At 40.5% G+C, this 119,745-nt stretch overlaps 6 protein-coding genes across 6 annotated transcripts; 4 read left to right on the top strand and 2 right to left on the bottom strand.

Moving 5' to 3' along the window:
• Positions 1–44,974: 44,974 nt before the first annotated feature.
• lbx1b (ladybird homeobox 1b) lies at positions 44,975–46,221 on the top strand. Its single transcript, XM_075464497.1, has 2 exons — positions 44,975–45,302; positions 45,734–46,221. The coding sequence occupies exons 1-2, from the start codon at positions 44,975–44,977 to the stop codon at positions 46,219–46,221; spliced, it is 816 nt and encodes a 271-aa protein (XP_075320612.1).
• Positions 46,222–52,212: 5,991 nt separating this feature from the next.
• Positions 52,213–60,340, top strand: cenpk (centromere protein K). Its single transcript, XM_075464496.1, has 10 exons — positions 52,213–52,295; positions 52,535–52,636; positions 52,749–52,805; positions 54,430–54,493; positions 54,778–54,824; positions 54,923–55,005; positions 55,112–55,210; positions 55,386–55,521; positions 55,604–55,657; positions 59,759–60,340. The coding sequence occupies exons 1-10, from the start codon at positions 52,287–52,289 to the stop codon at positions 59,912–59,914; spliced, it is 807 nt and encodes a 268-aa protein (XP_075320611.1). The 5' UTR covers positions 52,213–52,286; the 3' UTR covers positions 59,915–60,340.
• A 1,242-nt stretch (positions 60,341–61,582) lies between these two features.
• LOC142378783 (stromal membrane-associated protein 1-like) lies at positions 61,583–71,077 on the top strand. The gene is made up of 10 exons (XM_075463661.1): positions 61,583–61,850; positions 62,283–62,416; positions 63,923–64,008; positions 64,116–64,191; positions 64,272–64,334; positions 64,451–64,526; positions 65,997–66,124; positions 68,612–68,828; positions 69,432–69,769; positions 70,548–71,077. Exons 1-10 carry the CDS (start codon positions 61,733–61,735, stop codon positions 70,680–70,682), a joined length of 1,371 nt encoding a protein of 456 aa, XP_075319776.1. The 5' UTR covers positions 61,583–61,732; the 3' UTR covers positions 70,683–71,077.
• Positions 71,078–84,153: 13,076 nt separating this feature from the next.
• On the bottom strand, positions 84,154–87,490 carry LOC142378791 (keratin, type I cytoskeletal 15-like). Its single transcript, XM_075463677.1, has 8 exons — positions 86,918–87,490; positions 86,396–86,478; positions 86,126–86,282; positions 85,840–86,001; positions 85,555–85,680; positions 84,670–84,890; positions 84,527–84,540; positions 84,154–84,424 (listed from the first exon to the last, which is right to left on the bottom strand). Exons 1-8 carry the CDS (start codon positions 87,386–87,388, stop codon positions 84,375–84,377), a joined length of 1,284 nt encoding a protein of 427 aa, XP_075319792.1. The 5' UTR covers positions 87,389–87,490; the 3' UTR covers positions 84,154–84,374.
• A 17,591-nt stretch (positions 87,491–105,081) lies between these two features.
• krt98 (keratin 98) lies at positions 105,082–108,638 on the top strand. Its single transcript, XM_075463660.1, has 8 exons — positions 105,082–105,467; positions 105,939–106,021; positions 106,182–106,338; positions 106,914–107,075; positions 107,162–107,287; positions 108,057–108,277; positions 108,394–108,404; positions 108,507–108,638. Exons 1-8 carry the CDS (start codon positions 105,129–105,131, stop codon positions 108,602–108,604), a joined length of 1,197 nt encoding a protein of 398 aa, XP_075319775.1. The 5' UTR covers positions 105,082–105,128; the 3' UTR covers positions 108,605–108,638.
• Positions 108,639–112,506: 3,868 nt separating this feature from the next.
• krt15 (keratin 15) lies at positions 112,507–114,752 on the bottom strand. The gene is made up of 7 exons (XM_075463657.1): positions 114,185–114,752; positions 113,937–114,019; positions 113,657–113,813; positions 113,396–113,557; positions 113,148–113,273; positions 112,828–113,045; positions 112,507–112,723 (listed from the first exon to the last, which is right to left on the bottom strand). Exons 1-7 carry the CDS (start codon positions 114,668–114,670, stop codon positions 112,624–112,626), a joined length of 1,332 nt encoding a protein of 443 aa, XP_075319772.1. The 5' UTR covers positions 114,671–114,752; the 3' UTR covers positions 112,507–112,623.
• Positions 114,753–119,745: the final 4,993 nt, after the last annotated feature.

Raw genomic sequence — 119,745 nt, 5'->3', positions numbered from 1 at the left:
TAGTGAAAAAGGTTATGAATGATAACTGCTGATTTATGTCAGCTGAATGGTCTTGGCTGAACTTGCTGGAAACATTAAAACTTTGGCATAGGAGTAGAAGAGCTGAATTGCATTATAAGAATGTGCTGAATGCCCTCTAAGAGAAATAGGTGCTGAATCTGAAACAAAGTTGTTGAAAATGCTGTGAATTATTCTTTTAAAAAGCGTTTAATTGAGGACTTGCAATAAAAACTTGGAGTTAAAGCATAACTATCTAATTGCATGATGAGAAGCTAACTTGTAATTTAAAACACATATATAATTTGAGATCTAAAGAGGCAAAAAAAATAACATGTTTGGATGAAAAACATGAAGAATGACATCATTTGAAAGGGTATATATTGTGTATATAAGGCCCACATCACAGCTTAGTGTGACTATGGTCATCTTTTCCTGAGTCCTATGAGTTCCTACAATTGAGGTCAAGAAAAAGATCTTAAGAAAAGATAGGAATTAATTTATTACTTTTTTGCTATTTTTTGCTCTTTCTTTTCTGTTCGGTTCACAGGGCACAGATGAGTTATATTAGTTAAAATGCTTTGTATCCTGATGCGTGACAGACTGATCCCCACTCAACGAGCACACGGTGTCTCCTGTTTAAACATATTTGAATTGCAAACTTTACTATTAAAGCACATAGATTACCTTAAAGAGGTAAAGTTACTTAACTTAAAACAAATGTATACATCCTGTTGAATACTTATATAAACAGACTGTGGGTTATTTATGAATTTTTGAGAGCTAATTCACAAAGTATACATAACATATAACATAACGAACTGCAGCACGGCATGTAAAGCAGTTCGAATTGCATTAAAACAATAAAGAGTTAAAAGTGCAAGTGAGAAACAGGGTGCTAAAAGAATGCATATCTAATTAGTGGTGGTTATCGCTCCTCTTTGGCAGTTGTTCACCTGCCTGAAGGTGCCTCTATCAAACTTTCCTCCCTGATGCTATTTGCTGCTACAACATCTATTCCTAACACAGAATCCTAAACAACCAATGAACCCTAACTTTAACCCAACGACTCGAGACAATCACACAAGTCAAATGGCTTGTGTCATATGACTTCTATCACTGTGAAATTTCTGCGGTAACATGCTGTTTTTATGTATAGAATTAATTATGCTGTGAAAAAAGGACATACAGTAACTCACTGAGCTGACTCCAAAAAGAAGAGGTGAAAATAAACACTTCTGTGACATATAATGTTAGGATGAGCAAAAGACTTGCTTCATAGGTAAATGATGAATAAATATTCACATTTTAGTTTACTATGTAAACTTGAGAATTTGTGACACTTTACAGACATTCCTCAACTCTACTTGCTTTAAAAAATGACCTGGGAGCCTAACAAAACTATTAGATAGTTTCAATCAAAACATTAAAAGCTTATTAAGTTCTTGTTTTAGTTTAGCTAGTCATATTTTACCACATCTGACAGATTTTACGGGATAAAAGAATGAAAAAACATCTAAGTTCTTTCCTCTGTGTTTGATTTTTCTATTTCATCTGACCCTTTCCTACTTCTGAAGCGGCAACTAAATTCCATCCATCCATTTTCTATACCCGCTTAATCTAATTTAGGGTCGCGGGGGGGGCTTGAGTCTATACAGCTGTCATTGTGTGAGAGGCAGGCTACACCCTGGACAGGTCGCCAGTCCATCACAAGGCAACAAAAATGATAGCTAGGAATTTGCACTGGAGACACTGTCTCTGAGAGAGCAATCTGGAAATAAGGTTTCCATACAACTAAGCCTTTTCCCAAATTACAATTAGGGGCAAAATGATCTGTGTATTGCTTATATTTGAGAGCCATGTTCTTGAATTAATAAAAGTCATAAGGCCAGTCCACTGGATCAACACAGTCTCATAGTGGAATATATAGATAAGTTGGTCAAAGCACAAAACATGGTAGTTTCACAAGAAAGGCTAAAAAGTGAAATAATTTTAAAAAATGTCTACATTTCCGAAAAAATTATATTTTTCAAGGACTTTTCAGGTTTTAGCTTTATTGTCAGTTGTGGTTGGTTAGGGAGAGTTTTACTTTATTAATCCACTTATTTTCTATACCCGCTTAATCCAATTTATGGTCTGGAGTTATGAGCTGGAGCCTATCCCAGCTGTTATTGGAGCCACAGGTGGGGTACACCCTGGACAGGCCACACAGAGACAAACAAGCACGCTCACACTCAGCACTAGGGGCACTTAAGGCTATGTTCACACTGCAGGAAAAAATGGCACAAATCCACTTTTTTTTCAAATCAGACCCAGGCCACTTTAAAATGTGGTCCTAAAAATGGTTTTCACAGCGACCTCAGACTGGTGATGTGGCAATCAATCAATCAAAAGTAAACAATGGACGAAACAAGCGTTGCAGACACCCTCGATGGAGCTAGTCAGTGGAAACACTGAGATTTTGGACTTGATTAAAATCCTCACAATTTTCATAAAGACTTCAGAACTAATACACACAAGCTGACATGTGTAGCATCCATATTTAAACGCAGCGTGCTGCGTGTGACGTCACATCTTCTTCTACTTACGTGGGTCACTTCAGGGCCGTAGATAGTTCACACTGACTCTGAGGGAGGTCACATTTAAATTATGATGTGAACAACAACGCAAAGAAATCACATCTCAGCTAAAAATTGGAATTGAACATTGAGAGATGTAAAATGGTAGTTTTTCGTTGCCTGTTCTTTTATATAAGGAAGAGTTGAGAGCATTTATTAATATTTAAGCCTAACCATGTCTTTCTCTTTTCATTTTTATCACCATCCTAAACAGCGGAGGAAAGCAACTTGGTTGTCTAGCGTGACATCAGTGTATAAGGCCACCATCCATCCCCTCCTACCTCCTAATAAGTGTTTTTTAACATGTAATAGCTGTGAATTAGCACATTTCTCACAGCTTTCTGTAATGAAAAACATTGGCATGTACAGTTTTTGGAGCCTTAAAAACATTGTAATCTTACAGGTTTTGAGCATACCAAACATTTTAACATCAAGCAAACAGTGGGTGTGTTACGATTTTGAAAGGCAGACGTGGTCATGTAACCATTTTCTAGCCCAGAAAGTGTGATAGTTTTAAAAAATTTGCACCGTGGATCAATGTGCTAATTTCAAATTCTGGTGTGAGACTGAGTTGCACACTCTGGTTTCGATGAGGGTTGGTGCCTGGGATGAACTAATCAAGACACGGTGTGAAAAATAACCTGCAGCCACAGAAAATGTTTTTTACACCCAAAGATTTCAGCCTGTCTTTCCACAAACATAGGTTCCAGAATCTCAGTTTCTCAATCATTAAACATTTTTGACGACATCTACATGACGACTATTCTTCGACTTTGGATAACTGTGTTGTTCCCATTTCAGAGCAGAGTCTTCGCTGTGAATGCTTCATACAGTTATACAGAACCTCATTTTTACATTTCCTGGACTTTTAATGGGGAACTTGGAAGGCCATGTCCAGCCTTATTGATATGGACATTTGCCTTTTCTCATACAACTCAGAAAAATGCCTATTAAAGATCACTTCAGTCTGATTTGGGCAGCACAGGTAACACTGAGGAGCTGGTCAGAGCTTTTGTTTCTAAGGAAACAGCTCCGAGCTCCTAATGGAAACTGGGTTGATGAGAACAGTACCTGAAGATTGGAATCATGAACTGTGGGGGGAAAAGAGCTGAAGGACACTAAGCAGCTCTGGAGAGATTGTGTGAACTACGGAGTGATAATTAACTTTGGGATCATCAATATAAGCAACCGCTCTCACAAGAAGATAATGAATCTACCTACTGGTTATTTAGAAATATTGATTAATGTGGCTGCAAACATTTACTGATGTCGCTGGCTATGTAAGAGGAGTAATGACCTGTCACAGCTCCAATATTCTTCTATTCTCCTTGTCTTGACATTTCTATCATGACTGTGGCTTCCACAACAACATAATGAGGTTAAGAATAAATAAGAGGGTGATAGAGCAAAAGCTGATAATTACAAGTCATGACCTACCAGTTCGTACTCAGAAACCAATGCTAATTATATCTAGGTTGGTCTAAAGATGTAATAAAGAAACAGAATTTTCTTCTTCTGTCGAGAAGCTACTTTGAATAAATTTGGTAGATTGTTAAAGGTGCACTTTGTAGTAAAAAAAGATTAAAACATCAAAAATTCACCTACAGATTTCAACAGAATTAGACAAAGCAGTACATATGACATAATACAAAAAACACCTTTGTACTATTCAGCTGAGATACAAAGAGTCAGTGATATGAGTCAACATAGTATTCAGTCTGCCCTACAGCCAACAGAAAAAGAAGAGGAAGCAATAGCATACAAACTGTCCACAAACAGAATTTTTTGAAAATCACAGTAATTACAATAATGGTGACAATGCCAGCACTCCCTCTCACAAAGAAACCGAGTTCAGCAGCAAAAATCCAAAATAACAAAAAAAAAAGCAGCCAAAACAAGAGTAAATATTAGTGTTTCTTTTCTTCCCTGGAGACAGCTTTCAGGCTGTAAAGGGCAGAAATCTTATGCAGAAGTTACAACTTTCCCTCAGAATTGGCAAGTCAAAAGTTTTTTTTGTTAACGTTATGGATGCAGCTTCTGTTATAGCTGTAACCTTTCTCTGCTGATTCTGCGATACCGTCTTGATGCTTGTAAGAACACACTGATGAGGTGCTGAGCTGCCTCTGTTTGGTATGTGGGAATTACAAAAGAGGAACGAGGACGGATTGACAAGGACATCTTTCTGTGTGCGACAGTGACAATCCAGATCAGTTCAGTTTTATTTATATAGCACCAAATTACAACAAATGACATCTGAAAAGCACTTCAATGATACGGTCCAGTTGTAATCCAACTATAATTTATCAAAATTAAATTAATTAGAATCCAAGTTGATACATTTATCAAATTAATAAGTGTGCAACCATCTTTCTGCTAAAAACTAAGATAAGTTAAGCTCATGTTATGTAAACTGTGTAAATGTAGCTGTGTTATCATGACTTGCCAGCGGAATATCAGCAGTAAGATCAAAATTAGTGCATACTTGCCATTGCATGCTGTAAGTAATTCATTTTGGGATTATTTTTTTTGATCAATATGAAAGAGGCTACTAATTTTCAAAAAGCAGCTGAGCCGATGAAGAGTTTTTTCTCTGCTGTTGTCATTTGGTAGACTGAAAAACAAACAGACGTTGAAAAAAAAATCATACAAACTTAAAAATAGAGAAACAATCTTGGATCTTGAACAGGAATTGCCCCCTTGTGGTGGTAACTTTTGACCAAAACCACATAATCCATTTTTGGAAAGTGAATTCAGAGACTACAAAAAATAGTGACAGTGGTTACTCTGTGTTTTTTACACTTTATTTTTGCCCTTAGTTTTTTTCTTTTTGGTACGTCACTGATGACTGCTGCTTCTGAAGACATTGAGCCACTCGTGACTGGGAGGGGGGGAGATCGCTGGTGGTAATTTTCCTCCTTAAGAGGAGAACAAATGTAGAACAAATCATTTCTATTTCTGATCGAACATTCTCACAACAATTTAAAGCAGTGAGCTTTCCGTCACAATGATGTTCTTCCAGCATTTCCTGTCCCTGTGACCATCCTCAGTTTCAGATTGTATCTGCCCTTTAACAAAACGATTAGCTATAAAAAATCTGAAAGAGGACTCACACGTGTAAAAGATATGAACATCTCATTTACATAATTTACAAGAGGGACATCTCAAGATCATAATCAGGATCTGGAACTACATGATTTAATTTCCTCTCAGCAGCGAATGAGGTGTCATTTGATAAATCACCCATCAATACCAGACAGGGGGGGGTGCTGTGCTGGGAAAAAGTGTGTGCTTTTGTGTGAGTGTGAATGTGTCTTGGGTGAGTGTGTACACTGCGTTTGTGTGTGTTGCTGGGTCAGAACAACCTCACATTAGTAGCTCATTATTTCAATAAACCTCTTCCTGCATCCAGTTGACAGATCATCTGCCTAGAAAAGCAGATATTGTGGCCTTTAATCAGTCAGCCCCCTCCAAGTCTCCGTAGTCTCTTGTGCAGTATTTAAATTCCTCATTTACTCTGTTGCAGGCGGGACGTGTCTGTCCCCCATTGTTCGCTCTGAATAAACTGGGGAGCTGATCGTGTTAAGTGCAGCCGTGATTGATGGCTGCTGATGAAATCTAATATACTCGCCCCATGCCATCGTTTAGCAGAAATGGGATTAGAGAGAAAGACTCCAACACAAGCTGATAAAAGGTGGAAATGTACTTAATGCAGTTAATGCTTTTTGCAGATTTTTAAAAATGAGGAAATTTGGCCGTGGCCGAGTGACTCCAAGAGGAGTCGGGGACATTAACTGTTGAGCAATGTCGGTGGGCTGTGGTGTGTGTGATGAAAGCGAGTCTGTAAAATGAAGTGTGAGTGTGTGTGCGAGCAAGAGGTCACAAGGCAGTTTATGCATTTAAAAACCATAAAGCGGAGTGACCGTCATCAGCTGAGCCTCCGTGTCATGCTAATCATTTTCACAATTGTGTGTACAGCTATCATCAACTGCGTGGAAATGTCCGCAGCTGATGGCAGAAAATTCTCTTACTATTCAGGTTCTGCTTTCATGCATAGAAGTGGCAAAAGGCACATGATTTTGTTATACAAATGCTTCATTTAGCAGACAGAGAGCTCTGAAATGATTGAGAGGAAGTGAGGTTTTAGTGACCCCTTGTGGAATCAGAGCTCATGTTCAGGAAGGAACAATTATGGAGTGAAAAGGGGTCAAAAGGACTAGGTAAGATAAAGTTTGATAAGTTGGGATGTATTAAGGGGAATGCTAGTAGTTCTGGCTAAAGAATGTACAGACATATTTAGTCAGAGAAAGGTGACAAACTACACAGATTTACTCTTGAGTCCAGTTGAACAAGTCAAGTCTCAGAGATGCCATCCCCTTTTTTCCTCTCTTTCCTCCCCTGGTTTGTGTTTTACCCACTTCACAGCTATATTAGCACTTGATTTGGGTGTAATGAATCTCCCTCCTCCCTTCTAGTCCATTCTCATTGGCTGCGGCTGGCCGCCAGCCCAGCCCTCCTGCTCCATGGTGCTCTCCTTAATGTGACTGGCCGAGGATGATGGATCACCTCCTGTCTCTTCCACCTCCTCCTCCAATCAACAACCGGCCATGGAAATTGATTGTTCTAATTTGCTCTCATTATTATTATGATATTAAGCACAATATACAGACACAGCTCACTGTCAGATCTGGGCTGTGCCGTCATTAGTTACAGGGGCTGGAGAATACGCCTCAATGGGGTTTTCTTCCACAGACGCCAAGATGTAAAGGAATCAGTGAGCGTTGGAGAAACACACTGCTTTTTCTTAATAAGATTTGCCATGCAGCCCCTCACTGAGGTGATGTAGCATCTAATTAAGTTCAATTCGGTGCATCTGGGAAAGAAAAAAAAAGAAGATATGATTAAGTTCCTCTATGTCAGATGCAGTGTGTTCACGTGCAGCTGCTGGATCGTAGGAAATGGGAAGTGCCTGTGTGAAAAAAACACTTACATCTGCAGTGACTGCAAACTGTAGAAATATACAGATATTAAATGCTGCTAAAACATGCAATTTAGATGTGCATTTACAGAATGAGTGGGGCTGAATAACAATGAGACACGCAATCATGGAAGAATGCGTGACAAATTGTGGCATATGAATGCATCCTCATCTCAGAAAAATAATAATGTACCCTTTCTCTGTCAAAACTTCTGAAATGTAAGCCTGCAATGTGCATGTTTAATGGCTTTGCAGATGACTTTTCTCATTCGTTTTTCTTTTGTCCTCTTCGTCATGATGCCTGATGCAGAACCACCAGCGGTAAGCAGAATTATCACTCTTGGTGGTTAAGGCCTTCACCCCCCCTTCACAAGCCTGATTTGAGATGGTACAAATGAGACTCCAAAAGGCCAAAGCAAATACCATAAAAATCTGCTGATCCTGATATTACCACAGCAGCCCCTCCAGCTGTATACCACTCCTATGTTCCACAGACCAAAGTGTATCCCCAGCCATGCTGTTATCAGCCTAGAGTATATTGGATAGTGCTTACATTAACACACAGTGTCTAACAAACCGCTTACGCTCCTTTAATTGGATTACAAGGAGTGCTGCATTCCCATTGGTGAGATTAGGAGGGTCCGGGCACAGCGCCGACTCCCCCCTCCTCTGCGTGAGAGAAGGATCTGATTCGTTGTCCTCCCTAACGACCTGCAGATGCCAGATGTTTGATTGGTGGAGTGGTGCTGGTAAGGGTGTTTATTGGTCCGTGACAGTGTAATAAGGGGGAATGCCAAGTCAACTGTCAGGGTGTTGAAGTGTCTACTCTGATCTAGAGGTGATTAATGAGGCTATTTATTTATTTACTGGCCTTAAATACAGTTTGTGGAGACACTGTTCTCTAAGTAGATTTAAAGGTCAATCTAGAAAGGTTTCAAGCATTTAATGGTTCTTGTTTGACTAAAGAAACAGAAAAAAAAGATAGCCTTCTTTGGTTGGGCTTTTACAGGTTCTCCACTTTAAAATGTACAGACTCAGGGTCATTTTCTACCTTAATGTTACTGGTATCTGGTGACTCTACCTGGCACTGAATTCTCCGTAATTATTTTAGATACTGGCAGCAACCTTGTGGGAGTTTCTAGAAAAAAACTTGCACGTTTCAGATGATTCCAGACATTTTGACTCAACTGTCTATTTTACAGGCATGTTAATCATCACATCTGTTAAAAGGAAAATGAAGGCATCGTTCTAAGACTATTATGTCCGATAGATGTTGATTATTTTTGTTAGAAGTTTGATTTCTCGAGCGATTGCAGAGTTTCTGCAAATGCTGCAACAATTCAGGTGAGACAATATGAAAATGGCCTTATACATAAGATAAGACAATAAGTATTGATATAATATCAACCTTGTGTATGTAGTGTTTTGAAGGATTCGTGGCCTTTAGAATAATTAATTATAAGAATAAGTTTTTTTTTGTTTTTTTTAAAGTTCAAACAAACTTTCAAAATAAGCCAATAAGGTTATTTCATGACTTCAATCATAAGTTTACACGGGTAAATAACAAGTTGGTAAGGATACATTTTCAGGGTTGAGTGCCAGTTGTCAAAAGTGCATGACTTAAAGTAATACTATGTAACATTTCTACCTTAAAATAACAGCTTGAAAAAAATTGTGCAGCTAGAATGAGTTTTAATATTACGATTGGCCTGTCTCCTATGCCCTTCGGGGGTCTGAGTTGGAAAAACTGCGCTATGTAACTTTGCTGGACCGGCCTGGGAGCTGAGCGGAAGTACTTCGACTTGCTTTCTGGCACACCTACCCCAAAAACAAATAGACCCCTCTCACGCTCCCAGGTACATTTGATTACTCTTACCTTCTCGGTCGACATAGCTTGTACCTTCTGACTCCTCGTCGGTTCGTCAAGAAACGTGAAACGTGAAAGCGAAAGGGTGTTGTATTTACGACAGTGTAACCGTACATTACCTCCAAGCCTGTAGGGGGAGCTCCATAGTGGGCTTTTTGAGAAGTTACATTGTATCCCTTTAAAAAGACATTCAAAAACAAAAACAAGTTGTACTCATATGCAGCCTTTTACTCATGCACTGTTTAGTGCAGACTGAAGTCAGAGGTATGTGAGAGTCATGTAGTGAGAGTAAACTGACCTTTAAAGTTAGATTTGAAAAAAGTACATTTGGACTGGAAAAGTGAGCCAGCATTCTTTCACATTAACTCGCCTAGAGATACATAAAGCGAGCGTGTGTGGATGTGTAAAAGATAGAGGCAAAGTGCACCTCGTGACCCTCCACACTGTGACCTCCAACCTCTGACCCCCCTGTAAATCTCTTGGTTTTCAGCCTTTTCTTCACACATTACCCAAACCTCTGACCACTAACTTATGTGAAGTCCTCGGCACAAGCTGCTGAAAACCTGGCAGCTGCTGGCCTCCTGTGAAGGAGGACCCTCTCCATCATGGCAGTGACACCTTAACTGTCCAGCCCTCGCTCAGTGAGGAAGGCCCCCTGCTACCACACACACACTAAACCACACACACTTTTTCTTGTCCTGGTAAAAGGACAAACACAATGACACAAACTGCAGCCAGTCACTTTCTTTTCCTGCACAGGTGCAAATGTAAATGTGTGCGCTTGTATTCCCAACACACACTTTCATTTACACAAAAGTGTCCTTAAATCTCCCTTACGACACCACAAACTCTCCTATCAGGATCAACAGAAATAATTCTTCTTTTGAATCCCTCTTTCACACACACACATGGAAAAACACAGAGGAGCTCAACCATTATGCCTTAATGTACCCTGGGCTGTCCCTGCAGGTGACCTGACCCTTACTGTCCTGTCTGTCAGAGAAGGAGGAGCCAATTCAACCAGATGGCAGAAGAGTCAGACGGCTCTGAACAAGCCGAGTTAATATGTAGCTTTAACCATTGTGTCCGCTGCCTGACAATGGAAGGAGGCGGGAGGGAGGAGCACTCGCTTGAGCTGCTGGTAAAGATGGAGTCGGTGTGTATTCTTGAAGGAGTTCATAAAAACTGAGCAAAAACCCACTTGATTCATCACTGTCTCATTTGGGCAGGAAAGCAAAAGGACAGAAGGCGGGGGGAACACTGTGCGAGTGTTGTACCTTGTCATTAAATTGGCAATTAAAAGTGCAAAACACCTTTGTTTGTATGCTGCAGCATGAGCCAATAAATTCATTTGTCTAAGCTTAATTGTGAGAAAAAGTTTGTTGTTTGTATCCAAGAGTAAATACGATGAAATATATTAAAATCAATGTTGTAATTATGCTTTAACTGTCAAATTAAAGCGAGAAACAAATATCAGTATACAAATATACAAATAAAGTGCTTTCTTCAATAACTTCTGCAACAACGCTTGCTAACATCCCCTATTATCAGCCTCTGTTCCTTGGCACTATCACTTTCCTAAAGATGAGGGTAATTCTCTATGCAAATGTGCCGCCATCATTGTCCCCGCCTCGTTAATCTGGGCCTGGGCTCCTTTGACAAACCCCTCTCTGATTGATGAGGCCCTGACAGCTCCAATGTGTGCGTGCATTTCCACAGATTGACATCATCATTAAGGAGCGAGAGCAGGGCCTGAATCACTGCAGATTTACTCCCCCCTACCACCATACCTTCCTCCACACATATACTCCTCGCCCTCGCATGCACAGCCATTGATGACAGCATGCATGCAAAAACACCCACACACACACACACAAGGCAGCACACCATCCGTCTAACAGCTGAGGCTTTCCTTCTGTACACACTGTCAGGCAGAAGCAGAATGCAAAGCGCTCGCTCATTGGTTGCCTGAATCTGTCATGTTGAAGTTAATTGGTGTAGGCTTTAAGCAAATTTCCAGCAGCACCCCTGTCATTGTGCCACTTGATGGGTGAGCCACTGTCATATGGCACCTATTGATTCACCCAAGGGATAAGATGATTCCTATAAAGTCAGTGTCACCCTCTCAGAGAGCGGCCGATAGCCTCTATTCTCCCTTTCCGTTGATATGCATCTGAGACGAGAGTGTTTTAAATCATGCTTTATTCATATTCATTCCATCTGGAGGGTATCCACAGGCTGGATTTTTAGTGTTTCAATTGGCTGAAGTCCATTTTGGAGTTCATTTGAAAATGGAAAAATCGTTACCTAATCCTATTGCTTTGGCCCCGAGCTACAACATAAGAAACATGGCGTATGCTGGCAGAGCAGAAAAAAAGACAAGAGACACAAACCCTGACTGAGTGGAGGCAGCTGCAGATGAGCAAATAAAGCATTCAATATTTATGACTGAAATTAAAACCAGATAAAGATGTCACATATTACCGCGTCCCCGCCCTCCTCTCCTCCATCCCAGGCCTCTGGCCCTGGCTCTGGTACTCACAACTCTCCACTCTCTCAGCGCGAGTGAAAGAGAAGCATTATTCCTTCTCAGCCCAATGTCTTCAAAGACAGTAATGAATGCAATGCAGTGACCCAGAAAATGGACTTTAGAGAAGGAGAGGGAGAAAAAAAAAAGCAATCTTGCGTTTGTGGCGGAGTATTATCACTTTACTCCCCTCCCCTTGTCCTCTCCCCACCCAGGATGGTGTGTGCTTTTATATATGTGTGCACCTGCCACTATGTGTGTCTCTAAGGGCATGTGTGCCTTGTGAATTTGTGCACACTTGCCACTGATTGTGTATGGGTGTGTATGCATATGTGTGCGTTTGAGTGTGTGTGCAAGCTGAAGTCTCAATCAAGAGGGAATGGGTGCAGGCTGACAGGCAGGCCCATTGTGGGGTTAATTAAACACTTCAGGTTTAACACCCCATCTCTGTCGTTAACCCAAACACTGGCTCATCACTCATTCCCGCCACACTTCAGTTAGAGAGTGCAGGGGGGGACAGAAAGGAAGGGGCGGGGGGGGGGGCGGGGGGGGGGGGGGGGGGGCAATGGGGATGTCACAGCGGGTGGGGAAATGGTGATGATAGTGGTTGTTACAGAACATGAGCTTACCAGAGATGGTGAAGGTGGAGAAAGTTTGTTTTTCTTGAAATGATGGTGTTCAATTACAACTCAGAATTTCCAAGTGGAGATATGAAAAAAATCAACTGAAATGCCCCCAAAATCAGATTTCTGACATCAATAATCAGAGGAACTACACCTGCCTCGACTTCAAAATCCAGCACTGCTCATTAAATGAAACATAGATATAGTACTGCCCAACTTCTATCAGTCAACATGTTGCTACAGCCTTTGTCTGTACTGAATACAGCATAATGCATTGTTATAAACTTGTATTACTAATAATAACCAGGTTTTCCAACTGCAACACAGTCAACTTCAGTGTGATGTCATTCCTAGCTACAAGTTTCAACTTCTGGTTAAATTAAACAAAGCATAACAATGATTCAATAGAAACATGAGGAGATGTAAATTAGCAGCATGTAACCCAGGCTGCAGGATAACTACCGGTTAAAGTGTCATTGAAATGTGTTTGGTTGACGTGGGCCTCTAACTCTTTGGCATGGTGCCTCCTGAACAGAGCAGCATTTTTGTACACACAAAATATCACTTAAATATGTCCACAACATATTGTCATTGATGCTAAAAATCTCCCAACAGCAATACTACTCAAACATCTTAATGTGTGAAATTACCCCAAAAATGTTTATTCAATCAGGATCTTGCAGTAGGTGATGATTCCAATGTGAACACCAAATAAATCAATGAAAAAATGTATGTATGAAAAAAAATGCCAACAGTGTTGGTTATTTAGTTAGTGGCTGCTAAGGTTCATATAGAAAAATGTGACATTGCATTTCTAGCACAAACAGCACAAATCTTTCGATAATCTTAGCATTTGAATATTTAGCTAATATGATGACAGCTCAGGTTGAGAGTTTTCCAGAACTAAACCCACACAGGAAGTGCATTAGGTGACTTTTTGTTGTTGTTTTAGTTACACTCGTGAAAAAATGTAACAATGGGCATCTTAAATTGTCACTGCTGCTCTTTATGTTTGAAGTATTTTAACAACAGACCTTAAAATTCACGTAGAATTAGGGAGAAGAATAGCATATATGTATAAATAAACAAAGATGTCTTACTTGTGACAGCTAAGAAAGGGGAATTACCTCGGGGAACTGTACTGTATTGGTTTCTCTGGTCATCAGCCAGAGAAACTATCCCTGCCTGCAGTGTAATGGATTCTCACACCACTAGATAGCAGTAGTTTACACCACTGACAACTTAACCAGTCCACTCAGTTACTGTAGAGCAACTGACGGAGCCAGTGAATTTATGGGTGAATTAATAAATGAGAAGATGAATGAGTGAAAAGATTTAACACTGTCTCACTCAACTACACCAGCAGCTCCTCTTAAATAAATGAGAAATTAATGAGGCAGAATTAGATTTAGGTAGTCTGATGTATTAGTGTGGTTACATGCATGCAACAACCATAAAAGTGCAAAAATTATTGGCCCCAATGATATGAGCAGCCAAATCAATGTTATGCTGTAGAATACAGTCCCAAACACCATGGCTGGATAACAAAACTTGCAAGTGTCCTTGAATAAAATGATCAAAATTAAGTAGAGGATAAAGGGGCTTCTTAATTGTAACTAATGGTTTGATGTATGGCATTAGCTTAAGCAGACAAGCTAATAATAAAGTAAATTAGGCCACCATGCTTGTTTTTATTTGCTGAAAGGCTGTAAATGCAAGTATTTGCTGGCAATTTCCAAATGAAGTTATCTTACAGTAACTTACCAAAGGTAGTTATCACAACAGGGCAACCCCATTGTTTGCCTACAGCTAATGCAGCAATTCTGCGTACAGGATATAAACCTATTTTTAAAAAATGCACCAGGCTTTGTGTTTAAAAAACGTGTTTAACTGTTTGATTAAAACACATTGATTGGTTAAGATAACCTATTTTAAAATTTGCAAAGAATTATAATATGCTAGTCTCTTTGTGCCCCACATGAATGAAATATATATTTTACAGGTTCATACATTGTTCTGTCAGCCCAAGAAGAAATAATAAAGTAAGCTGGTTTCTACAAAGTAAATAAAGTTAATTAGCCAATTGTAGATGATCTCTTGATGGACTTTTTTACCATAGTTAAAATGGTCAGGCAGATGTTAGCAAAACAGGTTTGGTCTAACTGTGGTCTTCTCAGAGGTTCATTAACGATAATGCAGTTTTTGTTGTCACGTTGTCGTGTCTGTGTTATCGTAAAGGTTTGGTAAGATGGAGCTCATGCCCATGTTGCAGTCTTTCCATTAGCCATTAGCCCATTAGCCCGTTAGCGCTCAGGCTGTTGGAACAGCTTGAAAGTGTGATGCTAATGCTTCAGGGATCCAACCCAAACTGGAGCTTTGGCGAAAGGCCAAATAGGAAGAGCGGCGTTACAACTTCCTGTACCTATCGTTATATTATCATTTCACATTCTTTTCTCATTGTTTTGTCTTGTTTGTCTGCTCTGAATTTGGGTGCTTTAGCATCTTTAAGCTGCACTCTTCATTGGAGGAGGAGTTCTGTTGCATCCTTGTGCCATATGTTAGTAAACAAGACTAATGAACATGTCTATCCAAATGTGGTGGAGACATTTTTCTCCTTCAATTCACTCGCCGTTGCCCACTGCAGTTTATCCCCGGTTTGTTTTCCAAGCATTTCTCATAAAAGTGATTTATCAAAAACACTTAATGCAGAATTGCCGATGTTTCATCTCGAATGATTCCAAAGCCTGCTGAAGCTGGTGTTTTTTATAGCTCAGGCTGAAAAGAGTACTTCTTGAGGGCATGTTGTGTTTGCTTCTTGTAAAGTAGTAAGACACACACACACACATACACTTTAACCCCACTGGTGTTGACTGGGAATGGGCGGCAGGGAAATGTCAGGAGGGATGGAGGTCATTGCCTTCCAAAGGGATAAACACACATTCCACGTGGCTCCCTACTGTGTTATCATTTACTGCCCTATCGGACACATTTTGCCGCCTCCGAATGTATTTATTTTTACAAACATATTCTTTATTTATTTTCTCTGAGGCCACTGTGCTGAGGAAATGATACTGAAATCTAACATTTGGAGAGCCATCGTGACTGCCAGGATGCAATTTGTGTTCTTTCTCCGTGGAAAAAAGGGGGCCGTGATGCCCTGGGGCGGCCATTTCGTTCCCTGCAGTGACATTTTTAACAGGGTGCCTGCAGGACACTGGGACACAGTCTGAGCCACGCACTCCTCGTCATGGCAGACAGCCTGCGCGCTGTGCCGTGGACACACTGACTGTCTTTCTAAGGCTCTTCGCCTGAGTCAATATGCTGAACCAAGGTTGGCTTCAAAAGGCTACGAATGCAGCACAGAATCTTTATGGGTTTAAAAGCTTTTCAGGTCACTCTTTGTTGCTGTTCATAACTTTGCAACGCTTATTAGAATGAATGTCAAGTGAATTCTGTCCTGTTTTAATTTTACAGATAGGTCCAATCACACTAAACAAAACACCCCCACCAACACTCATTCCATCTCTGGAGCTCAGAGAGAGCTCAGAGATGCTTTCTTTTGTTGAGTTTTCTTGGTTTGTTAAAAACACACGTCCATCAGCAGCCAGGAAACTTTAACGGCTGCAGTTGCTTCAATTCATTAACAACGCTACATACTAGTTTTGTGTGAATTTCCCGATCCTGCCTATATTTATCAAAGCAACATTAGGAGTGTATCAGCATCAATTTGCCATCATGAAGCATGGAGGCTGCATTCCACTCATGTGTGACCATTATACTAATGAGGTTAATGGTTCAGCTGTGCTTACCATAAGATGGATGCCCCCCAGTGGAACCTGCCCCCTTGTGTGTGTGTTTGAGAGCCTTTTTTTGTGTGGGTATCTGCTTTTCAGTGGAACAGAGAGTTTTTATTCTCTTGTCATGAGTTCTCCATCATGACATGTCCTCACAAACACATGCAAACACTTAGCGGGAGCCTCATTATCAGTCAGAGATATGTATGACTTTCTCCATTGTCCACAAATATCTTTGAACTTTTCAAACTAATGTGACGAACTGATGACTTCATGTAGGCTATTACAAGAGGGCAAATTACTGGTGTCTATTTTTGCTAATTGCAAATGGTAAAACCAGTGAAGCTTTTTATAAGCTAGGATACTGTTTATTCCCTGCCACATGCTATTCAGTCTAAAAGTGAAACAACCCTCGGGATTGAGATTGCACCATTTTCTTTAACAGATGGGATGCCCCAGCCATCTGTATTTTTTTTCTTTCTAGGATTTAAATGTGTTTAGGTTGAGAAATGCTTTATAAGACTCCAACAGGCTACCTGCTAACTCCTCATCAGCAGCTTTAAAATAACACAGGGGATGTTCAGATATACGAGCCCCACAATTCAAACTAAGCAAAAAGAAAGTGATTCAAGTAATGAAAGTGTTTGTTATTGATTTTAACTCTTCGACACAAATGGTTATCGGGGTTGAGATTTGTTTATTTTAGTGTGTTTCTAATTTAAATTCCTAGCGCGGCTGTGGTGTTGTAGGCCAGCACTTGTTTGCATACAACCCCAAAACCACAGTATTGCTTCTTAATTAGATTTACAGGATATTAAAAACACAGTTGGTGCTCCTAAACGATGATCATTCGAGACAGTGTTGAAATAGCAGACATCTTTTTCATATTGCTAGTCGAACCGTAACAATATCTGTTTTGTTATTATAAATGTTTTCAATTACCAGCGCCATCTTCCAAAAATATGAGATATGTCAAATTACGAGTGCAAATTTGGAAAAACATGCTGCTGACTATTATAAAAAAAATTTCAACTTCAGAATGGTGCTATAATGAAGAAAATGAAGTTGGCCTCATTTACTGTTAATGCAGTCAAATGTTTTTTCTCAGTGGGTGCTACCCAATAAACTGAGGAGAGGAAGGGCATCGGGTCTCTGGAGGGGTACAACTTTAATTGGATGATCTGAAAGTCCTTTCCCCCCAATTCCAAATGTAAACAAGGCATGTCATGGCACATCTAACACCAAATGAAGAAACCTTACGAAAATGCCTCTAAGAAGTTTAACAGTTTTTTTTTCTTTTATGTGTGAGTGGGTGGGTCGCTCGCTTTTCAAATTTAATTCCATTACATCTAGGCAAGGCAAGGCAAGTTTATTTTTTAGAGCACAATTCGTACACAAGGCAATTCCAAATGCTTTACAGCTACATAAAATCACAAGAAGGCAAGTAAAATCATTCCATAAAACATAGAAATAATCATTAATTGATTAACTTAAAAGCAAAGAGTGCAGATAAAATACTTTCAGTTGTGAAATGCACAGCTAAATAGAAGTGTTTTCAGCCTGGATTTAAACATTGTCAGAGTTGAGGCCTGTCTCACATCTTCTGGAAGACTGTTCCAGATTTCAGGAGCATTAAACTGAAACTCAGCCTCACCTTGTTTAGTCCTGACTCTGGGCACCAGCAGGAGACCCCTCCCTGAGGTTCTCAGAGCCCGAGTTGGTTCATATGGCTCTAACTAGCAAAGGCAACGCACTTCCAGATTGGGTTTTTTTTATTTTTCAATATTCAAAACAGTTGGACGCAGGATCCAGATCACTCCACATCTTAAATTCCCACCATAACAGACCAAATGTAATTCTGAATTGGTTCTGGAAGTTTCTTATAAGAAAATTACAAATAAAAGGGTTTGTTTGTTGGGAGATTTGTCCTTGTAGAACACAGAAAAAGCAAGAAATAAGAGTTTTACGTAAAAAGTTGTTACAATGTAAGAAACTACTTTTGCTAATGTGGTTATGATGTCTTGAAATGATTGAAATGTGAGTCTCAAACTAAGTTTTAAAACAATTCAAATACAACACCAGATATTTTACTCTACTTTGGATGGTGAGCTTTAACAAATCTAATGGAACAGTTCTGAGGTTGAAAATATATTTTTCATTGAACCAGTTAAAGGAACAATTGAAAAAAAATGGAAAATGGCCATAATTAGTGAATATTTTCATTGCTGAATTACTTTTCTGAAATATCACTGAAAATTTGTGACAAATTGAGAAATAATACCTTCAAATTTACCTAAAATATTACAATATTATTTATTTTATATTTATTATACTGTACTGATATTATTATCATGTATTATTGTATTATAATAATAATAATAATGTATATATTAAAAAATGCTGAGGCTTCTTTCAGTACACATACCTGTACAGATGGCAGTTAAGTTAAGTTAAGTTAAGTTAAGTTAAGCAGTTAGATTATTATGTCGGATTGGATCTACAACCTCTAGTTTATCATTCATAATGTGGCTATTAAACATCTGTTATGTCATCATAAATATACTGGCAAACAGTTTGTGGAGTATTGTATTTTAATTAAATTTATATATTAAGATACATGTTTTAATTATTTAGCATTTTTGGTTTGAATTAAATTAAAAATTAATTTTTTTTTTTTAATTATAAGTGAGATCATATTTTTTTATATTTACACTGAAGTTTCAGGCTCTTAATAGCTCTTAATGTAGCAACATAATCTTGTCACGTTCCCCTAATTTTAAATTTATTTCACTGAAATTGCTGCATGTTGAACTCTCATGACCCCCTCTCCTAAAAAGTGTTAAACTATAAATGCATATTTGCAATTTGGTTCTCAGACCTTTAAATTAATGTTTGTTTGTTTTTTACATTTTATACATGATTTTGGAATCATTGTCTTTGTCAAAGACAACAAAGACATGAAGAGATGCAGAGTTGGTCTCTGTTGATGTGTGTTGCCATTCAGAGGTCAGACTTCCAGACATATATTTGTTTAGCTGCTTCACAGACTCTTCTACTGCTTCTCTTGGCTACAATGAAAAACGTTACACCTGCTGCAGTGGGGCACAAGGTAAATAAATCACCACATGCTGGAACAGATGTTTTATTTCTCAAATAACAGAAATACCTGATTTAACTGTTACCAGTGTTCAGCTGCAGTTATCAGCACGCATTTTAATGGTGCATTAAAAGATCTGTCAGTCGGCAGAAAACACAGGTTACACAGAGGATAACAACAAATGTCTCCTGTGCTGTTGTGCTGATCTCTTTGTCTACATATGGGTGATAATATTGGGCCTTAAAGTTTGTTTCCCAGTACCTCAGCGAATGTTTTGAGAAGCTGAACTAAAGAGTGCTGAGGCAATGAGTTAGCATAGCCGACCCTTGGGCCTGCAAAGGTGCTGAGCACAGCACAGCACTTTGTGCACACACGCGCACACACACACACAGATTCACAGCCCTGATAGCACATAAAAAGTTTTCAACCCCTGAAAACACTCGTGTATGCACCGCTCTATCTCAGCTGAGTAATTTAACAAGACTTATATCAACGTCTCAAGGATGTGAAATATGAAATCGACAGACAACCAATTGTACAAGAAGAAAAGTGTTCCATAAAGTTCATGCTGGCGCCTGGTTTATTGGCTCTTCTAGGATCAGTGAAACTCACAGCCAATGGGAGAACTCAAACACAGACGGCATATTAATTCATCGCTATTTGTTAGGACCTCTGCATGTGCTAAAGATGGTAATCTTAAGTAATTTGTTAGTGCTGCATCGGCGCTTTGACTTTTTAGAGAGCTACTTGACAGCAGCGTTAGCCCCTGGGCTCCTGTCTTGGAAAAAAAATGATGCTCCAATTTGCAATTCATACACATTGGGGGAAATGTTTAATTCCATGGCCGTTATTCAACTCAGTTCATTAATTAAAGAAAAAAACGCTACCATTCTTCTCTGTGCTTTCCCGCCATCTTTTTGATGAGCTTTCTTCAGGAGTAATTGAGTCCGTTAATTAGACAGAATTAGGCTCTAATTATTCCAAAGGCCCAGTGCCGGGGGAGAGAAGAAACCAAATGTGCCATATTTCACCGCTTTGCCACTCCAACTGCTCTCACTGAATCCCCTTTAACTCTCTTTGATGTCCTCTACACCGCCGGTTTCACAGGAAATGGATTAGATATCAGGCCTCTTAATTCTGCCGCTCTGCTCAACAGGAGAGCTCTTTTGACATTTGTGCTCACTTCTGCCTGATTTCAAGCCTGTGCTGCAGTAAATGCATTTCATTACAATGAGGTGTTTTATTTTCTTCAGCTCAGTTTTTATGTTATATTAAAAGGGACAGGCATCCGTCTTGTTTATGTCCTCCCTCAGCTTCTCAGTTTGTGGCGGTCCTTTACTATATAGCAGCTTTACAGCCTTACCTTTAAACATCTCTTTGTCAGGCTGAGGCTTAGATTTAAAGACACTGAGATAATCCTTTGCAGCAACATTCAAAAGGGAGGATTTCCATGCATATTGCATTTCATTACACTCCAAAGCATGTTAATGTGTTTAATAAACAACTTTTAACCAGCCAAATTTTAGCCTGTTTGAATTCTTAGGTATTTCTTACATGCAGAGAGCAAACAACAATGATTTGGTCAGCAGCTGACATAAGTGCCACTTGTTCTGATGTTGAAAACAATGGATTTGGTATTGGCGTGGGTCTTAGTGATCTAGTATAGGTGATTTTTTTGATGTTTCAGTTTGGCTTCTTTCAGCCTTACAGGGTTTCTTGCTCTGGGTGAAAAACTAAAACAAAAATCATCAAAAGTAAACTATTTTTCATGGTAGTGCAATTAATATTGACCTATCATCATTGCACAAACTATACAGCATGTCTTTGATAATTTTTGTATACAACATGAACAAATGTGAGTTTTCATTCAAAGCGATAAGGCTAACCAAAGATTGAAAGAATGCAACTTGCTCTAATTCTGTCCCCACAGAAAGCTTCACTCTTTCATATCTCGTTCTAAATGTTCAACACCCACTCGCGGGCATGTGTGTGCCGGTGAAATTTAATTTTGAAACCTTTAGCGTGAGCCAACCTTTGCTCTCATGTAAATATTGATTTCCAACATTATAAATCTAAAGCTATTGGAACAACAAGATGTTGCAATCACCACTATATATCCCACTCCTTCCCCTTGTATCTGTCTAAGAAACGCTTCATTAATTAACAATGGTGTGATATTGTTTCCAGCCTCCAATTCACCACAACGACACACACACACACACACACACACATAAACACCCCCACACACACACAGGCAGCCTGTACACAGCTGTTCTGCCGGAGTCTCTCATGCAGATGTTGAATTGGACATACCACCCTGAAGCGCTGGGGCAAGCCAGCACCACAAGCCTCAATGCCGCCAAACCTGCCTTGATGGATCGGCTCACCCTCATGCCAACTACGACAAGTGAGAGGCGGCTTGCTCTTATTGGTCCAACTCCAAGCGTTAATGGTTGTTCCCAGATTGTAGCATGAAAAGGCCCTTTAGCTGCTCTCATAAATATGGTAAAGAGGTTTTAGAAAAAAGGATGTTTGTACACGCAGGCTCTGATTAAAACCATCAGTGATGTCTTAAGGAGGAAGAATATAAGTTGATGATAACAACCAGTGGCATTATTTTATTTTTGTTGATTTTGTGATTTTAAAAATGCTACGATAAAACCTCCAGAATCAGTGCGGCTTGTATATCAGCCAATTTGGTTCCCTGATCTGAGCTTTCCCTTATGTTCGAGGATAAAAATGTCACCCAGTATGAAAACAGCCATAAACCAAGCATTGTTCAGAGGTATTTTCCTCCATTTTCAGATGCCAGATGCTGCATGTTATATGAAATGCCCCCGCTGCATTTTTCACAGTGACAGCGCCATAGTTTACTCTAAGGGGACTGGGGTTAGTTTATCCTCAACTGGTGTATTACTCTTTGAATGTCTCTGAGTTAAACTGCTGGTGACAGCTTATCAGTCAATGTAATGCACAATGCCTCTATGTGTGCGGAGCAGGGAAGTAATTCAATATCCCTATATGATTCAAGGCAAAAAAGAGGGAAAAAGAGATTTATGCCTCCAAAGGTGGCAAGGGACATTAATGTTGGTGGAGTCTGAACTTCCCGCAAGAAAAATCTATCCCAGGCATCAGTCTTCCATTTGTAATTTATTCTAATATTAAATTGTGTTTACCAGCAAAGACAAATAGTGAACTCAAACACATGAAAATATGGGGGAGAGCAGGGTTGGGAAAATAAGGACAGTAAATAATAACATCTTTTTTTCCATTTTTTCTGGTTTCTTGGTTTGTTCTATTTTACTAACAGACAGAATGCTCAATTTCATGTTTCTCTGTGATGTTGTCCTTAGTTATTCCCCTCTGTTTGGCCAGGGTTTCCATTTGGGAATCTCTTTGTTTTTGCACCTCTGCGAGGCCACGCTTTCTCACAAGTGGCCTGATCTCTGTTAGCCATGAAATCCCACTGCCACGACCTCTGCCCTGCAACTAAGCCCTTTCTCCAACACAAGCCATGATAATAAACATCGGTATCAGGGAGCACATCACTGTGGAGTGCATGTGTGGTGGTGTGTTGGTGCATGCCTGCACAACTTCACATTTCTTTGTGTGTTCTGCTGCAGGAAATCTGATTCATACTTTCCTTGTGCATCCACTAAAAAATGACAGCCGACTTGAATGGCACACAGAGGCCTATAGCTCACATAGCAACACAAAGCACACCAACCTTCTCCATCACTTCCAAACGTGAATTTTTGACATTTTTGTCATCCATGCTACCTCCAGTTTACGAGCTGTTTGAAGACCGTTCGACCCGCTGGAACGACCTCGTCCCCTCTCACGCTTTCTGGCTGAAGGAGAAGAGCTCAGATCGGGCTGCTCTTGCTCAAAACACTGCACCTGTTCCGCCATATGTATGAGTATAAAGGTCCCTTATCTATCTTTACATTTAACGTCTGCATTATTCAAATAGTAATATTTCATTAAAGCACACAACAGGAGCTGACATGATTGCAACTGTTTGTTGATGATTCGATCAGTCACTTATGATTAAAGGAAATCATTTTCCAGCTTCTTTATCTGTTATGTCACTTAATAAACATGAAGTCCTATTGATGGTGAACAAATCCGTCAGCAGGAAGAAATTTTCTTTCATTTCTTTCTATCTTTTCAAGTCCTCATTCTTGCTTCAAAACACCCTCACAAAATCTATAAATGTGCAGTATTCCTTAGGTGGAAATAGTTCCAGTCTGTTGAAAACTAGTGTCCAACTTCTAGAAAATAATGAAGTCTTAGTATCTTGTATTGTTGCTTTGCCTTTTGGGGGTATATTGCCAGTCAGATTAGGATTATTTTCTCTTCTCTTTACTAAATTCCCAGTCCAATTATAGAGAAAGGGTTAAGATCTTGCAACATGATTATCTGCATGTGGTGATGTTGATGTTCAAATTCTCGCAACATCCTTCCCTACTACCATGTGGACCACACGACGAAGTACTCGTGTGGCAGTTTCAAGACAAAGACCTCGAGTTTGACGCTGATCCCTCGCTGTTTTCACACTCCTGTCACTCTTCTCCTTTCCTCTCATTCTTGAAATGTAAAGGTTAGGAGTTTTAAATGCATGGCTATGGTTAGAAACATATATGTGGTTAGAGCTTACACATTTACTACTCATGGATCGCGTTTCCATAGCCATCTCATTATTTCTAACGTTAGACTGTGACACTGATATGTTTTGAAAATGTGGATAAACATACATACTTCATATTTTCTTGGGAGACTCACGTGTGCAACACTATGATGGTTTACTTGGAGCAGTTTCTCTATTTGATTCGTTCTTCAGTCAATATGGGCAACCAGAGTCTCTCATCTCTCAACCAGCAGATCATACTTCAAGGTTGGTGACCAAGTTGTTGATCAAGACTGCCTTTCTGTGCTGGTTATTAGAATAAATAAAAATAAATACAAATTCCAAAAATCAGCAAATAGATTTTAGAATTATTGAACTGTATAATATTATTTTTCTTTTTTTAACCTGCAGGAAAAACATATAGAAATAATGCAAAACCCTAGGAAACATAACCCCACCATCTCATATTAGCCCGGTCTCATCTCACAGCATCATCGGAAATAGCTGTGAAAACGAATTCCTGCACAAAAAAAAACATGTATATTTTGACTACCACTGATTTTTCTATGCATTTGCGCCCATCTTCCACATGCAAACAGATTTGGGGACACCTTCCAGGATGAAGATATTCACTGACTAACTGTCACATTTATGTGTGGACTGGAAAACTGGGGTACTTACTTCTTGTTCTGATGTCAGAATAGGAGTTACCCTTTGTGAAATGGCAACGGGACACACCAGCAAGATATTGTGGGTGCTAATATTGTTAACAGCACTTTTAATACATATTATTCTCCAAATCTATTGAAGTGCAGATGCGTCATAATGTGCTATGAAGTTCACTGCTACATAATCCAACACAAAACCAGCCACCAATGGTTTTTGACATGATGCGATCAGACCTCTATGTTGTTAAAGGAACTTTGTGTGAGTTTAAGGGAGACAATAAGTGGTTTGGACATATTTAAGGCAAGCATTACTGCTTTTCTCCTTAGTTACCATGGAGCCACAAACTGCATTTTTGTGACGTTCAGCATCACTTTTGAAGTACTATAGTTGATGGAGAGGGTTCTTTCATATATACACCACACATATTTGAAGATGTGACGGGACACCAGTCCTTAGAAAGCCATAAAAAAGCAGTTTACAGGGCTCTCAAGTTTTCAAGTTTGCTTGGAGTGAGATTCGAGCGGGGCAGGGGCCGGGCCGTGTGCGTGGGGGGGGTTCTTTCGGGGTTTTTTTTTGGGGGGGGGGGGCCCTTGCAGTATCCCATCGCCATAAAGTAGCTACTTAAAGAACAAAGAAATTGTTTTATTTATACCAAAATCACAAATCTTCACTTTTACACTAAATTCTGCTATATTTTAAAATAAATTGTTTTAGGTATGCAAAGTCTTAACAAACAAAAAAACAGACAAATTAAATTAAGAAAAACAAACATAACCCCAAATGGGCCCCTTGAGCAGTCCCTCTCTGTGTGTGTTTGTTTATGAGTGTTGTAAGTGTTTGTGGCAGATGTTGATGCTTGATGACTGATATTGGGGGCTCCCATTTAAAGCACTGTGGCTCAATGTCAGCCATTTTCACAGTCATGATGGATGACAGAGTTCCATTCAGAAACAAAGTGTTCCTGGTCTTGGTTTTATTGAGCCCCACCATGGAAAAAACCCTCTCTGCATCAGCATTTCAGTGTGGCAGAACTAATACCAGTTTGGCAATTGTAGCCTTATTGGGAATCTGTTCATACCAGTCACCTTTGAAAAAATATAACCACGGAAGCCTAATTACACTCCTACATATTTTTCATTTTTCATTAAGTTGCTCCTGTCAAAGGGTGTGTGCTGAATATTTAGGTCTACTACTCCAACGAACACTTTAATCGGCAGGTATTGGTCTTTTACAAGGAGTAGGAAAACTATAGTAACTAATAAAAGATAGTAACTAATGAAGATATGACCTGCTGATGATCCTGACGGTTCTCTTCCACCTCCAGCTCGTCTACAACTTCTGCACGCATTCAGAGCATAATAGGCTATGTCGGCTGTGCATTCATGGGACGCGTGCTTGCAGCTGAAAGCTATTTCAGACCTCACCCAGCAACAAGAAATTCTGTTTTCTGATTGGCTGAGAAATTCTATTTTGTGATTGGCCGATGGGTTGCTAAATCAAGACAGCTGTACCAGAGCTATAGTTCTGAGCTGTACGAGCGCACAGTAACCTGCCATTGACTCGTTTATAGTATCGGCCATTAGAATATCTGTGCGACGAAGTTGATCATTTCTCAGCGTGAGAAATGGCATGTGTGGCGTGTGAGCGTGTGAACTTGTTGAAATGCGTGTGTCTCACGCTCATTGCGTGAGACTTGAGAGCCCTGCAGTTTATAACATCCAACAGACATTGTGAGAGGATCTATGGAAACTCCACCACTCCAACCTCCAGCCTCCAAACATGGACAGCAGTAAAGCTCTTAGATATACTGTATATTTGGTGACAGTTTCACTAAATTCCACAAGACAGTATGCTAGCATAAAGCTATTTTTGTGTTCAGGTATAAGTCCATCCATCTAGCATCCATTTTATATACCTACTTAAAGTAATACAATGTAACTTCTCAAAAAGCCCATTATGGAGCTCCCCCTACAGGCTTGGAGGTAATGTACGGTTACACTGTTGTAAATACAACACCCTTTCGCTTTCACGTTTCACGTTTGTTGACGAATCGGCGAGGAGTCAGAAGGTGCAGGTAAGAGTAAGAGTAATCAAATGTACCTGGGAGGGTGAGAGGGGTCTATTTGTTTTTGCGGTAGGTGTGCCAGAAAGCAAGTCGAAGTACTTCCGCTCAGCTCCCAGGCCGGTCCAGCAAAGTTACATAGCGCAGTTTTTCCAACTCAGACCCTCGAAGGGCATAGGAGACAGGCCAATCGTAATATTAAAACTCATTCTAGCCGCACGATTTTTTTCAAGCTGTTATTTTAAGGTAGAAATGTTACATAGTATTGCTTTAATCCAATTCAGGCGCATCAGGAGGCTGGAACCTATCCCAGCTGCCACTGGACGGGTCACCCGTCCATCACAGGGCCAAACAGAGACAAAAAACCATGGACGCAAGTGAAAAAAAACAAAAAAGAAAGCCATGTCCAAGCCAAGAACACAAATCAATAAATTATGTTTAGTTTATCCATTTTTTCACAAGAATTAATAATGCTGTACTGAGTTTCATTGCTTTGATTAAGTCTTTAAAATCATTAGCTATTTTATTTTAGCAAGGTTGATGGTAATATGTAACTTATTACTTTTTAAAAGTCCCAACTTTTTTTAATACCCTATTTTTATGAAGAATTAACTGTCAGTGAATATGCTTTGAGTTGAATGGTGTGAAGTCATCACTGAAATTAAGCTATCACATTGTTAAAGTTTATCTTATCTTAATAAATCTGCTGCTCTTCATCCATTCTTCTCTTTTGTTAAGTAGAAAAGGTCCAGTGCAGGTAAAAGTGAATAAAATCTCTAATAGCGATTATTAGCTGTTCAAATGCAAGTTTATGTAAGTTACAAATCTTTCCAAAAGAAAGATTTTTAAATGCAAAATTGTTATGTACAAATGTACTCTACCAGCTGAGCCCCAACCTTTAAGAAGCTTGAATTGTGGGCACTGTGGCTGGTAGCTGTTTTGGAAAAACTGGATGCAGCTGAGGAATGTACAGAGGCGTTTAAATCTCTTATCATCCGCTATTGAGAGTCCTGATGGACCCAGGTTTCAGAATAACTGCTATCTCAGAAGTAGAAATTAAGATTTGATTACTTAAAAGTTACAACACTGTGTCTGTCCTTACTTATTCTAGTTGGTAACAAGCAGTCAACTACCAGCTTTTAGGTAAAGTGTGCTATGGTTAAAAAGCACACTTTTTGAAAATTTTAGTTGAGGTTGCCACATTCTTGTTTTTAACCATGAAAGAGAGCAGATGTGGCTCAAATAGTGGCAGCCTTGATCATTGGCACCTTTTCTCAGTGTTTTTAGGGCAGCTTCAGTTAAATAAAATATTAAACACTTTAATACAAAAAGAGTGTAGAGAAATAGATTACTTAGTGATACAGAAGCACTCGCACACACTACCCACCCAGGGAGCGTATGCAGGTGTTTGTGAGCACAGCAACACAAGCTGTATGGTTTGTCTGAACAGCTGATGAAACACAGCCAACTCTACACTCAGCAATGAACTCACATAATAAGATTAGCTAGCTTCCCTTATCTAAACATCTACAAGTGTTACCGACCTAACCTAATGCCACCTTATAGCCTGAGAAAAATCAACACTCAGGCTCATGTTCTTTAACGTGGCTATTGTCCATTTACAGGCCACTTAAAATAATCATGTTTAATACACGTTGTTTCCACAAGAGTTTGTGGAGAGCATGCCTGGAAGGAAATCAGATACTGTCTTAATCCATCTGCCACAGAAGCCTCATTAATTCCCTTAATGAATCCGTAACCTGAGAGCTGGTAACCTGTGAACTTGTCATGCCGGACACACATTTTGCGGCGAATCAGAGAAAAACGGGCTTATCTCTCATTTGTAAGAAAGTGGCAGTGGAGCAGCTTTGTTTTCCGGGGGGATATGAGTGCAGCGCGGTCACGCCCGTTAGTGAAGGCATTAGCAGAGTGGCGCAGCCAGGCCGCTTCCTGCCACGCAGGGTTACGGTGTCACGCCTTGAGCTCTGATTGAGTTACAGCCCAGAGAGAGAAGGTCACCGTGCCTCTCCAAGGCGTCTGCCACTCACATTTGCTCAGTCTCCAAAGGTACAAACACTGTTGTATGTGGAAATTACACTCACACCTTAAAGTCCCTCAAGGAAACCTGAGGTCGTTTTAAACAGGTGTGCGCATACGTCGTTTGAGGGTGTTTCGTAGTTGTGCCATGTTATATCAAAATGGAGGGCAGAGCTGCAGGTTATAAAGCAAAATATATCCAAAGCATAAACATTTCATGTTGGTTTGAAGGATATAATTCAATTCATTGTCTTTTCTATTTTGCTTTGATTTGACCTAAACTCTAGAAAAGAGATTAAAGCAGTTTGTAGCTTGGCTCCTTCTAACGAACAGCAGCTGTAGTCAGCCTGGATTCAATGGATGGATGGATTTGCATTAAAATCTTAGCAGAGAGGCAACATACCCCACCCTAGAAGTAATGACCATTGATTGTATTTCAGGTTCTTAAGCAAACACACTTTTAGAAACTTCTCGGCTTGTCTTCAGTTCCATAAACAGAATGTTCAATATCATATGCATTATTTAGAAACAAACAATTACAAAAATCTCAGACACTGAGTCAGATTTATTTTTGTAAAATATATCTGTTGCAGATATTCGTCCCATTTCTTCAAAGAAAAAAAAGTAAATAATCCCCCCATCTGATCTGCCATCAAAGCCAAGGAAAGTTTCACTGGCTGATAAAAGCATTGGAGAATTGATCGTGATCATTTCCAGTTGTTTTTAATAGGTCAGTGGTCCAATTTGATACGTAAACCCCACATCAAAATGACGACCACCGGTTTCTGTGATCCAGTTAACCCTGTATTCTCTACACAGTTTTCATAAAGTCCTCATCAGATTGTAAAATGTCATTGTGAATAAAGACATTTGTATGTTTGGAGGCTCTGAGCAATTCAATAACTAGAATTTTTTTGACAGATGCACAAAAAAAAACAACGACAGGAAATTAAAACTCTTCTAAAAACTCAAATGAGTCAGTGTGTAAATACGACTGACATATTTCTTAAAAATCTTATTTCATTTACCCCTGTTATTCCCCCCGGACGTTACCATTTAGATATGAAATCTCTTCTTCCAGGAAGTCCTGGTAAGGATGGCTGGATGACAAGCAGCTTCGTGTGAAAGTTTGATTAAAATTTAAAATGTTAGCACAATATAAAATTAACCCCAGGGGGTAAAAAACATAAACAGAGCCATACAAACTAAATCCAACACATTTACCTTCCTGTTAAAGGAACTGCAACATGTTTCCTTAAGCACAGTTAAATAGAAAATAAAACTCAAATGTATGAGGGGAGTGTCTCTAAACTGATGGTATTTTAAGCTCATTCTGTGCAGAAAGAACATAAACTCAAGAAAGCAGCTTTGCCACCTCTGAGTGCAACCAAGGAACATTTAAGAGAATAGTAGTAGTAGATCTGATATCATAATGAATGGTGTGATAAAAAAAGGCTGGAAATGTAAGTGGATAGTTAATGTCTTTGCAACAAACAGACACATACATTTTTCTTCTCTGGTTTAGAGAAGATCATCTGAAAAAGTCATATAAGGTTCAGTGGTTACAAAGCGTAATGCAGCATGATTTGCAGGATCCAGTTTTTTAAAGTAAGGATGAGGATGCACTCAAATAAGTTATGTCATTGTAGTCTAACACAAGTGGCTCTATCTATCTATCTATCTATCTATCTATCTATCTATCTATCTATCTATCTATCTATCTATCTATCTATCTATCTATCTATCTATCTATCTATCTATCTGTATACCTTCTGGTATCAAAATAGAAATAGCAGGTACCCTGAAGGCAGGAATGGGTGAAGATGATAAATTTGGTCTTTTATGAATTTAGAACCATTTTTAATTTCAACAAGGACTCGACAGCTTGATTCAAAGAAGGTGCCACTGTATAAATTGCTGTGTCATCATCAGTTCAGAGTTCAATTCTCATAACTGAACTGAACTTGTTTGTGTCTATCGTTCAAAGTTTGAAATTCTGAACCAAATTCAGAGTCCCACAATGTAGCTCACATTAATTTCTCACTACTTTATGACCTCCTTTGAATTTGCTCTTTGTATGGGACACAGTTTTATGCTGTGCTTGAACATCTGGAACATGAGCACCACAGCCATCTGAGCAGATACACTCACATCTCTGCATTTATCTATTTTATTACTAACAATCAAGATACTCAAAATCAAACTGTGAGGGTTTTTTTTTCATAAACACATTTTTATTGCATACTGTAGCTTGCAGCTGACTTTATTTTGATCATTTTCGTACACCAGTGAAAGCATATTAGCCAGCAGGGCCCCAGTGACACACGCTCCAGTCTAACAATTAGAACCACACCAACATAAGTTAACTTCAGCAAAAAAATGAATTCATGAAAGAATCCAACTTCAAAACATCTAGCAAGAACAATATGTCATATGCGTAAAAGAAACCGTGAAATGAGAGCAGCAGCAATGTGACAGAATCTGGTGTGGAAGCATTACAGCACATAAAATCATACTTAATGGCACGTGAGGACACACAACTGTCTACGTCAAGGCCAAAACAAAAGAGCAGCTTATTTTACAGATGCTCTCCTCTGACTTTTACAGTCTTTTACCTCCTTCAGATTCAGTTTGCAGTCCTCATTCAGAAGCCGTCTTCTGAAACCTCCACACAACGTTTTGTCAGTTGCTGTCTGCTGTGGGAACGTTGCTGTGTTGTCTATAACTAAAAACCTTTGTAATTATCCAAATGGAGCTACAGTATTTATGCCTGTGACTTGTACATAAATCATTAGCTTCTACCGGAGCCCCTGGGTAGTATGTGTTGGCATAACTCATCATGACACGTTCACTTTTTAGGAAAATGTCGTTTAATGCCACGAGATAGAGCTGAACACATTGTATGTTTGTTCATTTAAAAACTGCATCTTTCAGTTAAAATTTCCTGCACATCACTGGTCATCAGCATATAAATGTATCTTTGCTGGATGTCCTAACTTGGATTTATATAAAGAGTTTAAAACATCCAGGCAGAACACTGTCAAACTATTTGACAGAATCATTTGTAGCTACCTTAGATGCTGTAATAGTACCATGGCCTGATTTAGAACCCGACATAAGTGTGCAGAAGAATATTATTATCCAATATAAACTTAATTTGGTCATTCATGAAAGATTCAAACGCTTTAGCCAGCACTGACAATTTAGAAAGAGGGTGGTAGTTATTCATGTCTGAAGGGTCCCATCCTCCAACAGGTGGGAGAACCACAGCTAGAATTCAAGTACTAGAAATTACACTGTAAAAAAAAACGGCAATGCAATTAGTGGCAGTTTTTAAAAAGTAAGGATCGTATTCATTTGTGAACGTACAAAAATGCTAGACGACAAAAAACAGTCTTAGAGGACAAAGGCCTTTATGATCGGAGTATTAAAACATCCCACCTCATGTTAATCACTCTGTAAGTTTCCTCTTGTGTGTGTTTATTATTGTAGGTAAAGCAGTCACCAACTTGTCTACAGTGTCCTTTTGTGATTTTACATCTAACTTTGACGTTTGAAGTTAGTGCTGGCAACTGGCCAAATGTGAGGGCCTTGAATCAGTGCCCTCAGTGGACACCCAACCATATTTTATCCAATGTATCCAATCATTTTAAAGCTTACATAAAACTGGCAATTTTTAAAAATAATTTACGTTTGTCTTGGTTGTAAATAACCAACCAGGTCTTGCAGCAAAATGTGAAATAATCAGAAAACAAACAAAACACAACTAACTCAGCGCAACTCTTACATAAAGCTTTTCAATAAGAGGTTTCTTTCATGTCCCCAAAGGGTTTCGTGTATTTTTGCAGAGGGTTGTGAGACTCGTAAACCAGAGAGACAAAAACAAAATCTTTAGACTTCGTGTTATTAGAGTGTTTCAACACAAAAATAATCTTTTTTTTTAAAACTTTAGTCAAGCAGTTTAAAAGCCTAAACCCAACCAAACAGCAAGTGAAAATAAAAATGAGGTTTTAAACTTAAGAAAATATAGAAAGTACTGGGTTGAATGGGAATCCTGTGATGGACTGGCAACCTGTTCAGGGTTTACCCTGCCTCTCACCCAATGGCAGTTTCCAGCCCTCTCGGTACCCTGAATTGAATTATGCAGGCATAGAAAAAGGTTGGATGGGTTGAATCAATGGCATAGCCACGGGTGTGCTAGGGTGTGCCGGTGCCACCCAAAGAGGCAGCTGGCACACCCAAAAAATTGCCGTCAGACGATGCGTTGCGACACCTGCAACTGGCAACCTGGCGTAGCATTATTTCTGATGAAATAATAAATGCGTTCAAGGCCAAGCCACGCCGTCTCGCCCTTTAAATTGAGAGCTGCGGAGTGCACGGGTAAGCAGCAATATCGTTGTGTCCTTTACTCTGCTGCTAAGTCCAATAGTTGTGTTCATAAGGTTAAATAGCTTTGTTGATCATGCGTAATGTGGATACGTCATGGCTCTGTGAGAGTGCATGAGTATGCGCATGAGAGTGTTATATTTTACTATGTTCATCTCATTGGGCACGCAATGTCTGTGTTATGTTTTTTGAGAACACAAAGAGTGCTTTTTGTATTACTTTGTTTATTGATTTATTTGAGCGCACGTCACGTGTGAATGTTCAGACCTGCTGTGAACTACTGTTGACTATTACTGATGAGAACGCACACAGCGTTTGGGTATGTTTTGTGTTAATAATGTTGTATTCAAGAGATACATTCTTTTGAATGTTTGTGGAGGTGTAACACTGTTGAAAATGAATTTGCCACACCCAATATTCGCTGGTGCACACCCAATGTCGGGTTGAATAGCAGATGAACTTTTTTTCCCTTGATAGTCATATGTGTAACTTCCTCACCAAACCTCTCTGACCTCCAAATGTGGTCTACTCCATCTGTTAAACCTGACAATCACTTTTTGTGAGAGCTTTACTAAATGCCCTGAAATTATATTCTTCTGTGCAGTGACTTTCTTGTTTACATGAACAAAAAAAAACAGAAACTTGTGTCTCAGGAAGCTAATTAATAGATTATGTTTTGTGGCAATGTTGAGAAACGTGCACAATGACATTTTTCTGAGAGAAAACAAACTCACATACCAATCATAATAATCTTTGTCTAACTTGAAAGGAACAGCTCTTATATAGCTGCAAGCAAATTGTCTTTTTCCATTCATGCTATTAGGTTTCTTTAATTCCAAACAAAGGATTTTTGTGCCCTGACCAAACCTGGCTTGAGGTAGCAGATTAGAAAGCATATGAATCATCTCATGGTCACATCTATTTGGGACGGCAGTGACAAAAATTTAAATTTAAGGACTTGTTTGTTGACCTCGCATGTGAGGAATTACATCAATCAGCAAACAATGCATCACTCCACTGACAACCTTGGCATAAAACATTACACAGAAAAGGAGTGTATTAATTCTCACACATAGATCTACCTGCACTTGTGTGCACACACGCGTGCACAATCAGATGATTGAGTTCTCATCCTGTAATAAACCACTGATTCAGCATAAATATAACCATTGATTGGTGACTTAATTCCCAATTCAAATTATCATCCTGGGTCCCTATCCAAGGTTGACATGAGCCTTGAGCTTCGGTGCAACTAAATTATACTCTGCTTCACTCCCTGTTTCCCCCCACCTCCCCAACCCAACCCTCACACACACAAACACACACATACATACTCAGACTCCCAGTTCCCCCATCTTTCTCCCCTGTATACCTCTCTCACGGTGCAGCCCAGGTGCTGATACAAGCAGAAATCCTCCACGCCACAGTGCTCCCAGAACACATACCCACTTACAGGCGCACACAAACACACATACAAAGCAAGCACACACAAATACACCCACACACGCGCACCTCCATTCACTACAGCTCCTCAGAAAAGCCGAGGGGAGGCAGCATTCGTCTCCCCTCTATTTGCTGTGTTAGCATGGAGCCAATATGAAAAACAGGATCACTGTAGTTTTTCTGTTAAGGGACGATGCTGCAGCATAACGGCTGCGTTGTGTGTGTGTGTGTGTGTGTGTGTAGGTGTTGGTGGGAGGATGAAAATAAGAGATTATCACTGTGATGCATTGGCAGCTTTAGTCTTAAGTCACCCAAGGTTGTGGCCCTTCTACCTCAATGAGGATGTAGTGTCCAATAAGAACACTTTGTCAGTCCAAAGACAGAGAGAGCTGAAGGAGACAGAAGGGAAAAGACAAGCAGAGGAAGAGTGAAAAGTAGTAAACAAGATAAAAGAGAGAAAAGAGGAAGAGGAGGGCTGGATTGAGTCAGCCCGTGTCTCTGCTTCATCAATATCCTCTTATATAAATGTCAACTGTACCATTTCCCTCATCACTGTTTCACCACCCCACTGGCTTTATCCTCTGGTACAAGAGGAGGGACATCACTCTCTCTCATCTCTCTTTATCGTTTTTCTCCCTCCCTTCTTGCTAGATTTTTCCTCTCCTTTCTATCCTTTCTTTCTCTCCATGTGCCTTCTCTCTTTATCATTCTCCATCCCTCCTTCCCCTCCCTCCCTCCATTCTGTCTCCTTGCCTCTCATGGCGATGCGTCACTAGCCTGCCCCCATGAAACAAGTCAATTTTCTGCCAGCTCGGCGGATGAATAAATCTCCCTGGCTCTGCTCAGAGCGATGGGGATATTTATCTAAGTGGAGTGTGTCCTCCTCGGCTCAACGCCACCGACTTCTCATCTAAGCCCCCTCCTTTTTTTTTTTTAAGAACGCAATAGAGAAAGCAATTGCTAAGGAGGAATTTGAAAGGTAACAGAGGTAAATGAAAGCACAAGAGGGGGGAAGAAAAAGTAGCTGGACAGGAACAAAGAGATCAAGGTGATGAGAGAAGAGAATTAGGCAGTGAAAAATATGAAGAAGATGGATGGAGTAGGAAAATACGGGAGCTGCCTCAAACAAAGCCTATAAAGCAGCAGACGGGGAAGTGAAGCAGGGGCATTAGTCGAGCCTGCTCGGGTTTAAACGGCAGGAACAGGAACAGATCTGGATGGATGGCAGCCCTCCTCCTTCAGGCCACACTCATCTGTTAGGGAGAAGGAGAGACGCAGGTTATTGGGCTCGCTGTGAACAATACTGCATGACACAAAAACAGAGAATGAGACTGAAAATAATGATGGATGGATGAGGATGTCTTATTTCCCTCCATAATAAACAAAAGAGTGAAGGTGCACGATAGGCAGCAGCAGTAGGACTCAGATGATGTGATGAAATGTTGATTTGCAGGATAATCAGAACAGATGGATTCATCTGGGCTTGACTTGTATCTTTTGAATTTTTAATGCAATACTTTGCAGTGTAACGAGTCCGAAGATTTAAAAAGCTTTGGGCAGCAGCAGGGTATTTGCAGTAAGGAGGGGGCCTTACTCGCAACTTGCCACAGCATTAAAGCAAAGTAAATAGCTGTTGTGTCTCATTACCATTCATTTTTAAGGGGGACTGTTAGTGTAATGAATGCCTGTGCCATCTTCTCTGGGCCCTCCTCCTCCTTCAATATTAAGAAGAGTAATAATATCATTCACACATGATAAAGTGCAAGAAAATATATTTCCTTTGCAATTAAAGTGGTCAATTTTGCGTAAGCACAACAGGCCCCATATAACACCAAGTTTTGTTCTTAATTACCCACAATAACAGTGTGATATATGGGGTGTGCGTTTCTTTGCTGGGAGAGCATGATATGAAACAAGACGCTTTTAATAAAGTCATAAACACAAGCGTAGGCCCTGCGGAGCAGATCATGTGTGAGTGTGTGTGGGAGTGTGCAGTGTTTAATTTGTTTGCACACAAAAAAAGATTGACAAAGATGAGCACCTGCACATGCAGTCGCACTCACAACAAGTCAACCAAAAGAGATTTGTGGTGGTGAAACGGGCTCTTAGTTCAGTGTGACTGCTAAACAAATCATTTTGAATCATGTAACCAACCAACGCTGACATGTCTCTCAATTATATCAAGGTTAAAGGTTGCCTCAGCCTTTTTCACCTCGGGTTTTCTGCTCTTTATGCTGTTACCAATAGTTATTAACATTAACACACATGTGGAAGAAGCTATCAGTGTCTTTGTAAATTGGTTGTAAAATTAGTGCTGAGTCTGTTGGATTAAGTTTAAACAAATATTTTTTCCTTTCCTTTCCTTAGAAACAATAAGCAGTTTTACTGATGAATTTAAAAAAAATTGTTTTTATCTTAATTTGAAAAAAAAGGTGACATTGAATGGAATATTTATTTCAAAGTTTCAGAAACACAACTTCTTATTTGTTTAAATTAAAATGAAAGACCACCATATGGACAATTTCATCAGAGAAATAGTCCCTGAAAACGTCACCCATTTGTCAAAGCAAATGTTGATGCTGAATTTTAAAATGTAATATTTTAACATTTCAACTTCTGGACAAAAAAGAAAAACAACATTCTTCATCAGTATAAATGAGGAAAATAAGGGTTGTAGTACAGATAAACAGGCCCTTTGATTTTTACATATTTAAGTGAAAATGAATAATCTATCACCATACAGACACAAACTGGCAACACATATGTTGTACAATATTTATGTTGTCACCAAATTAGCATGACGAATGCAGACACTTTTCATTAGAGACAAATGAAAGCTATTCTGACACAATTATGGCAAAAACAATAACAGCGCAGTGTGAGCCACTCCATGATTGATAATACTGCAGGGGAGGATTCAGTGGTGTTGGGCTTAACCAGGCTCTCCCTGAGGGGTTCTCCTTTGGCATTAGTCAGACAAATCCCTTTGTCAACCTCTCCCCTCGCCATTTTTATTCATAAGCACTTGGCCCCTAAGAAAGACATCAAACCAAGAATACAACGAGAGGTCAACATCATCTTTGCGCAATGTTAACCTCTGCATTGATGACGCTAATTCACATTTCCTCAGTCCAGCCTACGGGGGTTCAGCAGAGGAGGACGAGGAGGAGGAGGAGCAGAGGGATGGTGTGTGTGTGTGTCCTCTTTTGCCTGTGTGTGCGTCAGCAGCCACTTTGTAGTGAGACTCCCTCTTGACCCGGGCCCCTCCACATGGGGTTTGTATTGATAGCGTTTGTTGAAAGGAGGCGAAAGTGAATGTTGTCCGAGCTCATTGAAATGACAATGGGGGCATATGGTTGTGTGTGTGTTGGTGTATGGTCATGGCAGGCACCATATTCCGCTGTGCAGGGTTGCCAGGTGCTTGATGAACGGACCCACTGAGAGTTGACAAATCATACACAAATGCAACAGACTGGCTCGTGGCTCTTCTGCCCAACAGGGGGTTCTCTGTGGCTGTCTCTCTTCTTCTTTCTCTGCATTTTTGCACCCTATTGCTGATTAAAATGATATAACAAACCATGAGAACCTATTACATGTAAAAATGAATTATGCTAGAGGTGATGTCATTGATGTTGTTTTTTTCCCTTATCTTCCTAATGAGAGCCCTCCCTTCTTGGAAAACAGTAAAAAACCCACAGAGAACAAGAAAAATAAAGATAACCTGATGTAGCAGCATTCCCCTCCCACACAAAGCCACTTCTCCTGCCATGAATAGTCAGCTCCACCCTAATGACTATTCAATACAGTCTGCAGGCTGCAGATGAACGGCCAATCCACAGCAGCATCTGCTGCAGGCCTAACTCGCCAGACGCCAGCCTTGTAAGAGGGCCATTGCAGGCTAATTGAAAGACAGAGGCCATCTCTCAAAGATAGTGTTTGTGCATGTGTGTGTTGAGAGGGAGATGTGACAGAGGGAGTGGTGAGAGGTAGAGAAGAAAAGAGAGGAAAATAACTGACAAAGGATGGAGGGAATGAGGAAGAGGGAGTGAGGAGGAGGAAGAAAGACATTCCTCTCCTCTCAGAAAGAACAGCTGACCTGTCTGCGTTTGGTCCCACGCGGCCATATTGGAAAAGCCCTTATGGGCATTGAATTAACACAACCCAAACCCACTTCATGTAATTAGAGTGGCCCTGTAGCCTTATCATATCTTAAATACATGTTTGCATTACATAAGCAATAATGAGATTGGAAACAGCAAACATGGGCACCATTCTGCAGCATCTATAAACATTTCTGTTGCAGTGAAAGCTTGGGCTGATCAGACAGTTTGGACGATGACGAATCGCAGATTGGGAGACGCTGAGCAGGTTAATTGCAGGCAGAAATAATCTGTAAGTTTGATCTACAGTTTTACATATGAGTAATCAACAGAAATGCAGCTTGTATTTACACTTCTCAATGTGACAAATTAGATTGTCTGTTGTTTTTCCACTTCAAGGTTTCTTTATCCTCCTTTGCATCAAATGAGAATAAAAAAAAAATAATAATAAAAAAAACAGCCTCCACAAATGAAAACTAAAGGATTGCTGTCATAATTCTCCCCAGCTCTCCTCTGGCAGTTTTTATTACCAAAGGCTCTGAATAATCTTTTCCACCCTGGCCTTTCCAAATAACACAATCCTTCAGCATCATTGCTTGCTGTGTTTTATGGAGAAGTGTAGATGAGAAAGGAGGAACATTCGAATGAAGCACTATCTGCTACTGCTCTACGGCATTCGTAGTGCAGTGCAGGATTCATCAGCAGCCGGTGGAGGAAAATGTATGTGGAAGTGTCGAAGTAGCTGCCTTTGAGACAATTTTGTGAAAAGAAGAGTAAAAAAACAACACGTTTTTGGAGGTGTTTAACAGTCTGAACTGGCGTGACACACTCAGCTCAGATGCTCTGACATATGAGCATTTTCAGAATAAGCTCTCTGTAAATTAGGGACACTTATGTTCGGGCGGCGCCAACAACAAGTGTACAGGCCCCAAACCACACCAGTATGAACAGGGGCAGACAGCCGGTCTGTTCCTGGCTGGCACAGCAGAGCGGTCAGCAACTGTTCCACCAGGTAAGATGCAGTCAACAGATCTTATGGCCCCCGGCTCGCATTTTACTGTCATCATCAGTGAAAAGAAAAAACATTGCGTTAAAAACACTTGTCTTCAAACTGTTTATTGACTGAATGGTTATTTGTAGAGTCCAGTAGATTTTGCATTACTACAGCCAGAGACCCATGAAAAGGTTTCGTTCAGGGAGGAATAACTCCACATCAGGAACTCTGCATGGGGTAACTCCTGCACTTCTTGTGTTTCTTGGGAGACTGTGCACCTGTTTTTCCTTTTCCCTATATGGGGATAATGTCATGACTTTTAATTTATTGACTGTTGTGTCTGACAGTGTTTTTATGTTTTCTTTATTTCTGCAGGTTACGGTTTGGAGGAAATCAATGACTGCATAACTACTCATGAAAGCAACATTTTTTATTTTTTTTTCTATTTGGAAAGAGCCAAAGTTAATCCTCTGGCATTTTTAAAGAAGCAGTTTAACCCTGAGTAAGAATAACTTATTTTCCACTATTAAAACAACAACAACAACTTTTCTAAGATGTAATACCTTAACATGTTGTTTTCTTTAAAATATTGTTATTTGTCTTTATTTCTACTACATCTCAAAAGGAAATATGTATTTTTCAGGACATTTTTTAGATATTTGTAAAGAAATTAAAATGATCCCTCTACAACAGGATTATTTTGCTTTCAATACTTTAAGTAAAATATATTGAACTTTGATTGCACAATTTGTAATTATATCAGACTGTTTTTATATTGAGGTATCACCCAATTGAATATAGCACCTTTGTGCTTCTTGATTATTTTCTGCCACCTTTTCTGGTGGTATCTTGGCACTGAACGCTGCTATTTTTTGAGTCCAATTTCTTTGGTTTGTAATCTGATTTCTGCTGCCAAATCATTAGAGTTAAATTATTGTGCTCAGAATATTGAAAACTAATGTTAAACATTTCAAGCAACAACACATTGGTCCAGTAACAGACGTCTCAGACATTAAGGTTTCTGATAGGAAGCTGTTCCGCGGTTATAGAGAGATGACTTGAGTAAATTATTAATATACAAAGGCACTTCTGTCATTGACTAAATAGAGGATGTTTGCTTGCAAGTGCAATGAGTTTAGGGTTTGTTAAGTGATTCATTCTTATTGGTTGTAAGTTAATCAAGCTCTTAATATCATAACTTATCAAATGAACATTAAAGAAAAAACCTAATTTCCATGCAGTTCTATGGTTATCTTTCAGAATTAAGTAATTATGTGTTATCAAATTAATATGTTTGGGTTGGGTCAACAAAATTTGATAAAGTTGATTTATTGATTAGGGCCAGGTCTTAATTTAATTGGGTGGACTAAAGTCATTTTATATCAGTTGTTGAATGAACCAGTATAAGCTTGATCAGGTTTCCCCATATCAGATCTATTTTCATTCATTCTATTTTTTTGTTTATATGCAGTATTTCCATTCATATCTGCTAATGTTCCAATAAATCGTTGTTTTATTTTAAGTTTTATTTCTGGCAAAATAGAAAGAACTGAACGATGGCTGAAGACTTTGGCACAGTACTGTATTTTAAAGAAAATTGCTTAAGCAAAAACTATGATTTGCATGTCTTTATGTCTCTGTGGAACACGTTTTTTTTACAAATTTTAATTTTAATGCTAATTTTAGCCAACCTTCCCAAACAGTTAAGAATGGCTGTAACTGCAAATCTTACCAATTGTATTTGCAGGAAGTGTGGCATTGTGTTTTTAATTCTTTGTGTCAGGCTGTGCTACTTAAACAGATTTTTTGTTGCACTTCATTCCTGCAGGTGCCCCCAAATGATCATTTCTGTAGGTCAATAAAAATCTGGATATTTTGCCAAATAAAAGCAGGACCATCTAGCTAAAAGTAACCAGCGATTGAGAGAGCTCTCCCTTTTAACAAGACCCTTGTGAAATAAGCTAAAAGAGTTCAAGTAGGTAAAAAAAAGAAGCACTTTGCTGAGCAGACCAGTCCACGTGCCTCACAGTGATAATGGTGCTGCTTATGATCTGCTGTTCCAGCAGCAGTGGCTCTGCACTGCGAGGCTGGAAAAGCTGGGCCATTGGGGATTTGTCAGAGGCCTGTTATTACATCTCTAGTCACATAAAATATGTCTGCCTCTCCAGAGATCCAACTGCCAGATAAATCCTCTCTCCTCCAACCAGACTGGCCCTCGCGATGAAACCATCCAATGGTGCACCTCAAGCCGGTGACCTCTGGTAATGACGTGTGATTTATACAGTACAAGTTTTAAACAGAGACTCACATCTGAGCCAGGCGTCTTCTCCCTCTCAATGTGCATCTATATCTGGTGTTACGTGAGATAACTGGCAGGCCTTTAGGAGAGGGTAGACATGACACCCATCCATGGGGTCTCACAAAATGGCTACAATGGGGACAGTTTCCCCTGCAGCTGTCTAATCGCAGTCTGCAGTGAGCACTGAGTCTCCTCCTACAGGAGGTCACTCACACATACTGCATGGTGGCACTTTAAGCTTGCAGACGGCAGTGTGAAACGCCCAAATCAACACCTGGTTTGGATGAAACAGAGCTATTGAATTCTGTACGCATTTATAAGAGCGGCACATCAAATTTATTAAATTAACACCTCTGGATTATGGTGAACAAGAGGCTTTAGGATTTATTACAGATGGAACTTCCAAGCTAAATCATTCCAATCAAATCAAAATGACATACACATCATTGGAGAGTCATTTTAAAGACAGTCAGTGATGCAGTCTGTTCTCTACCCTTGCAGGAAATGTCCCCTGTAAAGTCTAGTAACTGAAGCGATTAAGTTCTGTGGTTGAAGGGGAGCTGAGCGGCAGGACATGTCGTTGACCTTGGCGAGCGAGACACAGAGATGGTGACACAACACTACAAATATCTCTTTTAATAAACAGGCAGGCACAGGTCTGAACGCCACAATCCCCCACAGCTCAGCTGGCTGGAAATATTTGATGTAAAATGAACAGAAAATGTTAACTTTAATTCACATCAAGGCTCAACCTGTGTGCCATCTGTTTGCTAAATATTTTTTTCTGTGTTTTTAATTATTAATAATTATTATTTTTAAGTGAGTTTTCAGGCATTGAATGTGTTTGATGGCAAACATTTGAATCAACATCAGCAATTCAGGTTGTTATGTATAAAGATGTGCCCTCCTATTATGATAGGAGGCCAATGCATTCATTAAACTGTGCTTTAGAGTGATCTGAGCTCACATGTGAGCTGCAAAATGTTGGTTTTATTCTACCTCTTGATGCAGGGTCTATTTTCAAAGGTCTGTAAATAATATTTATATATTATTAGAAACCTAAGTATTCGAATAAAATTCGCTTCTGGCAAACGTGTTCAGAAGATGCTTATAGTTCCACTATACATCCCAAGAAAAGTTGCCAGTGAAATCAGATCTCACCCCCCACCAGCAGCAAATAAACACTGTCTGGCCGTTTTCTTCCTCCCTGAAAAACGTGATTAAGTGAAACTGCTCACATAACTTCAGATGACTGTTGCAAACTGTCAGACAGTTTTTTTTGTTGTTTCCTTTTATATTTTCCTAATAAAAACGAAATAAAAAGAGAGAGAGAGAGGAGAAGGCCGAGTTACAAACGAAAATATAATGACGTCCGTAGTTTTAGTTTAACCTTACTGCAAGAAAACGGTTTTTCGTTCATTTCTTTTCCTCTTCACCACCTGGAAAAAAAGAAAATGCGTATAAAACGTGTGTCAAATGTAATAATAACCGGGTGTTATGGAGAATGTAACTACATAAAAAAAAAAAAAGTTAAATGACCTCGTCATCGTCATCGTCTCGACTGCTATGATCACTGCCTCGTGAACTAACATCTGACATCCGCTTTGATAAATAAATTCATAGTCATCTAATCACTGCAGCATTAACAAAACAATTAATAAATGTCTTACAATATGTATGATAAAATAATGAAATTATTAAATAATGATGCGAAGGAGAGGTCGGAGAAAACAAAATGTCACCTTTCCACAATATAGCTGTTTGTCATTAAATATTTTTAGTTAAAGATCAAAGAACACTTGAAATGTCATGAAACCAAATATTCGTTTCTAAATTGTGACTTTTAGTTATTCTGCGGCGCAGCTTGTGCAGATACTCTGTCGCCTATTTGTCAGTCCAGCGTCAGAATAAACCCATCACGTCAAACCTGCAGGATGCTTGGAGATCTGAGAGGAAATGAAATATTTCTCGGGTGATATAAAAAGGAGCCTTTTCGCCTGAGTTATGGCCCGGGTTTGGCGTTGCTGAGAGGGATGCATGCTGCTCCCTCTCTCCCGCCCCAGAGGAGGTATCATCAGAGCTGATATATGGCCCAGCTCTACATTACCTTTACAAAACAAAGGATCATCCACGCTTTGGGTCGAGAAAAATATCCTTCTGACTATACAGCTGCGGCATCTAAAGTAACCCGATTCGACTTGTCTTTTTTAAGAACCATCCGGATAATCCAAAATACTTTCAAATGAAAAGACTAAACTGCTGCTGAGGAGAAGTTTCACGCGTAAAAACGCTCAAATTGCCTACAGATTCTGATCCTCTCACCCCTTCTCCCTCTTTCTGCTTCCCCTCATTTACCCCATATACCTATTCTGGTATCTCACCACATGACTAAATTAGACCAAAGATGATAAGAGCACAAAGCATTATAATTCCGCCGGGCTCCTCCTCCTTCCAGCCATGCGTCCTAATTAATGGGACACCCCCAGTCGCAAAAAGCCCCGCACTGGACTGCAACATAGTCAAAGAGTGAAAGGGAAGAGGGCGAAAGTGCCACTGGAGATAATTGATTACCTACCAATCAATGATAACTTGTTAGTAATCGTCAAGTCTTTGGACCTCGCCATTTTCAGGGAGGAATCTCACTCCTGCGGACTTGCAGCTCCCGAGGATCGACACTTTGAGCACATCCCATTTTGGAATAAGATTTTCTCTTTCTCCTTCTCCCCTCTTTATTTTTTGTTTTATTTTCATTTAGCCTACTCCCAAACTGTTATGTGACTTTTCCCCTCCACGACCTCGCCCGTTTTTAATCGCTGAATATTTCAACCAAGTCCTGCAAACTCTTGTCTACAACCAATGATGACATCCAAAGAAGTGGCCAAATGTGATGCAGGGGAAAACAGGAGGCGAAGTCCGCTGGACCACTTGCCGCCTCCTGCCAACTCCAACAAGCCGCTGACTCCCTTCAGCATCGAGGACATCTTGAACAAACCGTCCGTGAAACGAAGTTACACAATTTGCGGCACAGCTCATCTAATTTCGTCCTCGGAGAAGCACCGTCCGTCCAGCATCCCTCTGTCCAGCCGGGCTCTTCTGAATCAAACCTCCCCGCTCTGCGCGCTGGAGGAGCTGGCCAGCAAGACATTCAAAGGGCTGGAAGTCAGCGTTTTACAAGCTGCGGAAGGTAAATGTCAAAGCCGAAAAGACTCACGGAAAACACACTTTTTATTTCATTTTACGCGTTGACGTTTTTTCATTAAATCAAACTGAGAATTAGACAACTTTTGGTTGAGATATGCTTTTGCACTCTGTCTTAGACTCTAAAATGTGCGCTTGTTTAATTGCCGGTTAAAATCTCCCTTCGTGTTCAGGAACGCGGATTTTCCTTTTTAGAAAATCTGATCAGCAAAAAAAATCAAATTCAAATTCTTTTTTTTTTTTTTTTGTGCTTTTTTTAATTCTATGGCCTTCTGTGTCTTGTGCTTAGTATCGTCGCTGTCATTTTATTGTTTTTACGTTTGGCTTACTTTAACGCACACATTGCAACGATGAAGACGAAGCCTTACACCTGCTCGAATCACATGGTTTTCACTCAGTCTATCCTCTTCCTCACAGGCCGGGATGGGATGACCCTGTTCGGCCAGAGAACCACCCCGAAGAAGCGTCGGAAGTCTCGGACAGCGTTCACCAATCATCAAATCTACGAGCTGGAAAAGCGCTTCCTGTATCAGAAGTACTTGTCCCCCGCTGACCGGGACCAGATCGCACAGCAGCTGGGCCTGACAAACGCGCAGGTCATCACGTGGTTTCAGAACCGGAGGGCAAAGCTAAAACGGGACCTGGAAGAGATGAAAGCCGACGTGGAGTCGGCCAAGGCGGTCGGCCAGGTCCCACTGGACAAGCTCGCCAAGCTGGCGGACCTGGAGAAATGCGCCAACGGCACGCTGGGCCACCCGCGAGGCGAGTCCCCCGCGCGGGGAGGCCAGCAGGAGCACGAGCTCGCGCAGAAACTGCGGACGTCGCCGCTGTCTCCCTTCTCAGACCACACAACTAGTAAAGAGTGCTCGGAAGACGAGGACGTGGAGATTGATGTGGATGACTGATGGCGCAGCGATGAGCTGGAGGGCCAAGAGACGCATAGAGACAATAAAAAAGAGGACTTGTAAACTTACTGCTTATATTGTATACCATATCCCAGAACATGTACCAAAATGTAATGACTTTTATATCGGCACAGATCGACCTATTCATAGTGAAGCATGAACGCAGAACAAGAAATATGCAGCGATATTTTACAATTATTCATTAGCAAAATTATTTCTTCCTTTGATCGAAGCAATATGGTCTAAAATAACACGAGTAAGTTATTTTCTTTTCTTTTTTTTTTTACAGTATATGCCTACAACACTCCACTTGGACGCATTTAAACGCGCGCACACTCTCTCTCTTAAACACACACACACACCTGTCAGACCTGTCCACATACACCGCAATGAAAGTGCTCCGGTTTTCCATATGTTTGCATGGAAATGCATGATTTGATTTGTGATCATTATTATCTATTTATTTTCCTTCTTTTTAAAAAAAAATTGTTTGAATGTTTTTTTTTATTATTATTATTTAAATGCTTTGGTATTTTCTGTGTGCCAAATCGCCACTTCGTCACTGCCGGCTCCTCCTCGTCATCGGTTGGCTGCAAAGCTCTTTCGACTTCAGCTCATATTCGGCGTCCCGACGCTGGAGCGCATGACGACGATCGGAGAGGCAAACTCGGACACTCACAATTATGCGTTTTATGGGAATGCTCAAGCGATGCCGAGAAACAGCAGTTAATATTGCGACGATTTTGACAAGCTATAGGCTACTTTTTAGATTATTGTTTGGATACAATAGATTTACAGTTATAAATTTGTTATGTTTTGTACACCTGTAAGTGCCTTTCTAAAATCAGGACATTATTTGAAAACCAATGCACAGACTGTATTGTATATAGGCTACTATGGGAATAAAAAATGTCTTTTCAGAATATTTCTTTTATGTTGTAATTCTTGAATGTATAGCGAGTGGATATAAAAGTCTTTTCTCACTGAAGAGAGGAGGGGAAAACAGATTTTACAAACGGCTCTTGTTGCCAAATCTGCTCGTGTAAGGCCATCAAAAGCGGCCCATTTAGAGTTATTATACTGAACTATTTTGTCCCTTTGTGTCCTCCTTTGCGAGTATGCTCTAAACATTTTGTGGCCCGGAATCCAACACCCCTTTTCACATCCTAAATGCGTATCGTGGCTTCTTGACCCTTAGACGTGTTTCTCCATTCGTGCTAAAAATTTATGTGAGAAACACAAATCTGGTGCCGGGGGAAAAAAGGCGAGGATGCCACAAAAACACAAAGTTTTGGGCCAGTTTCCCCGGGCCTTTATAGACCTTTTTTGTTCTGCGGGACTGGGCCGTAATTTTGAGCGTAAAGCATGAAAAGTGGGGACAAATGAGCAGCGATCCCTGATGGGACGAGCCACAAAGGAGCAGGGCCGGTCCCCCGCAGGCAGCAATACTGAGACAAGTGTGTCCCACCGCACAGAAAGGACGCAAACGTTTGGAAGCCATATGGTTTTTGAAATTTCCTCACAATTTCAGACAATTTGATGGATTGAGTTAACCCTCCTTTTAAACAGTTTAACTGGGTGCGAACAAAGGCCATAATGCCTACATAGACTCTCCCTTCATGAGGGCATCTGCGGCTATTAATGTCTAGCCCCTTTCTTTGCCTGGCGTTTTGAACAAGTCAATGAATTACAATGAAACAGCCTCTTTATTTGTGAGCCGCTTGTCTTTATCCGCTTTTTAGCTCTGGAATAATATGTTTGACTTCTGTCCAAGAAGGTTTTCTAAACAAGAAATGGATTTTGTGGGGAGTGTTTTTAATGTTAAGTAGGGAGCCATAAAGAGTTTGGACTGTGACATTACTGCCAAAGTCTGGTTAGGGAGTCTTTTGTTTGTTTTCTTCACATCTTTTTTTCTTCTTTTGGCTTTTTCTTTTATTATTTCTTTTGTCTTTGAGAAGTTTAATGAAGCTGAAAACATGGTGTGAGAAAGAGACTGTCCAAAAGGCGACCTCCTGTTTAACCCTCTTTGTTAAAAGAAAGGATAAGTTGAGCTGTCTTCTTGTGACTTGTTTTATAGTGTTTGCTTTTTTAAATGATTTCTTTAGACTATTTTTTTTTTTTTTTTAAAACAGGTCCACCTAAATAAGATGGTAGGCCTGTGGGCACTTAATATGAATGGGACTATTGTAGATTCTGTGTAAGCAAATTAGTCCTGGTGAAAATCTTCTGATTTAGTCTCCTTATTTTGAATTTGTGGCTACAAAAAATTCTAATAGATTATAAAGTAGTTGTAAGTGTTTGTCATTGGATGTGTCAACAATTGTACTTACTCCTTGTGGACACCTATAGCGTGATGCTTGTATTTAAATAGATAATAAATTACAACATAATAAAACACTGTGGTAATAATACAGGATCAATCTTAACAGAGAAGTTATCATTTTAGGCAGATACTGCACATTATATATCATTTTATAAAGCACTTTTTAATTTTTAAACACACTCATTAATAATGCAAAATGAGGTGGCAAAAATGGTCTCCTTTAAATTTATTTAGGTTTAACCTTTAAACTAAAAGGTACAAGAAAAGACAAAAGGGGAAAAATGAATTCAGTTCAATTATTTTCTAAATGGATCCGCAAATATGAACAAGTCTGTTCCAGGATTTAGATTGTTTATGCATGTGAGTGTGTGAGAGAGTGTATTCTCAATCAAGCATATTTATGAAGGGAGAGTGTTAAGGCAGGCTAACTTTATGGATTTCACTTGCTTATTTTATGAGGGCTTGTCAGGCAGGCCCGGTGATAAGTAATACTACAGTCTGAGGGACCACTTCGTGGTAATTAATCTGGAGGTCTTAAGTGTATTTCAGTATTTCACTTCAAGATAAAAAAAAATCACTACTTCAATCGTCCGGAAAATTGAAGTTTGATGCATGAGTCCCTACTGAAACAATTGTACAGCCTTCTCTCTTTTCATCCCTTCCCCTCCCCTTTTTATACTCTCCCTGTCTCTCTTTTACTATTTGCACCGCGTGGGCAGCAGTGTCAGGTGCAAGTGCAAACTACAATTTGATTGATTAGTTCAGTGTTTTCCACCTTGTCAGCTTAAAAAGAAAAAGAAGAAATGGGAAATTATGTACATATACAAAGGCTTAAATACCTCATATCATCATTATTATCTTAATTATCATTATTACTACTGCTGCTACTAGATAAGTATAAAAAGGGGACTTTATCTTTGCCTGCAGTTAAACTACTCTATATCTCTAAATAGAGCCAAAATGTAGAGTTTTAATCATAGCCTTCCTGTGGAGGCAGTTAATACTTCAAACTTCAATTTTACGGGCGATTGAACTAAGCATGTTCCTGACAGAATTGATGTATGTATTAATTTCCTTTAACTGTTGATTAATTAGGCTGCGCTGAAGGCTCAAAAGGAGCGGTTTATTTCAGAAATTTGCATATTAATCAAATTCTAGTTGATCATTCAAATAATCAAGGCTGTGTGAATTTTGTGGCTGAAGCTAAAAAACATGAAAAACAGAAAAATATATCCTCTCAGACTCCAGCGCTGCAGCTGCTGCATGTGTTAAAATCAAATATCTGGAATGAGTCGGGAGGAATATTTGAACTAAACTGTTCATCCAGTTTTATTGGAAGATTGGTAATTATCTTAATGACATGCTAACATGAAGTGTGGCTAATAAATGAAAAAGGAAGTGTGAGATATCTCTGGCTCCAATCATTTTGTACATTGTGCATTCCTTGAATTTAAAAGGAAATAGGAATAATCACACATGGAGTTTTCAGGGTTATGAATGATTGATCAAGGCAGCAGAAAATAACAAAATATATTCTGGTTGAAGGAAAAACTTTTGAGCTTTACCATGTGAATACTCAGAGAAGTCATTAAAAGGTATAGAAGGTATAGATAAGATATCAAATAGTGACTGTCATGTCTGAAAACTTAATTATATTAAAGTTATTCAAGAGTTTTTATATTTCTAAGTGTTTATTTGGCAAGTTACTTAGACGAGTTGGGTACAGGTACGCAGATTTTCCTCCACTGGAGATGATGATGGGTTTTGTTGAAAATAGAGGCACCAAAATTAAGAGCTCACTATTTTTTAGTGGGGATGCGAAGCAAGAATGTAAATAAAATCCTGACAAGCAATTAATAGTACATGAGTATACGCCTCCACAATATCTGTGAGTGTGCAAAGCAAGCAAGTTAGAGATGGCCATTCTGTTACTTGATGGCTCAGGTGATGAACTAATTGACTACATATGAGTGATTAATATTTCTTATAGGAATATAGAGCTAATAGATAAAAAGAAATGCACACAAAGCACAGTGCTGTTGAATTAGAAGCATGTGAATGTGACACACCCTTGAATATGCCTGAAACCAAGTGTTAACAAAAGACTTTTTCTGTTCAGACAAATTCTGTTCAACATTTTTTAAAAGAGGACAAAAAAAAGGAAAGTACAGATAATGCCAAACTTCAGTGAACTGCTGGGCCTCAAAAATGAGATAAACAGCGACACCTGCTGGTGTTTACAGGGAGTAACTGCACTACAGTGAGCAGGTAACCAGCCATGGTGCGTTTGTGTGAGTGCGTGTTGGGTGCACGTGTGTAAGGTAAAATGTTTTACGAAATTAAATCTGCAATATAATACAAAACTGTAGAAGTATATTAATTTATTGTCTGTTCTATTAATGTGCGTAGACTGATAGATTGTTCAAGGCTTGCACTTAACAGAATAACATAGATTTATATTATCTGTGAGGAGACAAGTAACAAAAAGTAGTTGAATGTAATAGTAAAGAAGCACTGAGGTAACTTCTTCAATTAAAAAAACAAAAATAAAAGATGGAGACACACTATAGAGGGAAATTAGTTGTTGAGGAATCAAATTAACTCAGTTTTATTGAACCTGGCATTTATGTTTTCAAACGGGTTTCTCTTTGTAACTCTGCTAGAGTGAATATCTCTCATTAGACTTACCGTAGAACCGATATTACTATGTTCTGAACAATAACACAAATCTCTTTCCAGAAACTACTTTCTCACATCTCAGCATGGTGTGCAGTGTGTCCTCAAAAGATGTGAGGAAACTGGAAAAATGGAGGACAAAAGAAGAAGTGTCAGGCCTAAAAAACTATCTACAGCAGATGAACAGGATCTGAAAGTGATGTCCTTAAGAAAGAGGAAAAAATCAAAGACCTGACACAGGAGCTGAGAGATGCATCTGGACCTCCACCTGATCCATCGACTGTTGGCCCAAGCCTCATCAGAAATGGTCTCCATGGAAGTGTATGAGATATGCCAAATGACACAAGAAGTGGACTGAAAGTCAGTGGCAGCAGGTCTTATGGAGGGATGACTCCTCCCCAGAGCCCGGACCTCAACATTACTGAAGCAGTGTGGGATCATCTTGATAGAGAACGGAACAAAAGGCAGCCGCCATCCAAAGAAGAGCTTTGGGATGTCCTTCAAGAAGCCTGGAGAACTATTCCTGAAGACTCCTTAAAGAAAGGACAGAAAACTTGTCTAAGAGGGTTCAGGCTGTGTTGGAGGTCATTCAAACTCAACAGAATAGTACAAACTCCACCTTTTGCATTATGTACTGTATTTACATTTATTTGTGCACGTTTACTGTTATTCTGGTAATATATAAAGATCATTGTTGTGTTTCACGAGTATTTTACTGTTTGAATGTGATACAACTTTTAAAATAGGTGATTTGTCATAAGAGTCAAGGTTTTTGCTGTTAAGAAAAGAAAACATTAGGGATCACGTTTAAAAACGCCACAGTACTTACATATTTACCCCACGATCCGTGGGAATCCGGTCATCATGGGTGCAGACGACGACGCAGACTTTGAAACATCAAACTCACTTGTAAAGCTCGCTCATGTAATTGCGCATTTGGACGCAGCATTAGCGCTCCTCAACATTTTTCTGTCGCAGATATGACGTCATCAAAATTGGCGGTATTTTGAAAAAGAGGCAGCGTCTGTTCTTGTTGTTCGTGTCGTGGATTAAAACTGTGGATTTCATGACTATGGTAAAAATTTTACCACGTCTGACTTATTCTCGTGGTTGAGATATGTGCCGAACAATACACAACACAGTGTTTGCACGTTTATAACATATAATATCGGTTCTGTTAACCTGCGACAATCTCAGTTTAACTTTTCTGGAGCAGGAAGTTAGCATGAGCTAACAGGGGTAGTGTTGAATTTTGTCAGCAATTTCCTTTTATTAGAAAATTCCCGTTTCGACCTGTTTTGTGTCCATGTTCAGGCTGAGGTGGCGGGGGGTGGAGATGCAACATCGCAGCTGTCAGAGGCCGCTCAGTTGGAGCTGCTTGAGATGTGTGAAAAGCAGTTTACTTACCTGGAAAAGGTAAACGCAGTGTTTAACACCATATCCTGCAGGGATACTCTGAATTTAACCATGCTTTGGATGCATTTAAATATTATAAACCTCAGACTGTGTGTGTGTGTCTGTGTTGCAGCTTCAGAATGAGATTATTCTCTCTGAACCAGATTTTTGTGAGAATCAACAGGAACAGGTGAGACGATTTTCACACATGGATTTTACACTTTTTTTGCATTGTGCTTCAAATGTTTCAAGCATTGTAAGCAATTAGTTTAAATGTGACAAAAAAAAGTGGCATATTTCCCTATTTACACTTTAAAAGTGACTTGTTCACAAAGTGATATGATGATTTTCATCTAAAGACTATCACTAAAGCTGCATTTTCACCAAAAGCACCAGGACTTAAACGGCCTAGGGCTGTTTTCTCCAAGAGATAAAAGATTATTTTCAGCCGTTGGTGTGTTCCACTAAGGCCTGAGGTTCGGAATAGATGAGGCCAGTAAAGTACACCAAAGTGTATCACTCCACCGTGTCTGTGCTTGCCGGAGTCTCGGCGCTGCCGTGTTTAGCCTTCAGTAAAATCAGGAAGACCATCTCAGCTGTATTAACTCAAAATTTGTCCATGTTACACATTCTTACACTGATTTTGGTGTTTTTATTTGTGTATAGGAGAATAGTCACTGTGAAAAGATCTTATAAAGTTGCGGTATGAAACAAAACCCATATTCATCCAGACAGGCCCTTGAGAAGAATTTCAAAAGTAATCTTCATCCATAGAAACACAAAGTTGCAGATAAGATGGCCATTTTGGAAGCAGATAAATGGTTGCTTGGGACTGGGACTGATGTGGAGGTGGAGATGTTACTGAAAGGAACTCTTATCAAAAATGTTTACAATTTCAAGGGCTACCAGGAGCAGAATCCATAGCTTGAGGAAGCTATTACATTGAGAAATGACCCACACATAAAGAATGAAATCAATAAATGTGTGCGGGTGTCGTGTTTAAAATAAAATGTTTGGATCACATGCAACAAGTAGTAGTGACTAATATGATGTTCACTAATCTTTGATGATTGTGTCCCTCCTTCTGTTTGCTGCCCCCACACACATTCTGTACTCACGTTTACAAACTGTAACTGGGTCAGCAGCTTTTCAGATAGTTAATGCTTTAAGAAATGTCAAGAGATGGGAATAGTTTGGACGATGGGCTCAAACGTATTAAAACGTATGTATTTTGAAATGAAAACATAAATATGGATCCACTATTTAGATTTGAGGTGGAAATAACAGGAAGTTGGTCAGATGCACCCCGAGTTTGGCAGCATACAAACCAAATGATTATACTGCAGTGATTCACTTTGACTTCTCCTCACTGGCCAAAGTTTAACTGACTTGGAATTGATGTATTATATATATAATATATATATATACATATATATATTATGTATATAACATCCATAAATGTTTGGTACTGTTCAATTTAAAATATTACCAAATCTTTCTGAGACCTGTTTTTGGCATTCGGAATAATTTATCTTAAAAACAAAATAAGAAGAGTCGATTTTCTCTCGTTTTGCTTTTCTGTCCATTTCTGTTGGAAAAGCTCCTGATAAGGAATAACGAAAAGTTTCTCAAGGAATATATTTATGGTCACACTAAGTGTCTGAATCTTTATATGAATAGTTCTAACCAATCTCTGAATTAAACTAACGCCTTCTCGCTTCATACTTATGGTCGAGGAAATGCTTGTTTTTAAATTTGTTTATTTAAATAACTTGATCATCCTTTATAAATTTGTGAATATTAATCACCAACAGGCAGTGAACAGACTGATAGCAACAGAGGCTGAACTGAAGCAGTGGTTGGCAGTGGAGCCAAAATGTAAGTCGTCTATTCATACTGCAATGAAAGCCGTAACATTATTTACATATTACATGAATGTTGAAATGTTGATATCACAAGCCACAGCCAAAGGTTTGTGCTACAGTTTGTATTGTATTTTACTTTTTGATGAGAGATTTCAGATTTTGAAATATAAACCTTTGATTTATGGCTTTCAAATCAAAGTAGAATTGTACGTGTTGTTATACGCTGTATTTAATGTGTGATGTTAGATTTTATGTGATTAAAATGTTTGTCTGTATTATTAACTTTGCTCCATCCAGTGCTGGCAGCAAATCCTCAAATTTTACTTCAAGCTGGAAAAGAGGAGGTGGGTTTATGTGTAAAATGCAACACTGAGAATTCACGGATAAGTTCTCATAATAAATGATTTTCAAGCAGTTAATTTCCTCTCTTTGTTTTCCACAGATGCTCAAGCTGTGCTCTGAACTTGAGATGGTTGTTTCTTGTTGTGAAGCAAAGAGAGAAAAACTGAGAGAGACCAAAGAGCTGTGTGTTACATTCCTTATTGCATTTTTAGAGAAACGTTTTTCAGAGTTGAGTGAAAGAAACATTTCAGAGACGCTTTCTTGTGTTTTACTCCCCTTGTTTTTATAGTGAACAGAAATGGCTGGAGGAAAAGAAACAAGTGCTTATAGCTGCCAAGGATCACGCTGAACGACTTAAAGTGGAAAGGGAGACAATATCGGAGCTTAAGTGAGTGTTGGTGGCAAAGTCAGCTTAAAACAAAAGAGTGTTTTCACAGGAGATGGCAACAAAACGCATTAAAATGATCCAGTTCTGTAATGATGGGGGAATCTATGTATACTTAAATTAAGCAGTTAAACATAGAAAGAATAGACTTTCAATGTGTGGATGTGCATCATCCCAGTGTGCTGCAGGACACCAAGGCAAAAATCCATAAAATGAAGGACTACCAGGAAAAGCTGATGGAGTCTCTGGGGGATGTACTGGAGAAGCATGTTCCTCTCCCTCAGAATGAAACCAGCACAAGCAAAAAGAAGAAGGTGCAGTGAACGGCTGTTCATGACAAAGTGTGTGTTGCTGCTACTCCACTCCACTTCACAATCTTTCCTTTTTCTTTTGCAGACGATTGCACACGAGATAAGTGAGGACCTGATTTCACTCAGTGACATTCTGGAGGTGGGTTTGCACACACAACAGAATCAACTGCAGTGTCGGAAATCTTTTGTTTCCGTACAACCTATGATGATGATCGAAATATTGATCCGAACAAGAGCTGGATGTCACTTTAGCATCGTTTCTTCATTAACAATATATATATATATCTTAAAATTATGGCATCTCCAGTATCTGGGAAAAATGACAGACTTTGTTGAACAATGAAAAAGACCATTGACAAAACCACTGCTTCTACTTTATAAACTTTATTTATTTTATTGGTTTCGGATAAACTAAGGGAGGTGACTAATTCCAGAAAGGCTTCCATGTATCCTGGAATGACTTGAAAGAGCCTGAAAGTAAGAATCTGAGCTTTTCAAGTTTAAGATTTTAGAGAATCTCCTCTCTCCAGCGGACGTGTCTCAGGTAAATTCTGGCTTATTTAGCGTTTGTATAGTGAACTGCAAAGAACTTGATATTGAATTAAGCTGTAATGGACATATTTTCAGGAAGAATGAACCAAACAGACTTTTCTGAAAAAGAGTTTAAATATCTTCCACAGAACTTGACTTGTTGGTCTCAGCAAAAGAAATAGATTGCAACACATTTATTATAATTCAGGTTATAATAACAAATATGTGCCTCTGTTAATCCATTAAATATTAATTTGGGTCAAAAGGATTTTTTTTTTAAATATAATTAAATTTTTCCTTGCAGCATAATCCTTAATTATTGTTTGGGTATTCCTTAGTGACTGTCGTCATGAGACTGTGCCTGGTGGTAGCTCTGGGAAAACATCTTCACGGGTTGATCCTTTAGAGGGAAACAGGCCTGATGAGACTTTTTTCAGCAGCTGTTTGACATGTAATTAATAATTCTAATTATGTTTGCATACCTTTTTTTATGCCACTGTTTTAACTTCCCTGTGTATTGTACATATTGGCTCAGTGGAAACAGATTAATCATTAATAATGTCAATTAGTTTAAAAATGCATCTTTTTCAGCTATAAACACTCAAAATGTTGCTGTACACAACGACTGCTGGGTTACAAACTCTTTGTCCACTCTTCAACAATATTGCGAAGGAGCAACTGCAATCTGTGTTTGTTGGTTATTGAAGTAATAAACTAAATTAACTTTGGACTACTAGAACTGTTAAACACTGCTGTTTTAACCTTGTGAGTCTAAAACATTTAGTCTTTCTGTGCATAACAACTGGCTGTCATATAATATAGATCAGAGGCCACCAACACAATTCCGTTTCCTTTTTTTTATGTACAAAGTATCAGTTGCTCACATCAAAACTTAGGCTTTGATACAGCAATATCTGCTACCATATTGAATTTCAAGGACGAGACATGCTAAGAATGTTTTGATAAAAAGATCAATTATTCAGGGTTTTCTGAAGTAAACCCGGGGTCTAATATGTGGTTCAGTGTCTCTTATCAAGCTGCACCTTGACCAGATGTTTTTGGAATCTACTCACAAGCTTTCGGGAGAATTCTGGTTAATATTTGTCCACTCCTCTTGGCAAAATTTGTGCCTTTAAATAACATCCTAATATCTTTTGCCAGGACATTTTGAAGGCCACTCTAAAAGCTAACTGTTGGCCTTTCCTTATCCATTACACAACCAATTTCTGTGTGTGTTTGGGTTCATTGTCCTGTTGGAATACTAAACTTTGTCCAGATTTCTAACTGTCTAGTTGAGGTTTGAGATAATGCTGAAGAATTCTGAGGTTGTCCTCCTACTTTATGAAATCCACTTTGTTCAATCGTCTGCCAAACAGCCCCAGAGCATGCTTGTCTGTTAGTAGAGTGTCTGCTGCGCTGAATACACAATACACTGAATATTTGCTCCTCAAAAATACCAGTTTACATTACGCTAAAGTAAAAACAAATTATTTGTGTTCGTCCAGAAAAAAACAGGCTTTTAAAATGTGTGTTAATATGTTAGTCTGACTGAAATCAAGGTTCTCAACACTGGACTAAAAAACCCAATTAGTGAGGTTGGTGATTTAATTACTCCTGCATGTATATGCTCAAGTAGATTCAAATGGGCCGAGGGGCTCCACACATCCTCCAGAGTTACATCCGTTTACATCTTGTTAAAGAGAAGAAAAAAAAGAATATTGAACTGTATGTTAATGCAGCCCAATTCCCAATTTTTCTGTCTTTTGTCAGAACTCAGCAGAAATTGTGATTGATAAGCAGCCCATTAATGTTAATTCATGGTCACTTAAAGCATCTCCAGGCTGTCGTTCTCCTCTAATAAAAATCCTGATTTTATAACCCCGGCATCATCTGACAAAATCACAACAAGATGTCTGTAAATGTTCCACATTTCTATTGGTCAAGATCAAGTTTCTTTATATAGCACCATTTAAAAACAACAAGAGTTGGCCGAAGTGATTCGCAGTCAATAAAAAAACAACAGCAAGAAGGTAATAAAATAGTAAAAATATAAAAACAATAAAATAACATGTAAAAGAAGATAAAGACAATAAAAAGTCAAGTTGAAGGCCAAAGAGAAGAGGTGAGAGTTTAGCAGTGACTTAAATATCTCTACAGTCTGAGCATCGCGTCTCTGGAAGCATAAACTGTTCCACAGATGTGGATAGGCCACTGAAAAAGCTCCATCCCCCTGAGTTTTAACCTGGATCTTGGAACATCTAAGAGAAACTGGCTCGTTTGACCGCAGTGCTCTCACAGGGGTGTGGATGTTTAGAAGATCTAATAAATAAGATGGAGCAAATCAATGTAAAACCTTTAAATGTCGGCAATAAAATCTTAAAATCAATTAGGAAACAGCAGGAAGCCAGTGAAAGGATTAAAAGACCAAAGTTATATGTTCGTGTATTGCTCTTTTTTTTTTTAACCTTGTCCAGGTTCTACAAAGAGTTTTACACGTTACTTATTCAACCGTTCTCTCTATGATATATATTTATGCATTGCTTCCAGTCGCACACCAGTGCACATACTGGAGCTAATGTGGGGTTCAGCCTGCTGGGGATCAAACTGCTGCCCTACCAGCTGAGCCACAGCTGCCCCACTGTTTGTCTGTGAAAACGACTATACGTACATGTAGGATGGTCTCCCACGATAAAGTTAGAAGTAACAGACTGTCATGGATGTTTTTTCGCACACGTTGTGGCATTAGTCATAGTTAAATCATTAACTAGATTCCCTCTCCTGTTCATTACATTGGCACAAGGACGGTCCCATCAAATGTCCAAGTTGAGCTGTAACTGTAGCTCGACTCAACTGTGCAGTGATGATTGTTTCCAAACCATTTAGTCTTTGTTTCATCTTACCATAAGTTTTTCACTCTAAAGGCTTTTTATATGCCAAGCTTAAAGGTGTCATTGTAGGAGCAAGAGCTTCTTCAGTGGCATCCTCCCAGCAGCTTCCAGTTCAGACGCAATTCGAGAACGTCTTGTGAAAGTTGTTTGAACTGATGGTCTTGAAATTTGCTGATTTTTCAAAATGGAAATTCCCTACTTGTGGAAATATTTGGTACTCATTCTCTAATCTGCACTGTGGGCCTCGTGCACGCTTACATCCAGTCGTTTTCAGCACCCCTGAAGTATGTCATTTTTAACTCTATGAATTTCATACATCCATTTTCTATACCCGCTTAATCCAACTCGGGGTGGGGGTGGGGGCGGAGCCTATCCCAGCTGTCATTGGACGAGAGGTGAGGTACACCCTGGACACACAGAGACAAACAACCATCCACGCTCACACTCACTCCTTGTATCAATTTAGAGACACCAATTAACCTAACATGCAGGTTTTTGGGCGTTGGGAGGAAGCCGGAGTACCCGGAGAGAACCCACGCATACGTGGGATTCAAACCAGGACCCCTCTTGCTGTGAGGCGACGGTGCAAAGCTTGTTAGATTGTGTCTTTTTCACTTATGAGAGATTTGTACTGGACAATCTTTCTGAACGATGTATAACATAAAAGAACAGCTCAATATTGCCATGACCTGCATGCCCATGATGAATGTGTGTAAACTTGCTGGTGCTGGTGGCAGGAATTGGATGAAGTAAAAATAATTGTTTCATGCAGTATGAAGATGCGGATATAAGAAGCAGTTTTGCTTTCTTGCCACCTACAGATGCTCATGAACAAGGCCCTGAACGCACCGCATGACCCCTACGTTACAATAGATAACACATTCTGGCCACCGTACGCGGAGATGCTGCTGCGCTACGGGATTGCTGTGAGACACCAGGAGAATAACTTCAAGATCCGACTGGAAACCTTTTTCTAATGTGCTGATGCATCAGGCTTCTCGCTTGTTTAGATACGGTGATCGATTGTGTTGGTATGGTAAGAAGGTCGGTTTTTAGTATCTATGTGTGTTTCGCAGTTATAAAACGTGTTTTTTTAAGTTACTCATTTAGGCTTCAAAAGTAGTTTTTAGATGTTTTTTTTTTTATAAATCGTGTGTCGTTTTAAAAGGTCTAGATTTAAGTTTTTCCACTTGAACAGGTCTGACATTTGAAACTCTAAACTTCATATTATATTTGACCATATTTACATAAATGTTTTCACAAGATTGGCTTATTTTAATCAGTGTTCTTCAACCCATTAATGCCATGTTGAATCAGGTCTTAATGGGTTGATATTGTTTTACATTTTATATTTTTTAATTGGACTTAACTTCTGTGACTGTCCAGTATTGATGTGCTGTATATATGTAGATTTTGTTCATATGTGTTTCCATATATTCTGTTGTATAATAAATTTGGAACTAAACTTCAGATGCAAGCTTATTAGTTATTATTTAAGTTTCCACCATAAGTTTAACTCGATCCAGATCCAGACTGTTTGCTGGCCGTGTCACTAAGTTGATATGTCCTTCGTTGAACATAAGTTTGACCGCCCTTTGCTCAGTGGCAAGATGGATTACCATCCTGAAAAATGTCTTTAGTATCACAAAACAATCTTTCAATGGTGGGAATGAGAAAAATGTCCATCATTTTACTGCAAAGGTTATGACTGCCGTCTCTCCTGGTCCTTTAGCTGACATCAACCCCATCAATATCATTAGTGATCGTGGAAATGTGCTTGTGTTCTTCAGGCAGTCATATTTATGTTTCATTGGATCTGAACCAAACTACAGTTCCAGCATCTTCTCTTTGTCCAAAGCAGACTGGCGATTCATCCCTGAATATCAATTTCATCCAACCATCCACAGTCCATGACTACCTCTCCTTAGCCCACCGTAACCTCATTTTCGTCTCTTTACGTGTTAGTGATTGTTTACGTTTGGGTTTTCTGGAAGGAAATCCCAGTTTCTTATAGTTCAGTCACAAACACCAACTCCTGTGTCTGCCCATTTCTTTTTCATTTTTTATTGTTGTTCATTTTCTATTTTGGGGCATATTTCTTTGAGGTTATCTGTTTTCTTTGACTTCTTCCTCGGTTGGCCTGCATGTAACCCTTTTACAACCTTTCCATTTTGCTGGTACTTGCTCTAAATTTTAGACACAGCTGACTGGGAACACCCATCATCTTTCACCACTCTGAGTTTAATTACCCTCTGAAGAAGTTTTATAATCCTTTCCATTGTTTCAACTGACAGCTCTGTTGTTGGAGCCATGTTTCAGCCAGGTGCAGCGGCTTGCTAAACTCTCTGCAAGCCCTCTGTTTTAACTGCAGACTCATTTGCATAGTTAGACTTGTGCAGGCATTTGTTTTGGAAATGCAAAGGTGAGTCATCTGGAAAAAAGAGCTTTCACAAAACTACAACAATTTTATTAGAATCGTTGTACTTCAAAGGTAAAATGTTCGGCTTCTGAATAAAGTTTTTTTTTAAGTCATATCTGTGTTTTGTGATAATATTAATCTCAATTCTTCAGAATGCGTCAAATGACGTCACAGCCGCAGTCCAATCCGGTGCGGCCGCCGCGTCAGCTCTAAAATTCTTGTGGGCGGAGAAGAGATTCCGGTTCCGGGGTTTTTCATATCCCAGTCGGAGGCTTTCAGACCTCTGATTATGAAATTTTATCGGAAACTTCTCCCGACTGACGATTGATTAAAGTAGCGTTTCTCTCATTAAGGAAGTCCCACTCGAGCCGTGACCATGACGACCCGCTCGGAAAGAGAGAGGGCCCAGAAACTTAACGAGCAGCACCAGGCCATCCTGTCCAAAATGCTGAGGGAGGAAGACAACAAGTACTGCGCCGACTGCGAAGCGAAAGGTGCGGCATTTTTACGTTTTTACGTTTTTATATTAAAAAGTTGGCACTTAAATTCAAAATCATTCGGTGATACAAACTAACACTACAGCATCTGCGTTATTTAGCTTACCTAAGCTAACCGGCTAAATTGTAGCTGGCTTAGGCTAGTCAGCTGACATTTCTTCCTCTTAAGCTAAACTAAGTGGCTAACTAGCAAGCTAACTTCTGTAAATCTACCTAAACTGCTCCACTGCTTCTCCATCACCACCCGCAGTCTGTTCCGCTGTCGAGTTTAAGCAGCTGCAGGACTTTCGAGTAAACTTGAGTCTTGATTATATGTTGGATCATTTGTAAAGAGCGCAGGGCTTCCTTTGGGCTCCTGAAGTCCAGGCAAGATGTAACCGATTCATGCTTTTTTTCCTCCTTGGTCTGATGGTGTGCTGTCATCTACAGGTCCAAGATGGGCATCCTGGAATCTGGGAGTTTTTATTTGCATTCGGTGTGCAGGCATCCACAGGAACCTGGGAGTACACATATCCAGAGTGAAGTCAGTCAACCTGGACCAATGGACCTCAGAACAAATCCAGGTAAAGTTTTCTCTTTTTGTTCAATTCTAAAATATGCTGCTGCATCTTTATTTCATTTCCTTTGTTATCTGTTCTAGGCAACCATAATAAACATGATAAGGGGTTTTTGTTACATGTATTTGCTTACATCATTGTCTCAACAAAAGCTGAGCTGTAGGGTCAAATAAAGAAATAAAATTACTTTCAAATGTTTTAAACAGTGTTTTTTAAGTAACCACAGCGATCTAATGCTGAAACGGGGAAATTCAGTACTGTAAATAGTTGATCTGGTCTAAGTCAGTTACGTGATTAGGCATGAAAAGAGACTCTTGATATGCTGAGAGATGTGAACAGCTATGGAGGATCACATGATGCCATCCAACTCTTTTTCAGGAAAGATCTTGCTTATTTCAGTAGGGCTGAGTGCCAAACTGACGTGCCTGGAGTCCAGATCCGTCATCTACTGTGAGCATTTGATACATCATGAAACGTGAAATATGGCAAAGCAGCTGTTGAGCAGCTGACATCAGTTATCAGACAGTAGCAGGAAAACCATTAGATTTTCAAAACATGGGCCCTGAAAGCTGAGTCTTATCAAGAGTAAACAGAGGGGGAAGCAGCAGAGTGTCTGCCCCAACTTTTTTTTTTTTTAAACCTTTCACTGGCATTAAAGAGCAATAATTGGCTCGGTTTTGTCATGTTTACGTTACATTAAAACTTTAAATGATCTGTAAATCATAACAGTCTTTTTTTGACTCCAACTTAAACATCTCAACTTCTGTTTTTTTGGGGGGTAAACAGGGCTTTATTGTTTCTCTGCCAGCAACCATCTGTTGCTGCTCGACAGTACAGCAGATCTTACTTTTTAAAGGAATGTTGTTCATAATTTTCCTTTGCCTGCCGCTGTTCCTCGTCGTAATTCGCACATGCCAAACAGAGGCGTGTCAGCCCCTCGTGGACTTGCAGAATCAAGCCTGAATCAGGAATCAACTGAGTGACGACGGCACCGTTTGTTATAGTGATCGAATCTGGCTGTATACACACGCAAGGCTGGTCCATTTCGCCTTTGTTGTTCTGTTGGTCTGAGTCAGTATGGGAGGACCATTAGCAGTGGATCAACTTAAGAGGCTAAAGTCTATTATTGCACTATTGCAATAAGTACTCTGCACTTATGTAAGTTGGAAGTCTTAATAATGACCAGTTTTTAACAGAAAATTACTGTCAAAGTGAGCATTCAAGTCATAGCTACAAAACATTTAATAAAGCTCAAAAATATCCAAATTGATTGTGCATGTGGAAGATAAAATGTTGCATCAAAGAAAGTCTGCAATGTAAAGTAATGAAGCACAAAATAATGGATGTAGTGCGGCGTTTTTAAACGTAGCTCAATGAAATGTACAAACAAAATGTCTCTCCACGCTCTTAATTTGTAGCACAAACTCTGTTTTATAGTTTCCTAAAAGTAAGCTAAGATAACCCTGATGACATAACTGCTCCATTTCCACCTTTGTTTTGCCCTTTCTTCAGAGTATACAGGACATGGGAAACACCAACGCCAGGCAGCTTTATGAAGCCAACCTTCCAGACAGCTTCAGAAGACCTCAAACAGACCAGTATCCTTTTTTTTCCATCAGCAAGCACAGACACACGAGTCCTAAATGGTTTACAGGTAATTATTTTGGCCCTTTTATTGCCCTGTTCTTCTTAACTCTTCACGCAGAGCAGTTGAATTCTTTATCAGGGATAAATATGAGAAGAAGAAATACTACAGCAAGAATGTGATCAACGGGAGCAGTGTATGTATGAATCAAAAAGTTTACCCTTTGGGTATGAAGCAGATTTAGCTGTTCACTGTTCTTCTTCTCTGTTATTTCAGCCAAAAGATAGTAAGAAAGAGAAGGAGTCTGATAGAGGGAGCAAGGTGTCATCTTACACCAAGGTAAGAGTAGCGTGCATTCCTGCATTAAAGCTTCATAAACTCATGGCTCTGAGTTGTATTCTGATGTTCCCTCGGTTTGTTCCTCTTTTTGACTTTTACAACTGTTCTGCTTAAAGAGTGAAGAGTCCAGGCCAGCTCCCAAAATCAGCCCTGTGAAGACTTCAGAACCCTCTGTGAATCTACTAGGCCTTGGTGGGTATCAAATATATACACTGAATTATTATTTAAAGTAGGATTCAAACTATAATTGTTTTCTCTTTATTGCCAGTTTTACGATTCTAAACTTATGGAGCCTGTACACAACCCATCACAGACTAGGAATGCCTCGTTATTCCTGGTTATCTGTATCCACATCGTGCGTGCATGCCACTTATCAATCACAGTAAATTGGAATTTTATTAAACGTGCTTAAAATGACACTAGAAAAAGCTAATTATTCTGTTAGTCTGACTTTTAAAATACGTGTAAACATGTTAGTTTGACCAAAATCGCACTGAACCGAACTTCTCAAAACCGAGCCAACGCACCCAGATGATGCAGTTGTGGCTCCTGCGTGTGCACGCTCTGCTAACTGCTCTGACAAAATCACAATTTAAGTAACTTAAAGGTGTCTGTGCAGTGAATTCAGCTGTTATAACATGTTCGATGATCTCCCCCAGAGGGAGTTAGAAGTGGCAGAATTAGAGGTACCTGTTAGATAAACTTATGTCAATTGGATTTGGCTCTATGCATGTACAGTGGCCGGAGCAGATGTCCAAGTCGAGCTGTAACTGTAGCTCCACTCAGCTGTGCACGTAACTGTTGGGCTGTTGTTGCCTTTCACACTTGGCCTCAGGGAGGCTTGCAGGTGTTGCCTGAGAATGTTTTTACATCCATAACGTGGACTCCCTGTGTCTCCCTCTGCTCTATATCAGAGCTTCAGTGAAGTCCTTTTAAATGTTGTTCCTCTAAACAACGTTGCATCAGAAACCACCGAAAGTGTTTTGTGAGTTCACGAGAGGAAGTTCCACAGCTGCTGACTCAGTCGAAAGAGCGGCAGACTGCTAACTTCTTGTTTTGTTTGAAAAGGTGAAGTAGATTCAGATTTGACATTTTTGGTGGCTCAGTGTTGAATACACCAAGAAGTGGATGCATTGTGAACTGGTTAGAATGGGGAAACTTCATTAAAAGCAACTTGTTTGTGTTGCTGTGGGTTTGTTTTTCATGTATAGTTCCTTATGGCTACATTGTGAATCACTTACAGAAAGTAAATGTCTGTAATGGGAATATTTCAGTCTCAATGTATATGCAGTTCTCTGCTTTGAATGTTGAAGTTTGTGATCAAGTGCTTGGGCTAACATCACGTTATTATTTGAGCATTGCATTATGTAAATGACGTGTTTGCTGTTATGTTTCCTTATTCAACTATGTTCTCACTGTGCGGGCCGTCCCGCAGCTGTGTGAAAGCATTGTAGTTAAACATCTACAAAGAAATGCATGTTTTTACATTGGTGATCATAAATAGCCTTGTCTACATTTAAAATAAATTCAGGTAGAATATAGCTGGGAAACTGTCAGCGAGTTATGTTATCTTGAGTCAAAGAGGCCTCATAGGATGTTGTTTCCTATGCTGTATGCCTAACTGCCACCTGTATAACCAGTTTTTCTTCCTCTCTGGCACAGACGCACCAGTCACAGCATCGACTAACAATGGTAGCACGAGCACAAGCCAGAACAATGACCTGGACATTTTCGGCCCAATGGTATCCAACCCCCTTCCTTCATCCACATCCGCAGCTCAGTTTTCTCAGGTAAAACCAAGCAAGGATTCCCCCGTTTGGATTTGATTTTGATTTCAGAGAACTGCTCAGCTGGACTCTACAGCGACTGGAGCCTTGTTGTAAAACTGAAATTAATTGTGCACTAAAAATAAAAGGGCCTATGATAGGCCACAAGACAGCAACCCGGATACTGAGACGGATTGAATTCAAATAAAAGAGAAGCAGGAAACAAATGAGGGAAAGAATGAATGCATGCATTAAAATAAATGTATTGTTTTTAATTACCATTGATCATTCGTAAAATGGAGACAATCATCAGTTATTTTTTTAAGCCTACGGTGAGGTCTTATCTCTTCGTTTATATGTGGTTGATTGTTATGAGGCACTCTGTATCTTAGCAACCATACTTTTTTTTAGGGTCATGTGTACATTCATTTTGGTACCATCCATCGTTTCTGCCAGACTGTAAAAAGGAAAGCATGTGTGAGGAGAATCAACTTTCAGCATATAAGATGTAATGGTTGCTATATCAAAGCTAAAATATCCAGGCCATGTCGCTGGTTTGCCAGCGTATAAAACCATTCAAAACATTATTAGCCTGATTTGTTAAGCAGGCTTTTTCCCCCCAAATAGCAGCTCAGTTTTAGACTTGGACTCATATCGACTTACTTAATGAAAACCCCTTTTTTACATGGGTTTGATTCAGATTCAGTTAGATGTTCAGTTTAACCCCAGATCCTACAACTTGCAGCAGCATTATTATTATTATTATTTTTATTATTATTTATTTTTTTTAATTTTTTTTTAAAAGCCATATTTTAAGACCTACGCTGTCATTTGCATTCTGATCATTTAAATTGATACGAAACATCCTGAAATTTAGTTTGAATGCTCTTCTCTCCTATTTTCCCTGGTCTTGACGACCACATAATGTCTCCCCATTCTGTATGTATGATATGTTTTCTGCTTTCTCCGATGAGCACAAATCTAAAGAAGGCAAGGCAATTTTGTTTGTAGAGCACAATTCGTACGCAATTCAAAGTGCTTTACAGCTACATAAAATCACAAGAAGGCAATAAAATCATTAAAAAAAAAAAAAATCATTAATTAATTAATTTAAAAGTGAAGAGTGCAGATAAAATACTTTCAGGTGTCATATGCACAGCTAAATAGAACTGTTTTCAGCCTGGATTTAAACATTGTAAGAGTTGAGGCCTGTCTCACATCTTCTGGAAGGCTGTTCCAGATGTTAGGAGCATAAAACTGAAACGCAGCCTCACCTTGTTTAGTCCTGACTCTGGGCACCAGCAGGAGACCCCTCCCTGAGGTTCTCAGAGCCCGAGTTGGTTCATATGGCTCTAACATGTCAGAGATGTACTTTGGCGCTTGACCATGAAGAGACTTGTACACAAGCAGAGCTGTTTTAAAGTCTATTCTCTGAGCGACAGGAAGCCAGTGCAGAGACCTGAGCACTGGACTAATATGGTCGTATTTCCTGGTTCTAGTCAGGACTCGAGCAGCAGCGTTCTGGATGTACTGCAGCTGTCTTACAGCCCGTTTAGAGAGCCCAGTGAGCAGGCCGTTACAGTAGTCTAACCTGCTGGAGACAAACGCATGGATCAGTCTCTCTAAGTCTGGTTTAGACACTATTCCTTTGATTCTGGCAATGTTTTTTAGATGGTAAAAAGCTGCTGATGTTACTGATTTAATGTGGCTGTTAAAGTTCAGGTCTGAGTCCAATATTACCCCGAGATTTCTAACTTGATTATTAGGTTTTAGAGAGAGAGTCTCAAGGTGACTGATAACACTTTCTCTTTGTTTCTGTGGGACACAGACAATGATTTCAGTTTTGTCTGAGTTTAGCTGGAGGAAATTGTTTTGCATCCACACACTGATCTGTTCGATGCAGTGACACAATGTATCTACAGGCCCGTGTTCTCCTGCCATCAGTGGCAGTAGATCTGAGTGTCAACTGCATAGTTGTGGTAGGACACACTACAGGTGCGTATTAGCTGGCCTAATGGAAGCATGTACAGATTGAACAATAGGGGTCCCAGGATTGACCCCTGGGGATCCCCAGATAAAGTATTATCGGTTATGATGTAAACTTTGAAGTTTTAGACCGCTTGTTGGAATAAAATAACTAGTTAGGGATTTGAATGTGACTTAGCCTTTTGGCTGCACCACACAAATGTAGCAGAATTGTATTCAGGGTAAAATTATATTCAGGAATGGGCGTGTTTGGTAGAAGGTAAGAAAACAGACTGCATGACTCTGGTGAGCTTACTATCAGGCTCACACTTACATAATGTGCAGGCAGCTATATCAAAGCACAGTTGGCATTATTGATTACAGAACCTTCTTTATTATGGTCGCATGCTTGTTAGTTTTCAACACGGAGCCAAACACCCTCACATACTCCATGTAAACATGGTGATGATGCATCTTAAACAAGCAGTGTTCCTTTTTGTCTTCACGAGCACCGGCTAAACCTCAGGGTTTCTCACCTTCTTCCAGGTGAGCTCCAGTAACTCAGCCAGCACTCCGACACAAGCTCCAGCAGCAGGGGCGGTAGGAGGCGGAGCCAGCTCAGGGTCAGGACAGGGAGACTTTGACCTGTTCAGTGACAGCAGTAGCGCCACTAAAACTGAGGACGGGGCCAAGAAACCTCTGTCCAAGGACTCTATTCTGTCTCTGTATGGAACCAACAGCATGTCCCAGCAGGCCCCCTCTGGTAAGGACCCCAAACTGAAATCTCATTATGGCCATACTGCTCACACTATACTGTTATTTACATGGATTTTGAAACATTAACGTGATTTTCCCCAAAACAAAGTTGAAATCCAAACTCTGGATGCTGTCCAGAAACAAGCAGCAAAGTAACAGCTGTGCTTTTAACGGGCAAAATCTGGAATTAGATTAGTCTCTTTGGGAAAAAGCTTTCATTAGACATTTAATAACAGCTTTTTTTTAATTTAAACAGTGGTAATATTCACTTCTTTTTTTTTTTTTTTTTTTTTTTTTTTTTTTAAATCTCCTCCATATCAGTTTTCATCCAACAGCAGTCTGTACATCTACGGGTGAACAGGAACTGCTTATGCCTTATTAGGCATTGAACTTTAGAAACCCCAAGAGGAATATCTTTCTAAGGCAGAACTGAGATCGGTGACTATGATAACATCACTAAATATGAATGTACAAAAAGCAAGTACGTACCTGCTTGTATTTAGCAGTGCAGTCACGCAGCCTTCCTAACCTCTCATCCTGATTAACAGGCTCTGAATTTTGGAAATCCTTCTATACCTTCCTCACTCTGAATGTGCTCTTCTCCTCTCAGCTGGCATGTTCATGGGCCCCTCTCAGATGCAGTTTCCTGTCCAGACTCCCGCTGGTTATCAGGCCTTTCATGGCATGGGAACAGCCATGCCACCCACCACCGTCATGGGCGCTATGATGGCTCAGAGCGGCGCAGCCATGATGGGCCCCAATCAGGGCATGATGGTTGGAATGACCATGCCTAACGGGTTCATGGGGAATGCACCCGCAACTGGTATGATGGGCATGGCCCCCAGGATGATGGGACCACAGGGTGGTGCGATGCCAGCCGGCATGGTGCCCGCTCAGGGCATGTACGCCATCCAGCCAGGGCAGCAGGCTCAGTGGAACATGGGTCAGGTATGGAGACTGCTTGAGCTGCTGTGATTGCTTTAGCATTTTAGAAGTAACTCCACATTAAAGCTTGTGCTGTTGCATTGTGGGTTGTATTGATGTGTGTGTATGTGGTACCTCTAGTTGCGTAAATAGTCTCACAATGTGAAAATGCACTGCAGAATTCCCATACAGTGTTTGTAAATGACATGCGGTACCCACTAGATGGCAGCACAGACATGACGTCAGAACAAGGGCCGGGTCCCTAAACCTTAATACTAACTCTTTCCAAGCAGATTGGTGGGTGCTTTGAAAGTTGAAAAGTGACAGTGTTCATGCTAAAAACCGTAAGAGTGCAAGATGTTAGGAGCTGTTCACAGCTGGAAAAAATAAAAGCTACTTTTATAAGATAGTAAAACAGAACTAAGAAGCCATTGTTAAAGTCTTAAGTATTAGTTTGCTGAAGTATTTGTTAATTATATCACTGTATAAAACCATTTGCACTTTTTTTTTCTTTGTATACTAACTGCAAATACTGTTTTATAGAAATTACACCTTTTGCACAATGTATACAGCTGACATGCAGTATGGAATCGGGACAAAGCGAGTGTGTAGAATGGACTTTTGTAATCCATTTCTATGGTCTAGCCACAGGGTTATTATTAGTATAACATGTTGCTGTAAATTTTAGAAATCACTCACTGCTTTTAAAGCCATGTAAAGGCTCATTAGTGCATTATTGGAGTCAGTTTTGGTGTTAATGCTCCAGTGTTACTCAGTGTACTGATTTCTGTAACTTCCTCAGGTGAACCAGCAGATGTCAGGGTTGACTCTGAATGGCGCGGGAGGCCAGATGGCCTTCGGTCAGCCTCCGTCGGCCATGGGCGGTTGGGCCGCCGCTGGATCTGGCCAGACTCTGAGCACACAGCTATGGAAGTGAGCCTTCAAGCGGGTCGGTGGTCGGGCAGAGTAAGAGTCGAGGCTGCAGAAAGTGCAAAATATAACTTGTGCTTCTCTGCTCCTTACTATGAACTGATGCCCATTTCCATCACGGACCAGCCTTCAGAACATTACAGTTGTATCTCTCTATTTCTCCTTCTCCCTTTCTGTCTCTCTTTCTCTCTATTGTGTGAGTGAATTGGGAGTTATACAGGATTACAGCCTGGCAGTTTCTGCCTGTCGTATGGTTTTTGATCATAACTTTTATTTTCCTTTTTTGGAAAAGAAACAAATTACAAGGAAATAACAGTCCCAACATCGACATATCAGTAAAGCTGCAGGACCAGTTACACAAGCTTTTATTGTATCACTGTATCATTATAAGATTATAGAACATTTAATTGAATAGTATTTAAAGGGAGAAGATATGACTACCAGCCAGTCGGTACTTCTTCCAAATGTACAGCGCTGTATAACCTTCTTTTAAAGTACTTGTGGTTCCCCTATAAACTTAAAGTGGTAATAAATGATTTGCCTTCATGTGTCGTCTGTGATTAAAGTTTGGCTGGCAGCTGTTTTCTGCAGTTTCACCTCATACACCTCGTGCATCTAAATAGATGGAATTGACACATACTGTTGGAACACAAAAATGTGTAGTGCAGCTCACTACTGGTGACGCCTTGAGTCACTCTGGATGGGGGAAAAAGTGTTTGTGACCTAAATCAAACATAAACTCTATTTAGTTCTGCAACAGCTCTCAGTTTACGTTGGGTCTGCCACAGATTGTCACTTTGCTTAAAGTTTACCAGAATGGGGAAAAAGTTAAACTATCCAAATGTAATTAGAGGGCCTTGAGCAATATTTTGAAACGTCCAATTTTTACTGTGTTTAAAGTGAAAAAACAAGCTAAGTTTGTGTCTTGTGCTCTTACCAAGACGGCTTATAAGTGTACTTTTAGAGGTCTTTGATGATAATACACCAGTGTTACCCATGCTGACTTCTGCATAAGTGTACGACACTGTAGTTTGTTCACGCTCAACCGAAAACTCTTTGTTTTAGCTTTGCTCTGCTCTCCTGGTTCAGTAAAACGGAAAAAAACACATTAAATGGCTGAGGTTCTACCACTGGGTCTTCGTGATGATTCATTTTAGTCACTAATTCTTTACTTCCTATAGCTTCTGAAGTCAATTTGACATGGTGTCTCCTCATCATAGTATAACCACATGGCTCCTTAACTAACTAAATGAGATTCAGACACTAAAAAGATGACACAGTTCTACCTGCGCTAATGTCAAAGAAAACCCTGAAGGACCACTTGGTTGTGGTTGAATTATTTTAAGTGTTCTGTTGATGGATTAAAGCAGATTTGAAGAGACAGACAGACCTTGAACAAAGTTAATTTTCACCTGATTTAATGGTCTGAAAAATACTAATTTAAGGTCAGAATGTTCAGAAGATGTGTGGCATCTTTAAAAGGGGTCCAATAATCCAGACAAAAGAAACGGTGATTGTGCTATTGTGCATTTCTCCCTTTGAGAAGAAGAGGCTTCAGGACGTGTCAGTAATCTGTGATAATCAATAGCAGCAAAGGAAAATGATATATACAGGAAATAAGTCTTTGGTGAGATGTCCAAGTATTTATCAGGAGCAGTTTTCTGTGGAATGAAAATAACTGTTGGTGTGCACATCAGGATTTGCATATTTGCAGTAGTTTTATGTGCATGACATGGTGTCTCAGCCAGCAGGAAGGAATGCTGTGGTTTTTGGTTAAGTTGAGAACATTTTCATCAATCTTGGCTGCAATCTATGCCTCAAAGTGCTGGTCACTTCAGTGAGCTGAGACTGTGGCTCACCCAGTGTGTACGGAAGATCTGACTTTGCACTGGTTGTACTGGGCTACAATTAGTGTGATATCTAAGGCTGGAGGGAACACACATACAGTCACAGAGCCACTGTTATTTTTTCAGGCTTCACATTTTATGAATTATGATTATTATTAATTAATTGAATTCCAATTGGCTTGAATTGGACTTACTATCTAAGTGCCTTGAGATGACATTTGTTGTATTTGGCGCTATATAAATAAAAATGAATTGAATTGAAATTGAATTTGATTCAGCTTTCTTTGGAAGCACTGAAACTTACAAGAAAAGAAAACATTTTGTGATTGATGATTTTTGACTTTAAATCCTTTCCTCTTGTTTTCCTGTGGACCCGTGTAGTGTTGGAACATCTACTTTTGGAAAGTTAAGAACAATTGCTTTCAGAAATGCTCATGATTACTTGCAAGACCATAAAACATGAAACAATATGTGTATTATGTAAAATTAAATACTGTATTCTGTCAAAGATAAATGTAAGGTTTAAAGGGACCAGGAAACAGCCCGTCCTCTAGATGGTAGTATTGTCATATTGAAAACCCCCAAATGGATGTTTTTTTTTTTCATGAATATGACTCCATAAAACAGTTTTTAAGAGCTTGTTCTGTAAGGAGACACTGACTACAACCCAACTCTGTAACAGAATCAGCCAGCACAGTCACTGTGGGCACAGAGCTGTGCTGTAAACCCAGTTTGTCTGCCGTGAGTCATTCAGTGGAAAGCTTTACTATGGTCACATAATTTCAGTTACTTGGTCTTTGTGCAATGCTAGGAGTGCCAAAACATTTCAGCCGCACTGTCCAGTGTACTTCCATGAACAAAGCATTTGTATCTACAAAACTGTTAAATGAGTCTGTCTTTGCAGGAATCCTTCAACATTAATCCATTACTGGATTTCTGTTCATAACCAGAATGTTGAGAAAACAAGTCTGCTGATGATGCATGTTCCCTTTAACAAGTGCATGATGAATTTAAACGGTTTAAGACATGATAAATCACTTTCCCAGGGTGCAACATCTGCCTCGCTGTGGTTTTGAATCAGGTTCAAATATCAGTCATTAGACTGAGGAGTGTTCAGTGTTAGAGGGTATTTTGCCGTACAAGTGACAACTCATTGTTTAAGCAGACACCAATCAGCCATAACATTAAAAACCAATGACAGATAAAGTTAGTGGCTCTGCTCATCTTGTTACAACACAGATTTCTTCTGGGAAAACCTGTATCCTGGCGTTCACATGGATGTCACTTTGACAATTGCCACATACCTACATTTTTTGCAGACCAGTCACACCCCCCTCATAGCAACAGCTCTTTGTTAATGTAGCAGCCTCCCTCAGCGGGACAACAGTGGCACCCTGCAAGAACCGCTTAGAAAAGGGCTCAAAGAACAGGACAAAAAAATCTGAAGTTTTGATCCGGCCTCCAAACCCCCTCAGATTCCACACTAATGGCGTCTGTGGGAGGCAAGCCCAATTCACAAAGACACCATCAAAAAACCCACAGGGCCATAAAGATGTATTGTTACAAACCGGTGGTGCCTGGACCGGTCAGAGCACTTTAGAGACATGAGGAAAGCCCACTCAATTTCATGTGGGTGGTCATATTGTTATGGCTGATTGGTGTATAGGAACCGAGCACCTGGTGGCAGTGTACTGTAGCAAATATTTTTGTAAAAGAAGTTTCTTTGTTTAATGGGTGGCTAATATGACTTAAAACTCAGTTCTGTTTATTGTTTGCTTTCATCTCATAACACATATTTAGCTGATTCATATGCACATTTCCCTTGCTACCAACGCTTTCCTTCCCATCTTAACATGTTTACAAAGTGCTACTTGAAGAGCATTAAGAGTAATGATATAGTTGCACAATGAATGCCCTTGTGTTAAAGTTTATTGTGGGACTGAGGCACACTCAGAATTTGGAAAATCATAGTCATCCTATGTGTTTAAAGCTTGGCAGTTTTGTTGGGAAAATGTGCCTCACTCTGCCTCGCAGGAGTTTTGATCAGTAGTTTATTACATGGGGTAGTTATACTAGTGTGTCTTAAGAGGAATTTTACTAGAATGTATTTCTTTTAAACACCAACACATTTGGCTTTTTGTATCTCCACCCAGTGCACATCCACCCAGCCCATGGGAAGCTTTAAAAGAGAACGTGGTTGTAAAAATATGTTTTACAGTCACTGCAGAAAAATGCAACAGGATCATACCTATTCTTTGCCTAAGCTCAGTCTTCCATGAAATAATGCATCATCTGTAAAACTGCCTTTCAGTAAGTCTGTACTGGTCTTCAAGCTCTTGGACATTAATGCAGGGAGTGTTTCTTTAAACCAGCTCTACCTGTTAAACTCCCCCCTTTCAGCCAGCCTGTGTGCCAAGTCAGACCCCCATGTCTTCATGTTAAAAAGCAGTGGTTGCACACTGGGAGACCATACTCAGCAGTGTATTTTGTTTGTAAGAATACACTATAAGGAGGACCAACAGGCATGCAAATGGATAAAAAAAAATCCCATCTATCTCATGCTTGGCAGGGCCTAAAGGCCTTGAAATGGACTTGGTCTTGTTCCACTCTGTACTTGTCAACTGTTCCTACTCTTTGCTGCAGCTCGAACCCAGTTTGAAAACTTTCACAGTGTGGTCTGATGCCATACAGGGCTTGAGACCTTTAGCAAAGAGGTTAGGCATTCCTCCCAGCGTGTGAGTCAACCTAACACTGCTCCAGAATAGAGTACCCCATCCAAGTGAAGAATGTTTCTTCTATCTCCTGCCGCTGATGGACTTTTTGACCCTGTGACATCAACATTGCTGCTGATATGGATGTTGTCAGCCTCCAGTTTAACTGTTCCAGATGTGACTAATACTTAACTAAACATTTCACAGATGTGAAGATTAATGTCAACTGACTAAATTCCACATTGAAATAGAGCAGACAAAGAAAAGATTTTGGACGAGACTCTTTACACTCTCTCAGTCAAACTGTTACAACTTTCGGTGGGAGTAGTTTTGGAAATGAATGCTGATAGTGTTTCACTCTCCTGTCTCTGTTCTACTTAACAAAAAATTCAGGTTATGGTTAGCCATAACATCATGACCACCGGTCTAATATTAAGTAAGTCCTCTTCATGCCTCTAGAAAAGCTCTGACCAGTTGGGGCAAAGAACATATGTGGGTGTCCTGGAGCATCTCGTTCTGGGACGTTAGCAGCAGATCTTTTGGGCTTTGGGGTGAACTTGCAGATGTTTGTGTGTGTTCCTTAGCAGAGATGAAGTTTTATTGCACAGACAGGAAGATACATTAACGCACTCTTCTTACAAATACTTTGTACAAATTTTTTAATTTTTTTACATTTATTACTTTACTCTATTATTATTATATTTTTTGTTCTTATGGCACCAAACAGACCAGGCCAAATTCCTTGTGATGTAAAAATTACTTGGCAATAAAACCCTTTTCTGATTCTGATTCTGATTCTGATTGGGATTGGGATTAAAGCCAGAGTTAATGATAATAGAGTTAGTCATGGAGTTCTGAAGGGTTCTATGCTTGGACCAATACTTTTCATTTTGTATACTTCCATTAGGTAGTATTAATTTCCACTGCTTTGCTGATTATAGTCAGCTATACATATCCATGAGGGCAGGGGAACACACTCAGTTGGTTTGACTACAAGCATGTCTTAGAAATAGAAAGGACTGGATGCGCCTCAGAAAGACACTATCCAGCTATGCTGTTACCGTAGATGGCATTTCCTTGGCTTCTAGTACTGCAGTGAGGAACCTTAGAATTATTTTTGATCAGGGTCTGTCCTTTCACTCACATGTAAAACAGGTTTATAAGACTACCTACTTTAGCCCTTGGTAATATTGCTAAAATTAGGAACATCCTGTCCAGAGTAATGCTGAAAATGCATTTGTTACTTTAAGATTAGATTACTGTAATTCTTTACTGTTGGACTGTCCCAAAAAACATCTGAGAAGCCTCCAGCGGAACCAAAATGCTGCAGCAAGAGTTCTGATGAGAACTAACAGGAGAGATCATATTTCTCCAGTTTTAGCCCCTCTCCGCTGGCTCCCTGTTAAGTCCAGAATCAAATTTAAAATTCTTCTCCTCACATTTAAAGTCCATAATGACCAAGCTCCCTCTTATCTTATAGAACTCATGTCAGTATTTTCCCAACAGAGCACTTTGTTCTCAGACAGCAGGTTTAGGCCTACTTGTGTTCTTTGTGAAATCGAAAGAGCAGACTTGACGCAAGTCATTGGCTTCCTTAACAAAGCAACGTTTTTAAATGGCATTATATAAATTGGACTCATCAAATAGATCATTTTTATGATATAATTAGATTTTATTGAATTAGATCGTAATTAGATTGAATTGAGTTGCATCTTGAGATGACTTTTGTTGTGTATTGGTGCTTTATGAAAAAAACTGAAATGACTGGTTAGTCATGAGAATGGATACATTTATGTTTTTATCTTGAGATAACAAGGCTTGTTTTCTTGTGATAGGAGGTGAATATATTTTATTAGTCAAGCTAAGGAAAGTCTGTTTACGTGTCACCGCAATTGCCTGAGGGGCAACCCTGGCTGAAGCAAAGCGGAGATGGCTCTTATCTATGCTCACAGACCCCACCGTCCTCAAGAGCCATTAAAAGCCATTGTTTTTAATGATACCATTGAAATAATCTATTACAAAATATGTGTTGATCTCCTGTTTTAAGGTGCCCATTTTTTAGTGCAACATTGCTAACTTCTTTACCTGCATATGATAGCAATCTAGACCAACTATAAAATGCTAATGTAAATAAAATTAGGGAATTTTAAACATTTTAGTAAATTTCATCTTCTCTGATGCAAACAGCAAACTAATTAGTGCTACCAATTGACATGTTAGTCAACACTGGAGCTCTTTTCCTTGTTTCAGAATTTAAATCAAGCTAACCGGTTGCTAGCCTGATGTAGCATCTCTCTAGTCTCTCATACAAGCTTTATTGTCACAGTGAGGGCCAGCTGTTAAAGTATGCTAAGCTAAATTCTCCTTGCTGTACCTACATCATGCAGAAAAAAAAAGGAAAAGTGTTCCCTGCTAGCACACACACACACACACACAAGAGAAAACATCTCTGTTTTGAAAACATTATTTGTTGAGGTTTGAAAAATACGATGAGCTTATTACACTTGATAAGTTACTGAAACGCTTGTTGACTGGCAGCTACTAGCCCAAGATACTGCTGCAGGACATAATGTGGGAAATCTTCTCTACATAATACCAGAAAATATCAAAGCATATAAATGTCGCTGTCTTTCATGTAGAACTCCAACTGAACTTTTATTATTTGTCAAGTATTTAATGACATCAAGTGGCATCTTCTCTTCCTCTCCCATGATCTCACTCCCTGTGAGCCTCAGGCAGGCCTCAAATGACAGGAAGCCACAGCAGGGACAAGATACAGACATAACTGTTGGCAGCTCCCTACTGCTGTTTATTGTCCTTCTAAATGTGGTCACGTGCAGACAGCCTATGAATCAATCAGTTGACTTGACAGCACAAAATTATGATAAAAAGAGTCACAAATCAAAGTGAATAATAGTAAATTAAACCACCATCAAGTTGGTCCCACAACTACATAAGCTACTGCACCACTCATCATCTTTGGCTTTGGAATTTATTAACGGATAAAAGTATTTCCGCAAAGTAGCCCTGCAGGTTTTTCATCATTGCTTTAAGAGTTTATATAGAGCTGAACTTGCATGTTGGTCTGATCTGTGTTTAGCCAGTAATTTAAGGCAATTCCTGTCAACATTTTAACATATGATCCATGAGTACTCAACACCTATCACTCCATTATTACCAGCTGTGAAATGAAGGTTTATGTTGTCCTCAGCAGGTGAAGCTGTCTCTCCCAAACAACAGCAGCCAAAAAGGTGGTATTTTGAGTATTTGCAAATCTGTCTGCAAGACTTTGTCAAAATGATAATGTCATAATTGTGCAATTAAAATCACACAACTTTACAGATGTGTAGCTTAAATTAAAATTAAGCACAGTTAATTGATTGGTTTTGTCATTTCTGGTGAGGCTAGTCAGTTGAGTCCCCAGTTCTTTTCAGTAATTCTGGCATACAGCTGGAAGAATATTTGAATACAGCTGGCCAAATGTGGATATTAAGCATTTCACATTGTCACTTTTATTCTGCCAAGTGAATTCAGAGAGCTTAGCTGTCACCTTACCGTGGTGGGGGGGGAGGGGGGGGGGGGGGGGGGGGTTTGCGTGCCCCAATGAGTCTGGGAGCTATGTTGCCCGGGGCTTTAAGCCCCTGGTAGGGTCACCCATGGCAAACAGATCCTAGATGAGGGACCAGACAAAGAACAGCTCACAAACACCCCCTATGATGAATAAAATGATTGGACACCGTGTACCTTTGCCCGGACGCGGGTCACCGGGGCCTCCCCCTGGAGCCAGGCCCAGGGGTGGGGCCCGCCAGCGAGCGCCTGGTGGCCGGGTCTGTGCCCGTGGGGCTCGGTCGGGCACAGCCCGAAGAAACTACACAGGTCCCCCTTCCGACAGGCTCACCACCCATGGGAGGGGCCAAGAGGGTCGGGTGCAGTGTGAGCTGGGCGGCAACCGAAGGCGGAGACCTTGGCGGTCTGAACCTTGGCTACTGAAGCTGGCTCTTGGGACGTGGAACGTCACCTCTCTGCTGGGGAAGGAGCCTGAGCTGGTACGCGAGGCTGAGCGGTTCCGGCTAGATATATTCGGACTCACCTCGACGCATGGCTTGGGCTCCGGAACCAGCCTCCTCGAGAGGGGTTGGACTCTCTTCCACTCTGGAGTTGCCCGCGGTGAGAGGCGTAGAGCAGGTGTGGTCATACTTATTGCCCCCCGGCTGTGCGCCTGTACATTGGGGTTTACCCCAGTAGATGAGAGGGTAGCCTCCATCCGCCTTAGGGTGGGGGGACGGGTCCTGACTGTTGTTCGTGCTTATGCACTGAACAGCAGTTCAGAGTACCCACCCTTTTTGGAGTCCCTGGAGGAGGCACTGGAGAGTGCTCCTCCGGGAGACTCCCTCGTCCTGCTGGGGGACTTCAATGCTCACGTGGGCAATGACAGTGAGACCTGGAGGGGCGTGATTGGGAGGAACGGCCCCCCCGATCTGAATCAGAGCGGTGTTTTGTTATTGGACTTCTGTGCTCGTCACGGACTGTCCATGACGAACACCATGTTCAGGCATAAGGGTGTCCATATGTGCACTTGGCACCAGGACACCCTAGGCCGCAGTTCGATGATCGACTTTGTGGTTGTATCGTCGGACTTGCGGCCGTATGTCCTGGACACTCAGGTGAAGAGAGGGGCAGAGCTGTCAACTGATCACCACCTGGTGGTGAGTTGGCTCCGCTGGTGGGGGAGGAAGCCGGTCAGACCTGGCAGGCCCAAACGTATTGTGAGGGTCTGCTGAGAACGGCTGGCGGAATCCCCTGTAAGGAGGAGTTTCAACTCCCACCTCCGGCAGAGCTTCAACCATGTCCCGGGGGAGGTGGGTGGACATTGAGCCTGAATGGGCCATGTTCCGTGCCTCCATTGTTGAGGCGGCCGACCGGAGCTGTGGCCGTAAGGTGGTCAGTGCCTGTCGTGGCGGCAATCCCCGAACCCGCTGGTGGACACCAGTGGTGAGGGAAGCCGTCAAGCTGAAGAAGGAGTCCTATCGGGCCTTTCTGGCCAGTGGGACTCTGGAAGCAGCTGATGGGTACCGACAGGCCAAGCGGAACGCAGCCTCGGCGGTTGCTGAGGCAAAAACTCGGGCTTGGGAGGAGTTCGGGGAGGCCATGGAGAATGATTTCCAGACGACCTCGAAGAGTTTCTGGTCCACCATCCGGCGGCTCAGGGGGGAAAGCGGTGCACCGTCAACACCGTGTATGGTGACGGCATGGCTCTGCTGACCTCAACTAGGGACGTCGTGAGTCGGTGGGGGAAATACTTCAAGGGCCTCCTCAATCCTACCGACACGCCTTCCGATGAGGAAGCAGAGTTGGGGGGCTCGGACGTGGGGCCTCCCATTTCTGGGGCAGAGGTGGTCAAAAAGCTCCTCGGTGGCAAGGCCCCGGGGGTGGATGAGGTCCGTCCTGAGTTCCTCAAGGCTCTGGATGTTGTAGGGCTGTCTTGGTTGACACGCCTCTGCAGCATCGCGTGGACATTGGGGGCAGTGCCTCTGGACTGTCAGATCGGGGTGGAGGTCCCGCTCTTTAAAAAAGGGGAACCGGAGGGTGTGTTCCAACTATAGGGGGATCACACTCCTCAGCCTCCCTGGCAAGGTCTATTCGGGGGTACTGGAGAGGAGGATCCACCGGATAGTCGAATCTCGGATTCAGGAGGTGCAGTGTGGTTTTCGTCCTGGCCGTGGAACAGTAGACCAGCTCTATACCCTCGGCAGGATCCTGAAGGGTGCATGGGAGTTCGCCCAACCGGTCTACATGTGTTTTGTGGACTTGGAGAAGGCGTTCGACCGTGTCCCTCGGGGACTCTTGTGGGGGGTGCTCCGGGAGTATGGAGTGCCGGACTCCTTGATATGGGCTGTTCGGTCTCTGTATGACCGGTGTCAGAGTTTGGTCTGTTCATAATTTTTATGGACAGAATTTCTAGGCGTAGCCAGGACATTGAGGGGGTCCGTTTTGGCGACCTCAGAATCGGGTCTCTGCTCTTTGCGGACGATGTGGTTCTGTTGGCGTCGTCGGGCCGTGACCTTCAGCTCTCACTGGAGCGGTTCGCAGCCGAGTGTGAAGCGGCTGGGATGAGAATCAGCACCTCCAAATCTGAGACCATGGTCCTCGGCCGGAAAAGGGTGGAATGCCCTCTCCGGGTCGGGAATGAGATCCCCAAGTGGAGGAGATCAAGTATCTCGGGGTCTTGTTCACGAGTGAGGGACGAATGGAGCAGGAGATTGACAGACGGATTGGTGCAGCGTTTGCAGTGATGCGGGCTCTGTACCGGCCCGTCGTGGTGAAGAAGGGTGTCTGGGCTCTCCCTTAGAGATAGGGTGAGAAGCTCGGTCATCCGGGAGGGGCTCAGAGTAGAACCGCTGCTCCTCCGCATCGAGAGGAGTCAGATGAGGTGGCTCGGGCATCTGGTGAGAATGCCTCCTGGAGGCCTCCCTGGTGAGGTGTTCCGGGCCCGTCCCACTGGGAGGAGGCCCCGGGGAAGACCCAGGACAAGTTGGAGAGACTATGTTTCTCGGCTGGCCTGGGAATGCCTCGGGGTCCCCCCAGAAGAGCTGGAGGAAGTGGCCGGGGACAGAGACGTCTGGGTTTCTCTGATAAGGCTGCTGCCCCCGCGACCCGACCCCCCGGACAAGCGGAAGATAATGGATGGATGGATGGATGAATTCAGAGAGAAAATATTAACACAAAATTATAATTTACAGATATTCTCTAACCTTCCTCCAATACTGAATCTTCTTTAGTAAAATGCCTTTTGTTTTTGTGATTCAATCTTTCCTATTAACTCTAATTCATAAAATATTTCAGAGGCCATATTTTGGTACATTAATATATGAAGCAAACCAACAGGCATGTGAACTTCTGAGGTAACTTCAGTAAACCATGACCCGCCCAACTCTGCCTGTACTTTACTGGATCATTATGCCTAAACCACCTTAATCCAGTGAAAGCAACAAGTAGACACCAGTCAGAGGCAGAGAAGCGTGGGTCACGCCCTCACAAAAAAAGCTTGCAGCACGATATTGAATGTGACAGACATCACAGAGGATTCAGAAGGACATATCCTCAACGCTGAGCAAAGGTATTAGTGTGTGTAGTCTGCACTGCACCACTGCTCAGTATTAATGGTCATTGCTCATTACATGGTAATGAGCAGATGTAAACTCCTCGTGTCTCTACCAGCACCTCTGGAGATGAGGAATCCCCAACAACGTGGTATTCTATATTTTGTTCATTTAAACAGCACAAAAACACAATGCCGTTTGGTTTTAAAGGGGATTAATTTTTGTCCAAGAGTACTGACCACTGTTTATTTTCCACACGTTATTTGTTTGTTTTTTTATGTTTAGACATGATTACATGACATGGGCTGTCTCCCTCTGCATCCAAAGCTTTACGCTAAGATAGTCACCTGATAGAAATCTAATAAAATTGATCATGCAGACAAATCTGTGAGATCCATCTATTTATGTAACCCATGGTGAGATAGAAAATAAGCACCTTTCCCTAATTTGTGCTCGAGCTCTAATTTTTCCACAGTTTTTTTAGATGGATCCCTTCACACAACAAATTAGACAGGAAACATTGAAACAAGAGAACATTTCAAATACTCAGAGCGTTTATTTTAACCTTTGCAGTTTGCATAATCATAAGCAGTAATTAATTTTAAAAAGTTTTGATGTTCTGATGCCTCTATAAATTAAGATTTGGACTGTTTGTTTCAATGAAACTAACAGTAGTCACAGATTTTAGCAAGACATGTGGCTCTGCGCTACAAAGTCACCCGAGACAGTTTTAATATTTTAACATGACTGACTTGACTTGACATTAAAGTGGTGCAAAAAGGATGAAGTCTGGCACATTTTAGCAATGAGAAGCAACTAAAAAGAGTACAACATACAAAAACACCAGTGGAACAAGCCTCCCCTTAAAAGGCCAGCTTGGTTAAACACTGATCTAGGTAAAATGGTTTGATCCAAGTGCAACATCTTTGCATGACCTCCGCTTTGGATTTTCCTATCAAATTACAAGCATAACTGGAGTGAAGTGAGGAATGGACACTGATAGACAGCAAAATGGCTCCAAATATGGGTGAGACAATCTCCTCAGAGAGAGTTTGAAATTTAATCCTCCCTATAAACGCTCTGCTCTTGCCAACATTACACCATCATTAAAGAATGATGAATTTCCCACAGGATTTCATTGGATTTTAACACTGCACATGAACATAATGATCTTTTTTTTACAAAACCCAAACATAAACGCCACCAGGCGAGATGAGGTGCCCCACCCTAACTAACATAACTATCATTACAGTATCATAACAGCTCATTGGCCATTTGGCATTGTTCAGAGTTCATAAAAGAGGCCAGAGTCCAGTGCTGATAGCACCTGTTTCCACACTGAGTCTCTTTGTTCTGTTAGTCACTGTTTGCATTCCCACTCAGTGTTTCTGTCCTGTTTCTAGGTGACAGGACTTACACAGACTTAATGTTACACAGTTGAAAAGCTTTCCGGGCAAAGTTGGTCAACCATTTGGGTGTGGCTTATTTGCAAAACCTCTCTGAGCAAACCCTGGGGTCATTTGCTTAATGTGGTCACATAACTTGCACTTTTTTCTTTATGCTGAATTTCAAGGGGGCCGTTCAGCCCAGTTCGCTGACCGGCCTTTCCTCCAGATCCTAATGCTTTCCACACTGGGGCTTTCAACCATTGTTCACCCTTTTCCTGACAGCAGCCCTGTTACGTAAGCTAGATTTCCGCAACCCCTCAACCCACCTCCCAAAATGTAATGCAGTAACCAGGGAGACTGCATAAACATAGCGATGTCATGGAAAAAGAAGTGGTTCTTGTGAGAGACCGTAGAAGTCAGAAAATAACACAGTTCTTATCTTCACCAGCAGATTTATTTTTCAGACAGATCCCAAACACACACACAGTATTGTACATCAAGTTTTCTTCTGTTGGATCATAAACTTTAACACAGGTTTCATTGTTAACATTTTTTAGTACAGTTTCACTCGTCTCGTGTAACAGCTTTTATTAGTTGGAGTGTGTGTGTGTGTGTTTGTGTCTGAGAACAGCTTGTCCTGCCAGTCAGACCTCCTAGCTGGAAGAGCGCACAGTGGTGGTTGTGACTGTGGTCTTACTGCCACCTGTTAAAAAATAAAATAAGAGATCATGAGCTCATTGTTTTAAGCTTTTTTCTTTATATAATTTGCACTTCATTATGAATTTTATCAAAATAAGTCACTCACCTTTGCTTATTGGTCTAAAATGCAGGAGAGGGGAGAAAGGCATAGGGGAAAAACAATAAGTAAGGAGGCCTTATGCTTTATGTTCTTCATGAATGATGCATGTTGGTATAAATTGTGTTTTAAGTCAATGCTCCTGCATTTACCTGGACTCTTCTGTCTCCAGCAGGGATCTGTAGGTTGCAATCTCCTGCTCCAGCCTTGTCTTGATGTCCAGCAGCATCCTGTAGTCCTGGCCCTGTTGCTCAATGCTGGCGCGCACGTTGGCTAGCTCACTTTCAAGCATGTTGATTGTGTTCTGGTAGCCAGAGAGCATGGCGCTGTAGCGAGCCTCTGTCTCTCCTAACGTGTTTTCCAGAGCGCCTTTCTGTTAGAAGATAAGAAGATAAAGTAGCTGACTTCAGCAACATTCATTATGACACACATATTTTGTTGTTTCTTCTTGCAACTAGCTAAGTGCTTTTGCTCTGTATGTTTAAAGACCTATTCTATGCCTACTAGACACACCCAGGTTGCAATAAGCCAGGCAACAGAAGGAGGTTTGTTTGCTTTGCATTTCCCTCCTTTTATTAAAGAATAAAAGGTAGCTTAAGAGAGATTTTGAATGTGTGTATCTTTTGACTTTCCTCCACTGCTACACAGCAGCAGTAAGTGGTTGTTGCAGGGAGTGCTGAGTGTCTAAGTCCAGCTGGGCACAGATAAACCATAGGAGTGCAACTTTTGGCCATTCAGTTCAGCATTCCTTCAGCTTTCTTCAAGTTCTTTTATGACTTCCAGAATTTGAACAGATGTCTGTGAAATGTTTTCCTGAGCTGGAACCCCTCCCTTTTCTACTGCTCTCATCATTCTCGCTCCCTTCATTCTTTCAGTGCACTCCCCCTCTCAACCTCCCCTTTACTCTTTAACCTTTAAGTGTTTCTTTATTTTGTCCTGACAAGAAAGAGATCTGGAAATTTTGCTCATATAAGGCAACATCAGTGAAATGTGAAGAGACGGTTTTGGCCTTCAGGGTTTGTTTGTTTTTTCCTTACCATGCTAAGCTGAGACTGCAGCTCAATTTCCAGGCCCTGGAGTGTGCGTCGTAGGTCGTTGATCTCTGTCTTGGACGTCTGGATTGATTCTGTGCTGTAAGCCACCTCCTTGGACAGAGTTGATGACTACATAGAAAAATAAAGACACAGTCAGACATCTTGGTGATGACCTCTTTTAGTTTAGCTGATTATGTTTAATCACAGCCTAGACTTCTGAGGGAGTGAACCCAGTCATTTGCAATGTGTGGGATGAGATTCCTTTGTTTACACGAAAAATCTTTTTACCTTCTCACTGAACCAGGCCTCCTGGTCCCGGCGATGTTTGTCAGTGATGGCTTCATACTGTGCGCGGATCTCGTCAAGCACTTTGTTGAGGTCTTGCTGAGGTGCGGCGTCCACTTCCACGTTGACTGTGCCAGAAAGCTGAGATCGCATTGCTGCCAGCTCCTGAACGAAGCATTGGAGAAATAAGAAGTCAGTGTTAAGGTCTTTTTGCAGAGTGGCTCTACGGGTGTGAAAAATAAGAGGCCTTCGCTGATATAACTGATAGCTGTCAATGCGTGGCAGTCACCTCTGCGTGGTTCTTCTTCAGGTACGCCAGCTCATCCTGCAGGCCTTCAATCTGCATCTCCAGGTCTGCCTTTGTCAGGGTGGTCTGGTCCAGCAGGCGGCGGAGGTTGGCAATATCAGCCTCAACTGACTGGCGCATCATCAGCTCATGCTCAAATCTAATTAGTTCAGAGAGTAGAGAACACTAATATCAGATGACCGTCACTTTAATGTCTGCTTCTTCATCCTTATTGGGATAAAGGTCCACAGTCATATGACAATTTGTGCTTACTTGGTTCTGAAGTCATCAGCAGCCAGTTTGGAGTTGTCAATCTGGAGCAGGATGTTAGCATTTTCAATGGTGGCACGATGGATCTGAAAAGAGCAACAATAGTGGGAGTTGGCCTCAGTTACACAGTTGATTTGTGGTTACAAAGAGTACAGACTTCTACAGTTTTTGATTTTATTCTTTTGCCAACACTTTTTATTCTTTTCTTTACTTAACACTGAGGGCTTCTCTTCTGCATCAACCTTTTTAGTCCCTCAGGTACATTTGATCAGACATTCCAAATGACTTCAGGTCATATTATCATGCACACTTGAAAAAACCTTCTTTTTTTGTTTCAAGTTTCTTCAAATCACACATCAATGTTAACTGCCCGTTAAAACACCAAGGATTCGGTGGCACTTTAAGTTATACAGGCTCTCATTATGTCTTGACCCTTTTTAAAGAGCTCCCCTGACAATCATTAACAGCACTTCAAATATTTGTCTTGTCTGCTGTTTAATCTTTGGAGGCTTTCACACACTCTACCTTGTCCTTCAGGTCGTTGATGATGACCCAGTAGTGGCTGTAGTCCCTCTCAGCTGCCGGCCCTTTCTGCTCGTAGTATTCTCTGATCTGAATCTCCAGCTTGGAGTTGGCTGCCTCCAGACTGCGGACCTTCTCCAGGTAGGAAGCCAGACGGTCATTCAAGTTCTGCATGGTGGCCTTCTCATTCAGGTGCGCGGTGCTCTGGTCCAAGGCGCTGGAGAGCTCGAATCCCCCGCCGCCCCCCATGCCGCCTCCATAGCCACCTCCATAGCCGCCTCCAAAGCCGCCTCCATAGCCACCTCCATAGCCGGAGGAGACAATGCGAGCTGAGGATGAGGAGATGCGGGGGCCACTCCTAAAGCTGAGACCTGACACACTGTGAGCCTTGTGAGGAGCAGCACTTGATGTATAGCTGCGGCTCTGTCTGCTGATGAGTCCAGGACCACTGGCGATGCTCTGGCTGTAATACATGATGGCTGACTATCTGCTGGTCAAGAGAGAACACGAGGAAAAAGGACAGTTACACAGCTGTGGACCGTGGCAGGACTGTGGAGTTTGATAGAGGGAGGCAGGCTGTTGATATAGTGCAGGATCTGGGGCGGGCCTGACTATGAGGAGGAGGGTGGAGAAGAAAGGAGGGAGTTTTCCTCCGCAGCTCAGCCATGGGCTTGGCAGAACCACCATTTGTTTTCTTTTTAGGACCAGGGTTTGGTTTCTTTCCACTCCTGTGAGGATAGTGTTGTGGAATGTGTGTTTTTGAGAGGGTGCTTTCAGTCTGGATCACTGAGATTACGTGTAAATACAATCGTGCCCCTCTGCATGCATGACTGTTGTGTGCTTTTGTAAATACCTGCAGGTATTGCAGTGATCACACCAGTCATTTGGCATCCCAGTGTAAATAGAGGAGGTGTTGATTTATTGTTCTAGAGTCCCACCGTTAGTCAATATTCACACTAAGTACTTTGCAAAGAATATCGTTTGTCAGTTCATTTGGTAGAAAAGATGCACGGTGATGAAATCCAACGACGGCTCGGTCAAATTAAACCAACCATTAAATCTCACAATTTTTTGTCCAGAAATGCTGTTTTGACAAATCTTGTTGCAGAAAAAATTATTCAAAGCAAAATAAGTGTTTGCATTCGGATACTTTGAGCAGTTAAAGGTTTTTGTCAGCTATTCTTTTGGAGCAAAAGAGCGATAAGTAAGTGTAGTAGACCACCTTATTTTCTTAACGATAGTCTTATCTGGAGTGATTGTAGTCTGCCTGGTAAAACCAGCAGGAAACTGATGAACTTTTGACTGATTGCCTGCTGCATGAAAGCGACGCAGCCTTGATCCAAACACCAACATTGTTTTTGCATGGGGCCAAGGGAATTTTACAATTCCCTATTGTTCACCATCTGACACACAACTTCCCTCTTGCCACTCCGTCTAGGATAATTGTGTGTATGTGTGCGCACTGTTCATTTAGTTGATTTTGGCTTGTGTCCTCAGTCGAGACACAGCTCCTAAAGTGATACTGTTTCTGTGCGTGTGTGTGCCGTCATTATCTTGGTGTTGGACTCTGGCCAGTTTCTTTGCTGTTGCAGAGAAACATCTGGTGTCAGGCGGGGGTGTTTGAGTTTGAATCAGGCACATGTAGGTCACTTCACATCCATGGGGAGAGTGTCTGTGATCATTCTTTTCATAATGTGAGCAAAGTTTGGTCGCTCCATACTCCACACTTACATGCATTGCCTAATCCACCTAACTTGCATATACCTGTCCCCAAGTATCTTTGACCAACCTTTATTAGCTTTACTGTTCCTTTATTTATCATAAACTGCACGACCGATCCTTGGATGGCTGTACTGCAGTTTGGACGCAGCTTTCAGGTGTGCACTTCAAAAGGGAAAATCTCTGAATATGTGTTGATGCTTTCGTTGTTGTCTGTTCGATGAGGAAATGAAAACAGATTTCAAGTTGGTTCTTTAAAAATGAAACTCTAAGGCTGGTAAGGCCTGCAAGGTGAGTGTCACATGACTAACTAAGCTAGTATCATCTCTTGCGTTAAACACTGACTGTGCATGTCAGGAGGGAACTGTGCTGTGCATGGTAAATAAAGAGCTAATTTTATGCTACCCCATTTTCCTACGATTGATTAAAAGCTGCCTCCAAGAAAGAATTTTATTATTTCTTTGATGCGTAGCAAACTAGCCATTTGGCTAACAGCTAGATCAGATGCTCTTTGGATGTCGTGCATGATGCTAGCTGCTATGCTATTATTATTAAAACATATTTCATGGGGATATTGTTAAGTGAGGAAAAAATAAAAAGCAAAAATTACAAAAGAGGCTGTTAGGGAAGCCCGTATTGGCTGGTTTAAACAGGAGGCTTGAGGCAGAGATGTTTATTCACCCATAATGAACAAATATCCTCACAAAATGCTCACAGACCCCTGTTCCTTTTAAAGACCATCACTTCCTCCTCCCCAAGCTCAAACCACATGACAGGGTGATATATTTTATACAAATAGGACATTATTGAAAACCATTTCACCCAGTCCACTTAAATCCAGTGTCTCAGTTCAACACTCCAATACTTGTTATCCCCCTCTTTCAATTAAAACATGGTGTCTTCCTCCAGAACCTTCTAATGTTCAGGTCTTTTAGCCTGAACACCCTGGAAAAGGAGACAACAGAAGAGGTAAGAGACTTGCACAACATTGCACATATATTCCGGTATCACTCTTTCAATCAATATTTTCAGAGACTGTAATTCTTTTTGGAATTGCCAAACCTTCCATTCTCCTGCTAGCTGAGAGGCATATCCAAGCAATCTCAAATCAATTTAAAATCATAAAAAATAAAATACCTCCAACCTCTTTGTATGCAATGATTTTATGCTTCATATCGTGGTGTTAAAGTGCATATAATTATACGGAAAGTGCTTCTTGTGAGAGTAATGAAAACTTTAATTAAAGAGGCATTTCAGGCACCCCAAGAGCAAAGTTTCAGAAAATAAATTGTGATCCCACAAACATAAATCATACACAAAAGGCTACACAACACATGAAAGGTGAGGGGGAACCCCCAAAGCATCACATCTTCAAACCTTTTGTCAACATTGTGAAGCTGACGGTCACATCTGCAGCAACCTCAGTCATTCAGCTGGGAAAAGATGACTGGCTGAGGCTCATAGTATATATGAACCAAGCTGTGATTTTCTTCTCACCGAAGTTTCTATATGAAAGCAACCACTGCAAGTTTGTTGGAAGAGTAAATGTTACAATATCCTAAGATATTAAAGCCAAAAAACACCCTATTAAACCATCCAGATAAAACCATTGAAGACAAAGAAATAACATTTTTACTTGTTAGTCGGAACAAAACACCATTGATAAAATTGATCTCCTCATAAATGATTTCTCAACACCTTTGTTTAACACCTGCATCAACATCATCCCTGTTTACCCATCTATCGTACGACTCTTTCATATAAAGAAAGAATATTCCTCAGACAAAGACCTTCACATTTTTAACAGCAACAAAATGATGCAAATGCATTTTGTTCCCTCGTTTCGGTAAAGTCTCCGAAGAGATTGTCGCTGATTTTGAAACATAGTTTTACCTTTTTGAACCTTTCAGTCAGTAGTTGTGTCCACTTAGACTTTTGATGTTTTTGCCACAATCTGCACCAACCTCCACAGACTTTCCTCTTAACACCATGTGGTGGAAGTGTGTCTGTGAAACAGTTGGAATAGTGTTTAATGATGATAGCATTTGCGATGCTCTCAGGCAGCTCTCTTCTCTTCATTGCTGTAAAAAACTGAACAGAGTTCAACTCTTTTTATGCAGCAAAACCATAATATATTTTTTAATCAAAACACTGGAAATTCTGGATATTGGAAACTGCACATTTTATTTAGATTGCAATCAGATGCAAATGTCACTTTATCTGTAGCTTATTTTAGTTTATAGGATTTTCTAAATTTTGCACTTAAAACACATGTGCTAATAATTTTGAGCCAGACTGCACATGCTCTTCAAAATCAAACTATTCCTTTAAGTGGCCTGCAAACCCCCTGTATATATAACTTTTTCAATTTTCATTAGTCAAAGCGTACTTTTTTAAAAAGGTGAAATCATTGGTAGTTTGAGGAGTTGAAGCCATTTGAAAGTATTTAGAGTTAAAGACTTCAGGGTTCAGTTTGAGAGTCCCAGGTCAGTCTTGACTTGACTGGAGAGAAGTACAAGCTCATTTGTTTAGCCCTTAATCACCCTCGATATGTATAATCTCAGTTGGCCTGTCAGAACTCATTTATAAAAACAATGACTCCTTAAAGATCCTCAGTGAGATTAAAAACTCCCACTAGGATCTTAGAGGTAAAAGGGAAAAAAGGGTGGGGTTTTTTGTCTCGTGGGTGAAGGAGTGGGCAGAGAGTGTGTGGTTGAAGTGATCTGTGGGGTCCAGTACAGAAGAGTTTTTTTATTCTGGGATCGCTACATTCTGTGTAAACAAATTTCTCACATTTCAGACTTTCTTTCACTCCACTGTAACTGAGTCAGAGCAGATCAACGTTGGCACAGACACTGAGAGGCAGACAGGTATGAGAAGACCAGGTGGAGACAGATGACTGACAGTAGCTGAGTGCTAAAGTAAAGCAGATGAGCTCATGTCTGCTTGGGCTGGTCAGTGGAGATGGGCGTTTTCGCCGAATGACTCAGAAAACTCACACAGTACTCTCCTCTCTAATCTGCTCTGCATCACATATCAATGCAGCCCTTTTCAGTTTAAGTGGAATTATGTTGTCAGTGAATGAGACGTGTAATCACTGCATCTGCTTCACACCCAGATTAAGATCTTTTCATCTCCCTCGGCAGGATAGACGTCTATAATATTGAATATTTACTTAAAACAAACTGAGGATGCAAAGATCCAGTAAACCTTTCAGACACGTGTTACTCAGTAGCCGCAGCTCAATAAATTCTATACGTCTTTAAAAGCTTTTCTTTGACCTTTATAATAAAAAAAAATGAAGGTGCCTTCACATTTGTGGAATTTTATTTTATATATATATTCATAACAAGGGGTTAACTGTATGACTCAGAAATACTCCACCAACTCCCAACTTCTAATCCTCTGAAGTCTTAATGAAGATAAAATTCCTGCTTGAGGGACTTTGGTTTGTGAGTTTTCAGATAAAGATGTTCATTGCAATCTGTACAAATGATACAGGAAGTGCTCAGAACGTTTGTAGCTGCCGGTGGTCACAAACAAATAACTTTTGTTATACCTATCTTTCATGCTGTAATTTAGCCATGATTACAGTGCACAGGAGTGTAATTATCATGGAACACCGCAGATATCAAAAGGAACCTTTAAGACGGTGATTAAACTTTTTGGCATCATAAATGTGAGTTAAATCAAGTGTGACTAATGATTGATTGTTGTAGCAGGGTGTTACCGTGAAGCAGACTCAACTCTAACAGGAAGATTATCTCTGACAATGAAAACCCAGTTCTGAATTTCCTTTTCTCAGCTGTGAAGAATAAAACTGTGGCTTCTATTCAATGTAAAAACAAAGAGAGGAGGAGAAGGGCAGTGGCATGAGGGGAAGTCGCTGTTCTGTTTCTTCAATTAATCCCTTCATGTTTTATTTAAACCTTGGGTGAACAGCATCTTTAAATCCGGTCAAGGACAGGTGTGAGGCCAAACTCAACAACCTTGGTTTCTGTTGATAAAATATCCAGAAATAAAGTTAATTTCCTTCTTATCAACAGGCCAAACTAAGAGATGAAAATTTTCTGCAAAATATTGGCATGTTAACTGATCGAAACTGCAGCAGAGTTATTAATTAGAAAGTCCATAAATCAGAGCAGCACAACATTGACATTTTTCACTTCAAGCAGTAAATGTGCCAGGCTTATTACACCTTGAAAAATGATGTTAGTTGTGTTTTTACACATAACAAATGCAACCTGAGCCGTTACATGGTGTATAAACAGTTCCCGTGGACACATCAAAATAATCCTGTGTTTGTTTGCAGCATAGCAACCGTGACTAGTGTATGTGTCACCACTCATGCTTGAATCTCATCTATTGTCTTGAGTTCTTGACAGTCTGGATTCCAGCTCAGAGGAGTGCGTCCAGGATGTCTTTGGTAATGTTTTCATTTTCCCCCTTACAGATCCTGGCACATCATGTCAAGAGATGTCAAAGTGGCACATCACTGCACCTAACCGCAACGTGTAAACAACAAAATGCATCTGTGGGTTCAGAACTAATAACGTTCTTGTCTCCCTCGACAGTTCCAAATAAGTTTTACTAACTAGTGAAAGATGCTAACAAGCTAATGTAACGTGGAAAATGACAATAGCCTTTTGATGATCATGGAGCTGCTGTGATGTTTACATTTAGTTCTAAGGAAAGTACATAAATGTTGGCCTATAGCTCTAAAAATGACAGTTTCACAATATAGAGAATGAGAAGTTGACATTGTTTGGACGCCACATTGTATTCTCACTTGCTCTGAAATAGTCAGACCCGGAATTCGAACTTTCACGATTTCTCCGTTCAAACTGTAGGATCAGCCTCTAAAGTCATGATCAGACAGTCTTTAACCACGTTAAACATATCTGTCCACTGCAACGAAATCAATTAGTTTCAATAGATTTAGTTATTTAGTTATATCATAATTAGTTTATAGTGACTCGTGAAATCCACAACATTTGACTTCATGTAATAAACCCGTCACTAAATCTATTTGGAAGAATTATGATTTGGTTAGGGCTGCACGGTGGGGTGGTGTTTAGCACCGTCACCTCACAGTAAGAGGGTTCCAGCTTTGAATTATGGATGGATAATTTGGTAATTGGATAATTTGGTTACTTTGATAAATTAACCAAAAACAGGGGACAGACTTTGGAACCATGCCGGTCTTGTTAATTAGCAGATCTGGAATTCAGTGGTGCGATTCAACTACACACGATAAGGTCCACTTTCTCCATCTCAATTAGATTTGACAGCAATGGTCTTAGATGGGAGTAATGGGAGAGCCCCCCTCACAAGAAGGAGGTAACATCCTGGCATACAACATGACAACATACCCTCACACTCGCTATACAATTATTTGGTTTTCCTTGCTTTATCCCTTACACAGATCCATCTTAAGTTTACATTTGTCAGAACAGTAATCATGTTTCCAGTCATTGCACTTTTCTACTTTTCTACCACTTACAGTTCCTTTAAACTCTACTGCATTCTCACCCATGAAAAGTTAGTGATTGGAGTTCAAAGTACATAGTTAGGGTTAGAAATAATGTGCATGGTGAGGTCAAGAAATGTCACAAATACATCGTTAAACAGATACAAATCTGCCGGCTTATAACATGTGTATTCCTGCCACGATTCCAGTCTGGCAGCGTGAATCCTGCCCGAAGGAAAACAGCCTATGAATATGTTACCATTTCAAAAATTGTTATCAAAGACCCTAAAACAATTACATTTTGGAAAAGCGGATCATTGTACCTATGACACACTTTCTGATGAGACCTGGCTGCTGCTGGAGCTTTTTTTTTTCTTTTTTTCTGAACTGGTTATAGGAAATACAAACTGCACTGAATTTGTGCAGTAAACTTCGCAGCCGTGTTGCACCACATTCTGTAAAAACTGGCACAGCAGTTAACCTGGACTCACCTCTGACCCCTGTGTATTTTTTTTCTGGGCCTGGAAAGAAGAGTTTGCCTTTGTAAGTATTCTGTCAATCAGTTTCAAAGTTATATGACTTTTGGTGGAGATCCATATCCACCCTGGGTGAAAAGTTTAACCGTTTTTTTATATGCTCCCTTCCCTGCCCAGGGGCAGATATATGAATGCACAAGCAGAAGAGAGAGCAGCTCTGTGCAGAGAAACTCTGACTCACAGATGTGGAGCAACACGGTCCTGAGAGCCCCCTGTAAATATGCCACACCCCTCCACGGACATTATCACATCCAGCTCAACTATTCACTCTGTTGAGCAACTATTCACTCTGCACTGTGCTGTAACATCCCTGTGTGTAACATGGATTCAACCATTGACTCAACTCGCACACTAAAATGTGCAGCGATTACACCCAAGTAGTGTGAGAGTATGATCCTGCTTTTTACAAGTATTTGTGTGGAAGTTCCCTGTAGGGCCAGCTTCCACAGACAAAGTTAAACATTCACCCTCAGTGAATTACCGGCTGTGCATATTGACTCGTTTATATCTGCGCAAACAAAAGGCTGTCAGCCTATCTTAGTCTGTTCCAATAGTGCAGTTGACCAAAACACATTACAATAGAGCTGTTTTTATCTTTAAGGGCCTCATGCCTTCTGGACTAATACTCTTTCCTCAGTTCATGGTAAGAAAAACTAATTATCACACCTGCTGTGGAATCTGGGTTTATTCCGGCCCTTCGTATGTTACAGAAAGATGGTTTTAAAGATACAGACAACAAGAACTGCTAAATTCTTGTAGATACTTTATAAGCGGCAGATGTACGAATATAACAGACTGTCACATGGTCACACCCTTCTCTAAAAAGAAATTTGTGGACCACGCAATCGAGATTTACAGCTAAAGTGCACCATCTAGTGGTAATTGATATAATCACTGCAGAAACTGCTTCGTATGTAGATCAGCATGTTTTTTCAGCAGCTGAATCACCAAGCCACACCCGAGTAAGCTGTTCAGGTATTTGGGAGCAAAAGCTGCTGGTGTACCACACTTTCTTTTCCTGACAGATTAATTTAGTTACTTTTTGGCATTCATTTTGCTAATCAGAAGAAAGGAACAAGTGCATTTTTTTGTCGATCGTGTAGAGCAACATGCAACCCTTTGGTAAAGAAATCCAATAGGCATGATTAAAATATCATAAATTATGAAAACGTATGTAAGCATCTCTAAGTGATTTTAGTACCAATATTACACTGACAATCAGCTGATTAGGGCTTTGTCTAGTTTACGGACTTGTTAAGAAAGGAAAAAGTGGCTAAAATTTCAACACCTTTAAAAACACTCTGCAACCTCAAGCCTGGTTATTTAGCAGCCCTGAGATCATCATGAACTTCAGACTGGGTTGGGACTCCAAAAATAGAAAAAACTGATTCCCACAAGGCTGTGAGAAGCAGAATGTTTTCAAGAAGTCGTTTCTGCATATCTCATATAATTAAAATGTCAGGTCAGAGGAATAAGGTGAAGTTGAGCTCTGGGAGACCAAGGAAACTTTCAGAAAGAACTGTTTGTAGCTTAGCTAGAAATGCAAATCAAAGCCCTTAATGGAAAAGCCTGATGCCTTTTTTATAAAGTCTTGCAAATAAATGCTGGAACCTTTTGTGCATAATGAGCGAATGTGTGTTTGAGGCAAAGGACACAATTAATGGAAAGAACATGTTGCAGGCAGTAGCATTTCGCAGAAAGACTGAACAATGAATTAAATGACATACCATGACAATGAGAGGACATTAAAGTGATCATAAACACACTTCAAAATCCACAAGCTGCAGATTTTACCTCAGCTTTCACAGTCCCATTTTAAAACTCAAATCTTTTGGAAATCAGTCTTTAACTCGGTTAAGAATTAAAGTCAACAAATATTTTACTGCTTAAACATTGCTACAGATAATGGCTCCACACAAAGGCAGGCACACTTCCTTGTTATTCTTGTCCCTGTGACACTCAACAATCTAGTTGCTGACAGATAATGTCAGCTTCCACGTGCATGTGAGTTAAATACTGATTAGATCTGAACAAATGCAAAGAGCAGGTATGAAGAGACTTTTTGTTCCTGCTCTTGTTAGCAGATAAGTTGTGTCTTTCCTGCTCTGCATGCCTGCTGATCATGTTTCAGCTGTAAAATGAAGTGGGTGTGGAGAGCTGGTGGAAGGTGGAGTACCGATGCTTGATCCAGATTGGTCCAAATTTGAACCTTACAACTATTTTCCTTGGTTTACCCTCTGAGCAATGCATGTTCACCACTGAACAGGAAATGATGATGAATTTGTTTAATTTAGTCGCACATTCATAAAACCACACAGGGAAAATTAAGATAAGTCACTATTGTGGGTGAGGTAGAAACCCACTATGGGCTAATCTCACAACCTAACTACAAGAAATAAAAATAAAATCATACTCTTAAATTTTAGACAACACAAAATGTGGTGAAGACCTCACAAACGTGACTGAATGAAATGTGATTAATCACTACAGAAACGTTTTAACCCTTTTTCAGTCTCATTTTGTATCTGGATGAAGACAGAAAGTCACTTCTTACACATATTTTACTAATCCAATATTCAACTCCACGATAACTTATTGTTAGACCCGATACTGTCTTCAAGATGTTTGATGCATTAGTTAGTACATGAGTACATGTTATTGATACGTCCATCTGAATAATCGTTAACTTGAGAATCAAAGATGAAGTGGAGATCAAGGCTTCAAATGAAGTGAAGAGGTTGAATAGCAACACTGCCATGCCGACACCACATTTTTTAAACAAGATTACTTTACGAAGATATGTGGGTTAATTGGAGGTTAATTATATCCTTAAGATCACTTACTGATACCAGAGAGGGTGCCCTTATATTTATCATCACTCCTGAATACCAGGAAACAGTATGTTTATATATATAATGTGACAACAAACGTCTTTTTTTAGTTGCTTTAATGTATCTTCCATTTTGATCAAAGACAAAAACAAATGACGTCGTGATTCACACGAGTATCTATAACCCCAATTCCCAAATAATTAGGACTCTGTGTAAAAAGTAAATAAAAACTGAATGCAATGATTAAATCTCATAATCTAATATTTTATTCACAATAGGAAAAACATATCAAATGTGTAAAGTGAGACATTTTACTGTGTTTCTGGATCATACGGCTTCTTCTCTGCATGACAGGGCTTTAACCTTCATCTGTAGATGGCACGGTGAGCTGTGTTCACAGACTGTGTGATTTCTGGAAGTGTTCCTGAGCCCATGCAGTGATTTCCAGGACAGGAACGTGTATGTTTTTAATGCAGAGCTGCCTGAGGGCCTGAAGATCAGGAGCACAGAGTATTGATTCTCATCTGTGTCCCCTGCACTCAGAGATGTCTCCAGATTCTGTCATAATTTTTTGTGTATTTTTCTGTCTAGTCTCAGTTTTGCCATTTCCTCACTTTTCTCCTCAGTTCCCTCCTGCCAGTCACCAGCTCCACTCCCTTCACCTACGTTCATTTATCCTCAGCTGCACCTTCTCACTAATCACTCTCCCCACAGTATTTAGTCTCCCGGTTAGTTCTCATCATTTGTCAGATCCTCTGGCAGATTGTCCACTGGTAATACTGCTTGCTTGCGGTTTTCCCAGTTCATTCCGGTTCTTCATAGTTTTTGTCAGTTCCTGGATTTAGTTTTTGTTCTTTTGGTAACTATATCTGGCTTTGCCGCGCCCTTGTTTCTAATTAAATAGTTTTCATTTCATTTTTGTCTCCTGTCTCTCCCTCATTGTCTGCACTTGAGTTGTCCTTCTTCGCCTCCATCAGTGAAACGTGTGAGTCTATTTGGTTGTATTATGAATTGTAGATGTTGGAATAATCTAAATCTTCAAGTTTTGCTCATTGAGGAACATTATTCAAAAAAAAGTTTTTGGGGCTGAACCTCTGCCCATCTTTATTTCTGAGAGACTCTGCCTTTCTAAGGTGCTCTTTTTACACCCAATCCTTATTACTCTTATTATTACCCGATTGGACGGGTCGCAGGCTTTCATTAATAATGATATTATTAGTGTTGTTGTTATTATTAACTGCTCTGCTCAGAGCTGCCGTTTCCATAGAGATAGCGGCTTATCAGAGAAATGTCTCTCCTTTTTTTCAGCGTGAGAACTACAACGTGTGGTCACGCTCAATGCATGAGACTTGAGAGCCCTGTTTGAGATTTTTTGCTGTCAACAGATTCAAGATGAGCCAATATTTTTAACGAAACACTAAAATGTCTCACTTTCAACATTTCAACATGTTTTCCATGTTTTATCATTTATAAAATATCAGTTTGTGAGATTTGCAAATCATTCCATTCTGTTTTTATTGACATTTTACGCAGCAGCCCAACCTTTTGGGATTTTATTATCACACGGAATACTAGCTTATGATACATGACGTGACGACGAGGTTTGAAGCTGTTGGTTATAAAAGCATATAGATTGGTTCCTTTAATGCAATGTATTCCCCTATAACCTTTTTAGTTTAGCCAAAAAGTTTAGCTAAATTTATCTGTACTTAGATAAGAACTAATAACAATGGGTTTGACACCACTATTTACAATTACTTTTATGCATTAAACTGTCTGATATGTCAAATTTTAGTAAACAGCTGCCGTTTCCAAGCACCGAGTGCAGTTTCTTCTCATTAATTCGTCCGAAAAAGTGACTTTACAATTAGTTCATCTTTAAACTGAGGTAATATTCAATTAAGGACATTCTTGAAAGCTGTTTTCTACACCTCCTATGTCCTATTTACCCCTAAAAAAAAACCCAACTCTTAATTGTATCTAGAATGGTTGAATAAAAGGAAAGCAAAATTAAAACTGGAGTGAAAACTTTCATTGCAGAGAAAGTCCCCTCTCCCTCCCCAGCCTACTCCATCGACCAAAGCCCCCCCAGCTTGGCCCCCACCACCGGTGCCCACAGCTGTCATTTCCAACAGCGTCAACGCTGTTGTCTAGGACGCTAAGGGCCTCTGTGTTGGTAAACACCATCTCAACCAGAGGTCCAAGGATGGAGTGAAGAGAGGGACAATCAGACTGTCCAACCAGAGAAATCTTATCCATATCCCTTGCAAGAACACAGCATCCAGTTCAACTATAACTAATCTCAAACACGCAGTACTCAATGTCAGATCTTTAAGTAACAAATCATTCTTAATTAATAGTTTTATTTCCTCTCACAATCTTGATTTTATGTTTTTAACTGAGACGTGGCTCGACAAAAACACAGCAAATGCAGTCCTGATTGAGTCTGGTCCACCTCACTTCAATTTTGTGTCTGAAACACGAGAAAACCAGAGGGGTGGGGGTGTTTGTGCCATGTTCAGGGACAATATACCCACCCACAAGTTGTCATTTGGGTTTTTTTCATCATTTGAGTATGTGTCTTTCAAAATGGAGATAAAACAATCTTCCATACTTTATATCACCATTTATAAACCACCACAGAATTGTTTTATTCATGATTTTACTGAACTACTTTCAATTGTGTGCACTGCTTGTGACTGTTTAGTCATAACAGGGGACTTGAATGTTCATGTGGACGTAGCGCATAACAAGGAAGCTAAAGAGCTCACTGCTGTCCTTGAAATGTTTGGTCTAACTCAGCATGTGACTGAGCCCACCCACAACAGAGGGCACACTCTAGATGTGCTCATTTCAAGGGGTGTTGTTATTTCAAACGTGAATGTCGTCGATGTTGCTTTATCTGATCATTTCTGTGTTTTCTTCGACCTATCTACTTTACCCAAATCAGCAGCTGGGTCTGCAGTTGTTCGGGGAAGACTCATAAATGACAGAACAGGGACACAGTTTATGGAAATGATTAGGTTTGAGAACACCCTGTGTTCTGATGTTGATGATCTGTTGAACTCTTACACATCAAGTCTCTTAAATGTTTTGGATACCAGTGCTCCTGTCAAGGTTAGAATAGTTAAAAGTAGGCAAAGGGCGCCATGGAGGAAAGAAGAGTCGGTCAGGGCACAAAAAAGGGAGTGCCAGAGAGCCGAACGGAAATGGCGCAAGTCAAAGCTCCAGGTTCATTATGAGACTTACAAAGAAAAGCTATGTGTGTTCAACCAGACTTCACGTAGAACAAGGGAGAGTTATTTTTCTGAAATCATCAAAAACTGCAGTAACAACTCTCGTGTCCTGTTTCCTACAGTAAACAGATTAACAAACCCTCCAGTTTCACTGCCTTTAGAACTCATGTCTACATCCAAGTGTAATGAGTTTGCAATATTCTTTAATGACAAAGTTCAAGGCATTAAAAATGCAGTAATTTCCAAAACACAAATAACTACTCTGCAGCCAGCTAGACACCTAAAGCTGACACATTTCACACCTGTTACTGACAAAACAGTAGAAGAGACCATCTGCAGTCTGAGTTCACCAACGTGCTGCCTTGATGAGTTGCCCACTAGATTCCTAAAGTCTGTGCTGAGCAGTTTGTTACCACAACTCGCTCATCTAGTCAACATCTCACTCCAGACTGGAACATTTCCAAAGGCCTTAAAAACTGCTGTCATTAAGCCCCTTCTAAAGAAGAGCAATCTTGATGCCACTGTACTGAACAACTACCGGCCCATATCAAACCTGCCATTCTTAGGCAAAGTCCTAGAAAAAGTTGTATACCAACAGCTTGGTGACTTTCTCCTGTCTAACAATGCCTTTGATACTTTCCAATCAGGCTTTAGGCCCCACCACAGCACTGAGACAGCTCTGATCAAGGTGACAAATGACATCCGCCTGAACACAGATGCAAGTAGAGTCACAGTCTTAGTTCTGCTGAACCTGAGTGCTGCCTTTGACACAGTTGACCATGCAACCTTATTACAGAGGTTAGAAGACTGGGTGGGAATCTCTGGTCGTGCTTTAAACTGGTTCAAGTCCTATCTGGAGGACAGGAAATATTTTGTTGAAATTGGTAACTGTGTCTCAGACCAAATGGCTATGACCTGTGGGGTTCCCCAGGGGTCAATCCTGGGACCCGTATTGTTCAATCTGTACATGCTTCCACTAGGCCAGCTAATACGCAGCTATAATGTGTCCTACCACAACTATGCAGATGACACTCAGATCTACATGTCACTGACGGCAGGAGAACACGGGCCTGTAGATACATTGTGTCACTACATTGAACAGATCAGTGTGTGGATGCAAAACAATTTCCTCCAGCTAAACTCAGACAAAACTGAAATCATTGTCTGTGGCCAACAGAAACAAAGAGAAAGTGTTATCAGTCACCTTGAGACTCTCTCTCTAAAACCTAACTATCAAGTTAGAAATCTCGGGGTAATATTGGACTCAGACCTGAACTTTAACAGCCACATTAAATCAGTAACATCCACAGCTTTTTACCATCTAAAAAACATTGCCAGAATCAAAGGAATAGTGTCTAAACCAGACTTAGAGAGACTGATCCATGCGTTTGTCTCCAGTAGGTTAGACTACTGTAACGGCCTGCTCACTGGGCTCTCTAAACGGGCTGTAAGACAGCTGCAGTACATCCAGAACGCTGCTGCTCGAGTCCTGACTAGAACCAGGAAATACGACCATATTAGTCCAGTGCTCAGGTCTCTGCACTGGCTTCCTGTCGCTCAGAGAATAGACTTTAAAACAGCTCTGTTCGTGTACAAGTCTCTTCATGGTCAAGTGCCAAAGTACATCTCTGACATGTTAAAGCCATATGAACCAACTCGGGCTCTGAGAACCTCAGGGAGGGGTCTCCTGCTGGTGCCCAGAGTCAGGACTAAACAAGGTGCGGCTGCGTTTCAGTTTGACGCTCCTAACATCTGGAACAGCCTTCCAGAAGATGTGAGACAGGCCTCCACTCTGACAATGTTTAAAGCCAGGCTGAAAACATTTCTATTTAGCTGTGCATATCACAACTGGAAGTATTTTATCTGCACTCTTTGCTTTTTAAATAACAAATGATTATTTTAATGGGTTTTTAATTTCTTTATTTTATTTTTTATTTCTTTTTAATGATTTTATTGCCTTCTTGTGATTTTATGTAGCTGTGAAGCACTTTGAATTGCCCTGTGCATGAATTGTGCTCTATAAATAAAATTGCCTTGCCTTGCCTTGCCTAAATGTGGTATCTACTCTACTATCCTGGTACTGTAATGTGTCAGTTTGCGTTTGTGCTCCACTGACAGTTTATCAGACATACTGTCCTAAAACCTTTTCAGACTCCGGTGCTGTCTACAGTACAGAGGCCCACATACAGTTACTCTCATATAAAGTCAGAGAAAAATATTTATTCTTAAAGAAATAATTACAAAGGCATGCTACCCGACATACCTCTCTGTATGCAAACACGTCTTCAACATCGCTTATCAGGGAGGGAAACTGTGGTAACTCCCCTGCCTGCCTCCCTTATACCATACATAGGGGTATTGGGGAGGCAGGTAGGGCAACATTTTTCACTGTTTTAAAGAACAAAAGAAAAAAAAAATCTTGTCAACTATGCACTGAGAAATATGTTTAAAAGGATTAAGATAAAACAGATAAGGCTGTGTCACAGGCCTGTCATTATCATCAGGTTACTGCATCACTGGAGGGCTCAGGGACCCAAAGGGTTTGTGAAGAGAAAAGCTTATTTAAATCAAAATCATGCAACGAATACAAAGTTTTACAGCTGATAAGCATTGCTGAAATGTTTCAAATATAAAACCAGATTCAGCCTTGGGTCATATTCAGTTCCGAGAAAGAAAAATATCACATTAATAGTTAGCAATGCATGCATCTAATCTTTTTCACGGGAGACATTGACATGTCACAGCAGGGAAACCACAGGTGTAACTAATAACATCAATTCGCTCCACTACAACAGAATGAAGCCATAGTTAATGTGATTAGTTTCCCGTTTGAACTCACAGTTATGACTGGTCAAAATGCTTACTGTGGAAAATGTGAAAACTTAAGTGTATTCCAGGTTGAAGACACACCTATTTTCAGCTGCGTTTCAATAAAGCTCAAAACTTAATCACATTTTATACTGATTTTATCTGATTTTATCTATTGTTCTTATTTCTTTCTTTCTTTTTATTTCTACTGTTTTAATGTCCCTGTAAAGCACTTTGAATCGCCTTGTAGTTGAATTGTGCTATACAAATAAACTTGCCTTGCCTATTTATGTTCTCGATTTCAAAGTACAAAACAATCAGAAATCAGAAAATTAGGTTAAGCATCTCAAAAAGGCATCATGTATTATACGTCATTTTGTTCGTGGAAAGAATTACGTAATTGTGCCTTTAAGATTATTTTTCGCACCAACTGACAGACATTCCTCAGGTGCATAACAAACCATCAATCAATTACAGAGCAACCATTACTTAGACATCCTAGCTATGTTGTTTTAAGGACAGGTGATCATTTTTTTTTTACCAAGATGGGGATGTGCTACTGACATGAAGGTAAATAGGGTTTAAAAAAGAGTGCTGATTCACAATAAAACAAGTTAAAACATCTGTTAAAACTCGATTTTGCCTCAATATTAAACAATGTATCTTTAATAAAGAAATAATTAATGTACTGTGAAACGATAAAGGATAAAACTTTCTTCTGAAATCTTCTGATAAGGCATCAACCTTCATTGTAAAAATGCACCACTGACAGCAACTATAAGCTGTGAGCACTGACAGTGTAGACAGGTGCAAGTTTCTACACAGCTTTCGTCCGTAAGGCCGCACGCTGTTTGAGTTCAATGCTGACATCAACAAGCCAAAATGCCCTTAAAATCATCACATACAAATTCATGTTCAGCCGTTATAACTTGCTCACTCACCATTGTAGTTCTTTACCTTAGCTTCAGCTAAAAATCCCGAGCACAGACTGTAGCTATGGCTGATTTGAATAGCATAAATGTTGCCAAGCCAAATAGTAAAAGAAGTATTTTCTTTGTGTAAATATCAAAGAGCATGAAGTTAAACATTTTTCCTGGAGGCTAATGACACAAAAACAACCGTAGCTGCCCCCAACATTTGGCCCCAAGTTTCATAGAGGTGAAACTGTCACTGGTACGTGTCATTTCTGTCACTGCTATGAGCAGTTAGAAGGTGTAAATGTTAAAAGCAAAGGTCATGCACCGCAGTTTCTTCAGGAACACATACATTTAAATAGTATGTTTTTGTCTTTAAAGCAGCTTTCAAGCAACTGAATAATAGAGAGGGCAATGACTGAGTTTGAGTGAGCAAGAAGAAAATGTGGCATCACAAGTTTGACCTGAAAATGGGTGGAGAAACCCCTTCCCATCAGTCGCCACACCCGTGGTGATGAAGAGAAAGTATAGAGGAGTGGGTGGGTACCATGTTAGCTGCATTCCTCCTTTTAAGTTCGTTCTCCAAGCCACTCCCACTTTTTGCTGTGTACCAGCTATATAACCAAGGAGACCAAACTGATGCTTTCAACTGCAGATCAACTCTGGTAATCCTACCTGTTTCAGATCCAGACTCTCCAACATGTCTTTCAGCATGAAATCCTACAACCAGAAGACCATGAGTGTCTACGGTGGAGCAGGAGGTCGTGGCACCCGCATCTCCTCTTCCCAGATGGGCTATGCACCAATGTCAGGAGGCCTCAACCTCGCTGATGGGCTTGACCTCCATGTTAGTGCCAACGAGAAGGCCACCATGCAGAACCTGAACGACCGTCTGGCCTCCTACCTGGAGAAGGTGCGCAGCCTTGAGAAGGAGAACGATGGCCTGGAAAGGCAGATCAGAGAGTGGTACCAGAGCAGAACTGTGGTCTGCAATGACTACTCCAGCTACTTTGCCACCATTGAGGACTTGAAGGATAAGGTAAGACAAGGACGACGCATATGGTTGTGTCTCAGTGGTTTTGTTATCTTCCTCTCGTCATTTGTCAGATTGTATCACTGGGCATCTTTTGAGGAAGAGAAGGTGTCTGAACGGAATGTGAGAGTAACACAGCTTTAGAGTCAGTAAACCAGAAACCTGTCGACAGTTAAGAAGGCACAGCTATAATTATCACAACTGCCGTATCAGATACATTCCGACTGTAAGTCACATCCTGCTGACAGTGTTCAGTGTCACGCTGACAATCACATAAGAATCTTACAGTTCACCCATGCAATTTATTTGTCGAGCTGTAGTGCAACTATTTGCAGCCATTTAGGATGACATGATCCTTTGCGACACAAACATTTTTTAGGTGTCAAACCCTGGCACCTGTATCAGCCCATAAAACTGTATCAAATGTGAACCTAACCGCATTTTTCACGACTAGTTTAATCGTTTATTCTGTCTCAGATTCGAGTTGCCTCCAGGCTGAACGCCAGGATATTGTTGGACATTGACAATGCAAAACTGGCTGCTGAGGATTTCAAAGTGAAGTGAGTGTGCTCTCTGCGTGTTTACGTCTCTGCCACTTAAGTGATACTTCACACGTGCATCAGAGCGTGAACTCATGCCTACCTGACAACTTCTGCTCTTAATAAGACACCGAAACCTCACTGACCTGTTCTTCTGCCCTCCCGTGTGAAATCCTTTCAGGTATGAAAACGAGCTGACCATGAGGTTGGCTGTGGAGGCTGACACTGCGTCAATGAAGAGGGCGTTGGACGACATGAACCTGAGCAGGATGGATCTTGAGAGTCAGTATGAGTCCCTGAAGGAAGAGCTCATCATGCTGAAGAGAAACCACGAAGAGGTGAGAGTGCAGATAAAATAGAGTGAATGTAGTGGTGGACCAATTTTAAACTCTCAAACCACTTATTGACGGTAGTTTACACATGTCAACATATATTATATTCATACAACACAGGCCAACACCTACAAGGAGTATGCACAGAACCTGAAAGTTCAACATCATCCATCTTTTCAGGAGCTGTTTTCTGTGTGATTGTTGAAGTTGTCACTATTTGTCTTCACCATCTATTGTTGCCTCAGCTGATCAGAGTTCACACACTTGACCTCTCACTTACCCCTGATAAAACTGAGGAAGTACCATGTTACACACTGTTTTTATAAACAGCTCTGCTGCCTTCTGCTTTTCCCAGTGCTGCCCCTTTTCTCTCTGCACACTTCCATGTATTCTTCCTTTTGCTCCATTAGCTCATCGCTGCTGTGTTTCCAGCACCACTACTTCACACAAACAGATCAAAGATCCAAAAACATACAGGCATTACTGTATATCGACCCCTCACTTCATCATGATAACAAAAATGATAAATTACTTTGATTGTTTGCTCTGGTGCATTGAATTCTTACCCTAATCCCGTGCAGGAATTGGCTATACTGAGGAGTCGGATGGGCGGCCAGGTCAATGTGGCTGTGGACGCTGGTCCCTCCACAGACCTGAACCAGGTCATGTCAGAGATCAGGGAACACTACGAGGGCGTAATCGCCAAGAACCGTAAGGAACTGGAGTCGTGGTATACAAACAAGGTGAGAAAAGAGGTTAGAGCTCTCCCCATTTGAGTGACTTTTGATTAGTTCATTGGAAATGTAACATGTGAAGTATTTCTGCTCAGATCACAGCAGTGGAGCAGGATGTGGTCACACACACAGAAATTCTGGTGACATCCCGCACAGAGATTAAAGAGCTGAAGGCCACCCTTCAGAGGCTTCAGATTGAACTGCAGTCCGTTTTGAGCATGGTATGTTCCCATTTATCGTTAAGATATGTTTATCTACTTGAATTTAGACTGTGATGCCTTATTTTCAAGGCTGCATACAATGCAGATTTAACTCTGTTTGTAACAAAACGTTTACGGCCATTTTACTCTCATATCTCTCCATTAAAGGTACTGGCTGAACAAATTGATTGGGGCATAAACCCTAGAATGCTGCAATGACTTACTTAGTTTAAGAAGATTTAGTTTTTGTGTGAATTAAGAAAAGAAAAGTGGGAATTTGGTATCTTTGTGGGGTTTTTTGTAGGCTTTTTCTATCAGTCTGAGCCAGATAGGCATCTTCGGTTACCTCCAGTCATTTGCTGCAGGAAAGCTTTGAAATACTTCAATGGTTTGAGCTTTGAGAGTTAAATGTGATTCAGTGGATTAGATCCACAGATTCAATAAATGACCACAGGGCTGTTCAGCAGAGCTCTTCCAAGACCTACAGCTACAATAGAAGGTGTTAAAAAGTCTCCATTGCCCACCGCTTCTTTAAAGCTTTGACGGGCACTCTTAATTTTGTCATCTTGTTGAGCTCTCTTCTTTCACTGGAGACTTTGCACCACTGACTGGTTATCCTAATAAACCAACCCTTTGATGAAAACGTGGCTAAAATTAATTTGCATGTAAAGCCAATTAGTTACATTTCCTTGTTATGGACTCACTTTAACAGGCCTTTGAATGAGCTTTCCACTCACAACTATGAATATGCAAAATTTCATCACACAACTTCTCTCTGCTTCCGCAACAGAAAGCGTCTCTGGAGGGAACCCTGGAAGAGACTCAGGCACGCTACGCTGCACAGCTAGCAAACCTCCAGATCACAGTCACGAGTCTGGAGGCTCAGCTGTCCCAGATCCACGCCAACATCACCAGTACCAAGCAGGAGTATGACATGCTGCTGGACCTCAAGACCCGTCTGGAGATGGAGATTGCGGAGTACAGGAGGCTGCTGGATGGGGAGGATGAGAGGTGAGACCTGAAGAAAACAAAGAAACACATACGCTTTAAAAAATAACAAGTGAAACAAGGAAGGACAATAGTGGTGAAAACTAATTATTTTTCTTTCTTTTTCCCTCTATTACCAGCACAAAACAAGGTAAGCAAGGATTCTTTAGAACTTTATCATCAACATGATGTCATGTCTTTGAGATATGCCATGAAATGTGCTCATGAATGTCATTTTTTGCCTTTTCCTCAGTGGTCACAAAGGTCATCACAGTGGTGGAGACAGTTGTGGACGGAAAGGTGGTTGGAAGCAGCAGGACTGTTGACGTGGATGTTGATGAAATTGAGTGAAAAATTGGAAGTATCAGCAAAAACCAATAAAGATCATGCAGTTGAACTGAGGTTTCCTGTGTGTTTGCAATGAACAGATTTTAACCTTCTTTTTACACTATCCACATTGTATTAGGACAAACATATTCATGTGTTTTCCTACTGCTGCTTCGGTCAGCATTTAGAATGTTTACATACCTGTTGTTAAAGAGGTCAAAGGTTTATTCATTTGGAGAAATCCGATTTATGCTGTATTTACTTTAAAATTAGCATCTAATCTGATGGGAATGTCAAAAACTCAGCCACTAAAGGTATGGTATTTCTCCCAGGAGTTTGTGCAGAAAGCAGGTTTAAGTAGATGTGACAACCTCATCAGTTAACTTTTTTAATCGAGAATATGTAACATTTCCACATGAAAATGTCTTGAAACGATCAGGCGAATATTTTCCTGTATTTTTGCAGCTATTTTCAACCAAGTCTGATCTGCAGAAAGTCATTTTTTTATGTCAGGAGAGACCAGGTTTGCTAATTTACCTACTTACTTACAATGAATAGATACATTTATAAAAATTTTAAAAAAGCACTCTCTCTGTAAAATGTATAACCAACTATGCCGACAAAAGATAAAACACCATGACTAAAAGCATAAGCATGAGACTCCCCTTTCTGCTGGCTTATCCTACCTTCTTAGTCTCTACTACTGGTTCCCAAGTTTATCTATCAGGCCAGCCAACATACCTCAGCAGAAAGCCTACTTGATTATGTGGTTATTTTCACAAGGTCCTCTGAACAGGATCCATAAAAAGTGGCAAAACCCACTATTACATCTTGAGGGGAAAAAATATTCATCTAATATTTAATCAGAGAATGTACCATTTTAATGGGAGCCCATGGAGCCATAAACTGTATGATGTGGACAGACAATGACGTCAACCATTTGTTAACTACCATTTTGAAACCTCGCGTTTGCGTTCAGCTGTCACCATCCTTTTGAAACCAGAAGTGAGCAGGTCTGCCAACTAGCAGGCACTGAGTGTGAGACTCACGCAATTCCCTCTTTTCTCACGCTCTCACACAACAAATTGATTTACTAGTGCTGTGAATACTGCTTGTAATTTCCCCCTCGGTAATGAATAAAGTATTTTGAATTTGAATTGAATTGAATAACCGATGACTGATAACTGAAGACATGGCAAGAAATTCACAGAGCATGTAGAGGCAGGACAGAGCAGCATCGGGAGCACAAACAAAGTTTTTAGAACAATCAGGAAGAAAGTGAGAAACATCTGCTGGATTATTGTGATACCAATTATGGGCGATGTGTGCCACAGAACTGTGCAGCCACATGGAAGACCAAGGCGGCAGTGATTCACCTCTAATTTAATCTTAGGGTGTCTGAAGTCACTAGCAAGTGAAAAACTACCCAAAAGCACAACCCTGGCAATTCTTTTAGACCCCCTTTGTTTGAATGTTCCTAATTTAACAAACCATCCACCCATCCATTTTCTATACCCACTTAATCCAGTACAGGGTCACAGGGGGCTGGAGCCTATCCCAGCAGCCTTTGGGCGAGAGGAGGGGTACACCCTGGACGGGTCACCAGTCCATCACAGGGTCAACAAAGAGACAAACAACAGAAAGAACCCACGCATACACAGGGAGAACATGCTAACTCCACACAGAAGGTCCCCAGCTGGGATTTGTACCAAGAACCTTATTGCTGTGTGGTGATGACACTATCCACCACAACACCGTGCAGTCCCCTCATTTAACTAGCAATTCTGATTTTTATGTCAAAATAATCCTCTCCTTAACTCCACCTCCTCCGTGAAGCCCCGCCCGCTTGTATCCAACTTACTCGACAGATGAAGCCAGCTTCTTAATGCCTTGTTGTCAGCTGTACTGAGGACCATGCACCTTACTTCTGCTCAAGCCTCAGAGGATGTAGGAGCCCAGATAGAGTAGCTGCTAACCTCACCAGATGGCCAGGGTTGAGCCCTTGCTTAGTCTCCGCCCCCTGAAGATGAAAAAGAACTCAGTCTATAGAAATGCTTACCTGCATACCCAAGCCCTCTCACTTCAAGCTGAACTCAACAATTGGCAGCCCTGTATTTGAAGCCTAATATCAATCTAGTAATCTTAAAAACAACCACCAGCACAATGATCAGAAAAAAATAGTGATAATGAGACCATAATGACCTCTGAGAAAATTGAATTAACTTAGGGAAGATTTGAGTTTTTTTGACTAGAAGTCTTGGAGCCAGTAGCTGGAGCCTTAGTTGCCATCACTACATTCACACGTAAGCCACTTATCCCTTACCTGAATATTTATGCAGACAGTCAGTCTGACCATTTTTGTAGCCATCAAGTTCTGAGTCAGTCTTAGAGCCAATAGGGACATCTGATTGGCATTTCTTAAAACACAAGCATGCTCTGCACACCACTGTACCAATATTAAGTCATCTACACCATCTACAGTGTTGGAGTGTACAGGACACTGCTAAAAGCACCGTGACCCTAACCCTAACCCTTACATTTTGGTTGCATTAGTCCTTTACAACGCTGGGTGGCTGCACAGAGGGAGACAGGAAAAAACTCAGTCCTGGTATGTCCTCTGGACGCGACTGAGGAGGTGAGTGAGAGGATATTAGCCCATCAATCATGGACAACATCGTTCACCCACTGCATGGGACACCAAGAGCTTGATTATACCAACAATGCACAAAGGAGCAACACCGCAGATCATTCATTCAGACAGTGGTCAAACTTTTCAGCTTTTGCACAGCAAGATAACTGTTATTTCTTACAGGGCGTTAACTCTCTTCATTTGCAAAATGTATTTCTTTTCAGCTGTTGTGTCCTTCACAGACTGGTTCTGTCTGACTGTCTCTCCTTGACATTTCAAGACAACATCTTGCATTTAAGCATATAGTGTCTCTTTTTAAGTTGTCTTCTGGTTATTCTAAATATATCGTTTGATTTTCATAATTTTCATGTGTGTACTTTAATTCTGTATTTTGTTTTACTGATGTTACTCTTCACTCTTGATCTGTAAGATGTTAAATGAAATCTTATCAACATGTGTTATGTCATGTCATGTTATCTTATCTTATCTTATCTGAAATTGTTTGATACAACTTCAGTCTAAAGAGGGGCTGGGACTACTGGAGCCCAGCATGTACGTACAGGGAAAAAGTTGTGCTCCAACACAAAAGTAAATACAGCTTTAGGCGGTGGAAACACTTTTTTTCTACATGGTATAACCAGAAGCTTCATATTACAGGTGAAAAAAAAGATAAATGTGAAAAATGTATCGTGAAATTGGATCTTCAAGCTGGTGTGGACTGGATGGTGAACTGAGCATGAAACATGAAAACTGACATGACTGTCTGACTGCAGGATGTTATACACGATGTGCAGCCTACATCTGCCACCTGATGATGCAATCTCTGGTCTGCCTCAGAGTCTGAAAAAAAAAACGTTCATTTGTAGCACATTGTGTAACTCGGATTAAAAGCTGGTTTTGTAAACTTTTTTTCTGCTGAGCTGTTTTAGAGTGTGTTACTGGGCTGCTACAGTTTTAAGACTTATGTCAGAGGCTGAAGACCTGAGCTCACAAATACTTTAGAGCAGAAAATGTCAAAAGTCTTTGCTCAGAATTTGTCGCTGGTGAGGTAATCACAGGATGCCTGTGAGCAGCCTTGTAATCACAGCCTCAGTTGCCTTAACCTGTTTTCTTTGTCTGTCCAGCGTTGCATTTCAAAAACACTAAGTCAGCCTCAAGCAATTGTGATTGAATTCAGCTAAGAGTTTAGACTAGATCAAGGATAAAGATTAACACTGGTATCGGTTTATGAACCAAGTACGCTACATAGGAGTGATGACAGTATTAAGAATTATCCACACACAAATGAGACACGATAGAGGTTAACAACTGAGAGGCTTTTATTGCATTCACATTTGTATTTGAATGAAGAAGTAATTGTTCAGGTGGTGACTTGTAGCCTCAGGGTGTTGCCCCGTGTTTTCTGTGAGACAGTTTATGAGGTACTTGAGGAGACCACCACGCCGTCTTTAATCTCCTCTGTGACAACTATAACCTTTCTTGTAGCGGCTGTAGAGGTCTCTTTCATGCCAATACTGTGGAGACAAACAAATATAATGCGCTCATTAAAATCATGACAAAGCATCAATTTACAACGCGAGAGGAAAGAATTCCTCTTTCTATTCTCCCTTTTCCTTACCTGCCCTCTCCATCCAGAAGCCTTCTGTATTCTGCGATCTCCATCTCCAGTCTCGTCTTGATGTCGAGCAGCATCTTGTACTCTTGGCTCTGGCGTTCCATGTCAGCACGCAGCTGCATCAGCTGTTCCTCGAGCCTTGTCACCTGCATCTGGAGACCTTGGAGCGTCATAGAATATCGTGACTCTGTTTCAGCCAAAGTGGCCTCCAGCGATGATTTCTAAGGAGAAGGGGCAAGAGAGGAAAATTATCAATAAACTGAAGTTGAGGTTGATAAATGATGCAAAGGAGTGAAGAGTAAAGCCGGATCTTTATCACTTACCATGCTTAGTTGTGACTGTAGCTCGATCTCCAGGCCTTGCAACGTGCGACGGAGTTCAGAGATTTCTGTCTTCGATGATTGCAGAATTTCTGTGCTCTCCACCACCTCCTTGTTCAGAATCTCTGTCTGCAGTAGACATGGCAGAATTTCAGAGTCATGAATCACCACATACCGGTACTTTTAAACAAATCTATGCAGACAAGGTTAAATTACTCAGTTCAGACAGCCAAGGTTTTCTCCAGTCTCACCTTTGAATCAAACCAGGACTGGAGTTCTCTCTGGTTCTTTACTGCCACACCCTCATACTGCTCACGGATCTCAGCCATAATGCTGCTCAGGTCTACCTGTGGTTTAGCATCCACCTCCACATTGATCTGACCAGTCATCTGGGTCCTGATGGATGCCATTTCCTGTTGAACAAACAGGTACGCTTTGTTGAGTTGTTTGAGGAGAATTTATGCCACATTTGACCTAGCCGATGGGCTGCAATGCTCATGTTTTGTACCCACCTCCTCATGGTTCTTCTTCAGGAAGATCAGCTCCTCCCTGAGGCCTTCAATTTGCATCTCTAGGTCTGACCTGGCTAACGTCAGCTGATCCAACAATCTCTTTAGGTCAGCGATATCTGCCTCCACTGATGTGCGCATACCAAGTTCATTCTCGTACCTGTGAGGTAGCAAGAGATCAGACATTTCATTACAACATCTTCCATTTATTATCAGTTTATCTTCACAGTTTTCCAGGTGCATCAAATCTTAAACACATGTTGTCTCTGTTCTTGATACCCACTTGGTTCTAAAGTCATCTGCTGCCAGCTTTGCGTTCTCCTGGGCCAGGAAGATGCCTCCATTGACACGAATGGCATCCTGGATCTGTGTGATGAAGAAATGTACCACATTACTCTCATCAAATTGTCACCAACTGTAAATAGATCCTGTAAACAGTAATATGTTGGTATATATCATTCATGAATGCATTGCATGAGAAATTACAGAGTAATGTTCTTTGGTGTGTCATTCACAAACCATGAAACATACCTTTCCCTGCAGGTCAGCAATGGTGGCCTCAAAAGCTGAGTAGTTACGGGCAGTGGGGGCAGCCTTACTCTCCAAAAACTGTTTGATCTTAAGCTCAAGCTCACCGTTGGCCAACTCAAGGCTGCGCACCTTGTCCAGGTAAGAGGCCAGCCGGTCGTTCAGATTTTGCATGGTGGCCTTCTCGTTTGCTCCGACATGGAGGTCAGCACCGCCGTCTCCACCATAGCCTGCACCATAGCCTCCACCATAGCCTCCACCATAGCCTCCACCGAAGGATGAACCCCCTCCCATTCCAAAACCATAACCACTACCTGCACCGCCTGCAGCTCCAAAACCACCAGAGGAAACAGAGATTCTTGCCCCACTTCCTCCTGCACCACCATGCACACTTGAGGCATATGATCTCTGAAGTGAGCCTCCACCCAGGCTTCGTGCACCAAAGGAGCGCCCAGAATAAGCACTTGACATGCCGCCGGATCTTGACATGGTGTTCACTGGTAAGACTGCTCAGGAGATCTGACTGCCTTGGAGAGAAGGAGGTGGCTGAGATGCAAAGTTCTGCTGCTGTCCCCTTTTTATCCTGCACACCACTGATGCCTCTTAGTGTGGGTGGAGCCATCTGGGCCTGATGGGACGAGCCTGAGCAAAGTGACACGCCCCACCTCTCACACATATCCTCCCGATTCTTTCTGTGCAAACATTAAAACAAGAAACTTTATTCTTTGTAAGTTTTCCTGAATTCAAGTCAAACCCTGAAACCAACACACAACACTTCACTGACACCTCATGAAAGACAAGACGGCTCTATTAGATTATGAAACCTTTATTCCCATGCTCTAAAAAATGTGAATAAAGACAGAGCTTCTTTGTGAATCCTTTTCTTTTGTTTCTGCAAAATATTCAGTAAACAGTAATAGCCCCACCCGTAACCTCATTATTCACTCAAATCTGTCAGGTTAACGTTCACACTGACGTTTGCATGTCAGGGTTCTGTCAGATGGTGCAACTTCCCCAGCTCTAATGCATAATTCTTCTGCAAGACAACCATGCCGTGCTACCCACCCTGTTGTGCATACAATGAGTCAGTATTGATCGCTTTCACCTGGACCTCATCCAACAAACACATTTCCACACCCCTTTTTTTTCCTCAGCAAAGCTTTCTATATAAATCAGCTTTTACATGTATGTTGGTGCTATTTTGTTCCACTATTATAAACATCTTGAACTCATCTCTCTTTTTGTTGTGTAATAGCTTGCAGGGTTGCAAGTTTGAGAGGGGATTTACAGCAGTTTGTGACGAGTCTTATCCTCATTCAAGACTGGGCATAGAACAACTTGAAAGCTCACCACGGACTTGACTGCATGTAATGGTCTTGGAATTGTGCTCTGGCACATCAGTCATGCCCAAAAAAGAACAAGCTCTTGCCTGTTTGCTTCTTTCCATCACAAAGTAGTTTTACAATGCCTTGAGGGACTTTAATCAACTGTTTAGCATCAAACTGGTGGAAAGGTAGCTTTGATTTTCTAAAAATCGAGGGATTTAGACATTTCCATCCAGCTCTGGATTCGTTGTGCTAAAAGTGGCAAGTGTAGCAACAAAGCATGTGTTGTATCTCTGGCCATTTGCTTTTGGTTAGTTTTTTTTATTACCTCAAACAGTCAAATGGCTGTGGCAGAGTGTGCATGTGTACAATTTAGGCGAATGCAAACCAGATGCTCATTTTTGCTGCTGCTTATCATTTTGAGGTTACAAACTCATCATAAGCGTATGCTATTCAGCCGCAGATTATGTCCACAATGCTGACTCGTTTCAGATTTCACTTCACATCAACACGACAATCTTTCACACATCTGTTCAGCTAAGTTGCACTTCATCGTGCCCTGACTTGCTTCCGAAACGAGTATCCTTTGCACTTCTAGTAGAGACAAATATACTGTCAGAGACACGTTAACATGAGATAGATCACTAAAACACTGTGTGAAACACAGTTCAGTGAGACAAATGTAAGTAGAACTTGTAACGCTTAGTGTTACGCTGGGTGACAAGCTGTGAGACTAACTCACATCTCCAAAGAACTTAAAGACTAACACCAACTTGCTAAATAAAATATACCATTGCAACCGTGAGAATAGAATAGGTATGTAGGAAAGTAAAAATAGGACCGTTTGAAGACACTGAAACAGACGAAACAATGGTTGCCAGAAATGACTTAAGTCATCACAGAGCTATTTTCCTCCAGGCAGTAAAGGCAACAGTAACATCAGAAGTCTCTATCTGCTCTGCACATTAAAGAAAAAAGATATGGAAAGATGAAGAATATGATGTGCATAAGATTAAACTAAACCTTATCAGATTTTTATCGTGCAAATTAATGAAACGATAAGAAATCTGTACAATACAATTTTCCCCATAGAGTACACCCATACAGTAATCTGGACACTGCAATGATACAACTTGACATCACAACTGCTGCTGTCTATCAATATCCATGTACTCATGTTAATATGCATCCTAATATTATGCATTATGTCATATTTTTTATTAAATAAATCATTTTGTTTACTGTCATTTGTTTATTGCAGCTCACTCTGTCTTATTGCACTAAATCATGTGTTAATGTGTACAGTTCCATGCAAATTGCCCCCTCTGGTATGAATAAAGTGTTTTGCATTCACTTTAATAGAACTGAAACACAATAATTGTGAATAATCCCTTTTCTGAACAGACTGGCAAAATGCATTAAGTCAAGCATATGATTTAGTTACTATTCGTTGTTTTTTTGTCACATTTCACAGCAATTAGCTTTAGAACAAGCTGTTTAACTAGCTGGTAATTCAGCATGTGTTTGGTTGTACTAAAATGATGAGATTATTATTCTACTGTCTGTACCTTTCTAAAACATAAAAGAGTGGTTTTATGCTCCATCATTTAAACTCAGAAATCAGTGTATATGCAAACAGTGTGACACTGTTATCTGTTCATTGTGTGAAAGCTGTGGTTCAAAGATGGTCTATGAGTGTCCTCCCCACTGTGCACCCAATAGAAAAGCACCACCATCATGAAGCAGCCCTCTATTGTAAAGTTAGATGTTGTGGGAGCTCTTGTGTCATAATGCCAAGATCTGAACTGCTCTCTAAAGCAGAAAAAAGAGGAAAAAAGCTGTGAATGCCTGTGAGTCTGGTAAGGGATTTAAAAAAAAAACGTATAATTAAATTAATTATCTATAAGTTTTTCACTGAAAATCATCTGCAGGTGTGGAACTCAAATGACTGCTGTTTGTCTAGAATTGACTGTCAGCAAACTCAGCACGATAGCAGAACATTTGAAGTTAAATGAATGTCTGAGAACATAAAAGATTTAATTCTAGGTTCAGCATGTAAAATCTGGGCCTGTTGTAACAAATTGCACATAAATGCACATTTTATCACCTGTATATATTGTGTGGTAAGACGTGTGTATGTGGTTAACTGAGCATAATGTGCTCTACACAGACAAATCAAAGTTATTTGGCCTTAACTATGAAGCGTATCAGTGGAAATCTTTTGGCCTGGACTTGTTTTGCTGCCTCCCGGCCTGGAAAGCTTACAAATCTATCAACATATTCAGTGTCATGTCAAAGTGCATTTGAGGATAATGTGAGGCCATCTGTGTGAGAGTTGTAGCTGATGGACTTTTAAACAAGATAAGTGTCTTCAGCACACAATCAAATCAACCAAGAAATGGAGGGTTTTGGAAGGATCAAGTCAAATACATAACTTGAATGCCATTGAAATATTGTGGGGAGCTACAAAACATGAAGTACACACAAAAAAAGACCCGAAACATGATTCAACTGAAGGAATTTGCTTGGAAAAATAGTCAAAAATGTCACTAATTCATTTTAAATGAGGTGACTTTCTGCTAAAAGTAAGAACACAACAATTTCAAACTACTCCCACAGAACAAAAAATACCATACCATGATTGCATCCTTGGCTGATTGTATCTTACTTTGTTGTTGTCATGGGCACAAAGGCACAAACAGGATTAAATTTTCAAATATCTGCGGCTTGGACATGTTTCTTGGAATGTAGAGAACTTACTTTTCACCTGTTTGTGCATGCATAAGAGATGAAATGGATTCCTTTGTGGGAAACAAAACCCACAATAGGAAATCACATGAAAGTCTGATTGAGGTGTGTGACCAGAAGTCTGGCTGTTGTGGATTTGCCCTGTCACTGAGCGGGGTGTGTTATTCCCTGCGGCTCTGTGGAGCTGCACACTAGTTGACAGATAAGAAAGTGTTTGTGTACTGATTGTGAAAGAAGAAGCTGCAAGTGAAAAGAACATTAGCATATCTGCAAATAAAAGCTAATTCCTTTGCAAATGTTTGAATCCATCCACTTTGCATTCACGTTCTGATTTTCTTGTGTTACACACCTTGTGAACAGTTTTTAAGGCAACAAGTAGCGCACACATTTTCTCATCTTGGTAGTAAAGATACTGTTGTTCTTTCATGTGAAATGAATGATGAATGGTGCTGGCATGTGTGATGATAAAGCAAGGTGTGGCTGTGGTTCTCATGTGTGGAGTATGAATGGAGTCGACCTCAGTTGAATTTTATTGCTTTTTTTATTCATTGGAATATTGAGCATAATAAGTAACCTCAAACATCACTGTTGACTCTCATTGATCTTTGGTCCGTACAAAGGACTACTTTGTCACACAAGTGTGAGGCGTGTTGTTTAGCCAGAACCACAGTCGTAAATTTATTTAACATACAGTATTTACTGTGTCACACACTTTTCATCTGAATGGGAATGTAAAAGGACCATTTAAGTCAGAGTATGAAGTGCCCTGGTGACAGAAACTGCTGTTATCACAGCTTGTATGGCTTGTTACAACAGGAATATTATGTTAAAATGTGCTCTTTCATGACAAATAACCTGGGGTGCTTTTGCGTGGGTGTGGATCAATCATGTATGAGCCAACCTAGCTCCCTTTCTATTGCTTGTTGAGGCAGTGAGAGTCAAGATGACTCACTGCTGAATCAGGTGTCACTGGACAGCGCTGGTGTCTTTGTGTGTGCTGCTGCATGCCCATTCTGCTACTCTGATGCAATGCCCCGAAGGTATCGACCACACCTTTTAGAAGGAGAAAACATCCATGCAATGCCTTGATTCTCTGAGAGGTCTGGAAATTTACTGCTGAGATAGTATGCAAGAACTGGGAGATGTATTCACTTTATCTTCCATTAATGAAATATAAAGTAGCATAATCTGATGAAGAGCCCATGTGCTCACAATGAAAGCATTAATTGTTCATACTGTGGTAATAATACAGATAACTGTAGTCAGCTGAAGGAAAATACTCACTTCCTCATGATGTGCAGACAAACCAGAGGTAAAATTACCCACTCTGCTTTCTCTGGTAATCCAACTTTCACAAAGAACTGCAAACGCACAAATATGCTCAAGTTAGCCTGGCACCTGGAAAGAAAATGTGACATTTTCTTAATATATGTTGTGTACATGTTATTTTCTGTGTGTGTGTGTGTGTGTGTGTGTGTGTGTGTGTGTGTG

The sequence above is a fragment of the Odontesthes bonariensis genome, chromosome 4 (assembly GCF_027942865.1).
Source record: "Odontesthes bonariensis isolate fOdoBon6 chromosome 4, fOdoBon6.hap1, whole genome shotgun sequence".
Classification (NCBI taxonomy): domain Eukaryota; kingdom Metazoa; phylum Chordata; class Actinopteri; order Atheriniformes; family Atherinopsidae; genus Odontesthes; species Odontesthes bonariensis.
This window is presented reverse-complemented; position numbering and strand designations above follow the sequence as displayed.

Bases quoted from the DNA above. Each gene is read 5' to 3' on its own strand.
- krt15 (XM_075463657.1), bottom strand. From the start codon at position 114,670: ATGTCAAGATCCGGCGGCATGTCAAGTGCTTATTCTGGGCGCTCCTTT. The intron at 114,020-114,184 runs GTATGTTTCATG...TTCATCACACAG, and splicing joins TTGCTGACCTGCAGGGAAAG to ATCCAGGATGCCATTCGTGT. The intron at 113,274-113,395 runs GTGAGACTGGAG...TGTCTACTGCAG, and splicing joins AGTCCTGGTTTGATTCAAAG to ACAGAGATTCTGAACAAGGA.
- krt98 (XM_075463660.1), top strand. From the start codon at position 105,129: ATGTCTTTCAGCATGAAATCCTACAACCAGAAGACCATGAGTGTCTAC. The intron at 106,339-106,913 runs GTGAGAGTGCAG...AATCCCGTGCAG, and splicing joins TGAAGAGAAACCACGAAGAG to GAATTGGCTATACTGAGGAG. The intron at 107,288-108,056 runs GTATGTTCCCAT...CTTCCGCAACAG, and splicing joins TGCAGTCCGTTTTGAGCATG to AAAGCGTCTCTGGAGGGAAC.
- LOC142378791 (XM_075463677.1), bottom strand. From the start codon at position 87,388: ATGTATTACAGCCAGAGCATCGCCAGTGGTCCTGGACTCATCAGCAGA. The intron at 86,479-86,917 runs GTAGAGTGTGTG...TGCTCTTTTCAG, and splicing joins TCAACGACCTGAAGGACAAG to ATCCATCGTGCCACCATTGA. The intron at 86,283-86,395 runs GTAAGCACAAAT...TGAACTAATTAG, and splicing joins GCTGATGACTTCAGAACCAA to ATTTGAGCATGAGCTGATGA.
- LOC142378783 (XM_075463661.1), top strand. From the start codon at position 61,733: ATGACGACCCGCTCGGAAAGAGAGAGGGCCCAGAAACTTAACGAGCAG. The intron at 66,125-68,611 runs GTAAAACCAAGC...ACCTTCTTCCAG, and splicing joins CCGCAGCTCAGTTTTCTCAG to GTGAGCTCCAGTAACTCAGC. The intron at 69,770-70,547 runs GTATGGAGACTG...TAACTTCCTCAG, and splicing joins CTCAGTGGAACATGGGTCAG to GTGAACCAGCAGATGTCAGG.
- lbx1b (XM_075464497.1), top strand. From the start codon at position 44,975: ATGATGACATCCAAAGAAGTGGCCAAATGTGATGCAGGGGAAAACAGG. The intron at 45,303-45,733 runs GTAAATGTCAAA...TCTTCCTCACAG, and splicing joins CGTTTTACAAGCTGCGGAAG to GCCGGGATGGGATGACCCTG.
- cenpk (XM_075464496.1), top strand. The intron at 52,637-52,748 runs GTAAACGCAGTG...TCTGTGTTGCAG, and splicing joins AGTTTACTTACCTGGAAAAG to CTTCAGAATGAGATTATTCT. The intron at 54,494-54,777 runs GTAAGTCGTCTA...TGCTCCATCCAG, and splicing joins GTTGGCAGTGGAGCCAAAAT to TGCTGGCAGCAAATCCTCAA.